We start from the raw sequence: 144,179 nt of genomic DNA, 5'->3' as shown, positions 1-144,179 counted from the left end.
ATTCACATTCAGAAAATTCCCTTTATCCCATATTTCTTATGCAACTAATAAAATGTGCAAATACATAGGTATATTTGTACAACATCTGCTATCTAAGAAGACACACTTAAGCAAAGATTCTAATAGATTTTGGCAGAAGTACTCATGTTCATAGCACCTAGGAGGTCAGGCTATGTTTGGGTCTGACAGTATATGAAAGACAGAATGAGAGAGAAAGACAACTTAGGACATTATGCATATAGCAAATAGTACTATAATTGTTCTTTAATGGGGATTTTCCAAATATTGTATTACTTTTAATGGAATAAAACTAAAATATATCACATATGGAAAATTGCTTTTGACTTCAATTGAAGCAGAAATGGGGCTGATACACAAGATACAGACAATATTTCTGAAGGTTCATTCCGAAAAGGGGTCTTTTTGCTTGCAAGAATGCTGTGTATTACCGCTACCTCAGCTAATGAAAGAAAGACTATGATTTTCTCAACTTTGGCAGAGAAAAAAACATATTAATGGATAAGCTCATAATTGCCCTGTTTCAGGCTGGTTTTTATACTACATAGAATGTACATTCAATGAAGAACAGATTACAGAAAATTCCCAAAATTCTCAAGGAATAATCAGCTAGCAGCTATAAAACAAAGAAAAGAAAGTACTTTTTAATGGATTGCATAATTAAACTGTAGAACTCAAAAATATATGTGAATCCAACATTAATTAGATAAATTAATGGCAGATAGTTGCACTGATGGCTGTACAACAGAACTAAATGGGTTCAGGTTTATTAGTTTAAACTTTACATCAGCACGCTAAGGAGAAAGTGGACATCAAAAATAACAACTCAGCAGAAGGCCGGAACATAGATAAGGGAGATGCTTGGATACAAAAGGAGAACTCAAGTAGGTTGGCAATAAGGAATCAGCAGAAGTCTTGTAGCAGAAGGTGTTAAAACAATGACTCACATTCATGAGAATGCAGAATTTTTTAAAAGCTGCCCCTTCACTTAATTTTTTACACAAAGATAGCAGTTGAAGCATGGAACAATGAGAAGAGAGAAAGTAAGGGTCTTTGAGAGCAGATATGAATGTCAAGCTCAATAAAAGTTAGATTGACTTTTGTATGGCATGTTAATTCTTTTATTGCCCCTTTACTTCATATTTGCACTCACCCCTTTACCCAGTTTCATTATGAAAGCAGTTGAGAATGAGGGACAACTGTGGATTAATGTACCTTTAACATATAAAGAAACACAGTCAAAACACAGAAAACTCTAAATTACAAAGCACATATTTATTACTCTCTCCCTCATTCATTCTAAAAATAAAAAAGTGCTTCTCTGGAAATCTTTTAATCCAGTCAGTCATTACTTCACTTGCTGGTGTGACTTATCTGAGCATGCTCAGGGCCAGATAACCCAGTTAAATTTGCAGCTCTCCAACCTGCCACTATACAAAGACCTGTAAGGAAGCGACTGGCTCTTTTGCAGCATTCTGGGAAGCAGCTGATGGATGATATTATATCATGGTGCTGATGTTCAAATTATGATTTGCCCCTGTGGAGGTGAAAAAATTTTGTGAAAGTTCCCTCTCTTTATGTCAGGTTATGCTATCTAAACATATTAATTCCTGTGAAATAGTACAAAAATAATGGAGCATAATTTCATCATAGTTTTGCTTGTTGTTAAAATAAATAATAAATAGGCAGTCAGGTTCTTTTTTTCTTCTGAAGATATAAGCACACTCTAACTCAGAATGCAGAGGAATAAGTCACTTAACATTTCTCAAAGAAATTACTGAAAGCACATACCCAAGCCTATGGAAATGTGAGAAAATCAACTATTCAAGGCCTTCACCGTCATTGCTTCAGATATGTGTGAAGGGAGGCATGAGCCTGACCTGTGAAATAAGTAATGAGATGAAACCTGCACATCGCAAAACCAAACCAACAAAATCCCAACCATACAGTGAGAAAATGTATCTCCTCGTGCACCTACAGCTATCAATCATTCTGCACTCTCCAGCTTCCTCTCTCCCTTACTGTGGACTCAAGAGTCCATTCTTCCTCTAGGGAATATTTGCTGATTTGGGGTAAAGTCCTGCTGGACTTCCACTCAGAAATTGGGATGTGAAACAGTAGAAGGGACTCTAGTGTTCAGAATCAGGAGCTGAGCCAGTATGAGTAGCTCTTGCAACCGGCAACTGCAGCTCATATTCAAAACTTATCCTTGGTTTTTAATTACTATTAAAAGTATCATCCTATTTCTTTCCCTGCTTGCAAAGGTGTGAAATAATTGCTAGACTTGAAAACCTATGAGCTTCCCTAGGTACCTGAGGGACAAACAGAGTTGCAGACAACACACTCCCTGGCATGCCCAGTGGTTAGGCTGGGGCCAATGGGTGTAATAAAATGGATGTAAGCATGCACTTTTCTTCTGCTGCTATTGGTATCAATCAAGGAGGGGGGCAGGAGGCAAGAGGCAAACACTGGAGAGTTCATCACACAGCCATGCTGCAGACCACAACCTTCAGCCATCTTGTTTCACAGAGATAAGGCAGCTCAGATCCCTTTGCTAGGCTGGCGAGCACCTCTTTCTCCCACCAGCTGACATTTGCCCCAAGTCTGTGTTTATAAAAAGGTGCTGAACATACAAAACCTATTGCAGACCTTGTAATATAATGTGCTTTGTCAGTCAAAAAGCATTGCTACTAGCAGCCCAACCTTTCTACTCAAAACTGTAAAGAAAAAAATATAGAAAGAATGATCTCGCTTTAAATGCACGGTCTAACTAGCTGTTACTTGAGCATGCGATTTGAACATTAACACAAAACTCTGACTCAGTGAATCCTTACAGCTGTGTGAAGGACTGTCATTTTCAGGTGTGAAAAGCACCAGGGAAATTTGATTACAAATTGCAATTAATACTAGCAACTAATATCATGATAAAACCACATCTATTTATACAACAAAACATCCATTCAGACAAAGAAATTCCCACTGGCAACCTTTTCCCAACTATGTGTCAGCCGTTCATTTTCATTTTGCTGATGTTTCTCTTCTCTCTTTGGTTAACACATTCCTGGTTATGCACTTTATCTCATTTTCCAAGAAGGCCTCTATTTATGAAGAGTCACAGCCATTTTCTTCTGGATGGAAATGCTGCCCTCAAGCTGCCATTGTAACCTGAAACAAGGATGCTTCATTGCTTCAGAAAAGACCCCGGGGACTCTTATTCATACACATATTTATCTTCTTCATGATGTACACACAGATTTCCATTGTGAAGGAAAGCTGTGTGATTGCAAAAGGCTGTGCCTTTCATAAAAAGAAGGTTTGTTCAGGATTAAGATTAAACCGCAGCATTTTGGGGAAGAGAGAAGGAAACTTACCAGAAAAGCACTTCAGCTACCGTAAGGAACTGGACAGAGTCAGATCACGGTTTTTGCTGCATTCCTTCCTCCTCATTTCGTTTCCTTTCAGGTGTCTGTTCTCTTCCAGTCCCCCACATTTGTCCTCTAAAATCTGTTGGTTTTCAGCTTCATTCTTGACCCTCAGCTATAATATTATTTTCCTGCACACTACCCAGAACGTTCATCTACATCCACCTTCTTAATAGCATTGTTAATGATTTGAGGGGAGTAAATCACAGTCAAGATAATGGCTGCAAAAAATTAATAGACATTATTTTTATGATATAAGATACTAGTGTACTAATCGTCCGAACAGTTAATTGAAAAGTGCTAAATATTTTATTATTCATTTGGTATTCCTTCTCCTTTTACCATTCATGTTTCTGTTTAATTTTCTTTCTTTAGAATTTTTTAACCTACAATTCCATCCTAATTTATCTTTATCAAAAAATTGCACCCTACTGGCATCTAATCATAGCACTTTAAAAAAACATTTAAGAAACTGAGAATTTTTTTGGACACTGCTGCAGATGAGATGGGGAACACAGATTCCATTTCAGTATCTAGAAAGCTTGCTATAGAAGGAAGTCCTATTTTTTCAATCATTTTTTAAAAATCGGACTTAAACTATTGTCACTCTGAAGCATGCAGACTCATCATGACAATCAAGCTTAGACTCTTAAAGGGACAGAACACTTGCCAGTCCAGCGATATCTCAAGGCCTCTGTTTGTCTCCAACACTGTCCAACAGCTCAGAAGACAATTAAAAATAAAACATAATGCGATCTATCATAAGTCAAGGGTTTTTTTCCAAAAAGGTCATAATAGTTAAAGGTTGTATTATGTGTAAATTTATGAAAATTAGGGTTTGGGGTTTTTTTTGCTGGCAGAGGGTTTTGGCGTTTGTTTGTTAGAGATTTTGCCTTTAATGTTAGCACTTCCCTTATACTATTTGAAAAATGCAGGGCATATCCTTTACACGGCCAATGGCTAGCAGTGTAATACACCAAAAATGATTAATTGTGTTGTTTGGTATTTGTAAACGCACCCAGGGGCTTGCTTAAGTAACAGACTTGCTGCTTTCACAAATAAATGCATTGACTGAAACAAAATCAGTGTTAATTCTGTTTAGGTTTTGGGGAGGAGGGGTTGTTTTTAAATTTTGAGTGAGCTTAGCACTTATGAAAATACTGCATATACAATTTAGAAGGCAAAGAAAGGGTTGTTACTATATTAAGCAACATTGTCTATAACACTACAACCCTGTGATACCCATGCTGTTACAGTCTTCCTGCAAGGACAGTCCCACTAAGCTGTGTGATGATCCCGTGATGGTTAATATGGTTACACACCTACACAGCTGCATAAAACTGATGCTAAATTAGCAAACCAGACACTCAAAGTTTAGTAGAAAGCTCCACATAGTCTGTGATGAAGCCTTCAGTGAGATGACTGCATGCAGTATTTTTCCACAGATCCCTGCCTCGTTCGGCAAATGAATACTTATGCAGTCTTTTCTCTATATGCTCCACAGAACATGTGGCCCCAAATACAGATTTTTTCAGTTCTATGTGGGCCTCTCTCTAGAGTTCCTCAACAGAATATAAATGCATTTTTCTTAAAAAGCAAGAGCAAAGCCAAAATCTATGAAATGAGGCAGTATTATTATTTTGTGTGGTACTATTTTCTCATTTTCCTGAAAGGAGAATAAAGAAGTGGGAAATAACTACCAGGTACCAAAAATATCACCAGTAATTTTGTATGCTCATAAAAAGCTGCTAATATCTGACTCTCAGATCACCATCCATAGCACTTTATAACTTTTTACATTCAAAACACAATTCCCTTTGACGTCCTTTGCAAGTGCCGAAATCTCAGACCTATATGTCTCTGTTGTCTCTATAAACTTCACTCCTTCAAGGAGGACTATGTCAACCAGTGCCTGAGCACATAATGAGCCTCTCCACATTGCAAAGATCTGTCCCCAGGATGTGAACAGATCTATTCTAATATATGTTCAATATATTGAAAGTAAATGCAAATAATATGTGAAGGATTTTATTTTCACTCTGACATCCTAAAAGATTTATCTCAAGCGTACATATGAAAACATAATGAAAACATTGTTGTTCTTCATTTGCACGTGGGTGCATGCTTTGACATTTTTAATACCTTTCCCCAAGTACACACCCAGCCACACTTAAGACAGATCTCTGGTAAAAAACTGAGCCCTGAATTTTCCGATGTGCAGAGCACCTGCAGTTCCTGTTGACATCAGCTGGAGCTGCCAGGCTCTCAGCACTTCTGAAACTCTGGCCTTAGTTTATAGACCACCACAGGCATACTCATTCTTTAATGAGCAGCTAGCATTTTGACACACTTTCATGTGATAAAGGCGCAGATGAGGGAAGCAGAAAAAAGGTGGAGAGAGTTAAAGTAAAACTATTCAGAAAACGTATTAATTCTGCTCTTGCCATATGCCTAATCAACCCTGTGTTTGACATATTGCTCAGTTTAGCTGATACATTTCAAGGGTACTTATACGCTGCACATAAAATGTATCCATAACCACCTCTTCCTTTCACATAAAACACCTTGTTTACCTGTGTGGAAGCTCAGCTTCTTGTAGAACAAGTCCATATGTTCAATGTCACAGTGCGACTCTTGTGCTCAGTGTAAGGATAACGAAGGCTAGAAGCCACTGAAAAAGCAGCTCTCCTGGGTAGCTCTGGGAGCTGTACATGACCTGCAGCTACGGAGACAACTGCACACCTGGAAACAGCTAACTAGCTGGTTCCAACACCATAGCCCCCGCTCTCTGCGCTGGAAGAAGCCAATGGCCAGTAGATTACAAAGGAAGAGCAATCCTACTCTCTCTGGGAAGATTTCTCTGTGCTCAGATGTATTACTGTGCTCATTTTCCAACCCATCAATTAAATCCTGCTTTTTTGATATGCATCTTGGGATATATTATGACCTTGTGACCATACTAAATTACTAATAATTTACTAATATTTAGTAACAAAAGGCAGTTAGTTCTGTTTCAGACTGTATTGTATATTCTGCGTGGAAAGGACGGACTTCTGCTTTTCTGAGGAAAAGAGACTGTCTCATTATTGTTACAGCACAGGTTGTGCACTTCTCTGAGGCTGCTGTAGTAGTGTTTCACGGACAAGGCAAGAAACAGAAATCTCAGCAGTTGCTCCAGAAACAGCATCAAAGGTGTCACACAGGACTACTCCCAAGGTGAAATTCACTCTAGTTCTAAAGACAAAACAATTTTGATGGTATTCTTGAATATTTTGGCGTTTTAGGAAAGACTTAGAAGGACTGGGTGCTACATTTATTATCTTATGGAAGAGCAGGCCAAGAGATGAGTTAACAATTCCATTGTGGTGGAACAGAACAAAGCAAATATTAACAGAAAGTGCAAGATATGTGCTTTTGTGCACTGAGTTTTGAAAGCACTTGTATAGCGAACCTATTTTTGTCGATTTGTATCTGGATAATGCAAAACTATATTTGATAGGTTCAAAATTGAACCTACGTTATAGCTTAAGAAAATCATGTCAAGTTGTGCTGATGATGTCAGCTAATTGGTTTTATTAGTTACAACTGCTGAATGTAATCCTTACAAGGGGAAGAGCTTCCATTCCTTCTCACGAATGAACCTCCCAGACACAGTCCTTTCTTCCAAGTCCATACAGACAGCAACCTGAGAGACATGATGCAAGCCTCGGACGTAACTAGACAATGGTATGACTTGAATGTCACTTTCCAATGACTATATTCTCACCGTGTTCTCCTGGTATTAAGACTAAGCCCTTAAGACCCATTTACACTGGGTAGAAGGGCTGCTTTGCATCCTTTGAAGCCACAGAGCTCTCATGACAACAACTCCAGCGGCACAAGAACTGAAAGCCCCTAGGGTAGGACTAATAGGTCTCACAGTGCTATCATACAGGTGTGTCTCCTGCCTCTAGATCTGGAATGGGCCAGAGCACGATACTGGCACTTTAAGCTTTCCTACCCACAGGTCTGCAAGCTGGGATCATTTCAGAGTCACAGCTCAGATTTCTCTTTCAAAGAGCAATACATTTATATTTCTTTCTGGCTTCTGTGTACCTAACAATGTTTCTATTTTTGTCATGTTCTGAGGATGAGTATGTGTTCCAGCATATACACAAAGGCAGCAGACTTGCTTGTTTTAGGAAAATTACCATTGCTACAGACAGAAGTCTTACGTCTGCTAACTATTTAAAAGAACAGAAGGCTCCCATTCGACTATGTACTGAAAAGATACCATGCATGCACAATTAGGCTGCTCAAACTGCTTCACCAGTGAGTTCTACACAAAGACTGCCTGAAATAAAAGGGCCGTGAGGGTTGCCACCACCTTTCAGAGCTTCTAATGCAGCAACATCCCTCTCTTGTTCAGATATCCACAGGTGACTCTCAAGAAGAATCCAAAATACAAGAAACTTCATATTTTCATTCATGACTGCCCTGAAGAAGGACAATGTCATATGCTGAGATGACTAAAAGTCATGAAGATTTGATAAATAACTTATGTATCACTGTCTTGATCCCATATGACTAAGGGCAGTCAACATAATGCTATAATGCATAATGATAGTTAGGTTAATGCTGTACAACTGGTTTTGCTTGGCTTTTCAGATGCTAATTATACTTTCCTTGGATGTACACCTTGTAACTGAAGTTTCCCTTCAAAAGGTGCTCTTTTTCCCTCCAGATAGATGTTTTGCTGGTATGTATTACTCTTCTTCATCATCGTCTTTGCACAACACTAACACTTTGTGAAATAAATGCAAATATGAAAACGAAAATTAAGGAGCATAATGCTAAATAAAAATCATTAAGTAGAGCCTTTTCAGTATAAATTCACTCTTCTTTTAACCTCACCAAGCATCTTAACACTCAGCTAATGAAAGCTCAAAAATAGTTTCCTAAGTTAGGTAAACAGAGGCACAAAAGCTGAAGAATTCCCTCAAGTCACATAAGGAGGCAATAACAGAAATGAGAGTAATGCCCATAAATACTGACTACTGTGATTCTTAGCTTTAACTATGAAGACTGATGTCCTTGATATTAGTGCAAATATCAAAGAGACAACAACTGTAAGAAGAATTACGCTGTGACAAAGGACTAGTGCTGTCAAAGTAATGATATTAGAGCAGTGTATCAACAGAAGAACAGCCATACCAAAATCTATCTAATCCCCCATCCTATCTTCTGTTATGGCCAATAAGGATGCTTCAGAAGGATTATATATCATATACTGGTATTTCTCCAGAATAGTCTTTCACCTCCTCGCAATCTGTACTTTGGGGACTTTCTGAGCCAAAGTAGTAAATATGTATTTAATATTTTTCTCTCAGAAATTTGTCTAATAGTTTTTTGAATCATAATGTATTTTTTGCATGTTCAATACTAAACCTAAACATTGAGGTCAAGAATTCCACTGCTTACTTACTTTTGTGTGAAAAAGGATCCCTTCTGTTTGTTTCAAACTGAACACCCACTAGCTTCCTTCAGATTCCTGTTCATATTAGAATAATACCATTTTTATTCTAATCAGTGTATAAGTTCCTGGTACTTTAGAACATATTAGCACAAGGGTAGGTGGTATGTCTGTTTGTAGTGAAGAATCTATTTTGGCTTTTACAAAAATTTAATAGTTCACACAGATTTGGTGGGTGGAGCTGTATGGGCTCAGGACACTGTTTTTCCATAGTTTTAGCCCTGAATTCTTATCCTGAAATTAAAACCTTTTTTATTCTAGGAAATCTCTGTGCATTTACCAGAGCTGAGAGCTTTCTGCCAAAGTTAAAGCTTAACACTAAACACCTAAAGCTCTTTTCAGTGGCTTCAGAGTGAATGTCCTATGATAACTTAGGAGGGAAAAAAAAAAAAAAAGAAAACACACACAAAAAAAAAATCAAAGTTCTTTCAAAGCATGAAGTTGTTTACATTCCTCTTCAAGTATTGAAAGCTGTTACACTGGAGTAATGATTTCAGATCTGAGAATTGAGTCATCTGAAATCAGAAGGGCTTCATAGAACTGGGACCAGAAGGATTCTACATCTTCAGAACAGAGAATAAAACACTGCATTACTTTGCTGTAATACACAATTCATTAACAAAATGCTTTTCTCTCCCCAAGTTATGGTGGGGTCTCTAAGAAAACAGTAACCTCTAATGGTTACTTCTGGTTTCTCCATTAACTTAAGCTACAGAGATCTGTGCTGCAGAGTCGCCATCCTAACAGAAGGATTTCTGGAGACAGTCTATGCAATGAAATTTCCATTTTTATCACTGTGCTTTTTAAAAGCATTCTGGCTAATTAAGTACCTGCAAAGCATGTGTGTAATTGTGTAATTAAATATTTTTCCAGTATTCATTTACACAATCAGACAGTGGTTTTTTCATAGACTCTCCACCTTAACACAATTGTACATAGCATTTTAGAAATAAATCACAGCGCATGTCTATATTAGTTTAAAAGTAGGTCTGCAATTCACATAGGTATATCTGAGCTTGCTTTGAACTATCGAATAAGACTACTGGTAGTCCCACAGCAACACAGCAGCCACAGCAACACGGGAGTTACTACAGGCAAGCTACCACATATTTACTTCTGGCCTAGGAAGGTTTTGTAACCCAGATTGAACTTTTTTCCCATGTAACTGCACAAAGATTGTCTTCTGAGGGATGTTACAGGGATTAAAACTGAATCAACCCTATGGTACCACAGATGATAAACAGATCAGGAAATAAATGAAATATCTTCAGGCATTTTGGGAAAATGACAATAGATTCTGTTGCTGTGAACTTAACAATCCCTACAAGCTATCAGTTTGTTTACAAATAAAATATTTAATAAAAAGTAATGTTTGGGGGGAAAAGAAGCTGTTTGCTAGATACAAGTAACAGTTTTAGACTAGGTTTTCCTTTTCAATCTTTACTTTTAACAGTGTGACATTTGCCCCAAAGACAGCACTCTAGTTTGTGTTACTATCTCTGGGAACTACATGCCCCAGAGAGCAGTTGTTTAATGAAAAAGTTTTTATAATATATTCATGGTAGTTAATGTGAACAAATATTATGTCCTAATAAAATATATCCTTATCATTGCCACACAAGTCATTCATCACTCCACTAGAAGGGAGTTTCCCAAGAAGTCACTCCAACAACATCAGTAGAAAATAAATACGTACATACATACATACATAAGAAGTTTGGGGTTTTTTAAAGCCTTATCACTGAATGTGGTTTATAATGGAACTTGCTGCTAAATTAAAGTCTACTCCCTCAAGGACTCTTATGTCTCTTTCAAAGTGTTTTTAAAGCATTTTACTCTTCAGTAGATCACTACAACGCCATGTAAATAAAACTGATTAATAAGAATTCAGTGAGGAGAGAGAGACATTTACCATAAAACCAGGAATGCTTTGAGCTCTGTAGAGATTCCTTTCTGCCACACACAGCTCGGCTGGAAACATTCCACTGGTCCCACAATGCACATGTTTTCAATTACAAACTACAGATTTTATCAGCGTTTAAGTTAATTATTTTATACCTCTGAGATGAAAGCAATTCATGTTTAAAAACAAATGTACATATCTTCCTATTTTAAAGCAAAAATATTTGTACTTCCCAAGAATGGGCTGTGAACCCTTTGGAATGAGTTTTTACTTTTAACATCATTGTGATAGGGTATATGTTCCTCTCTGGTGGCTTACCTCTCTTGAGTTATCAAGCCTCACAGCATAATGAGATCAAAATTACATCTTGTGGCAGTCTATTATGCTCTTGTTATTTACAGGATTTTTAGAAAAAAACAGCCCCTGCACTAGCTTTTGTAAAAATGATTCAGTATGCTTTTTCTACCCACTGCTGTTTTCAATGTCCAAACTGTATCAAAGTAAAACAACCCAAAGGAAATGAAGCAGTTTCTGTCAACATTCCCAATGTGCCATATGAAGTATACATCCAGTATAATACTTGAGATTTATATGTTAATAATATCGGCTTGTATTTCATAAGTAATTCATATATATTGTTTTATAAAATGAAAAGAATCATCAGTTATCACAGATAAATCTCTAAAATATGTTACTAAACTTTATGCCAAAACCAAAATTATAACAGTGTGAAAATGTATTTTCAAAATTCGGTATTGAGACATATAACACCCTGTCCAACAAATCAATATTTTTTGGTCTCTCTTCTCTGAGAGGAGCGAACACACACCATAACATCACACTGTTTAAAATTGTCCAGCATTGTTTTTAAAAGCTGCACAAAGGCCAGAAAAGAAGATGAATAAGAATTAATGAGGACTTCACTTCCATTGCTAAAAGCTTATTTTCTTTAAGGGCATTTGGAAAATAAAATATTCATGTTTTTGAAGTAGAAGATACCAGAGGTCTGTAAGATGGGGAAAAAAACAGAGACTGAAGTTCTATTTTTGTCTCTTGTCATGGAATTGCCACACAGCTGCAGGCAAGTCCACACTGCACACCACCACCTATCACTTTATCAGTCTTTGAAATAGGAAGGATAATGTTTGCTGATCTGATTTAGTAAAGCACTGTGAGATTTACATAAAAAAAGTGTTATGTATGAGTGTAAAACAGACAGTAAATATCCTAAAGCAAAGGAATGAGTCATCAGCAATAAGATAATTTGTGGCAAACACTCATTACTTTAGCTAATTTGTTGCAGAAAAGAATAAAACCATAACAAATATTATCTGGCCAAAATAGAACTGAACACAAAGGGCATCCTGGAAATAATTTCTGCTCTTCTAGCTTCATGCTTATTGTCATGTAAATTAGGGGAGCTAAAATTACACCAGCTGGGAAAGTAAAAGGTTTCTTTTGTTTCTTGAGTGACCCTCAGAAAAGTCTTCCCCACCTGATTAACTAGCATTGTGTTTGTTTTGTGGACAATAAAATGTAAAAAGTTTTCCTTTTCCTGTCAGCAAATGATGAATACATGTGGAACAGATTATTTAATACCACTAGACCACCAGGGAAGAAGATTTAGGTGAGCAGCAGCAGAGCTGTACCATTTATTTTTATTACCATGCATTAAAAATTACGTTTACAGATAATTGTTTTTCTCCCTCCAATAAACCAAGATTAAAAAAAATCAAGGAGAATATTTAATAATACCAGACCACCAGGGAGGAATTTCAAAAGTTGATTTTTTTTCTTGACAAATTAGATTCTCTTTTTCTTTCTTTCTTTTCTTCTAAACTTCCAATTATTTTTAACTGCAATTTGTGGAGAGAAAATTTGAAAATAGAATGACAAAATGAGTTTTCAGCTGGGGGAGTTTCACACAGATTAAGTTGTCCCTTTATAAGGGTAATTAGCTAATCAAATAGTCCCTCAACACCAGCGGTTTTATAACACCTGTGCAGCTGCCCACATGTTATATAATGTTTTGCAGATGTAAGTCCTCAAAGCTCTGGTCACACAGTCCTGTTTCCTAGTATTCTCTGTCATTCCTGCTCCTAGTGAAGTCTGATACTGCTGCTATCTGTTTCTGTGGGAGTGTTACTGGGTATAAAGCTGTTGAACTCACTTCACTTTGCTGCCAGGAAAATTGCATTTTATATAAACTTCTATTTGCAATTCCCAGTTCTGATTTGAAACTGAAGGGTTGTATGAAAGGTCATTTACTTCTGTGATGTTCCTGATGCTAGGAAACCCCCAAAATACGGGAAACATAAGTAGTCAGTTTGCTTATGTGAGAACACCAGATGATTTATCTATAAAAGGAATTTGGGGCCAAATTCTCAAGCCAATGCTCATTAGCTAAACAAAGCTGATATGGGCTTCAAAGTCAGTAGTGATTTTGCCTAAGTAAAAACAGCAAGCCCGTCAGGATCTGATAAGCATCCGAATGCCTCAGATTTACAAAAAGACAAAGAAATTAAGCCACTGAATGTTTAGCTGTTTGTCTATTACAGTATGAAAGGAACCAGATGTTGGAAGAGGAGCCTATGCTATTATGTAGTGTTGGTCAGGTTCACACTATTTTCTATTTGAAGAAAACAAACAATTCTGCATGCACAGCAGGGCCATAAAAACATGCAGTGACACATGAATGTGCAGTGAACTTTTTCAAATGTGCACTGACTTTTTGAAATATAAATGTTGGCTACTCAGCAACCACCTACAGCTCCTATGGCCACTGCTTGGACCTGCATTTGCTAGTTCACAAAGTGGCTATAGAGGGTTTTTTCTTATACACAACTTTAAAAAGGAATCTATATGCCTGGAAGTTAACATTTGCTACATACATTTTCAGTTCTATCCTGATTGTTTTATCATCATTATACACACCAACCAGCTGTTAGCTTAAATAATGAGAACTACACACTCTCTAGGAAGGGCTTACAAACTTTCCTATGTTGCTCACACATGACCAGAAGACTCAAGCAACAAAGTAGGAGCAGCCTGCAGTGGCATACTGCTTACCTACTTCGTGTCTAACAAGACAAGAGACCTAGTCTGAACCGCTTCTGCTTTCACAGCCAACTGCTCCTGCCATTGCTGTCCAGGAGAGTGTATGGCATGGTGTTTATCGCTGCCTGTTCCTCTCAGTACCAGCAGATGTTCCCAGAAGGAGAAGAAAGCCCTGCTCTAATGAGTACAGTTCATTTCTCAATTCTTACACCATTCTTTCCCAGACCTGGTTCTGGTCTTAACCTCCCCCACACAGGAAACTCTTCAGACCTTGCCTTCTTCCTCTTTCCCTCTTTTCCCCTTCCAGGACACTCAAAAGATTGAATAGCAGCTTCTGCTTGGAAGGAAAAAAACGGTCCCCAGAAAGGCTGAAAGGGACAAACAGAACCATATACCTGCCCAGCCACCAACCACAGACTCAACAAAGGTGCATACCCTGAAATCTGTTGAGTATTTCCAATCCCTTTTCCCTAACTAAGTCCTTCAGAGCACTCGTTGCTCTTACATGACTAAGCTCTCCCCCAAAGCTCACCTTCACACTGTGGAGGTGATTTCCTATGATTTCTCAAATCGAATGCTATGATTTCTCAGACCTCAAATTCTCCAGAGCTCTACTGACTCCCTAAGTCTTACATCCCCAACTACAACCTTCTAAAATTCTCCCTCTGAAGCCCACTGACCAATGCCTGCTTTCAGATCCCCAGCAACTGAACTTCCTCTAACATCCTTAGCCTCCTCAAATCCCAGCCTTCATGCTGTTCCTCCCCCAGAAATCTATACCACAGTAAAATTCAATTTTGTCTACATCGTTGGTACCACTGAGGAGTCAATCCAGAGCTCAATGAAATCACTTGAAACTGTCCCAAAAAGTTTAGAGGTTTTATTTTTTTTATTAGGCCTTTAGCTTTGATTCTAACCTTCCTACGCTGGGGAAAAGTCAGTAAATTTGTGTGCTTTTTCTATGTTGTTTTTGAAACCTAGAAGATGAAAGGGGATATGTTGCCAAATTATCTAAATCTAAAAAAGATTAATAATTTTTTATAAGATTCATGAAACTTCACATATTTAATTTGCAGGCACATCAGAATATTAAATCTAAAAATGTGTGCTTTTTCTTAATTTTTTTCAGCTATAGCTAAGAGGGCAAAGCAGTAAAAACACGCATGTTCACAAGCCTTTCAGTATTACTCTGTGTTTGTCAATAAATATGTTCAGTAACTAAGTAATGGAGTTAAGTAACAAACAACAGGAGAGAGAAAATATGTTTCAAATGAGGTTTGAAATGAGAGGGAGAGTCAATGAAGCAGAGGAATGGGAGTTACATATGCATATCAATCGCAGAAAAGGCTTAGTTATGAACATGAACAAGAGGGAAAATATGAATTTCTCTTCCCTCTCTGGATATTATTTGATCACAAGCAGCAAATACTTCAAAAATTATTCAAGTTCTCTAACAGCAGCAAAACTCTGATTTTTAAAGGGACACCATAAATGCTTTTGCAAAATCAAGTTCAGCTACTACAGCCACTAGAAGTTGCTGTCACCTGCAAAGTTAAAAATTAAAAATCAGCCGAGTCAAAAGGCTGGGCTCCTCCCAAACAACTACAAATCCTAGGGCACAGAGTCATGAGGCTTTCTGGCTCTTCAGGTGTTGTAAGGGTTCAGTTTCGGATTCCTCACAGAGCAGCAGTCTCCTTTTCCTTACTGTTCACAGCAAGTACAAGAAGCAAACAAAATAAATCCAAATCTTTCTGGCCAAAAAACAAGGTAAAACCAGGAGAGGCAAAGAGCATACCAGTAGCCCAGAGCAACATCTAGCTGATGAATGAAATAACAATGATGGACAACAAACTCATCCCTATTCCCAAGGTAAATTCTCATTCACTAAGTAAGTTAGTAAAATCATCAATATCATTATTACATTTACCTTTCACAGCAGCTGCACTGTCCCTACTGTTATATTTTATTTTGACTACTTCAGTAACCAGTAGTTATTCAGAAGAGTAGGTACAAATATCAAGGGAGAAAAAGCAAGGTGAGACATGGTAAATGGGCTTACAAGATAATTTTATCCAGGAGTTTTACAAAGTGGATAGTGAAAATGTTTACAATGTTGACTCTACTTCCTTTGCCCCTTGTCTTGAAATGCAGTGTCTTTCTTGGCATGGCAATGGTGTTGCCAGTATTTTACTTTAATTTTGCCTGTTGAATGACTGAACATAAGAATAAGTTCTGGCACTGGAAATAATTTGTTTCTGAATTTTTAATGCTAATGAACATGCATTTATATAATATTCATGATGCCTTGCACTTAGCACTTACAATTCCTTAAGATTCAAAAGCACTTTACAAACAAACATAAAAATGATATGTAAGGGTCACTCACATCATTCTCCTTAGAATATCTGCTTCCTGTGTCACACCACAGAAGACATTTTGAACAAGCCAAAAATAACATGAGTGAAGTATTATTGTTTGAAGTGAATTTGGACATAAGACATCCAGATGAACTCATCTTTCCTTACAGAAAGTGTTGTAGGTGGTCAAAGCCCTGCATTAAATATTCCCCAGAAAAACAACACATACAGAGTCAGAGCACCTCAATATAGACTTCTTCCTGAGCACCACAGTTCAATACTAGGGAATAGTACCAGTGACTGTCAACTTGCTTCACACGTTTCCTTTAGTATTATCCCATTTTCCTCCTTTGGCAATATTTGTACCATGACAGACTTACTTAATGCACAAGCACAAGACCTCATTTCGTCATTTTGAACTTAGTTGAATATAGGTAGATGAAGTTCAAGGCAACTTTTAATTGCATGAATAAGCAACATCTCTCTGCCAGTTTTGGACTATATTCCAGCCGAAATGAAAAGTATTTCTTTCCCTGTTAAGGCAAAAAAGTATAGCTTAAATCCCAATTGCCAATGTATTCTTTACCTGCTACTGTGTTCCATGCAGTTTGGAAGCATCTATTGGTTTCGACTGTAATTTCTGTAATGCAGTATGTGTAAACGAGTTTGATTTATGCGTGCTGCATGAAGAATTCTAGCCAGTCCAATGATTTGTTTTCACGGACATAGAAAGGAAACCATATTTGGTAAATTCAGCCTCTTTCCCTTGTTTCGCTGTTTTAAGTTTATAATTGTCAGCAACAGCTGTGTACCTTGCCAATCACCTTCCTAAAAAATAACAGGCCTCCAACAGACAAAACTTCTATTCTCCTGCTAAATTTGTTTTTAATTATAATACGAGTAAGAAAAAAAATGCCCCAGCTGTTAACACTGACTCAGAAAGGCCAAAAGGAGATGTAGAGCAGACATTAGGAAATACTTTAAAAAATTCTTGTAGTTCATCATGCTTTGGTAACAGATATTTCTGGCTTTGAATGAATTCTGAAATATTCTGAGATGACAGATTAAACAATAGACTCTGACTATTATTTTCAGATTTTAATGCCTCAAATTCTGCTTCAAAAACACATTGTATTAACTCTGTATTTGCAGGTAAATACTAAGTTATTTGTCATAATAACTTTACAACTTTGTGTTTCACCTTGTCTTGCCTTGATTGCTGAAGGTAATAGGGCCTGCTTTATTATGCCCATAAATTGAGTCAATTGACTTATCCTTATATCCTGTTTCCTGAACTTAATGAGAGATTCTGCATCATTAGGAAAACACATCATCCTACAACAGGATCAAAAGCAAAGGAAGCCTGATAATAAGTCATTTGGATTTCAGAGAATGTTCACAGGCAAACTTTCAGTGTTTTGACCTGAGCTAGGACAAACAACTGGCTTTGTAAGTTTGTTTCCTGATTCCTGTGCTTACTTTGCAGATGGCCCAGAAAACTCAAGCAAAACCGAGCTTTTTCTGAATGTAAGCTGCATTCAGCTGAGTATAAACTCCATGTACTTTGTATGAAAAGATAAAAAATTTCAGAAGTCCAAACAATCAAAAGAAATCAAAGCAACAAATTAAAGGAGCTGCTTCCAATAAAGTAATAGAATTTTTTCAACTTCAATGTATTTTCACTAGCAACACAAAACGTCTATTATGTATTACATTATTATCATGATATTTGAATGTAAAGGCTCCCATTTTATAATCTAAATAGGAGGACACATCTCTTAAATCCCAGCAGATTGAGTTCATTGGGCATCCGGGCATACGTACAGAGCACCGGTACCACACCTGGGTAAAAGGATTCACTGGCACAGAGCAGGTCACAGGAGGATGCAGTCCCCCTGCTTGATTCATCCCTGGTGTGTGACAGGGCATGTGCCACTGTTTTGCCCATGTCAGTACCCACAGTACATTCTGCATTCCTAGCACCATTACAGGTTATCTGTGGTTTAAATACAAAACGCTACCATCCTTATCATCTTGCCCCTGCTCAGAAAATATAAGAAAATAGAAACTGAACTACAATTTTGCAACTGGTGCTCAGATGTTCTCAATGCATAGGAGTACAGAAGGTGTGGCTCAAAAGAACTTTCAGTTGTTGATTTTCCACTTGTTGCCATAAAGATGTTTCTATTGACACAAAAAGTCAAAACTTAAAATGGGAGTAAGACCTAGAAAGAGAGAAGACTGCGTTCAATAGACAATATTTTCATCAAAGATGAAACGCAAACAGTGGAAGTATTACAAATAAAGCTGTTTTCATGCCCCTTTTCAGCTCACTTCTGTTTTTTCTGAATAGGAAATTTATGAACTTTCTAGTGCAGACATTAAACTAAACCAAATTGCAGTCTTGTCTCTTCAATATGATTTGAATATGCATCTGTAGTCCCTTGAATCCTTGTCCTTGGGAGTTCACACATTACTAACAGGTATTTTTCATTTACTGTTATCTTTAAAGGATAAGGAGTAATTTCCAGACAAAATCATAGAATCATGGAATCGTTTAAGTTGGAAAAGACCTTTAAGATCATCAAGTCCAACTGTTGACCTAGCACTGCCAAGTCCCCCACTAAACCATGTCCCTAAGCACTGCCTCTACCCGTCTTTTAAATACCTCAAGGGATGGGGACTCAACCACTTCCCTGGGCAGCCTGTTCCAATGCCTGACTACCCTTTCAGTGAAGAAACTCTTCCTAATACTCAATCCAAACCCCTGCCTGGTGCAACTTGAGGCCATTTTCTCTTGTCCTATCACTTGCTACTTGGGAGAAGAGACTGACCCCCAAATCACGTACATTTTACATAATACCTTAAGTAAAATGATAAATTATCTATAAATTTAAGGTTTTGACAAACCCACTGAACTAGAGAGCTTGAAGTTAATAATAAATGTCATTTTTTCAAAGTAGTAAGGAGTGACTGCAACATACTGTATGGTACACCATGCCTGACAATCCAGTAATACTTATGCCTGTTAATGATAGATCTTCAACCTTAATTCTGTCTTTGCACTTGTGGATATATACTAACCATTATTACAACCTATCTTTTCTAGAAAGGTGATTATTTCTTTTAGAAAAGACAATTTCTGTTTTGATTGAATTCAGTTATGAAATAAACAATCCCACAGTAGAAGAATATTAAAAATGCTACGTACATTGTCTTGAATTAATCTCAAATCATGAGTAGGAAGGTTTTCCTGCAGTATGGAGTTTTATTGTCAAGTGGAAGTTCCAAGAGAATACTTCTGAGACACAGTGATCTGTATTTTTCCACTGCAAAGCACACACAAAAGAATTTTATAGGCATGTTATCAATATGTGGCAGCAATAGAGAATGTAGAGTTGGATGCGTCTTGGAGCGGTGCAGGAGACTCCAATCTGCAGACTAATGACCTCTCTTCAGTAAGCATATTATTGACAGAGTAGACCACAATGGTCAATTGTGTCAAGGTCTACCTCGTCTCTCGTTAGTGCACAGATTCTTTACACTAAAGCCCATAAAACCTCCTGTAGAGTTGTTACAGTCTTTCAATAAAGACTTTCTTTCAGATCAGCCACTGTCCTGCAAAACTACCATGTTCCAGCGGTCCAGATATATTTAGCATCTATTCAGGTGTTCTATAACACCTCTCAGCTGTGACAATTTCTATTCTCTAAGAATTATGCATTAAAAATATATACCCTGCAAGTATATTTTTGCTGTTGTTCTTTTAGGCACTACATAAGAGAGACAGAAGTTACAAGACAGTGTAAGTGCTCCCTTGGCCACAAATACCAGTAAATGATTACAGCTGACAGAGATGTTGTTCCTAGTTAAATAAAGATTAGTAAATATATTAATTGTATGCCCAAATGTTGCATAGTCTTGTTATTTGACCAGTTTAATGGTGCTGTGGTTAAGGTTAATGACAATTTTACATCATGCAGCACATCCGTCACGCAGATGGCTTCATTTCACTATACAGTTTTATAATAGCAAAGAGTATGTCCCCTTCTAGGAATGGCCTCAGACCTTGAGTGAATCCATGCAGATCATTTAGATGCAAAAGGTGAATTCGTTTTTTTTAAGTGTTTAGCCTAAAATTAAATAAATACAAATGCCAACAAGCAGGTAAGAGTTAATCTTTCTTTGGAGAGGCTAAGAGCTTCATATGTATTGGCTGCATCAATTAAACATTGAAATTAATACTGAGAAAAATAGCTGTAAAACTCTACTGCAGTAATTTACACATGACAAAATCTGAAAGTTAGGCTCAGAAATTTACTCATGGCCCTTATGAAACAGTTGTGCAGAAGCACTCTCTGCTGAACTGCAGAAACAAACTTTTACTTAGAACTCCAAAGACCTTTCTGGGATGTCACACATGCCCCATCACTCTTATGATTAATTCCACTAACTGGAGGACAGGGGAACCTTAGCTCCAGCCTGTTATTGCTTCCAGGATCCATTAAGAGGATGCAAACCCTGGAATCCTCTGGAAAAATGGAGAGCACTGGCTTTCCCTAGAGGTAGTTAGTGTACCTCCTCTGTGCTTATATATTTGTATGTGGATTGAACACAAGCCAGTTATTTCTGCAATCATCATGTCAGGAGCATTCAAGGAAAATAAGTGTGCTCCCTGTTTGTCATGATAGAACACTATGTAAGTCATGTAAGCCAATTTCACCTGCCTTCATGAACCCCACTCTTCGTTTATAAGACAGAAGGAAATTGCATGTGCAAGGAAAAAAGGGATTTAAGTCTACGAATTGTGAACGAGTGGTGTGCAAAAAGTTCATAAATCAGGCCTTTCTTTATCAGAAATGCCAAACACTGTATTATCTTTACACTTGTTTCTTTACTTGGAAATACTTTACAGATGTTTAAAGGGTGTGGAAAGGAAGAAACTCTTTTGCTAAAACACTAACACTGACAGGCATTCAAATTACTATGTAAACTTACTGTAACCAATACTAAAAGTCTCTTAGCTAATATTATGTAGTATTTTATATAATACCTCCCAAAGGGTTCAGAGGAGAAATTTTAAAGTAGAAAAACTAAATTACAAGTTTGATTTTTGTACTGAACTCTGAAATAATACAGTCTGGGATAATTCCTCCTCAAATAGATCTGTTATCAAATCCATATCCAGCTTTTGTGACATTGTTTTTCATGCACTAACATATTTCTAAGTCCTCCCATATTGCCTGACACTTTCTTTGGCTTTATAAATGGCCATGGATGAGGTTGTGCTGGTGAAGATGTAACTTTTTCAGACTATTATAGTCAGACCTAGAGACAGCTTGAATGTTGGAACTGAGCTCCGATCCATAGGGAGCCAAAACAGAATAACTGGGTAAAGTGTTGACAGTGTTACTGGCCAGACCAGCCGTTACAGTTGAATTAGATAAAGCTTTTTTCAGGGTTTGTCACTTCACTGCTAGGTATAGTATGTAATAATACTTGCCTGATACCATAAAAATCTCATGATTTATTAATGAATAATAAACCTCATGAATAGTGAATATTTGCATAATGATAAATACTACTAGCTAAATTAGCAAGGACAACTCAGCTGAGGAGAACTTTCAGTTCTGTTTGATAAACACATAAGATTATTTCTCTTTTTCTAGAAGCAGGAACCATTTCCCTCTCTACTATTTGCAGATAACATCCTCTTCTCTCTTCCTATATTTTATATATAAAAGCATGTAACTTTTGACTATTTTCTAGAATATAAAGGTTACTATAAGCATCACAGTTCACAGAGATACTTGGAAAAACTACTATTTGTAGTACTCCTTTCAGAAAAACTAGTCGTTATTCACTGTCAGATCCAGAACTTCCAGCAAAGCCAATCTAATTGTTTTGTTTTTATAAATTACTTCTAGCCATTTGCACAGCTTTGTTTTCACCTTTTTCCAACCTAAATGATGCCAAATAACAGGTCGAGAGTTTCTAGTCACACAGTGCAAAGCTTTCACATTAATTACAAGGTACACAAATGTTGCTTTGGCTTGACTGAGGTTTTTTTCTTAGCCAAAGAGACATGTTTAAATCTCTGCAATATACTCTGGATACCTTCCTTTGGCCTGACTGCCTACAGGAAATAGCTTTTAAATACCAAGAGTGCACTACAGCTGTCCAAGCTTCAAAAACAAATATGAGATTTGTAACAGTTTTTATCATCTTCTAATATGTGCCAAAGAGGAACACATTGAATGGCTTGAAGCCTTGGAAAAGGAGAGAGAATGTGAATCAGTGCCTGCATTAGGTCCTGAAGCTATGGGTGAGTATTAGCTTTGAAGAGTGGTCACTTACTGAAGATTTCTATCTTAAATGAACATTCAAAACAACTGTACAAAGGACTTCTCTCTTATTGCCTTAAACTGCATCCTCTTAGCTACACAGAGGTGTATCTTTCTGTGTGAATTTCCTCTGCTCCATTTAGTACTCCTTATGAAAAGACTCCACATATCTATAGCAGCAGCGTGAACAAAACAGCTTTCCACTCACGGGGAAACAGACAGAAAGGGAGATGGCTCAAGAGGTCACTACAAGTCCATTCCCAATGCTCTGTTACTATTTCACCTCTCATTAGAAGAGGGGACTAATACTCTGAAATACTGAAGTATTGACAGAAGACTGGTTGCAGACATGTTAATGCTTCAGAGGACAGAATAAAGTCTCACCATCATCATTATCATGAATACTGTAGTAGTATTAAGTATGACCAGCACATCTTTTATCTCCCCTAACTGAAATGATGAAAGAATATTACCTCGTTTTTCAAACTGTTGAGAGCATTTGAGAAAAGCAAGTTACCTGCTCTTTAAGATCCTTACCAACTGTGTGAGGTTACCTTTTTTCATAAAATTTTTCATGTGTGTCCAATTTCTGTGGTTTGAAAACTGAAAGTTCAGATCGTGAAAAGAATAAAGTGCCATTTGTCAGCAAAAGAGGTGATTGGAAAGCCTAGCTATGGCCAGAATAAAGTACCACCTACTACTCCATGCAGCAAGGACAACTACTAGGTTATCAGTGGTATTAATTTCAGACAGTAGGGTGTTGAAACCAAGTACCTTGAAAAGAATGGTAGTTTCTTTTTGTCCTTTTTTTAAAAAAAGAAAGACTACCGTTTTAAATAATCCAATCAGAAATTTTAATTGCAGTCTTGATTTTGGTGGCTGACTTGTGCATGGGATGCTCAAGTTTGCCATAATTGGCAAGTGGCATAAGAAAAGTAAGTGCGAGCAAAATATAAGAAAAAGACAGGAATAAAGTAAAGAATAACAAACATCTGTACCAGAAAGGAGTTCAAGGAATAGAAAAAAGGGGAAATTCAAAATCAAAGCTTTCTAAATAGTGATGTCATAAGTGGGCTTTATGATGTTCCTAAATAATAGTTTTGCCTCTCCCTCCACAGGCCAGACATAGTGACATAACATTTTTTTAAAATGTTGCTAGATGATATTCTTAGTTGTAAGATATTTAAAACGAAATTCCATTATCTTAAATAACATTTTGCAGTATTTCACATTGCTTTTACTTTTAGCACATATATTGATAAAACTTATAAATAACAGAAGAGTATTTCTTCAGGGTAAACATTTGTTTAATTGGTATATAGCGTGTTATCCCTGAAAAGCTAGTCACCTTCTCTGATTCATGTGACTCTTTCTAGAAACTCATAGGAGCAAGACATTTTAATAAGACAAAACACGTCAGTTAGCAAAAAAGGAGACATGCAATATCTTTTTTTTTTTTAGTTTTTTAAATTTACAGCGTTCCTTTAAAAAACTTCCTGCTCACTGAAGAACACAGGTAGCCAAAGTCTTAGGATTTTTCTGTGAAAACTGTGCAAGTATTTATTTAAAGAATGATCATATTTAATCATTATATAAAGTTAAAAAAAAAACCACCACCTGTTTTGTGGTAGGAAAATCCAAAAAAAGTCCAGAGAACACTATTGAGCAGACCATCAGCAGAAACCAACTGCCAGTGATGGCAAGCCTTACAGAGAATCCATACAGCAGTTAAACAGACAACCAGCTAGGAAGCAACTTCTAGACAGCAAGCCAGCTGGATTCCTGACGCTTATCCACCAGGGAGCCAGCTAGATGGACAATAGGCCAGTCACAGTAACCACACCTCAAAAGCCAAGGAGATGAGGAATGAGGCAGTCTGTGAAAATGGCATTTGAGGAGCTAAATACAAGAAGGGAAGAAAGCCAGTTAGCAAGACACTTGGAAGCTTAGGCCAGCCAGGAGCAAGCCACTCTGTGATCCATACAAGCAGCCAGAGGAAGAGCTGGCTGCCCATCAAGTGATGAACTGGGATACTGAGGAGCTTGAGAGCTTGCCAGGTCAAGAGCCTAGAGAGCCTAGAAAAGAGGTCACATAGCTGTTGACAAGCTGGTTGATTGGTATAAAACCTGGCAAGAAAATAAAAGCTCACCTCCCTGCCCATTTTCTGTTGATAGCTGTGACAGAATGAACATTCCTGTGGAACATTTTTGTTCCATCAAACAGGCATCGTTCTATTGGAAAAAATTCTGCAAGCTCTATTGAAGGAACATTCTGTCTTTCTTCTAAAAATACCTATTGGTCATAAAAGACGTTACCCTCCTGGATAACTAACCAGTCTGTAGGACTACTTCAACTGCTTTCTTCCCAATAATGGAAGAAATGCCTCAGCCAAAATTGAGGCATTAGCACAAAAAATGAATTCTGGATTTCAGCTCTATTGACCCTAAAAACTGAGGGACTTTTAAGTAACAGATATGTGAAAGCAGATAACAAAATGATGCATTACTACTGGAAAAATAGCCAAGAACAAACAGGAAAGAGCCAAAATATAGGAGTTCACTACAAACATGTAAGTCTCTACTGCTCGTATTTTCTTGTTTCTAGAATATTATCTGTAAAGAGGGCCTAGATTGCATTTTGTTGCAAAGCAGTGAAGATTGAGTTAAAACAAAAAGCTGTTTTCTGCCAACACTTCACTTCAGCAAAAACAATAGGAACATTTTCTGGCCAAAGTCCAAGATTTTCATGCTTTCCTGAACCAAACAATAAGACAATGTTAGCAAGGGTGAGAAAACTACCATTATTATTTTGCTAGAAACAGCTTTTTAAGTTGCAGAGTAGCTCAGTTAGGTAGTAATACTTCTAATGCCATATAGGTTTCATTGAACTCAGCATCACAACACGTGATAGGTGAGAAAGGAGTCTAGTGAATAAAGACAGCATTATTAAAGATTGCTGAACCGATTGACTGTTACAAAGACACTCCTGTATTCTTAAGGTAGATATACTTTCCATGCCGTCAGCCAAAAAAATCAGTGGCATTGGGGAGGTGAAAGAAAGAAATATGCTTATCCTTACCTTGGCAAGAGAGGGTGAGCTGTGTTCCAAGCTTATATTTTTTATTCTCATTCTGACAATCACAAACACTTACTTAAGCTGAAATATTGGACCACAGTGCAGATTTTAAAATATGATTTTTGAAACTTGAACTCTTGACTCGTATTTACATGAGAATTATGACATTCTATCCCTTAATGCCAAGACTTGCCCATTACACTAATACTATACTTGTGTTGTTCAACTGACCAATCCTAGCATAGAAAGTCCCGCCACACAATGTAAAATGAGTGACAAATTACTTATCTCTCAACATCATTATAAGCCATAGCAACAAATAACAGATCTCAAGCTATCCAGTTCCTTATTTTCATGAATCTATATCAACCTTATATTTCTCAATATGAGTTTGTTTTACAGTTCATCAATTTAATTCATGTTTTGTCCATCAGTCACCGAGCCCAAATTCTCTTTTCTTTTTTTTTTTTTTTCTCAGCTTCTTGAAGCCTTGAGCCAAAACTTTTAAACTTTCTATCCACAGCAACCATTGTAGCCTGGATTACATCCAGCCTTTTACTAACATCTGTCAAGTTCATATTTGTGGTTGCAATGGAGTGAAATAGAAAATAAAGATGGATGGCAATGGATTAACCCTAACACTTCTTTATTACTGTAGCCATTTTATATGTCTCTACTGCACTGAGTCTTGCTAAACTTTCCATACGTTATCTTCCCCTACATTCTTTATCACCTAGTAACAGAAGGTAAAAATAGTTCTTTTCAATTAATGAGGCAAGTGTTAGATCAACATTATCAGTGACACAACTAAGATTCTTAAGTCTGAAATGCAACCTTTTGCCTATTCCACATAATTGGGCACGATCTGTTTCAAACATGTTGAAGCTCATAAAAGTACCTAAGCGGAAAATATTTTTGTCTGCGTAGAGTAAGAATAAAATCTATATATAAAGATTTTATTTTCAAGATTCCAAGAAGGAGTACTGATAATTTTCACCTCTACTATGAATTCCACCCAAAAATCTCACTTCCTTTTATAAAAATTAATTAACTCCTATGAGGCAATTCTTATAGACACGAACTAAGGAAGATGATACTAAACAACCCACACAAGCTAAGCAGAAGGCAGATCTCCTGACATTCTGCTTGTTTGTCAAACTCAAAGCAAGGAAAAAAGAGTGTAGTTCTTTGATGTGCTAATGAAAACTATTTATTGCAACAGCCTGGTTTTTATTATTATTGTAAAGTCTATGTCTGTAGAGTTCCAAGTGCAGCTTTTCTTCAGGGAAACTCAGTGGTCACTGAATTCAATAGGTGTTTGTATGCAGCCCTTTTACTTAATAAGAAAGAAATCCTTCTTTGAGTGCATGGTGTAAATAACTGGGCATTTTACCTGAAGGAGTCATAAATGTGGAATATTTGAAAACTTGAAAACTCATTAGCTCCTATTAATTTCCAGTAGAGTCTCTAAGCTTCACTTTTCACAAAAGCTTTGTAAGAGGAGAGCATTTGCTAAACTTCCGCAGGTATGGCACCTAAGATGGATATGACAATGAATTACAGCTGAGCTGTTTACTGACACTGGAAAGAAATGAGCTTGGAATTAATTTTTTTATTGATTATATTCCATTCTGAGCATAAAGGTAGGAAGGTAGATAACAACCCTGATCACAGAGTATAACACATGATAAAAAAATCCCAAGGGGATTATTAAAAAGTACTTTGGTATTTAAAATTGTTGGGTTTCTTCCAAGCTCGGTAGACATTCTGCCTATTACTTGCATGAAGCAGTTACAGAAATACAGCTTGGCCTAATGTTCTAAATCAATGTATGTGAAAGATAGAAATTTTACAAGTGCTCAAAGTTGTTTTCTTATATAAGTGCCTACGGGACACGAAGAACTTGATTGGTCAACATGTATGCTAGATTTTCATCTAGAACCAGCTGTTAGGAAGGCAAATTCCTCCTTGAATTTGTTCTCATTTTGTGATTACTGTGTTTGAAACATGAGCTGCAATGGTGTCTGAAATCTGCCAGCATACAGTGACATAAGAAGACACTAAAGATTGCCTAATTATCATTTGAAAAAATAGGATAGTAACCAAACACTACTAAGCCAATAAGGAAGAAAAAGAACATAAAAGAACAAGAAAAAGCTGAATTGTTTTAATTTAATTAATTCTGATAGAAAGATAAAGCAGTCCTGCATCTCCAGGCTAAAAGCCACTGAAGCAGTTAATAAATTCTGTTCTGATTTGGGCCGCATGCTACTTCCCTCATTTCTTGCCAGGAAGTAAATGTCATGGATTTAAAAGACTCTGTAAATGAAATGTAGATATTAGTGATGTCATTGACTATTTTTTTAAGCATTTGTCCCTATGATAAATATATCAAATGGAGAGCTATTTCTTCTTGTGAGGGTCAAGCTGATCTTGTTGAAGTATATTTGAATGTACCAGATAGACAGGCACATCAGTAGAATTTGCAAGATTAGTAGGAAGCTACAAGTAGGACTCTCCAAGCAGGACAAGAGACCTGAAGCCTACGTACTATAGCAAGACTGGGCCACGTGAACTTTTCTTATGCTTGTTGACAGTCTGTCTTCACAGAAAACGAAATAGAATGCTCCCCCCAACCCAGGAAGTCATGAACACATAAAAGCAGTTTGTAGCCTCTCACCTTACCCACAACACTTCAGACGAGTGCTTCCCCATTCCACTGATGGCCCTCTGCAGGAGTAAAAAGTGAAAAATTTCAGTCACTGGCTCTGCCGGCTAACCGCCATTGCCTGTGCAAGTCCTACTGCCGTCAGGATCTAAGGAAGCTGTTCTTTGACTCAATTTTAGGAACAATAAACATGAGAGAGCAAAGTTCCTGAAGAAAACAATGCAGAAGAAATGGCAACACATTTAAAAAAAAAAAAAAAAAAAAGATTGCCTATTTTGTGAGATGGAAGCATTCTTCCCCTATCAGCATGTGAATGTACAGATTGTGTGTGCACACATATGCTTGGGGGAACAATATCACGGCTCCCAAATCTGTATCTTCTGACAAGTTTAAAAGATTGTATTTTAAGTTGCAGAAATCAAAGCTCTTCAGCAGTCTTTTCTACCTAAGCCTTTGTGAGTTCTGCGTGAAGCTATGTTAAGGAAGGGAGCAAGGAAAATAACAATTGCTAATGCAACAGCAGTGAGATTTGAAGAAACTCAAGTTGTGGGCCATAAAAAAAAACTATATAGTCTCTGCACTTCTCAAAAACTTTACTAGATCAATTTTACCACATATATTAAGTGACCTATCTTTGTAAATTTTTTAAAGCAGAACTGAGAGTTGTGTCCTTCACCAGTTACATAAAGATATTGTTAAAACACTAAGTAGCTTTTTAGGGTCTTAGATTAAAGGAAATAAGTTGCTCCTTCAAAGTTCTGACACAGGACTAAAAAAAAAACCAAGTTATTCTTGCATCAACCTCATCATTTGTTTTGACATCTTCTGTACTGATTTGAAGGTTAATAGATTCATTCATAGCTAGTTATGAGTTCAGTTTGATTACTGAACTATTCATTATAATGTTTGCTTGTTTGCCTATTATTACTCTAATAACATCCAGTAAAAAGTGTGTTAAACTAGATTTTTCTTACACATCTTCATCCTGGCCCATAAATGTGAAAGAAAAGATATCTGAGAAGGACTTGCAGTAGTTGTAAAATCATAAATTTTTCCTGCCAGATACTTCAAAATAATAAAACTGTTCCATCTATTTTTGTGCTTGTATAAATCAATGCTTTCAACATTTTAATTTAATTTAAAAGGTCTTCAGATTATTTCATGTGCCATAGCTAAATTGGCTTTTTTTCCTGAAAGCCTAAGGTAGTACTCACAAAAACGGAGAGATTTAGTCACATCTGACCATCACAACTAGTATATTTCTGCCTCTACCACCTCTCAACAGTGTGGTACCAGTTCTACAGTGACCTCTTGTCCTCAGAAGTATGACTCACTCTAATGAAATGATAGATCTTCATAACTATAAAGGAAGACAAGTTATTAAAGGAGACCTCTTACTGGCCTTCATATCAATGAGTCAGCTAATATCTAGCGGCACCTAACTCCCTACATGTTCCGCCTTCAAACTGCAGTCTTGTTATTTTTTTCAGTTATTCGCTATTTAGAGTAAGAATATTTCAGCTGCCTACTATAATCTACTTCATTTGCTATAATAGATGTATATGGTAACTATCACTGGTTGTGCTTTGGTTGTAAATTGATGAAATTGTTCCAAATTTTGGAAAGCCAGCTCTTCATCATTCTCTGCAGAGCATTTTTCTTTTTTACAAAGCTGGGTTATTGCCAGGAGGTCTATCCTTCCTGCAGCATCTGGCCTCCAGGTTCTCTAAACCAAGAACCAGCCAGGCAGAATTAAAATAGAAGGTTGATATTTATGAAGTTCTCTGCATGTAAGTATAACTTCTTCAGTACATCTCTGCCAGCTTCCAAATATGACAGAAAAGAGAACACAGAAAAGTTGGAAATATTTTTCTTCACTGTATTTTTTTTAATCAGAATGGGTGTGGCTGGCTGTCTTCAAGCAATTCAAACAGCAGCAGACAGAAGTTTAACCATAGTCATGAGCCAGACCAAGGGTACACATGGTTTTAGGCTGGCATTATTCATAGTTTGCAGAAATGGAGATTGCTCTGTAAATATTTATCTTGCTAAAAATGCTTCCTGATGGTCTTAGCACCAAATCCTCAGCTGAGGGAGACTGCTATCACAGTGATGAAATTCTACCAACTGAGGTGTAATTTCTAGCTCTGTTGTCTGTAATTCCTCTGCTGAGTTTCCTATTGCTACTAGGCAGTGTCATGCCAGTAAAAAAAAAAAAACCAAAACAGGTATGAGATGAGAAATTAAAGTCAGTGAATATTCAGAACACGTCCTTCCATGCCCCACTATTCTGCCAAAACACTTGGTGAAGCAACACAACAATTATTCATCAAAGTTACACCCCATTTTTGGCAGTGAGGGTTTTTATTTTATTTAATTATTTTAATTGAATAATTTTAACTTTAAGAGGTACTTAACTTCACACACAGAATGACTGAAGGTGGAAGGGACCTCTGGAGATCATCTTGTCCAACCCCCCTGCTGAAGCAGAGTCACCCACAGCAGGTTGCCCATGACCATGTCCACACAACTTTTGAGTATCTCCAAGGAGGGAGACTCCACAACCTCCCTGGGCAACCTGTGCTAGTGCTCAATCATCCACACATTCAGACAAAACCGCCTGTCTCCTGGGCTCCTGTTTGTGCCCATTGTTTCTTGTCCTGTCACTGGACACCACTGAAAAGAGCCTGGCTCCATGTTTACACCTTCCCCTCAGATATTTATATATACTGCTGAAATCCCCCCAAGCCTTCTTTTCTCTATGCTAAACAGTCCCTGCTCTTTTGGCCTTTCCTCCAGTCCCATAATCATCTTAGTGGCCCTTTGCTAGACTCTCTCCAGTATGTCCATGTTTCTCATGTACTGGGGAGCCCAGAACTGGACAAAGTACTTCAGGTGTGGCCTTAACCAGTGCTGAGTAGCGGGGAAGGATCATCTCCCTCAACCTGCTGGTAACACACCTTCTAACGCAGCCCAGGATACCCTTAGACTTCTTTGCTGCAAGGGCACATTGCTGTCTCATGTTCAACCTGGTGTCCACCAGGATCCCCAGGTCATTTTCTGCAAAGCGGTTTTCCAGCTGGGTGGCCCCCAGCATGTGCTGGTGCGTGGGGTTATTCCTACCCAGGTGCAGGACTTTGCACTTCCCTATCTCAACTTCATGAGGTTCCTGTTAGTCGATTTCTCTGGCCTGTTGAGGTCCCTCTGGATGGCAGCACAACCCTCTGCTGTATCAGCCACTCCTCCCAGTCATCAGCAAACTTTCCAAGGGTACACTCTGCCTCATAATTCAAACCATTAATGATGACATTCAACAGTATTGGGCCCACTATTGACCCCTGGGATACGCTGCTAGTTATTGGCCTCCAGCCAGACTTCGTACTGCTGATCAACACCCTCTGAGCTCAGCCTTAAGTTCCTATTTACATATGAACTAGTTGCTGTTACTAAAGACATGATCTAAATAACACTGGAGGTAGGCAGGATCTTTCTTCTGCAGAATCATGCAAAAGAGCAACAGTCATAAATCACTGAAAAATAAAATTTACTAAACCCTCTGAGTAGTGCACAAGTTTGCGTATTAGTGTTATGAGATATGATGACGAAGGTATAAAAGACAATGATGCATCACCAGTGATGCATTTTTAGTCTGAGAAAGTGATTTGTCTTTCTTGCATGAATTTTTAAATTTGCTACAGATCATTTCACTAAAATGCAAATAGCACTTTGGGAATAAATCTAATAGACACTTGTTTGCAAGCATAAACTCTGGTTAAAATCTATTTTCAGCTACACGCAAAAGCTGGGGGGCTTTTGAATTTCAAACTAACACTTACAAACCATGTTATTAGGAGTCACAAATTCTTAAAGTGTCTTATTAAAAATAAATTATTATTATTTATTATTAAAATAAAAATTATTAATATTATTAACATTTTTCATATATACATAAAAATTAAAGTTATCTCAATTTAGTTGCTTGAATACGTCCCCAAATGGTATTTCTATCTTGTCAGTAGAACAGGACTTTCATATTCATTGAGATCCTACCTCCACAAATGACATCTGGTAATCAGTTCTTCAGTACTGAAAGAATGAGTTAGCATGCAGTGGTAATGTAACATGTAAATTGCTTCATTCTGCAGCGTAACTGAACTCAATCTGACCCAGTGGTGCTGAAATGAAAATTTACAGCTTCCAATCAGAGTGGGATTAGCACACACTGTGTGCTAAGCTCCGTTGCTGAGTTTACAGTTAAGACCTGAAGCATTCACAGTTTTAAGATTTACCTTTGGATTGAGTTGAATTTCACATATAACTCACATGCCAATAAATATTTATGGAAAGTTTAGTTAATTAGCTGCCTGGACAAAAGAAAGCAAATGACAATCATTATGAGCAGCCAAAACACCAGAAAGGAATATGGTGATAAACAATTAAACCATGCATCTCCTCCCCTTTCATACCAGTGGAAAATGTGCCAGGATCTCTGCATTTATTCACTTAAAATTACTACAGAAGGAAATACAATTTGCAATAGGCTCTGCTTCAAGCAATAAATAAAAGAAACATTTCACAGCTTAGTAGACATCTATAGCACTAAGATCAGGAGGCTAGACAAAAAGCATTACTTAGTGAAATTTCACTTTTCACTGCTTGTGGTGGAGAGGAAAAGAATTACTTCTGTTGCATCATAACACTTAATGATGTCTTAGTGAAGCAGAAATGGCAAATTCATTTTTGAAGATGGAAGTAACACTCTCTCCTCAGTGTTGTGGATTACTGTCTAACTAGTAATGGTCATTTTGCATAGGGCTTTCCCCACTAAATTAATATAACTATAATATTAATATATAATATTTTTTGCAGTTGTATTGTTCTGTAAATCTTTCACACACAAACACATGGACACACACCTGAAAAAGATTTGAGACTGCAATCATTATCTTTCAGGTCAAGGAATACAGGCCTGAACTTGGGAAAGACAGCTTTTACTGTCCCTTGTAGAGGCAGGTTCCTTATCTTTAAGCCAGACATTAGAGGACAACATGATTCCAACATATATGTTAATATTCTCCTCCTAACTTGAACAGAACTTATCCTTAACTTCTGACCTTCCTAAGAGTCCAAAAGCAATGTCAAAACCAAAAATGAGTCCAAAATCGTTTGTCACCATGGTTGCTTTCAAGTATCTCTGCACTACTGGGAACTTCATTCATAAAACTGAGTGCATTCATTCATGTTCCATGTAATAGACAGTTACATATGAAACTGATGGCATTAGATATTACTAGCAATACTAAGGATTTTTGGGTTGATACATATAAAAACAAAAAACCCCCGCAATTATCAGTGACTCAAGAGTATGAAATCAAATTCACGCATAACATGGTCCTGTCAATCATCAGTTTTGATGCCACATGAAATTTTACTTCTTCTCAGTTACATAAAGAGCAATAACATGTCCTCATGACTGTGATTCTTTCTTAAAACTCCATCCTTAAAGAGAATGCCACTTTCCACAATTGTTATATCTTCTCTTCACTATAAGTATTATTTCATTAATTTGAGCAGTATAATTTGAATGAAATGCTTTCTCACCAAAATCTTGCCAAATGGAATTCCATTTTCCTCATTTCCTGTATCTTTGACAAAGAAAACTACTCATTTCTATGGCCTCTTATTTAATATCCTTAGCACAAAACCACCAAAAGTGTAAGACGCTCTACTCTGTTTCAAACACTGCTGGATAAATTGCTGCTACACAATTATCAACACAAGTAAGTAAGTTCAGTTTATGTTTGGTTATGACATTCATTGCTTTCCTTGCTATCCCTAAAAGCCCATGGGTATCTACACCATATCCTCTTTAATATGAGGAAAGTATGTTTATTTTTTCATATTAGGCTATTTTAAGAGAGGTTTCCTTTCAGGTAGCTTGCCCATTCATTCAAATCTCATAAAAAGTGCTGGAAAACACACCACCCATTTAAATATTTTAATGGAGGCAGTATTTTGAGGAGAGTGAGTGGGTGGGACCAGAATCAATATACATAAAGGGGTTTTGTTGCCAGTTTTGTCATAGGTTTGTTTCTGTTTGAGCAAGTAATTTACTACTCTGTACTAAAAACTGCAACATCTATAAACAGATAATACAACGAATTATGAAGTAAGCCGTTCTTGAACCCTCATGTGTATTCAAATATTGAGGAGTAGACACAATGGAAATATTCAGGCATGTGAAAGCCATACAAGGTGCTTAAAGATTATCATATGAAATATAAAATATGCAAATTATTCATATTCTATTACTACTATCTTTCTATAAAATTTACTGTAGTTCAGCCACAGGTCATCAGAGTCAATGAGGAATCATCAGGGGAAATGGTCTATAGTCATACTAGATAATCATAACCATTTCTTTTAGCCTTAAAACTCTATGAATCCTTTTTAAAGCTGTTATAAATCTGGAGAGTTACATTAAAACCTCATGACTAATAAACACAAATACATCTGTTTAATTCTCTTTTAATACGTTGTAAGTTGTTAATGTACTAAAGAAACCCAAAATGAATGCTAACTGAAATAAACAGAACTACAAATATAAAATTTAGGTATTTTATCATGTTTTCAAAGCACTTTCTTCCCATATGAAATGTATTCCACATAGCAAAACTCATCAGCCTTAAACTGTATGTGCATTTTCTTCTGTTCTCAAAGCTTTTTGCTTTACTCTTATGTCGTGATCATTGTACAGAGTGGAATGAACAGGGTTCAATTACTGATTCCTCTGGGAAGTGGCTTCTGTTCAACTGTGAACTAGTAATAACTCTGGTGAGCCTGATTTCTGGTGAGTGTCTCTGCCTTTTCTTTTTTAACCAATTATTTATGCACAGCATTTGCGTAGCGGGCCCTTACCAGCCCTGTACAAATACTTTAACGTGGGTACCTTGAATCCTTGTTGTTGCAAGTTTAATCAACACCTTGTCATGCGGAATCAAATTCATTTTAAAGGGATCTAAACAAGCACCACCATTTAATTGTTCATATTATCAGACAAGCAACTCTGCTCATCTAATAGAAGTGTGTATCTGTGTTCCTCCCCTCTTCAATGGGTTAATGGTGATTCAATATATTTAGAGCTGGAAGCTACTTCTCTAAGCTTGAACATTTGAATGAAAAATGGGCAATTCAGCTACATCTCCCTTGGCAAAACAATCCATTTAATCAGTGTTATAGTTTGTACCTAGACAGTAGGTTTTAATCGGAGTATCTATCTACTAATTCTAAATAGGAGGAAGTAGCAGGAGTAGAGAAGGGAGTGAGATTCATTGTATCATTGCTGAGTCAGTTTATTTCCTGTAACTATCCATCATAGCAGGAGAAGCAGCAGGCAGATGCACACTTACTTCAGAGGAGATTACTTTTTTCCCCTGGAGATTCTAGTGTTGGATCCAGACAACATCTGTTCCACCACTCCAAAAAAAGGTTTAGTATCTTTTGTTTCTCTCTGTATAAATATGCAACTATTTTAGTCTATCCTGTGGCCATATCCTCTGAAAGATGTTATGGGCTTGGTACTGAAATTATGGGTTTCAGTGACAGGTGGAATAAAAGTCGCATGACTTGCACAGGCAGTTAGTTTAAATGAATATGATGGTATTTCCTTGTCTTGTATAAATATAGAGTAGGCTGGTGAATAAGGGCTTTCAGGACTGGTGTTTTCTTTTGAAAGTCTTTCTAATATATCCACCACCTCTGCTCCACCATTGGATCAGAGTATGTTATGCAGTGACACGGTTATCAGCAAACATACAGCTGCACACACATGCATTCATGCATCACATTATTATCCGATTCTCTGATATTGTAACAAACAATGTAAGAAAACCTAAAAGCAACAATTTCAAAATTACTTGCTCCATCCAGACAACTTTAGATCTAAAGCTTAGTTTCATTCAGTAATCATCACATGGAAATGTTTTTCACTTCCCATTATGTCTGAAGAGATAGTCTAAGTACCATACTTATACAGAAGTGCCTGAAGTGAGACACTATGCATCCTGTCCAAACAGAACAAAAAGGCTAAGTTTTGGCCTTCCAGACATTAACTAAAGAAATGCAAATCCATTACTTAATAAAACTTTTCTAGGACAATAAACTTCTGTTGATAAGTGGAAGAATTCAGTTGAATTTCATGGAATATGCTTCCTAAAGCTTTGTATTCTAAGATTTTTAAAAATAAAGTTTCTTCAAATACGTTCCTGACATCACATATTTCATACTTTTTTTCTGTTGCATGTTGCAGCGAAACTGATTTTGTAAATTCAGAATAGTATTTTGATCTGCAACATGTAAAATTCAACAAATAAACAGTACAAACAAAAGAGTCCAAAAGAAGAAAAGGCAGTAGTTTTGTGTGGCTTTCCTCTTTGTTTTCATACTGCCATTTTGTCCCAGAGACATCAAATAATTTAACTTAATTTAAAAATGCTGAAACTATATTTTGAAGCGATCCTTTCAAACAGATTCTATTCTTTGCAGAACACTCCTCTAAATACTCCTTGATAGCTTTTCTTTGGTGTCAGGACCATTGTTACCAGAAGTCCTCATCTGTATATGATCTCACAGCAGCAAAATATACAGTCTATGCTTGAACGTGAATGATTGGATTTTATCAATGAAGTGACACAGAGATACTTAGGGCCTTGTTCTCCAGACTTTCACTGATTGAGCAGCTAAGTCAATGAAGAACATTACAAGAGTAAGAGTTTGCTGGATCAGGTTATAAAATTGGCCAAGACTAAAGAAAACCACGCAGACAATATAAGCCAAAAATTATAGTTACTTAGAAATGTTTGGAAAAGTCCAACTGAAAATTGATTTGATATCTTTTTACTTCTAAGAAAAATAATTAAGCGTAATAAGAAGATACGGAAATGGCAACTAATAGTGGGTCACTTTACCTTTAGTAATAATAATGCCCAATGTACACACTCATACCCTGCTTCAGCAAAATATGAAAGTTTATTTGAAGTCAACGGAACTACTTAAATTGCGACTTTAAGCACATCTTTATGAATGCTGTTAAAGAAGCACAGACTTTTAAGATCATACCATTACAGGTGAAATCAATGACAACAATGTTATATATGTAGGTGTGTTTGCACATGTGTGTAAACACACCCATATATTTATATATATGTAAGCATACACAAACTTTAAAATATAGGACATAAAAGCAGTTGGCAGATAATATTTAGAACCATGGTATCTCTGTGGACTAAGTGTTATTCCCATTGCAAATGTGTTGATTTTTGAGTTTCACTGGAAAATACTCAATAGGAATGCTTGCTGTTTTCAAGGCAGATCACAAGAATACCCATGGCAAGTCAAAACAAAGGTAGCCTGGTATCCTATTTCCAGCAAAGGCCAATAGTAAGTGCCTAGGGAAGAGTATTAAAACAGAGCAATTATGCAGCAATACTTTCCCAGGACATTCTTCCAGCTCCTAGCAATTTGTGGGAGAGACTTCCTGAACTAGAGGTAATATCTGTGTTTAATCGCCCTTAATGGATTTTTCTTCCACATATTTATCTAATTGCTGTCTAAACCAAGGTAAAATTTAGCTTCCACAACGTCCAATGACAAAAATTTTCACAGTCAAATTAAACTTTTTGAAAATGTACTGCCTTTGTTTTAAGCCTGTCACCTTGTACCTTAATTTCATGGCTCCTCATTTTTGCATTAGAAGAAACAGTCAACCCCTATTCCTCTTCTCTCTGCCTCTCAAGACTTTACAGGCATCTATTATATTTCCCTTCATTACCTGCTTTCCTAGCTGAAGAACCCTAATCTATTTAATTATTTCTTTTACTGTCATTGTTGTCTTATTTTATAACTTCTCTGGTTCTACTGTGTGAATTTTAGCTGAAGGGGTCAGAAGTGCAAACAAGTATTGAAGATATAACTGCTTGATGGTTTTAAAAATGGCTGATTCTTATTCCTTTCCTAATAATCCCTAGTATTTTATTCAATTTTACCATTACCCAGCACTCAACAGATGTCCTCACAGAGCTAGCTATCATATCATAGTATGATGGAATTATCTCTCTCTTGAATGACAATAATCAATTCAAAGATCATCTCTGCACATATAAAGCTGGAAATGCTTTTTTCCCATGTTAGTTGCTTTACTTTTATCAGCATTTAATTTCATCTGCCATTGTATAGCCCAGTCTTTCAAGATCATGTAAACTTTTACTAACAGATTTCAATTTTAGTAACATGAATAGCAAACTTTTAGTTACACATAGCACCACAGATAGATAAGCAGCAGCAATATATGAAGAATGTTCATGTTCTTAGAGAGATCAGGCATATGAAAATGAATAATCAAGTCTAAGTTAGATACAGGTAGCAAGATTTGAGTATGCCAATTCTGGAATCTCAGATTATTCTCAAAAAAACTTGATTATACTTCTCAAGACCAAGACCTTTATTGATTTTTGACAGCCAAGGAAACTGCTTCAGTCAGTGCCTGCTTTAGCTGATCAGCATAATGTAACATAAGCCTTTGTAAAACTTAATTGATTTATATTAGTAGAAACAGATCCTGATACAGACAGGATTTCCAAATTCTCTTTTCTTCACAAACACATAACATTCAGTATTAAAACAATTCACAATTTTAAGTATTTAGAGCCAATTTTTAACTAAATTATCAAAATGTTTAATCAGTCTCTGAGGATCTGTTACATGGTCCACATATCAGACAAGCATTTTTTAATAAACGGATATGGATATAATATAGTTCTGGATTTTCTTCTACAGAATTTATTTTAAATTTTCAGAGAACATAACCTCAAATGGAGTAAAAAAAATCCTGATACTAACTTGTTTCTGATTGTTGGGTTGTTTTTTGGTTTTGTTTTGGTTTTTTTGGGGGGGGAGGAAGGGGTCAGAAAAAAAGGAAATAGTCAATATTTTAAAGCAATATTCAGGAACAGCACATTTCGGATTCACAGTTATATATCTGATACAAACACTCACATCATAAATCTGACCGTATAAGTACAATGGGAAAAACATCAGATGAAATTTCAGTAGCATTTTCCTTGTTTTCTTAGATTTCCTAAAGAAAGATAAATTACTTTTGCATAACAGTATTTAAATCAAAGCCCATTATTGTCAGACTTCCCCCAGCAAAAAGCTGCTGAACCTATTGTTTTCAATATCCTATGACTATTTTCTTTTTCCCGTAAAATTAAAATGTTCAGGAAGTGGTCGCAGTGATTCAGTAAGTGGTTTCTTTCTCCTACAAATCAGTGTTGAAACAATGTTTCACCAATGCTAGGAAAGCATTTGGCTGATGATGACATCGTGATCTGAATGAGACTTAAAACTGAAGTTGCTACTGTTCTGAAGCACTTCAAAATCAAAGAAAATAAATTATTGATTTCAAAGGCTTTGTATCAGGTTCCAAAATAATTCCAACTTTCATAACACTTTAGTGTCTATACTGCAACACAAATAACTTATTGTTCTGTATATTTCTGGTTTTATGTCTGCTCAAAAATGTGTCCCTAGGCATTTACTACTGGCTTGTGCTGGTCACTAGGTGTACCTACGGACTGCTCTCACTGCTCTGTCAATCTAAAAACTTCAAAGGTGAACACAAACGTAAACTGTTCCCTCCTTAAGTTCTCTGAGTACTGTCCAGCACTATTTAAATGGGTAGGAAAATAAAATGAGAATCTGACCCACTGTGTTGGTGTCCAAAGGTGTTCCTTTTTTCCCAAACACATGTTCTTGACAGTCCAAGAAGAGTTAATTAAGGATTCTGATCATCTGTTGTTATATTTCTCAGAAAAGCAATGGAAATGTAAGATAAATATTACCTCTTCACATAGCACCAAATTTATCATTTAGATTACAGAAAAAAGGAGTAGTTTACTTTCTAGCAAATGTTGCACTGTAACCATTAAAAAAGAAAGCAGGGCGGGGAGGAAGACTGCTAGAGCACTGGTGTTAGAAACAGGCCATTAGGGCTAACGAATGCATTTTGCAACTATATGCTGTTGGCTTTCCCTCTAAAAAAAAAATCAATACAGCAATCCAGGTGAATATTTTCTAACATAACTACCTTTTGACCTTGTATTTTTCATTTTCTAAAGGTTAAGTCAGAGTGTAAAAAGCCACATTCATAACACAACGTGTTTTTTTTTCTCCTTTGCTTCCTGAAAGGAATAAGCGTGCACAGCATTTATAGAAAAGGTACCATTTAAGTCACAATACAAAAGGACTTTTACTGTACTTTGACAATAGCATTATAAGTGAACAGGAGGAAAAAGTGAACCTTGCCACTTGATGACGTCAAATGTCCAATAATTGTATGTTTAATCACTTAAGTTTGCTTTGATATCATCAGAATCAGATGATACGGTCAAAGGGGAAATAATTAGCATCTTAACTGATAAGGGTACAATGCTAGGACAGTCAAAAGCTATGAAATTGGATTGGATTCAAGCTGAGAATTGTTTTACTGTGGAAGTGTCGTGATCTCTAGAGATTACTCTTCAATTGAAAATGATTTTCCTGTTTATAAATATACATCACTTGAGGTTGGGTTGTTGGGGTTTTTTTGTTCAAAGTTATTATCTTTTGAAAATTATCTTGTCTCCCAGGAGTTATTGGACTTATTTAAGATGACAGCCTTCTCTTTAAATTGAAATCCAAACCCATTTGCAATTATGTAGTTTTATTCCCTTTCTAACTTCAACAATTAAAAATGGAAACATAGGCATTTCATTGAGATGATTTAGAATTTTAATCCTACAGTACTAAGGCATCAGTTTGCTAGGAAAACAAATCTTATTATGGGAAACTTGAGTGTTAACTGCCAGGAAATAACCAATTTTACATCACAGCTGTTGACAATTTGCTTTAAAAATACAGAGAAAGAAAAACCATTATTACTTATCTGTAAAGATGTTGTATGTCCTTTCATTAAAAATAGTGCAGTAACCACTGAAAAAAAATTCTTAGATACTATTGGACACATCCTGAGCCTAGTTACAGAGTACTGACTGTATAGGCATACAGTTAAATATAACATAACAGTCATATCCTTTTATTCTTTCTCAAATAAAAGCAAGAATAAAAGTTGTGCAGTCATATGCTCCCGACATTTCTACCATTTCCCCAAAAATATTCCATCTTAGCCAATTATCAATCCAATTAACTACAGGTGCATAAGCTTGTAGACAGAATACATGAAAGACTGTTCTGCAATTTAAATAGAATGAAGAAATGGGGCTTCGGGTCTTAAGACATGCATGTACATATAAATACATTTGCTGCACATATACCTTGTGCCTGACAAAAATGTTCTGTAATATATTATAATAAGGTGTTGAAGTAGTATAATCTGGATCTGCAATGTGTATCAGAGACAGGGCTGATCCAAGTCATCTGTATACTCAGCAAACTTAGAAGTCTACCCTCCTTCAAACTCCCAGGAGGAGAACAACACAAGCCTTAAAAGCAGACAGAATTTTTAGTGTCTTGTAAAGAGCTGAAAGGATCCTGTTTTCACAAACATTCAAACCCCTGATAAAAAAGAGTGCACGTGCTGCATTCAGAGAATTAATTGCATATTATTAACGCTTCGTAGAACACCTACTGGAGAAATGCCCAATGGAAATATTGCTTTTGATTTTTAGCTGTTAATATTTTTTCCACAAGGCTCTATTTTCTTCATATTCACACACCTAATAACCGCAGTGAATCAAATTCAGCACCAATTTACATCCTGCACTAATGTACTGAATTGAATGGCCCAGTTCCAGACCTGTTACAACTGAATGTGGCCAGCAGAGTTCCATATATTTCCATCAGGACTGGATTCAACCATTAGTCTATAAACAGCTCCTGCAAGACACATTCATATAACATTTAGTCACTATAAATAGCCAGATAACAATAATTGTTTGACCCAAGTGTCCTTTGTGGATTAAGTTTTGGACAGAAACATTTCCTCCCATTCTGTTTGCGATTGCTTGAAATAAATAGATTTTTATAGTTTGTGTATGCATGCAGAAAACCAATTAAACAGAAGCCAAATAGAAATAAAATCTACAGGTTGTTCCAAACCACCACCAACATTGATTTCTTCAGCAATGAACAGTTCTCATGAGAGAGTCTACAGGTAGCAGCCGAGCTGATAAAACTTGGTTTGCAAGGCACAGATCCAGCTGACTGTTATTCACTGAAAAATATCATCCTTCAACAGCCAAACAAGACTTTGAACTTTCAAGTTCTCCATAAATCTAACTAAAGCAAAAGTCATTGTAATACCTAGAAGCATCCTGATAAGCAGAGAGAACGAGAATTTCAAGTGGTAGTGAGAGAGGACAATGAGGACTGAAAAAAAGAACTTCAGATAAATTGACCCAGGATCCCTATCTGACTGCACAGTTTGCAGCTGCTCAGTGCTAGAATTTTTATAGAAGACTTTTTAGACTCCACTGCTTCATTTGCTGCAGAAGGCAGAAGGGTGCAGGTGTATTCTTAATGAGGAGTTACAGTAAAAACTAATGTGCAGTGCAACTTCGGCACTTAGCAGTCCAGCAACTGTGATTGTCACTATCCTTCATTTTAGTGAGTCAGACTGAATGTGACAGAATTCAGTCTGATATTTCCAGAAGTACCTTCAGGACCTCACAAGTCTCCTCAAATCAGATTCTCTACTTAATATGCTTGCAGTCAACCATGAAACAAATAACCACTTTAATAATGCCTGGATTGTGGTTTCATAAAGCTTTCCTATAATGTTTGGCATCTCTCACTTAAGATCTTTTTACCACCTTTGCCACAACCAGAAATATTTGTTACATTATGTGGGCTGAGCTATGTAATTAAAAGAATTAAAACTTAGTAGAAACAGAATGGATGATTTCTTGAATAAGGCAGTTGAGACCTGCCCTAAAGAATTAGATGCTATCACTGACTTACAGAATCCTTATACACCAGGCAAGTCACTCAAAGCAAGTTTTTGTAAGTGATCACCAAATGTGTGTTCTCCATGCATGACAGGACTAATTGAAATCAATGGAAATGGTGCTTTTAATGTGCTACTATATTACTAGTGCTATTATATAATACAGCGCTAATACCAGATACTCAGAAAAGAGCAAGCCAGTACTGTCAAGCCGTGCTCCTAGAATTAGTAGGTTCTTTTGATTCTTATTTCTACATGCCTCAGTTTTGCATCTCTAAAATTGAGATAACGGCACTTTATCTCCCAAAAGTTTGTTTAAAATAAATTAATTATGATGAAGAACGCCAGTGTGATAGCAAAGAGCACTGTGTAAAGCTCAGGAGGGAATCGATCTTCATAGAAAAAATTCCAGTAATGTGCTGCAAATAAGTGTGCCTATTGAACAACAAGAAGGAATTAAAAATGCTTATTAGCTGAGTGTAAATGAACGGTAACTTGGAGCAGGCTGTTAAAAGGGCAATAAAAGGTCCAGGAGCTGGCATGATAGCACAAAACCACTCTGTGAAGATAAAAGGACACACCTCAGGAATGTAAGGATCACAGACTACAGCCTTTCTGCTTTTCTTTTCAAAAGCAGCCACTTACAACTAGAGTGAAAACTGAAAGAAGTAGACACATGCAAAGTTTTCATATTTCCAAAGAAGCAAACACCACATACAACACCACTTTGCCTCTCAGCAGAGGGACTTTTTAGAGATGCAACTTCCAGCTGTGCCTTTTTCAAGCTAGTCTCTTTTCCCTATTTTCTACATGTGTATTTCTATAAAATATTGGCTACTGACCAAATCTGACACTTGGATAAGATTTCTACTTATTCTTGAAAACTTGCCAGAAAAATTGAAGCCAGAGGAAAATTTACTTCAGAACTGAATACGGCCTGTAGGATTTGGTGTTAGGCAACTAAAGATTTTCTCACAAATAACTCCAATAGTTTTCAGTACCCTTTGCATCAACTTGCTAAAAAAAACAATTAACTTCTATTGAACCTCTTATGTGACAGTGAAGTCAAGGTTTTAGATGGGAGAATCTAGAATCTTGTACTAGATCTACTACAAAAAAGGGAAATCTTGTCTCCCCTCTCCTCCCTCGACCTTCATGTCTCCCTGCTTCCTTCCCTCAGCTCTTGCATCTGGCTGCATGGTCCTGCCTCCTCCTCCCTATCAGCTCTGGTGTTTACTTGATGTCTCAGCAAGGCCATCTAACTCACTACCAGCAACACCCAGTTCCTCACCAAAAACTATCCTTAGTTACAAAGAGACATGGAATGAGCATTTCAACTGCCACAAAGTAAGCAGTAGAAAAGCACATTGAAGCAAGGAGAGAAGAAGCTGAGATGAGGCACAGGAGAAGAACATCTCTCTTTTGGCAGCGGTGAACTGGTATGTTAGGTCCTGCTCCACCTCACTTTGTTTCACTGGTATTAACAGCAGGGTAGGCTGATAACATCAGCCTCCCTTGCTGTTAGGCGTGTGGTCACTTGTTACCCTTTTGTCTGCACAGGTGAAATTTAATAATATGTGTATGCAAATTTAATTATTTTATGATTAAATGTATTAATAATTCAAATCAAAACTAAAAGAAGCTTAAAACTAAGCTCCAAGAGAAAGAAAACATTATGGAACAGGGTTTGGCTTCTGGTTTTTGTGTTTGTTTGGTTGGTTTTTTTTCCAGGAAAGTCCATGGCAAAACTCCTGTTTCTTGGAAAGGGTTATGGCTTTGTTTGCAGCAGCAACTGTGTTACAGGCTTTACTAAGCAGATAAAAGTCCTCCCACAACTTTAGGATAATCCATTGCCTGTTCATCTGCAGCAGAGGACCCAGTAAGACAGCAGGGGTGGCAGCGAGTGCTTTAACATCAGTATCAACCCTGTTACTCATCTCATTCGAAAGTGTTCTCTCTAAGACATCATAGCAATGGGTATTTTGCTTTTTTTTGTATCTGAATTTCTAGAAATCATTCTATTTTGTATTAAGATTGCATCCAACTTCCATTAACCTACACATCTTTCAGAAACTGTCATAATTGCTTATATTATATTTGTACATATGTATTTATATATAAAAAGTTAATCTTATATTTTATACATATATTTTTGTATATTATATACATATATCCACAAACCTAATTCAACAAGTACTTAAGACTCTTTCTAAAATCTAGACACTCATTTAGGACAAGAAATAATGAGCTGCATTGCTTACAAGGGCTCCTACAATACAACAGACAACAGTTTCATTAAATCTTGCCTCCAGTGACTAAACAATCTGTGGACAAGTCTAGTCATTTCATAGTTCTTGATTTTAGAGCTATGAGCAGAGCTTCCCAGTCATGCAGAGCCATATGGGGTTTTTTTAACCAAATACAGTGTGAAAATGGATGTTGCAAAACATGACTGAATGAATCAGCAAGTTCCAGTAACAGAGCTAGAATGGTAAAAACGGCAGCATAAGTACAAAAATGTGCTGCTGTCTACATGATCAGTGGAGGAAAGCACAGAAAAATAATTTAGCTTAATGTAACTGTTTTGAAAACCATAGGAAATTGCACATTGCAAATTACTACTGGCCTTAAATTCTTCGGGTTTTCTCCTCACTGCTAAAAATAAATGCTGCCATTGTTTGGGTGGGGGCTGCTTTGGATAATTAATACATGTTAACTATACTAAAAATACATATCATGTAGGTAAAGTGCTTCTTTTTTTTTAATCAAGAAAACAAGGTACAGACAGCAAAAAAATTCTGACATCACTTAATTTACCTGGTGCCTTGTTTGCCTCCTGTCTCAGGGTCTTTCACACCTTTTCTCAGCAGCAGATACAAGACAAAACATTAATGATGTTCAATGAACAAATCAGATGTGTTTCAGTTGCTAAAACTCCTGAGTGAATGAGTCAACACACAAAATGGAAAACAAATGCCAAATGGCATGGAGAAGCATACAAGGAAAATGCCATCTGCACCTGAAGCAGCTGGTGCACTCATCACACTACATGACTCAAATACTACTGGAAAAAAGTCACTAGAAATAATCATGTCACAAACAGAAGTAAGCACAAGGGACTGAATGGAGCTGGACCATCACTGAGTCAAGAGGACTTTTGAATATTCTTCAGTTATGTTTTCCTATCTTTCAATATGCTGGTTACTCAATGTGATACATCGTAAAGCCATAGGGCATGATGGCTACAACAGCAACTAGTCATTTTGAAAGTCTGTTCACAAATTCTTTAAGAGGAAGATCTCTGTGTCAGTGCTAATGTTTGCATAATAGCATGTAGCATAAGAACATAGTGCTGTGGAATCCTGACTCTAATTAAGCAAAATACTAAATAAAAAATAATTGAAATCTTTCAACCTGGCTAAAATGTAAGAAATATTTTCTTTTAAAATGTACTCTTCACCTCAAGGTCCAGATTCTAAACTATATAAATGCCAAGAAAGAAAACTGCCGTAGAAAGGTAACTGTGATAAACTAGAGAACATGGACACTGGACTAAATGTACTATAGAGCAAAGCTGAAAAGAATTATAAATAACAGATACTTATGGCTAGATGAGAGTCACATTGTTAAGTTTGCCAGTTTCAGAACTGCACAAGAATATTTTTTTTCAGGATTTTAAACTCTATATAGAGATTCAGATAATTTAAATACTTTTGAACACCACCATTGCTAATTTGCTATTGCATTGTTTGTGATACTGATTTAAACCAAATTCTCTCTATATAATAGCAATAGGAGATAGTAGGATAGGTCCTCATTGTAAAACTTTTTCTTTTCTGCTTGGGAGCTTTTAACCAACAGTGGTTCATTCTTAGTATTTATTGCATACATGACTGTTCTCTTTTTTGTCAGCTTTTAATTTTTTTATCAAATATTCCTCAACCACAAGGATTTTTAGGGCTACTGCTAGGAAAATTATGAACTTCTCTAGAAGAAAAGGCTTTTCTTAAAACATCTTGTGTTGGAAATAAAACTTCTCTAGAAGAAAAGGCTTTTCTTAAAACATCTTGTGTTGGAAATAAAACTAAATGATCTTTTATGATGAACAAAACAAGACTAAAAAGGTATATCCTCAAAATATGAGGAGGCAAAACACTAAAAGAAGACATAAAAATTTTATTCTCTCTTGATAATAGTATATATTGAAACAGTAGTCACTAACAGTTGTCAGTGATAACTTGCTGGATCGATTCTGCTAAATATTGTTAACTTCTCTTACCTGAAAATCTAATTCATTAAAACTGCTGGATTTCTTGAAATCAGTAACTATCATTTACCAAAATATTATAGATTCCATGAATATCTCACAATATTTGCACATAAATAAATGTATTTCTGAAGTAAAAGGTTGGGGTTTTCTTCAGAAGTCCCAGAGTCACGTTATATTCACAAACCTAATAACAAGGCTATTTACAGCAAATAGGATATACTGAAGACATGTTGATGCCATATTGATTTTTGACACTTTTTTAAAAACACACAATTTTAATAAATGGGTAAAATATTATTTTAAATGTTTGATGTTCGAGTATAAATTCAGAACTCTTACAGTTGATAAGAATTTCTTGCAACTGTATGTGTCTTCCAAAACTCCCAGTACTTCAATTAAATTTCACTAGAGGCCTTCAAGGCAAAGTATCATTACTTCAGCCTTCACTGATGACATGAAAATTATGTACAGCTCAATGGAGTGCCTAAAATAATTCATACATACAAACTCACTCTTCCAGTTGGAATCTCTTGGCGGGACCAGAGTTGATTCAACTTGACGTAGGCCCATTCACTTCATAAGAAGGGCAGTGACTGACACTACCAAAGGGTTTGGCCATCTCATTCTACAACAATGACATTGATGCATTCACTAAAATATGGGAGCAGGACGAATCTCCCATTTAGGCATCAAATTTGGCTGGCTATTCTGTGGGACATCCTAATTATCCATGCTTGTGCTTTTAATAACAATTTGTTTAGAAGTGAATGTGATCTGACACATCCAAATTGAACGCAGATGAAAGCTGGGCTGGATACAGATCTACTGTAAAAGTACTGCAAAATACAGTACCTTGTTTGTTTTGAGCTAGTTTTCTGATTCTATTTTTACTCACTGTGATTTACCACCAGTATCCTCTGGGTGATAGTTAAGGAAACAGATGCTGGGAATCTCTGTCCCTTTAGTTCCTGAGAGGAGAGCTCTGACTCACATTTGTGCCTAGTGTCTCCTTTGTATTCACACATGCAAAGGGTGGTTGTGTGAAACTTAAATTACTGCTTGATTTCCAGTTTCTCATTGCCAGTTTCCTCAAAGTTTCCACTTACGTATTTTACAGCTTTACCAGTTTCATTTGAGCAGCATTTTATTACACGTTTCCCCTTCCAAAACCTGAACTGTGTGTTCCCAGGATGAAGTTAAATTCTTTTATTTTGAAGCGCTCTATTTATTTGGGATTTTCCAATGAAACTGGATAGAAAAAATGTACAAATCTGGGACAAAGTTGAAATTAATTTTTAACAGATGTTTTAGTCTGAATTTTTCCTCTACCACTTTGAACAAATCCATATATAGAACACATATAGAACTATTGAACAGAAATAAATACAGCCCATGCCTGTTTATAAGGCTGTCATGGAACTTTCCATTGTTTGTGTGCAGATATGAAAAGGCTTGCTGGCTTTCATTGATAGACTGCAGTACTTAGTACGGTGCAGGAAGAACACTTCTAGATTGAAGCTATGGGCCAGACAGCAGCACTGTTCTTCCCTGGGTGAGAAAAGGTACATATCATTGTGACCTAAAATGCAATTGTTATTATTTTGAAAAAGTTGCCCAAAACACAGCCTTATAGTAATGAAGGAGTTAAATGACACACTTGATTTCATTCATAGAAGATTTCTGTTTCACTAGAATTAAAATCATAGTACAGTTCAGAGAAGAGGTCTAGTGTCATTTAGCAATGAGCTGCCCTGGCGGAGTTTCTAGGAGAAATAGTCACAATATAATTAATCTGGTGGAACAGCTGGATACACAGACTGCAATTAATTTTGCTCTGAATATTAACAGTTCCACAGCAGTTGAAAAGGAATGATATCAGTCAATAGATTTTTGAATTAAGTAGGTTGTGGGCAATAAAGCAAATTATTGTTGGTATTGTAAAACTTGTTTAAATCAACTGAATGATTACAGTAAATCCGTGTACTTAATAAATCTGTACTAGTACTCATTTATACAGGAAAAAAAAAAAGGAGATTCACATTTCAACTTCTAACTGAAGAGGCAAGAGAAGTTTTAAATAAACCACCAGACTACTTCACTCATTAAACCGAACAAATGTGGACTGTTTACTGTTTTCTTGTTCAGTATGTAAATAGCATATCAGAACAGTTCATAACTAATGTCCATACATCAGGAATTTGTTTCTTGATTATCCAGAGATATAGGCAGTATCTCTTTAACAGTTTCTTTCAGGGAATATTTCTCCAATAAGAGCTGGACTTCTAAGCAGATGGTCACTGCACAAGAAACAGTTGAACAGTGGCACCCAGAGGTGAAAAGTGTACTGCTCCTAAAGAGTTACTGCATTTGTTGTAATCTATTTCTCATCTTTTCCTTCTATCATTCCCATCTTTTCGTTTCCAAGTAACACATGCCAGAAAAAAAAATGCTGCAATTTGGAAGAACATCCTCTAGAGTTTAAAAAAGAAAGCCCCTGCTTTGGAAGAACTATTATAGTTGGGAACACATTTTAGAAACACATTTTTCCTACATATCTTTTCTAACAAAGAACGGGATAAAAATAACCATGGAAAAGAGAATATTTTCAGATGCATCTCCTCGGATGGAATTCCGAAGCCACAAAGCCTTGTATTCTCCCTAAATTCACTAGCTGAATTTATTGTGCAGGATTATAACAGGAACTTGAAGATCCAAACACAAAAGTTGGTGGATTTTAGGCAAAAGGCTTGGGATCATAGTACAAATAGAATTAGAGATGACACAGACTGTCCATACTTTCTCAGATGCCTTGACTTCAGACGTTTGGTAAGACCTATTGTATCATTGTCCTAAAAGCACCAGGCTGAGAGCACCACCCCTCTGTGATAACCTCCCCAGGCTCCTCGGCCAATATCTATTTTTATATATGTATAAATGCATAAATGCATGATACGCATGCCAGTTAGTTATTTCACAGAAAGTTTAATTAAATACAAAGAAATGGTGTGGCTACCCAGCATCAATCTCAGGAAGGCCCAATAAAATGAGGCCCATTGATTTTTAATTAAAAAGGTGATACTTTTGCAATTTGCAATGAGTGCCTACATCTTTCAGTTAAAGTGGGACTCTGTACCTGGGCTGAGCTGCAGCAAACCACATCCACACTCTCTAAAGATCCTCCAAACAACCTTCCACTTAAGGGACCATAATAGGAAGAGCTTTTGGCAAGCATCTGCTCAAAAGAGAAGAGAAAAAGAAATAGGTGTTTGGTTTGCTTGAATTTTAAAGATAAAGTTTATTTCTGTGGGTTAAATGGATTGGGTGAGGTGTCCAGGACGTTTCTGATGATTTTCCCTAGTAGCAAGTCCTCTTGTCTGCTCTGCTCTTCACACTGGTTGTTATTAGTATTGGTGTGGTTATTAGTATTGTTACTGTTATCATCATCATCATCATTATTATAGCTATCATTATTATCATGTAAGGAACAGCGGTAATGTGGTGGGCAAAAAAGTTTAGTTCACCTTTCTCAATCTGCATCTTCAGCCCAAGCATGAGGAGGCAGTTTCCGTAAACTCCAGACAGAGGCAAACGTTCCTAAACTCATCTCTATAACCAGTGTGTTCAGGATTGCACTTGAACTACTATCCATACAAAAGCCATCAACTGAGGTCAATTTCCAACAGTTTTTAGGGTAGGGCATTTCTCCGCATCTGCGTTTCAACCAGGATTTTAAACAAATATGCGAAAGCAAGTAAGGAAAGGAATAATGGCTATACGCAAATTGATATCCTTCCTCCCCCCATCCCACCTTTTTTTTCCTCTCTCTTTATTAAAATCGCGACCATTTGCAGAAAAATATTCGTTGCCAAGGCTGCCAGGCAGTGACACGCTGCAAGGGGCTAACACGGCTGGCGTGCTGCCATTGAGCTGGGAGGGCAGGGCGCAGCTCTGCTCTGCGGACTGGAACGGACAGCAGCACCCCTTCCGTACAGGGCTCCCATAGCGATGGCTAGCACGTGACCGTGTTATAAGGATTGTAGCGAGTCACGCCACGCTTATTGCGCACTTATCGTCGCGCGGGCCCCACGCCCCCACCAGCCGCTGCCGGCGCAGCCGCCGCGAGCCTCCCGCCGGCCGGCGGCGCCCCCTTGCGGCGGCGGAGCGCGGCAGCGGCGCGGAGGGGCGCGGAGGGGCGGGGAGGGGAGGGCCCGCCGCCGCCGCCCGCCCCGCCCCGCCCCCGCCCTTCCCTGCCGCCCGCGCGGCCGCGGGAGGGCGGGGTCCCGGCGCTCGGCCGCCGGTGGGAGCCCCGCAGGGCGGGGGCATCGCCGGGCGCTGCGGGCTCCGCGGGTAACGCGCCGCTCGCGAGAGGGCCCCCAAAAAGCCACCGCTCGAATTCCTAATGGACGTCAGCAGCAGAGCAGCTCGGCTCTTTCAAACGCGCCACACAGGGTGCATTATGCTTATTATTATCAGTTATTACACAGATTTTTGCCTCAGATATCCAGAAGATATTTTAATGATCCTAATTACCATCACGCTTGGCTGTTTCTTGTGCTCAGTTTACGCTCTTCTTGTACATACAGGCAGGGATTTGGCTACATTGTTTTTGAATTTTAGGTTCTAGTTCCCAGAAAATGTCACCTTAAAAGTGATCTATTCCTTCTGAAACAAAAGTTACTTAAATGCATGGCTGGAAATATAAAACTTAACAACAATGTTGAGACCACAGTTCCTCTTCCAGGATTGTGCTGTAAAGAAGGAGGTGTAAAAATAAATAATATTTATTGCCAGCCAATAAATAAAGGCAACACCTTTTAATTCCATAAAAATACATTGAAAGAGGAGAAACGTTTCGTGGAGGGGCAGAACAGAAAATCAGTACATATTTCCTTCTACAAAAAGTAGAGAGTTTCCTCTGTTCTATAAAAGCACAGGTGTGCTATATGGGTGGAAGAAAAAGAAAAAGAAAAAAAAAAACAACCAAAAACCAACAAAACAAAACAAAAAGAGCAACAGAAATCAAACAATCAGTCCTATCCCTAGCGATAAAAGACACTTGGAGAAAAGTTGAAACAGAAACAAATATTCTTGTTTCAACATCTGCATGAAAGTAAGTACAGTGCAAGACATGGGGAGGGGGATTCGCCCTTCCTCCATTTAATCTTTTAATTTATAGACATCCCTTTAAAACGGATTGCTTTTTAAAACTCTCTCAAAGGAAAAGACATTGCCTTAACCCTTCACGCTTACTTGCGGCACCCGGGCTGATGAGGCGTTCTGACTCACTCCGCCCCTGGCCCTCACCCCGGTAACTAAAGAGATCTCGTATCTAATCGCACGTGTTATGCCTCACAGCCCGAACATACATTTTTCTGTTTTGCGAGCACTGCAGCTTATTCTGCTTGGCTGTGACGAGACAAGAAGAAAACAGATATATAGCTTTGCATTATGAGCTTAAACACTAAAAATTACTCTTGTGAATTTTCCTTTATAATCGTATCTGCTGCTTATGTGTGTAGCTAGAAATAAAATGTTCTGAGTATCTTTTCCATGCAGCCCAAATGCCTTACCCAGAGAGCCAGTGAGTAGCCCAGCCTTCCGCTGTTGTCAGTGAAAGATGGAAAGCATTAACTGTCTGCGTATATCACCGATATTCATATGTGGTACGGATTTCCAGCATTTCTGGCAAACTAAACTGCCAAACAATCTAATCGATGGTCTATTTATCTAACCTAATTTTCCACCACTCCTGGGGCATATAGAGGAGCTTTCCATGAAGTACAATTCTAGAATAAGCTATCCAGCTTGACACAGCAGTTGGCAAATTTCCCCCAAAGCATGACGGATTATATCCCCGTTTAAAGCATTGAATCTAACGTGACTGTGAATGTCATTGTTCCTATCGCTGGCTAACGTCTTGTTTAAAGCTTGATACAGGAAGATATTCAGTTTTCCATCAGAAACTAAATACTCTTCTGAGAAAACAGGTGATAAAATGGAACTCTGCAAGAGGACTAGCCCAGGTAGAATATCACACATATTGCATGTGTAGGGCACAGACCTGAACTGGCTGCGCCCTGCACATGCAAGGAGGTCATTTCCATTTCTAACTTCATGACTCTAGGATTAAAAGGTTACAGAACACTTGAACAAAGTTATTTGACATAATTAAGCTATACCAGCACCATACAAGCAAATTAAATGGTATGTCTGGACATCTATGAGTTTCATAGTAAACAAGACAATTTTACAGGTTTTGTTACTACTTAGAAAAACATATTAACCAAAGATCATTACATAAAGCCTAAAATTTGAATTTGAATCTACATTGGTAGATCCTCAGCTTATCCATTATGTAAAGGTATATAAGTGCATTTATTTAGTAAAATCAAATGATAGTAGATAGTCTGCTGACGATCTGATTTTAACCAATACGCTTATCAAAATGACAGTATTATTTTCATAGCTGCCTGAATGTAAAAATAAGTTCCATTTGATATATAATGTTTATATTAATCCTTTTAAACATTTGCTGCCTTTCACCCCATAGGTGATCCCTGCAAAATGTGTCGAGTGATTTATTGAGGTCTGACCCAGCAAAGTGCAGAGAAGGCTCACATCCCACTGGCTTCAGGAGCAATTAAGGGCTTCTCCATGCACCTTCCAGGATCAAGCTCTGAGGATTTGGCAATCCTTCTGGACTACAGTTTTGTTCAGATTTTTGTGTGCTTACTGTATCATGCTTTCATTTTTCACTGAGGTCAAATAACAGCTGTATCCAAAACCCTCTTACTGAGCAAAATTTTCAGTTAAGTCAATATGAGTTTGAGCAAGAAAGGAATGCAGGCATGAGTAAAAAGTTTGTCACAGCTAGCTGTTACATGGCAAAGATTACTTAAGAATTTCATACTACAAAAATTTCACAATCTAGACCTGAAAAAATTGTAGCTATCATAGTTAATAGTTAATAAATAAAATATAGCAAAAATATTTCCACTATAATGAGTAGTTTGTAGACCTAAAACTAACATTCACCAGCCCTATGTGTGTTTCTTTCGTGAGAATTTCACTCTACTACAAAACAACATGTAAATCAATGGAAAATATCGGAAAATGTAAATCAATAGTAGTTATTTTACTACTAAAAAGAAAATCCATTATTCTAATTTTTCTTGTTTGCTGTTTGTCCTTTTACGCCAGAATTTTCTCTTTTTTCTTTGATATTTTAAAACCTGGGTTTAGGCAGTCTGTTAAGTAACAGTGGTCGTGGTCATGAAAATCCACAAGACATTTGAAAGGATCCAAAGGATTTATCTGCATCTGGTTGAACTGATTGACTAAGTAAAATAATATTTCTTTTTGAAAAATATATGCCACTTTTTAGAACACAATGTAAGAGCATTCAGTATTGTAACAGGTAGTCTAATTTGAACACTACTAAAAAGACAGCACAGCATTCTTAAATTCCAGAAAAAAAATGTGTTGTTCTTTCAGTTGTGTCTTTGCTAACAATTTGGAAGCATCCATTGTATTACTACTGCAGTGTTATTGAGCTAGTTTTATTAAGGCAAATTTATAGCAATGTTAGAAATTAATACCACTCTTATTTCCTCCACTGCCTAGCTTTATTGAATGCCATGGGGCATATTAATCAGTAAAGCCAAGTAGTGCATGAAATAAAAGTATAAATTAACCTGTAACATGAATGTAAAAAGGGGCTTAATAAAATAGAAATAAATAACACTTTAATGATAATCAACCCCTCCTGGCTTAACCAAGCACATAGTGTAATAATGCTAAATACAAAAAAAAGTATTTAAATAAAGTTTAAATCATGATGCAAACAACATAATTTACAAAGTAATACTTAATTCACTGTATTGTTTAAACACACACAAGATTGTACAAAGAACCACCCTTCTGTCCTGACACTTCTTCATGTAAAATTCCTGTCAACTTTGGGAGCAGGCCCAAGGCACAATGACTACTAATGTGAGAATGATTTCAAAGCAATTTCTCCTTCTAAGAGTCTATGCATTTAGATGTAACCAAAAAAGAAGCCTTCGCATAGTATATTTTGCATACACCCAAAATGTATCTCCAAATATCAGCTAAAACCAGAACAGTCTCTTCAAGCCTATTTCACACAGGTGAACTGCACACAATGCGTACAGTGATTTATTAAGGGCTTGACCTTGCAAGTGTGTGAAGTCATTTTAACCTCTCCTTAAATTTATGTTGTCGTTTTTCTAAAGACAGTGTGTTCTCTGGTATAATACAAGGGTTTTTTGGGGGGGAAAATCTCTTCTCTCCAGGGTCCAAAAAAAATCCATCCAAAGAATTACTCCCAGTACACAAATTGATATATGCAAATCTTTGCAAAATCAAAACTAATTTTGTAATCGTAAAACAATAGACAGATCAGCTTTTCTCCACTGTTACTGCACTTCCAGAGCACAAGCATTTGGCCACGTTGTCATATATAATAACCACATATATGAAAATACATGTATTTGCAAAAACAAGGGAAAAAAATGGCCAAAATCTGCAAGTATCATAAAACACCGATGTGTATGCTCCCTCTGCTGGCGCTGCTGCAGAAGTTAACTATGAAACACACCTGTAATTGCTCTGCTACTAACAACACCGACATAAATATGTAACAACTTTGCTAGAAAGACCAAGTAACAAGAAGAAAGGTAAGCTGAGAAATTCTGCATGAGTGACTGCACACATAACAATATAAACATGATACTAAAGCAAAGGTTTTACAAATGCAAGCGTATAATATATTAGAAATGCATTGGAGTTCATCGCGTCACAGTTGTGATATCATTATGGAGACATACTAATATCAAATATAGCCAACATTTAAAAGATACTTTGAGCTCTGCTTGAGACACTGTTTGGGTGGACCTTGAATGTTGTAACCAGTATTGATTTAAATTTTTCACATTTGCAAATTGTATAAAACAGGGTTGCAGACTGGTTACATCCAAGTGTATCCAGGGTCCAATAGAAACGGCTAAGGATCTTATTTTGTGGAAAATGTAATGGCACTGAACAGGAGGCACGCTTAACATTTAGTCCAAGTGAGGTCCCCATACTCTTGGATGATGTTTGCTAGGAGCTGTGTCAGCTAATGAGTTGAACCATCTGTAGCAGTTTCCTGACAGATGTGGCCAGCTCCTGTACTGGGCCACTACATCTTCTGACACAGAGATCTGGGGAGGGCTCCAGTGACAGCGTTCCGAGGGAAGGGCAGAAAACTCTGCCACCAACTACTCAAATGTGGTAGCTCTTTGTAAATAATAAAGCGGCTTTTTTTGGCAAAGGGCCTTCCAAACACATTCCTTTTGACTTCAAAATTATTGTGAATCTTTTTTTCCCCTTCATCAGCCATGGTATCAAATTCAGGCCCAACACAACATCAGTGGATGTAAAGGAATTACATGACAACTCAATTTTGGCAGTTTTTTTTCTTTTTTTTAGATCAAAGTTTATGCTTAAGATCTGGATTCTTCTAAGTCCACTGAGCTTAATCTATTATACAGATTTTTAAATGCATAGATTTCAGAAAGTTTTATGAGATGCACAAGAGTATCCCGTTTAGAATACACTAAGTATATAGTATCTCAGTGCTATCACAACAAGACATGCTCTACAGTAGTAAAGAAAGCAAACTGTTAAATTTTTATCTTATCCAGTAAACATGAAAACTCAACTTAAAAATACCTTTAAAAATGTTTTTAAAAGAATCGTTTTGTATAATTTCTGTCTTCTGCATAAAGTATTCATTTTGGACAAGAAATACATTTGGAGTATAATACCATGATAGCTAAAGGACTGCCAATCCAAATGGATATTTCAACATAATAAATATTGGTCACTGCGTTTAGATCACTGAACTCCACATTATTTTGTTTGGAAGTCAAATACCTTGGCAACTGAACCTCAGTGCTGACAGCATTATCGTCATTAGTCTGAAGAAGTGACTCTTCTTTTAATGACAGTGGAGTTCCAATAAAATAAAATAAAATAAAATAAAATAAAATAAAATAAAATAAAATAAAATAAAATAAAATAAGAAATTATAGCATAAATATGGTGGTTTAGTAACATACTGATACAACGTTTATGGACAGTTGTTTAAAGCACCAAAAAGACAAAATGGAAGCTGGAGAATGCCATGTATTGGTCTCAAATTCAAGGTGTGCACCTAATTTTCTGCAACTGTCATGACTGGGCAACACATGATAAGTTCTTTGAAAAACTAAAACCTTATTGAATCAACAGTTATGTGAATGTCAAGAGACTACCAATTTGCAGAATATCCCAAATCATTTAAGTAATAAATCAGGAAAGAGCACGAAAGACATATAATAAAACCCAGAGTTAAAAGAAAACAGTTAAGATTCATACTTGCATTTTCATATTTTAAGAGATATAGGTTTCTTCATTTAAATATTCCCCATAGTATTAAATTAAAGCAACTGTGTTGTAACAGCACATGAAAAAAACAGAAAGTGCACATCTGTCACAAACATGTTTTCTATGGAAAGTGGACCAAAAGGAAGCGTATGATGAAAATATGACAGTATATTTCAAGTAGTTACATGCAATGAAACAAGTATGCACCATGGGCCCCTGAAATTCTTTCACACCTTTTGGAATACAATTCATTTTAATAACAGAAGACTATTTCTTGCACAGGTTAATATTTCAAGCATCTTTTTTAAATAAATTGCTTGTGCATCTAAATCAGTTGATTAAATCCTATACAAAAATCATTCTATTTTCTTTATTCCCTTGGATTGGAGACATCCCTGTATTTTTACACCAGTGTAGTCATATGCATTAGACTGGAAGTAAGACTGTGGCAGCTCTGCTTACTGCCTGCAGCTGTCACTAACACTAGATCTATCTTCACAAATATTATTACAAGTGTGTTCATCTGAGGTGTCCTTATTCACAATAGCTGACCTTCATGGCTATGTCTGACATTTAAAAAGAAAAGTTCTGCTTTACAACCTTCAGTGTGCCTTCAGTTATAAATTACTCGTAGAGTATTAGTAATAATAATTGATTTTAGCAGTAAGTAATAGAGTTATAAACAGCTCCTACTATTTAATGAAAGAAATGCTTCATCTTCTGCTTTTATTTATTAGTATTCAAGAGCCTTCCACAACCTCACTGAGATCAGTTATTGCTTAATTAAACTAGAAAAGATGGCCTGTCAATGACTCTTTGTTCAAAAAACCATAAAAAATATTAATTATTTTTTTACTTTTCTTTACAAAGGTTCTTAAGGTTTGCTTATTTTTCTTTTCTGTTGTGAGCTTATTTGAATACAGATAATGCATGTGAATAATGAATTGTTTGAATTTTCCTTACATGTTAATAAAATACAGGATTTTCATCTTAGTGTGGGGCATCAGTTACAAGTAAATATAATCAATGAAGAGTTTTACCCCATATTGGCCACACTAGAGCTCTCTTCGGTGTTCAGAAGTGAATCAGTTGCAGAAACCATCTAAGCACCTTTTTGCTGCTCACAACTAAACTCTACGGCATTTTTTTAAGAAATTCAGTTTGCCAGCAAAGTAAAAAAGCACCCACAGGTTCATAACGCATAAGAACTGATGTTCACACATGAGAAACTAAGGACTAAAAGACTTCACTGGCAAATGGCCTGATGAATGATGCAATTACTCCATCAATAATGGCAGGAAGGTTTCAAATAAACAATACCCAATTAACATCCGACTGGAAAATAATGGCAGCTACTGATTTTATTTTGTCTTTTTTTGTCACAAAGTAGTGATAGCTGACAAATAAAACTTAATTGCACCTTATCATGATGCAAATAAAAATATACTGTACACTTACGTAAATGTCAAGCTTGAGATGCTGCCTATCATCTCTCACCACTAGCTGGCACCATAGCTTTAAAAATGTAGTGATGTGTCTCGTTTATATCTTACTAATTAACAAGCCAGCTACCTAATTTTCAACAGAAAACAATTATTCAAAGCAAACGAGAAATATTTGGGGCTATAAACTAAAATGAGTCTGAAAGCAATATTCTCAATGATGACTGGTAAGATACATCCTGCAAAGGGAAATGGATAATAGTTAACAGACTCAGGGCTTGTTTTTATTAGATGAAAATAAATGCTACTGTGCACAGATGGGAGAGTCTGATATTTTTGCTACTGGCTGGGAGATCGTAGAGGTCAATATCTTGGATTATGAAGAGGATGAACCCCAATAAACTGCCTCTCTTAGTAGGCTTTTTATCCCAAATAAACTCAGAGGCCACTTCAGGTTCATTCCCAAAGAAGCAGCTTTATTGCGTGGGCTAATAAATTTCACAGAGTCTGTCTCCTTCACTGGCTTCCCTTTTCTCATTACAGCCTGCTGCTTTCATTGTCTGCTGGCTGGATACAGACGCCCTAAGAGGCAGGGACTCGGTTTCCATTCTCTGACGGCAGCGGTTCTGACACTGCAATAGACTTCACTGCCATGTTCTGCTCTGATTCTTTCAAACTGGCCACTATGAGCTGACCGGACACATGCGTTGGCACGCCCACCCACACATCCAGACACACACAAAGTTCAAAGCAGGAGAGTTACAAGCTAGTCATCTACTGCTCAGCCTCAGAAGAGACCAAACAAAAATTCAGGCAACTGTTGCCAACTGTCTATGTGTTTACAGGTTGGGGAAAGAAACCTATAAATGTTCACATAATACCAATAACAGCGCACTGTTAATGTACAAATACATCATATTTGTGGCCAATCTGTCAGCTGTGGTCTGAATAGACACTGAAATACATCTATAACCTAAGAAAATTGTTTCTAAAAAGAAATTAAAGCTTTCTCCTATTATAGGGCAGGTTCTCTGCAGCTGTCCAACCAAAGTCACTCTGAAAGCTGAGACATACAGACAAGATTTCTGTACCAGTAATGGCAGTCACCTCAAGAGAACACTGCCATTCTGGCCTTGGCACCATTATACAGTGTAGCTTATAAAGTTACACATACTCATTTTTACAATCTTCCATAGCACCAGAGAGAAGATAATATACACTTTGAACAACAGTTCTATACATGTTACAAATTCTGCAGTTGGTTCACTCCCAAGTAACAAGCGATAGGACAAGAGGAAATGGCCTCAGGTTGCGGCAGGGGAGGTTTAGATGGGATATTAGGAAAAACTTCACTGAAAGGGTTGTCAAGGCTGCCCAGGCAAGTGGTTGAGTCCCCATCCCTGAAGCTATTTAAAAGACATGTAGATGTGGTGCTAAGGGACATGGTTTAGTGGGGGACTTGGCAGTGCTAGGTTAACAGTCAGACTTGATGATCTTAAAGGTCTTTTCCAACCTAAATGATTCTATGATTCACTAAAATATCTAGCTGATAGCTCCCTCCCTACAAAAAAAAAAAAAAAAAAAATCACAGAATAACATATACTGTCAGCTATGTAGGAAAAAAAGCATTCTAATTCTTATTTTGAAAAAGAGATATGATTTTATATCTCTGTATAATTTTATAGTGACATTTTTGTCCTACCAAACAGGGAAATGGTGAACCTCATCTACATCTTCGCTATTATCTAGACCAGTTAGATTCTGCCATGTGCATACCACAGTACCATTGCCAGGCTAGTCTCCAGGCCGCTTTAATCCCTGCCCTTTCATCCAACTGAACAGCAAAGCAAAAAGCAGCTCACACGCACCAGTACTGAGACGATTATGTATACAGACTGCACCTATGCTTCCAGGATAATCACTGATGTCATGAAAGTGCTGTTGTCTAAACTGACACAACCAGTTCTAACTAACAGATTGATTTGGAAGACTATACAGGGAAGGACTTGGGTTAATGAACACAGTTATATATTCAAACTTGCATGGCACAAATTCTTACCTTCCAAAAGAAAAAGAAAAACAAACAAAAGATTGGACAGTAATGAAAGGAACCCACCCAGATCAAATTCTTTTGGAGTTTTAAATCTTTTGGAGATTTGCTAGTGAATTTTATCCTTTACCGATACAGATATTCTGTGTTTTGTAAAGCCTTATTTCAATCCCATATTGGCCAGTACGTATACAAACATTTATTTGCTAATTTTATCTTGGAACAGAAAATAACAATTAAAAGAGGTTACTTGTTTCTTTTCTACTTCAAAAAATGTCATCTAAGGAACACAGATTAGGATCACATTTGTTCTTTCATAACAGGAAAGTTTACAAGGCAACATTTCTTCGTTGTATCTGGAATCCTCAGATTCCTGCCGCTGGCAAGTTACACTTGCAAAGTTCACTCTGTAGCCAAAGGTTTTGAGTCTTTGTTTTGTGTAACAAAAATTGTCAATAAACAACAAATTAGTTGCCCCTGGTGTTTTAACAAAGCCATGGGAGCTGACACCTTTTTGCCATATATGCTCCACAGGATAAACACGCTACCAACACCAACTAATCATAACGTTAAGAATGCGGTGGGTTTGCCTTGTTCCAAAGTTATTTTGAGGTCATTTTGGTAGTCCTGCAAATAGTCAACAGGGCAGCCCCTTGTAACTGAGTCAATTCCACAGAATTCAGGACAGACGGCAATGTGAGACGAAGGATCATAAATTGGAGAAAACCTAGTTTTAGTGAATGTAGCAGAGAAGCTTGTAATGGCTGCAGTATAATAAAGAAGTGTTAGAGTTAATCCACTGCTATCTGTCTTTATTTTGCTAACCCACTCGAGTGGACACCACAGCATTGAGACTACATTAATCAAAATTTGGAATGACCTGCTTTTCATTGCAAACTGCAGTTATCTTTCTTTACTGATTGGCCTTGACCTGTCAGCTGCATTTGGTACTGCTGACCCTGGGGGTTCTTTTGAAGAGCCTGGAGTACTATGAAAGGTTGTCTGACTCTGTTCTTGCTTGGTTTAATTCATATTCTACTCAACATACCCATTTTATTTCCAGTAGAAATTGCTCATTTAATTGCATTGTAAGTTTTATGGGGTATGCCCCAGGCTGCGTTCTTTATGCCAAGCTTCTCAGTATTTATATGTGGAATGGTGGAAAAGGAAAAAAAAAAAAAAAAAGTCAGTCACTCACAAAGCTAGGCCAGGCTTCATAATACCAGTAATTTTCACTGCTTTAAATTGTATACAAAGCTGTTGTGGGAATAAAACAAATTTATATGTCACCATCTGAGGTTTATTTGACAAATGCATTGTTTTTAACTTAATACTTTCAAGACAGGTTCATCCTCTTTTTAGGAATTTAGCAACCCTTTCTTCAATGCTAGTATATATTAAGTCTAGTAAGAGACCTATATTACAACTTCATATCTAACCAACCCCAAAGTTGATTGGATGAGAGCCTCAGTACTACAAACCCAACCAGTTCATACTCAAGAAATGAATATTCTTTCAGATAACACTATTGTAGTGGCGTCAAAAGTATTTAATGTCTTCCTTTGCAAAAAAGATTCAGGTTTGATATCCCAATCCTGATTCTTCGCAAAGAAATAAAGAAATGGTGTAGTATAGCATAAATCTACCTTACTTGTGGTGTTTGCCAAAACATAAAAGATTTTAAATCTGACACTGCTTAATCTATTTAATTAGTTAATCTATGTATGAGGAGATGGTTTCAAATATTATGCCATACATAAACCACCACCTTTATTAGTAAAAGACAAATTGTACTCTTACAACTAGCATTTAGGTTTGCCGGTCCACCTGGACACTGTCAAAATGAAGAGAAACGTTATGTGATTTAGGAATGTAATATCGAAAGAAACACACAAGGTAAACTTTAATTTTTGTTCATATCTTGAATTAATAGATTATTTCAACACATAGGACTGAATGTATGGCTCAAAATATTTTACTTTTCAATAGAACTGATACATTAAATCAGTATCATCATTATTATGAAACTGAAAAACTTAGACCCATCATTCAGGAATAATCTGGATCCTGGTCATTCAATCATTTTTGTAAAGAATGACTCCTTCTTTACCGAGGACCAACTGCAGTGGAATGCCGTGCAAGGATTAGAAATCTGTGTACAATTATAAAAGTCCCAGATTCAGACCTCAGTGCAAAATACTAATGTGGCATTGCAAGTAAAATGTATTTATTATATTCATTACTTATTAACATCTAATTAAATTTACTTTGTGTTGTATCAGCCATCTCATTTTAAAATAAAAAGTAGAGACTGAAGAAAAAGACAAATTATAAATATGAAAATAAAATTATGATTAACGTAAACATTTTTACAATATATTTTTTAAAACAGATGATAGTAATAAAAATGGAAGATACAATCAAAAATTGAAAATAAACGGAAGCTACAAAAAGAGCAAGGCTGCAGTTCACTCATGAGTAAAAACAAAGTAAAAGACAATGTCTCTCGAGAGATCAGAAAGCAAACCTGGAAACAAAACACCTCCAGATTGTGGAAAAACACAGCTCGGACTGAATTTTGTGAGCTAGAATATATCATTAGTATAATGGATGTAAGGTTTGGTGGAAATCTTTTAGCCTGTTACATAAATATATTTAGCAAATTCTATATGGACTAAGTGTTTATTCTGTTGTTGCGTGCTCTAATTTGATACTAATTCCAGCTGAATTAGTACCAGAGTCTGAAATTCACCAAGCTTTTATATCAAATGGAAACAAAGGGACTTATTTCTTTCCGTAACCTCCCTCCATTAAGTTCATCAAGCCCCTTCTTTCTTATATAATTTCCCCCTGCTATATATAATTTTTAAGAACAATAGAAAATAAAAAAAAAAACCAAACAACCCTTAAGGTATTCTTTCTGATTAGCTAGGAGCTAATGACTTTTTTTTCCTTGCTGTGCCTCACCTTGACTTTTTTTCCCTGAACAAAGTCTGTCTGTTGAGCAGTAATTGCTAGGGCAGTATTGCCAAAGTAATAAAACAAACTGCATTAATACTTTAATGTTCAGCTTAACTGCAATGGTAGCATACACATTACAAAAAGGGAAAAACATACACACAGTTTTTTTCAAACGAAAAAAACATTGCTTTCCACTTTTGATGAATGTCACAAATTACTGATAACAACATGTGGCACCAGAATAGAAATGAGCCAACAGCTGCAGAGATTTAAGTCATTTGCACACTGCCTGTTGTCTGCTACCTCCCCTGCTGGAAGTTACCATCTTCAGAAAATAGTAAGGAGAGGGGAATGTGGGCCTACACTTCAGCTGCTTCAATTCACAGTCCAACATGTTAAATCATGGGATGTGGGAAAACTTCCTCAGTTACCATAGCTGAAGTCATAACCAATCTGCCAGTAGTGAAAAAAAAAGTATTCAAATTCAGCATTATGAAAGCAGCATTTTGCCAGATTTTATTAGAAACACACAGATTTTTTTTTCCCAGGATATAACAATGAGCAATTATGTATTATTTGAATTTTTCAAAATACTCATAATTCTGTGTGTATTTATAACCCAGTTCCTCCCAAAATGGTTAAAGCATAGCTGATTGTCACAACAAAGATAGAACTCTCTTCCACTCCTCTTCCCAAATCATCCTACCTAGACTGTGACCTTACAAGACTGAATTGTAATTTCGAAGTAGCAAGGTGGCAGTCCTACAGTGTTATGTAGCAAATTTCCTGTATAGTCTTCAGCAGAATCAGGAACACTCACAGAGCTCCAGGAAGAGCAGCAGTGTCCAGGAAAGTCTCAGGAAGGCCTGACAGAGTTTTGGCAAGGTCTGAGGAGACTTTCAGCACTGGTGGTATTCATACAGGGGTAAATAATAAGGGTTCTGGCATACTAATATAATTTCTGTAAGGCAGACAACAAAGGAACATGGCCCCTGCTGTGAGGAACTGAAGGTTTGCAGGACAGTTATCAAGCTAAGACAATATCTAGCAGCATGTAGTAGGGACATGTGCATTCCAAAAGAAACTGTATTTAATACCAGAATATTCCCTTCTCCTCATTACCCTTCACAGAGAAGTAATTCAGCAGCAGCTGTTTTGGTCCAGTAATTAGCTTTCGTCACGAGTAAAGAAGCTTGCTCCTGCAGACGTACAGAAGTCATGCTAGAATGGACTAAAGTTTATGTTCTATTCTTACTGGAATACCACTAAAGTAAAACCCTAATAATGGGGTGAAACTTGTATAGACATTTTTCAGCTTACATCCTTCCAATTCCCTCAGCATCCTAAGACCAAAATGCATGTAAACCCCTTGGAAACATACATGCTTGTGTTTTAGTGTAAATGGGATCTCAGATATGGATTTCACAAAAAAAAAAAAAAAAAAAAAAAAAAAAGACTTGGGTTCAAAAGATGGACTGTAGGCAGATTTTAAAATCAATATTGACAGATTCAATCCAAAGGTCAAAACAGGAAAATCTGCCTCTTGTCATTGAAGTGAATAGAACAGAAGAAGGAAGAGCTTTAGGCTGGTGGCTGATGTTTCAGCAGTGCTGCAGTCATGTATAATTTAATACTCCATGACTGGCTAATAATACTCTTCTCTGTGTTCCTATCACAAGTTTTGCAATAATGGTCAAGATTTGTGGTTTCCAGCCGTCAGCTTGGAATATTGCCTCGCTGCTCCAGGCCTGACATAGTAGTCCTAGTTTTCCACTGGGATGTGCTATATAATTGCATCAGTCTGCTTTCTGAAACTCTTGGGAGGGTGTTAAACTAAAAAAAAATAGGCAAGACAGAGGCTCTGTTTGGGCACAGGACTACAGAACAGAAGGAAAAATAACTAATTCAGTTAACCCCATAGCTAACTTCAGGAGAGGGAGGGAATAAAAGCAACAGGTGTACTGGAGGGTTAGCACATGTCCGTATGAGGACATAAAACCCAGTTAATTCTTGCTTAGATAAAATGGCAGTTTTAAATTACAGAAATACCCAGCTGCGTGTTTTCTATATTTACATGTTACAAGCACCTTTCTTGATTTTTAAATAAAATATTGTATACTGATAGACACAAAAATATAAGAAACTATTTTTATCATGGGAAATTCTGTGGTACAACTACAGCTAGTATTCAAAATGGTACAGCCCTCTTGGTTGACTAAACTTAGAAAGAAGCTCCAAAGTCACAGAGTCCCAGGCGACACTTCTTCAAGTTGGCCCCACTCAAGTGAAGCAATCAGACCCATTTATCTGCACGTTTTGAGTAGCAAGTCTCTGAAATGGCACCCAGAAAGAATATGAATATGTATAATATCTGCAAGTTACTTAGGCCTGCTTAGATTGTAGGCCTCATCCTCAGCCAACATAAAGTGCAAGGAATGTACCTCAGACAAGAATCTGATTTCATAACTCTAAAGCCTTTATCCAGATTTTTTTGTATGCTTTGAGGACATTGCTAGACAGTTTATTAAATTCCTTACACACCACAAAATCAAACTATGTTTTAACTATATCTGGTACAAGATATTGTAACCAAGTCCTCTGACATCTGGATAATGTAGATTGATGAAATACATGTTAAATGCAGATGATACAACTACAACAGTATTATGGCTGCAAACATTAAAAAGGTACTAGTTTTTATACCACATTTCACCAAGAGTGATAGGTTTCAGGGGAAACTCCACAAAAAATACTTGTTTGTCATTTTTCCAAAAGCGAAATAGCAACATTTTAAATCTGAATTGTTCCCATTTACACAACGTAACTTGTTTGAAAGTTACAGCCTTAAGCATTAATACATTTTTATGAATTAGATAGTTGACCTTATGTTAGATTTCTCTTGCATAATCTATCTGCTTATGTTACCATCCTCTTATTAACACACAGAAAATGATTAATTATATGGCCAATGAATTCAAACCATGTGTGTCCTGAAGGCAGAAATGTCATCAGCTTATATATTGCCATAAATATTTCCACTACTCAGCATTTTCCAACTGTGTTTATTGCACATGACCTACAATAGTTGGTAAACAAGCGCGTACAGCCATTTCCATGGCAAATATTCTAGCATTACAGGGCATTTTTTTAAACTCATAACACAATTTTTGATGGAATACATCAGTTAATACACTTGAGGTCTCTGAATGTACAAATGACTAACTACCAGATGCAGTTTCCTCACCTTTGGCTATATTCTCCCAGCAGTTTCAATATATTTCTCTTAATTAAGTGATTTAATCAGCCACAATGAGTAGATTGGTTCTTGACATTCTCTAGAGTTTTATTCTACTTGCCCAGCATCTCTATTGAACTCCTGGTATTGGTCAGTACAATCATTTTAAATGTAGTGAGAAGGAATTATGAGATACTTAGCAGAAACTATTATAATTCTTATGATATTGGTTTAAATTACAACCACTCGTATTTTAAGGCATAATATTTTGTATTTAGCAATATCTATTTCTAACTAAATACAAAATTTCTATGTTAGGAACGAAAAAAGAAAACTTGCATGGAATTCATTATGAAGACTTGATGATTTTTTAAAAAGAGGTACACCTTAATGTTCCAAATGCAAACATTAGCACATGTGGTATTACCCTCTGGAATTTAAATTTATTTTGGCAGCTTTTGAAAGACGTAACCTTATTCACATATGCTTTGTGCTATTTATAAAGAACTGTACGTATGTCCTTGCATCACAGTAATCTAAAAATCTCAAATACATGTTATAAAATGAATAAAATGTTTCTCAGCAGCCACAGCCCAGAAAATAATTCTGTAAAAAATCAATTCAATGTATTTTGAAATATCCAACTTGCCAGGGGGGTGTAATACTATTTACAAACAGATTAAAACATAGCATGCCATCAAAAAGCATGATGCTAGCAGCTTAAGCGTAGCTGGGAGAGTAAGTACAGGAAAGGAATCACCTATGTAGCTGTGTTTTTAAAAAAATCCTGTCTGTGGCAGTCGTTGGTAAAGTAGTTGTTAGGGTAGCTACAGTGTATACCAGATAAACAGTTAAAATTATGTTTGATATAAACCATAGACTGAAGAATGTGTGCAAATTCAATTTAGAAAAAAAAAAAAAAAAGTGAGAGGTTTTCATGTTTAGCAGTCAGAAAAGGCATTTTGAACCGCACAAATCCAGTGCCAGATGTAAAGCTAACTATTGGCTGAACACTGACCATGTGTTTGAGCCATGCGGGTATGAAAACCCCTCCCAGAGCCAGATCTGCATTGCAGTCAAGGAAAGAACAAGATTTATTTCCCCTGCCCTACTCTCTTGCACAGATACGCAGGCAAGCAGGAAATCCACCTGCAGTTCCTTGCCTTAATAAAATGTACCAAATAAAACTTACTGTTTACCTAGCTGTACAATTACTGCTAACTAGTGTTTTCTAAATCTTAGTAACAAAGAATGAACACTAAGATCAAGTAGAATCATATAAGACTTTTTACAATTTTGATTTCAAGAACAGCATATATTACCTGCTACATCCTCCATTTTTCTTTCTTCTACACCTCAAGGTTTTTTCTTCCTGTGTAGACAACATGAATCCCAATTAAAAATTTTTCTAGAAATCTTGTATTTCTTACCTTTTTCCCAGTTATGATATTTTATTACACAAATTTTAGCACAGCTTCATGCACTGGCATCTCAAACACAACATATTAAATTTCATTTTACCTGGAATTTTCAACTGTAAGTGGCTATCACATTCTTTTTTCCCCTAGCAATACCTATACTCCTTTCTATTTGATCTACATTTAAAGAAAATGTATGTTTGCTAACAAAAAAAATCTAGCATAAACAAAGTATATTGCTTTTAAGAAAGCCTTAAATTTACCCTAGAGCCTTGTGTAAGTCAAGCAGCATAGAACGTTAGGCATACAATACTTTATCTCAAGTAAGCTCCTTAAATATGATTGTCGGCACTTTAACATGACACCTTTACACTTTGTCTAGGGCACAATTTTGCTAGTAACAGAATTCCACCTATCCTGAGATCTAGACAATAAATGTGAAATTCTTGTCCACAAAGTTACAGGGCCACCTATGTTATAATGGCATCTCAGCAAGCTATCTTTCCTTCACTGCTAGAGGTTTTATTGTTTGGTTAGTCCTAATATCATTCCCAATGCACACTTCTTCCTTCAAGTTTTGTCAGAAGGGTTCAAGCGAAAAAATTTTAAGAAGAAAATTCAGATAAAACAGAGAGACAGCAGTTTATGGAATAAAACAGAGCCTAATATGTTCAGATTTAATTAGCATCCACAGAAGAGCAGAAGAAATGGGAAAAAAATATTTAGGAAACTATTCATTTTTATAGCAATCCAAAATGCAGGATTATTTTCCATATTACATATCTGGTACAAATATAAAATATTCTAAAGAATAAATATTTTATATAGAGATACAATTTGTAGAAAGAATTAATCCCGTGTCCCTGAGTGAAAGCAAAATATACAAAGGGAAAGCAGTTTAAAAGTATTTTTAATTGAGGTAGTTGCTAATTGTTTAATCTCCCTCATTTCCTGGATCACAGCTCTGAGATGTAGCTCTTGAGGAATATAAGTGATGCAAAATTGATCTAAGGTCTCTGACAGATGGAGTCTAACGGACATAGTTGCAAGAGTTTGGTGTTATTTCTCCAAATGTTTGCTGGAGATTACTATACCTGTAATAGGCCAGTGGACAAGTATGTGTAGTTTTGCTTCAAACTAGCTCATAGACTGACATATGACTTCAAACGCACTTTTATCAATTATTAAAGCTAATATAGGAGACTGTAAATTGAAGCAGCTGATGTATCTACATGCATTCAATGACTTCCACGGGAAAAAAGCAGACAGAAAGGTGAAATACTATCTCAAACCACTGCAACTAAGTCCTCCAGAGACTGCCAGAGTTCTGGGGCAGAAGGCACTGGAATTGGCACAATCTGAAGTGGAAAGGGTCTTTAGGTTTTGCTGTTTCTGGAGTGTGTGTGTATACAAATGCATGTATATATACGTATATGTGTGTATATATATGAAAAGTATTATTAAACATTTCTGAAATAAAGCAAATACTGTAGGATAATCATACTACTAATTCTGATATCAAGAATCAGGTTATTGATTCTATATATTTCTTAATTAATGAAGTAAAAGGTTTTCAGGCACCCTGCACTGCATACAAGTACAAGAAGGATTGCCAACATGTTACCAGCCTTTGCACTAATATATTATCCTGTCTTTGTTCAGTGAAGCTCAGCAATTTAAATCAAATTCAGAGATGAAAACAATTGTTTCTAAATGAAGAAGATAGCAGAAGCTGCAGTTGCTTGCACAACAGCCAAGCGTCTGCAGTAACACTTGCCCACATTTAAATATACAATATCTCTACAATGCAGAAAAGAAGAACTGAATGTTAAACAATCTTTCCTCCTGAAGCTCACATGAACGTTTTACTATACAGCACTCAGGCCTTCTTATCAAAATTGTGGTTTGTGTTCATGGAAAACATATTTGGTTCAGTGAATTGGCTCCATTAACATTACTATTCTGAAGACTAAAATTCAAGGTCAATTTCATATTCCCATCCTGATCTCTGTGTAACACTAAAAAAAAAAAACACTTTGGACAATTTCACCAACAATATTTACATATCCAAAGATTCACTTCACAAACAAATGCCATGTAGGAATCAAGCAATAAAAACATCCAACAAACCCACAACAAAAAAGGACAATGAAGAGAAACTGACATTTCAGCTGCAGAAATACATGAAAGTTAAAAGTGTTTCCCGCTTTTTTTTGAACCAGGTAAAAAACACTGTTGCCTTGGCTTACAAAGAGGAGAGTACATGTTTGCAAATACTGCTAGGAAAAAAAGAAAAGCATGTTAGCCATCTGCATAGATCACCAATACTGCATCTGCTACATAATATGAAACTACATCTGACTATGAAACTACAGCAGCCAGAACAGATACATTTTCTCTTAAGGAAAGGGGTGATCCAAAATGGGAAGCAATATCCTACTAGATAACAACCCACCTGAAAACACCTAACTAGCAGAAAATTGTTTGCCTGAAATCAAAACTATAATTTTTCATCTATGGCCTCAAAGTCGTGGATAATTTTCATCAGCAACTGTGAATCTTTGTAAAATGTGCATCTCCCTCATTTACTGGCTTGTCTTTTATGTCAGTGCAGTAAGCACAATATTATAAAATTATTACATTCTGTTCAATTGATTACACATAGAGGAGGATGATCATGAACTGAAACTATAGAATTCAAATGTGATCTGCCGATGGCTGTGCAACTAATTGAGACCGCAAGACAATCAGCCTCCATGAGTGGCACTTAACTGCGAAATGAATGACCAGCAAACTAATAAAGGCGTGGTATTCTTCAAATTCGGGGAGGCAGCTCCTGTGTAAACTACAAGAACCTTTGAAACTAAGGGACATATTTAGCTAGTACTGTTGTCTGTCTCACAGTATTCTCACCCTGTGGGTAATGGGGGCAAGAGAACAAGCAACATAAATGACACACATATATAGATTTTTTTAAATAAAAAGTTAAATTGTGTGGTTTACTTGGTTTGGAAAAGAAAGATGAGAAATTGTCAGTTTTGACCTCAATGCAAAGAATATCTGGAAGCTGCTGAGATTTCCAGTGAGTTTTACTTTCTAGGAAGTCACCTTCCTTCTCACGGAGATCAAAATGTAGGAATAATCTAAAACCTTTGTTCAACTTCTGTACACAATAGTAGCAAGAACATTTCTAAACTTATTGGGAATTTCTCTATGTATTAAGAAAATTCTCTTTTGTTAGAGAAATCAAACAGGTTTTGACACTTTAGCATAAATGAAAGATGCTAATCTGAAAGTCAGAGATTATATTTTCCTTTTTTTTTTTTTTTTTTTTTTTTTTTTTTTAGGAACTGCAGGGTAAATATATAAAGAAATGAAATTAGCAGCTAATACTGAACTTTCAGTGATTCATAACCCTTTCAGTCAAGCATTTCATATGTGGGGTACCCAGGTACAAACCTTTCAGTAAAACCACATCAACTGGTTTACTCCTTTATATAGCATAAAGATATTTTTAAAGGAGTTAAGTGCCAACACCTCCTGCCTAGGTTAGGTCATTATACTGAAATAGCTACTGGTACTGTGAGCGGATAGAGATAACCAAGACACAAGAAACTTTGACTTTAAGAGTAGGTTTTTATAATGCTGTTTTTCCTGATGTCATTTTCCAGATAAGGAAAAATTTGTTATGTATGTGCTTAACTATGCTTTATTCTATACGAAATTCTTGCAAAGACCCTTTCTTTTAAACTCTCTGCTGGTTTATGATGACACATGCCATTAAAAGACACAGGCAATGCCTCTGCTTGAGAAGCTACGGAGAAGTTTGTAAAACTTATTGCTTGGATGTGTTTTGGTATTCAACCAGAAATACACTAACCTACCCTCACTTTCAAAGGGTGACTGCTACACAGTCTCCGGAGAGCACATCTTTCCGTTGCCTCTTTGCAGCGTCTCCAGGATAAAAACAATACGTGGAGACAAATAACTTCGTTTAGAAGGTCCTGGGCGCCTCAGGCATACCCTGATACTCCTGCAGAAGTCCTCTGTAAGCATCGCATTCCCTCCTTTCCTTTTCTTTTCTGTCCTACAAAGTATTTTAACCCGTCTGACCAACAGCCTCCCTCACGGCGGGTATTTCGATGGCTCCCTCTTCTCACAGGCAGCCGAGGTGCCGCCTCGCGAGCCGCGGGCAGCGCGGGGCTCCGGGCCCGCGCTGCGCAGCAGGCGGGGGCGGGCAGCCGCGGCGGGGGGAGGCGGCCGGCGGGCGGGCGGCCTTACGTGGCGCCGAGAGGCGGTGCCCGCCCGTGCGCACCAGTCACGGCTGCGCGCCGGCGCCGCCACCCCCACAGCGGTTAGTGCGCTAGGCCGGCTGCCGGCGTGGGACGGAGGAGGGCGGGAAGGCGCTTAACTGAAGGCTGGCACGGTTATATCTTATCTTCTCTCACCTCTCCCCCTCGACCCCCACCTTCCCTCGCTCCCTCCTTTGCCCCCCTCTCGGTGGGGAAGGGGCCGCTCGGCCCAGCGCGGCCCAGGGCTGGCGGCGCGGCGCGGCGGGCGCGCGGGCGGGAGGAAGGGGGGGAGGGGCGGCGGCGGGCGCCGAGAAGAAAGCGGTAACGGCCGCTGCGCGCGCGCGGCTGCTATCCCTCCCCTCCCCCTCCCGCCCCGTCGCGCGGTGCCCGCAGCCCGCCTTCCCACCACGTGACCCCTCCTCCGCCCTCCCCCTCCTCTTCCTCTCGGCTCCATATTGATACCGAAGGAGGCGAGTCTGGTCACAAAATGGAGGTAACGGCCCGCCGCGCGCGGGGAGCGGGACCCGCTAGGCGAAGCTGCGCCAGGGTGGAGGGGGAGGTGGAGCGGCCTCCCGCCCCCGCGGCAGCAGAGCTGCTGTAACTCTCCGCCGGAGCCCCGGGCGGGACGGGCTCGGAGCGCAGGGCGCGGCGGGCGGGGGGGGGGCACGTCGTGTTGCCCCTCGCGGTTCCCCCCGCCGTTCCCGCTGCCGCCCCGGAGCGGCCGCCGCCTCCTCGTAGCGTTTCTGCTGCGCTCCAGACTCGTTTTTCCCTGCGACATGGTGCGGCAGCCCGCAATGGCGGCCGCTGGCAGGAAGAGGGAGGGTGCGGGAGAGGCTGCGCTTCCGCCCTGCGGCCCCTCGGGCACAGCGACTGCGGCCGCCATTTCGCTGCGCTCCAGAGCGGGGGCGGGCGGGGGGAGAGGCCTGGCCCTCGGCTTGGGACAGGGCTGTGGGCAGCAGGGCCCTCCTCAGCTATCCTGGGGGACACCGAGACGCTTAGGCGCGTATGCGGGCGAGAGTGGGGAGAAGCAAGTCCCACACATGCGTGTGTCATTGTTCTGTCCTCCGTTGCCCCCCCATGTAAGCTACCCGGAGTAGCGCGCTGGGGATACTCTTTTCCCACTCACTTTCTTGGGAAGAGACTTTTAAAGCATTAAGGTCATTTAGTGCTGTGCTTCTCGCTGAGGAATGCTGGTACACGTTGCAGCATCTCCCTAGTATCTCTCACCCCTTTTCCGAGGGAAGTTAGCACGTGTAGCGAGCTTGTGCTGCCCGGGGAGGTGGGGGAAGGCATAGTGCAAAGCGCTCTCGGATAGTTTCCCATTTCCCTTTCTCCATTCCCCCAGCCACACATGCACAAGAGCCACGACATTCGGTGGCATCCCGCCATGATCCTGGTAGGCAACAGGAAGAAGCAGTCTTGCACAAACCTTGGTTCAAATTTTCCTTAATTTGAATGAAGTCGAGATCAAATGCACGCTGTGGCAATTATTCGCGCCCTACCCAGAGGGAAATACTGTCGTGATATCCCCCCTTGCTTTTCTTTCCCCTCCTCAAAACCTAATTTTTTTTGCTCAAGTATTGCAAGTAAAGTATGGTGAGCAAAAATGGTGCAGTTTTTTTTTTTTTTTTTCCCTTTATCTTGACCCCTTCATTAAAAGCTGAAACCTTAGAGAATTGAGAACAGAGAAACCAACAGGTCATGCTAGTTTTTGTTCGTACACTAAAAGCAGAGAAGAAACTGGATCCCTTGGCAAAACAGCTAAAAATAACTTTTCCATGTAAGCAATTGTCTTAGCTGCTTCAGGGTTGTTGAATAGTTTGACAACTGGGAGGGATGATGAGTTCAAAGCATTTGAACATGCTTCAGTGAAGCTTGGAAACCCGTCACATAAGTTATTAAGCTAATATCTTCTTGTTTTTTTCCCAGCAGACGTTCCTGTTGGCGTTGGGAATCAACTGCCAACACACTTAGAGCTGAAAATCTATTGTTCTGCTGCTTTAACTCTTAGGTTTGGCACAATATACTGTATGCACATTAGGTCCAACTTTCTTTAGCTATTTACAGAAAAGACCAATACATCTCCATAGTATTCTCTGAATGGACAGGTAAACTTCCATCTTTGGAATGTCTGTTTCGCCTCTGTTATCTTACTTTTTGTCTCTGTAAGAGATACAGTGGCATTATAAGTTCCTTTGAGTAATGAGACATCTCCTAGTGACTTTTTGCTCTTTATAACTAACAGATTTGTTCTGAGACTACTTTCAGTTCTGTAAAGTTGCAGTATACAACTGTTTCAGTGCTAGTTTAACTGAGCTGATAAAAATGTTCTGAATATTTTTATTTAGAGCTGAATATAGTATTTTGTTAATGTTAAGTATAAAAAAGGCTAATATTGACAGCTTTTTTTTAACAGCTTTCTATGAGGCAGAGTAGAATAGGGCTGAACAGGGCTGTGTTCCGCTTCAGCTGATGGTATGCATCAGCAAGGAGACAACTCTCTTTTGACCATGAGGCCATCATGGCAGAGACCATGCCTGAGAACTTTATGTTGGCCAGCATGGAGCCTCACTGGGGAAACCAGCAGGTGATAAAATGAGAAAGGGGTTGCATACTTTTAATCACTTAAAAACGTATTTAAATAGGCTTATCCCTTTCCTCCCTAACAATTCTCAAAGTTTTATGTTGCCATACAGCTACTTCTTTAAAAGCCCTTGAATTGTTAACGTTCTGTTTCATACCTTCCCGGTATGACTTAAGGAATTGAACAGCTCAGTTGAAACACTTAGTATCCTAATACCTCCTAAGTCAAACTGATGTTTGATTTAAAGGATTTCAAGAGCAGGTTTAACATTGTGTAGAGAGGAACTGAAGATAATACAAACACTTTGATGTTACTTATAAAACCTTTAAAACTGTTAATGCATTAAACTGTGGTACTCATGATTTCACAGTTGAGTTTAATTTGAAGCTGGATTTTAACATGGAATTATATTAAATAATAATTTTCACTCTGAATAACAGTACATACTGGTCATTAGTAGAGACCTGCCTGCCTTTCCCTGTGCAGTATTTGTGGGAATAAAACTTAAAAGAACCCCAAAACAACAAACCCAAAAAGCACAACCCAAACAAACAAAGAACCCACCAAAATATACACCTAATCTCGTAAATATCAGTGATTTTAATGCAGCACAAATGTAGTTTTACAGAAGCATCTCATTTAGTTGACAGTATTCTATTTCGGCTACTACAATAAAGCTTCAAGAAATGTCCAAGGTAGTAGCCAAAGATACTAGTACAGTGTAGTAAGACAGATAATGACCTCAGGAAACTTGAAATAATGGAGGCTAAAGGGAACGTGAATTTTTTTTGTTTGAATGTTTAGATATGGATTCATTCACTGAGCTTACCTTGTGCAATACTTGATTTTTGTAATGATACGTACATAACATTGTGAAAAGTTGGGCATGTACATAGAGAGTACAGGGAAGTAATCAAATACATCACTTGGAAGCAAAAGTAATGCAGATGACTAGTGCTACAGATTGCTGAGGGTCAAGTGTTAAAATTTCTGGTGTTGCAAGAATAGAATCAGTAAAGGATTCTCGCACTGGTGTTAGTGGAAAATATTTTTCAATACAGAACAGAAAACATTTAACACATCCTCTAGTGTTCCAGTTTTGTAGGCTGCTGGATCACTGATTACAATACATTACACATAAGATAATTATAATAAGCAGTAATTGCAAAATGTTAAATATTTTTGGATTTAAAATCTAGAGAAGTAGAATTTGATTTAGGTAGTGGGTTTGGGGTATCAAAGGTGGAATTTGCTTGCCCTGTACCGGTTGTATTCATGATAGTTATGTAAGACAGTAATCAACATAGGTTGTTTTCTACAGATTTTAGCTAGTTACTCCAACAGCTGTAAAAAGACGTTTACTAGGATAGCAGATGTTCCCTCTGCACCTCTTCTTAATTATGAGTAAAATAGTTTGAGGATTTTAACTGCCCTTTTAAATACTTACATTCTTTTCTACTTTCACCCCTCTCCCTTTTCCTCCTATAAAGCCACACCCGTGCGTTGCAGCCAGAGAAGGCCCTGCTTCACAGGAATTGGGGTAAGTACTGACTTATCCAACCTGTTTTCTAGGTTTCCTAGATCTAAAAGAAAGGCTGAGTTAAGAGTACCCTTCCAAAATGGCTGCTCTTAAGGAAGAGAGAGATGTGGAGGACTACAAGAGGAAAGGAAGACGATCCTCACAGGTGAGAGGATTGCTTTTTTTTTTTAATTAAAAAAGTAGCTTTAAGGGGTAAAGATTAAAAAAAAACCCACCTTAACCATTTCTATCTGATGTATGAATTCATAGCTTTTTTTCTACCTTCTTCATCCCCATTTTAGCAGAGTAACTTTAAATTGCTGTTTATTACTTACAATTTTAAGGGGTGGGGTGTTATGCATAGCGGGGAAATTTTGCTTTTCTAGTTTTCTGTTATAACAAAACTGATTAAATGTATGTTTGTGATTAAAGCAAGGTGTAATTATTTTTTTAAGAAATTCATGCATCCTCAGAGTATCAGCGGGAACTTGATTCTTTCCTATCTTCAAAGTCCTGTTTTTAGTGGGAATGAAGACAGGTTCTTTCTTTTTTTTTTTTTTTTTTTTTTTTTTTTTTTTTTTTTTTAAATAAAAATGGTTGCCTAATAGTCACTGCAAATGAAAGCGAGGCTGTACTAAGTAAAAATAACTGTTTTCTTTTGCTTCTAGCAGAAATACCGTAGACTGAATAAGGTGCGTAGTATAGAGAAGATGTTGGGGCTGTTCTGGGAGGATGGGAGCTAGTTACTTTGGGGCAGGGTGTGGAAGTGGGAGGGGGGGGAATAAAAAGTTTTGATGCCCTTCAGAAAATAAACTCAATTCTAAGATCAGCAAAGAGGGTATTAAATATGCTTATGTAGCTTATAAAGGAGACATTTTGTGATTGTTTATTTTATTTGTTTGCTTTCTAACATTACTTTTCCAGGGTGCCTGAATATTTTAGCTAGTTCAAACCAACTTTTTCTGGAATGATAACACTACTGCAATGTGGGAGGGCCTGTACAGTTGAATTAAGAACAAACCTTGTCCGAGTTGCATGTATCTGGTAGCGTGGTTATTTTGTATTGAAGTGCGGTGTGTAAAGTCCTTCTGGAAGGAATGTTGCAACCGTCCCACTGCTGTTGGACTTTGGATAGAATGTAACTCAGGTGGCTCGTTAGCTGGTTAATACGCTCTTGTAGTTGACAAAAGTAGGCTTGGCCAGGAATGTACTGAGAAGCTATTAAGTTTCTACAGAAAATGTTTCACAGCGAAAGTTGGTGAGGCCCCAGTTGCCTGTGAGCTTTCCCCTGTCAGACAGCAGTCTAGGGTTGGGCTGCCTGGGGGCCAGAGCAGTCTCATCTTGCGGGTTTAGCCGCAGATGAGCGTAGGTGCGGTGCCAGGCACTCTGGGGACGCTTGCTGGTGTTACAGAGGGAGGGTGCACGGGAGGGCTCCGCCTGAAAGCAGTGCCTTTAGAGAGAAGTACTGCAACTCCAAAAGGCTGATTATTCAAAACCCCTGCCGTGTGAAAGTTAAGTTTATAGCAAACGCAGAATAAAGGCAACATCTATCTGCAACAGCGTTGGCAAAAGGTCTTGGGATTTCTGTGAAGATTAGGTGTTTACAGCAATCCTGGGGGGGTTGGTGCCAGGTGCCATTTTTTCCTCCTCTCTTCTGAGAGAGGTGCAGTTAGGCTGTGCTGAGCCTTCGGGGTTTTGGGTGGGACCGTAGGAACCGGTAGTTGGATTTCGATCGAGAGAAAGGGTGAGCAGAGGGAACCAGATGCTGGGCAATGCCGGCCTCTCCCTGCCCTCCTCCTGGGCCGCCCTTGCCGGCCGGAGCTGTGCCCCCCCGCGCTGGCTCGGGCCGGGCGGCGGGGCGCTGCCGCGGCGCCACTGCGGCGCTGGGACGTGGCCGGTGGGGCGCGTGCGTTCCCGAGGCCCCGCCCCGCCGGCTCCATATTGAGGGTGGAGGAGAGGAGAGCGCTCACAAAATGGAGGCGGCCGGTGCTGCGTAGAGCTTTGGCTTGAGGGAGGAAGTCACTAGTCAGGGCTGGAAAGAAAGTTCCACGCCTCCTCAGAGCCTATTAATATGTTTGGGAAGTCCCTTTAACTGCTTGGGGGGGAAACAAAGCTTCTTGCTGGCTGCAGGCAAGCTGGGCATTCTTACCGCTATTCCCTGCCCCACCCCCCGCAAAGGAGTGCTGCAAAATGGCGTGCTGGCCCGCAGTATTGGCCGAGTGGGAGGGAGCCTGCTGATCCTGTTGAAGCAGTGTGGTAGTGACACTAGGGAGGAAGGGAGAGATGGGTTGTGTAAGGCTAGCTGCTCAGGAGAGGCTGCTGTTACAACTAGCTTGCAGCAGAAGTACTGAGAAACAACATCTTGTGTAATAGAGGACAGCACTCTGAAAACCCCAGAGAGGCTTATCCCCAGTGAGAACAAAATGCCTGAAAAAACCAACTAATTCCCAAAGAAAATGTTGCCTTTTATTTCTGTGGAGAGTTGCTATAACATAGGTGTGTCCTAAGGATAATTTCTCTCCGATAGAAGAGAGAAGTTGTAACAGTAAGTGTTTTTCCTCCCATATGAGAATGGCAGTTTATGTGCACATATAAAAATAAGCAGAAAAGGACTTCACTTTTCCTTTCAGGAGTGACCTGAAGAGTTCTGTGGTCATTCTTTTAAGGTAAAAGCAGTCTGAGTAGCTAACCGAAAATGCTGTAGCCTTGAGGGGTGTCAGAGAACTGTAAAAAGTCTGTCCAGTTTTTCCTTATGTAGGTTTTTGGTTTTGGAGAAGTCTAAACTCTGCACTTTCACATAATAGATTTCTTTTAATATGAGTAGGTGAGTCCGAAACGCTTAATGTTCCCAGCTTTAACATAACCTAGCTAAAAAATGAGTAGTGTCAGTAGATTAAAAAAAAGGCAATTACCAGCAGAAGACAATATTTCACTTAACCTAAAGCAGTTTCTATATACAGTAGGTGTGTCACCCTGTAAGATTTTAAGTTTACGTCCAGTTGGAAGGGAGATTTTTTTTTTTTATTATACTTCTGTAGTTCAGACCACTTGGACAACCATAGGAAAGCAGCTTTGCTTTGTAGTCAGAGGACCACTGATTGTCAGTCATTTATATAGTGTTCCTGTAGTAAAAAAGTTAGTGCCTTAAATAGAAAGTTGTTACAAGAATGCTGGAGCTCTTTCTCGTTAAGTTTAGCAGGTGTAAGAGCAGGGATCTACTTCCCAGCCAGCCTTTCATAATCTTACGCGTTGTTTCCTGTACTACAACCTGAACATTTATAAGCCAATGGTTTCCTAAAGCAGTATATAATTCAGAAATTCTCTTTTGCCATGTATTGCTTCACAATATCCATTGATCTTTAGGGTGGTTATGCTGCATTCAAAGGGACGTACACTTTTCTGACCAACCCTAGCACCACCACCCCCCCTTTATTTAAACTGTGCCAGAGGTTAAAGCACTTCACCTTCAGGTTTGAAGCAAGACATCTACATGTAGAAGTCTAGCTGGTTTTATGTAGTTCAGCTCTCAGGCTAATGCTGCGTCTAGGCTAACGCACTGCAGCAGAAACAGTGAAGCCTGTTACGCACTCATGCTGCAGAATTGAAGTCGTGCAGCATAGCTAGCCAGCACCTTGTGGAGTGTTTTACATGCTCAAAAGAACCAGCTTGCTAAATAAGATTTTAATCTGGTTGCTTTTTGTAAGACTTCCCTGTCTTGGGGATGGGAGAAAGTTGTAAAATAATTTTTCATAAACTCCTGTCAATGTATGGGGATATGCCATGCCTAACTGAAAAAAAAATGATGCAACACTGAAAGAGAGCAGAAACATTAATGCACACGTAAGCCCACTTTAATCATGCTATAGAAAACTGGGCTCTGAAAATTTGCACACTTTAAAATGTGACTAGTCATACATAGGTGATATTGTCAAGAGCTTCAGTTAAACTTGTTTGTTTTACAATGCTTGTTAAGGTACCACTCTTATTCCAGTAGTTGTACCCACTACTGGTCATTGAGTAGTCATTATTCAAGACATTTTTTTATCTGTAAGGCATAAGTCCATGTTGATTCACATTTAAGAGGTATTTCCCATAACACTGAAAACCACATAGGTACTTCTACGGTCTTGCTTGCATGGACTCAACTTCCAAAATTATCTGAGTACAAAACTTACAATTTTAAGGATATAAGAGTTGGTAAATTCCTTCAAAATGCATAAAAATAACCTTTCAAAATGGATATCCCAAAAGATGAGACACTCAATTTGGACAATAACCTTTTTTTCTTGTACACTGTATTCTTAAATTTTTTATAGGTCCTCATGATTATGCTTCATAAAGTGTTAGGACTTCCCTTTATCTAGCAGTGCTTCATTGCTAATCCCTACAGAGCAATATGCAACTCGAACATAAGATAGGCACAGAATGAATGCACTTCCAGGGGGGTGGGGAGCAACCAAATTATTTAGTATATTGAAATCTCTCTACTGTTGTTTGCATTTGAGCACTCTTAAGTTGTTAGTTAGTTAGTGTTTTAATTAAAATCACACCTCATTAAGTGTTTACTATGCTGCTGTCTAAACCCATTAGAAGTCATTGTTTTTACGTAAATGTATTCCACCTATTTGTAGTTATAATTTTAGTAATTCTGTGAAATTTTAACCCTGTGGTTTGTATTCAAAATACGTTTTTGATTTTTTATTTTGTAGGGCCATGAGCCAAAGGAGCCGGAGCAGTTGAGAAAGCTGTTCATTGGAGGTCTGAGCTTTGAAACAACAGATGATAGCTTGAGAGAGCACTTTGAAAAATGGGGCACACTCACGGACTGCGTGGTAAAGTGTCAGATATTAGTTTACGCTTTTGAAAGGTTATAGGTACTTAATTTAGTGCAGAAATGCAGAATACCCCCTATGTTTTTGCAGGTGATGAGAGACCCACAAACAAAACGTTCCAGAGGCTTCGGCTTTGTGACTTACTCTTGCGTGGAGGAGGTGGATGCTGCCATGAGTGCTCGACCGCATAAGGTTGATGGACGCGTGGTTGAACCAAAGAGAGCAGTTTCGAGGGAGGTAAGTTAGTGTTTCTGTTAACCTTATTTCCTAACCGTTACCTAATAATTTAAAACACTGAATGTCATTTTTGGTGTTGTAGGATTCTGTAAAGCCTGGGGCACATCTCACAGTAAAGAAAATATTTGTTGGTGGAATTAAAGAAGATACAGAAGAATATAATTTAAGGGAGTACTTTGAAAAATATGGCAAGATTGAAACCATAGAAGTCATGGAAGACAGGCAAAGCGGAAAGAAAAGAGGCTTCGCTTTTGTAACTTTTGATGATCATGATACAGTTGATAAAATTGTTGGTATGTAACTCTTTAGTGAGAAGTGACTTACGGGACAAAAGTGTAACATTGAATTTCAGAACAGCAGTGTGTGGAATGTAAGATGTTGGCATAATCAACTGCTTGTCTATTGTAAGAGATGGGTTAGATTTAATTTTCCTTTTAAAGTGTGGTCATGCCTTACAGTAGCTTTCTATGAGAGTTTTACAGCATATTGCTTTCAATGATTTGATTTTCTAACTCTCCTATTTCACAATTTTCTCTAGTTCAGAAATATCATACTATAAATGGACATAACTGTGAAGTGAAAAAAGCACTCTCAAAACAAGAGATGCAGACTGCTAGCTCTCAGAGAGGTGAGTTTGGAGTTGTGCATAGTTATTTTATGTAACTGGTTTTCAATTAATGTAATTTAAGTAAAACATTTTGTAGGTCGTGGCGGTGGCTCAGGCAACTTCATGGGTCGTGGAAACTTCGGAGGCGGTGGAGGGAACTTTGGCCGAGGAGGAAACTTTGGTGGAAGAGGTAAATGACTGGAATGTCTATGTAGAATGGGATTTCTGGTTTTTTATTTCCTGTGTCAGTTGGCTTAAACACTTACCACGTGTGTTCAGGAAAACATTCTCGTCTGTTTTGTGTTCCAGGAGGCTATGGGGGTGGTGGTGGCGGTGGTGGGAGCAGAGGAAGCTTTGGGGGTGGTGACGGATACAATGGATTTGGTGATGGTAAGTGTATTGTTCACTCCTCCCCCCCCCCCCCCCCCAACGTTATATCCAGCTGTAAATCTTGCCTTCACCTTGGAAACCAAGTCTACTTTGGTGGTAATGTTTTCTACATTGTAGAGCTGTGAAGAGTTAAAGGTTTTTTGTTTTCCCCACAAAATGATGGGTGGAAAAAAAATACTCCTCTATATTTACCCTTTAAATAACATCATGTCATGAGGTCATGCAGCAGCTGTTCATAATTATTGAGAACTAAATGAAGATTGTCGTGGCAGTTGAGACAACCAAAACCGAATAAAGCAGTGACCAACTAACATACCAGAAATCTTTTCAATCAACTGTAAGACTTTTCATGGCTTAGTAGTATCTTTTTCATGATGAAGTTTGGATGAGTATCCAAAATGCATCTAAAGAGAACTGTGGAAATTACCAAATGGCTGTGGAAGTAGCATTTGGGCGGGGGGGATCTGAGGCAAGTAGCATGTAGTTACTTGTGTCCTGATTCTATAAGCAGATATATGTAGTGATGTTGAGTTCTTGGGAACTATTTCCCAGTTTGGAACTACTCCATCAAAATATCGGAGACCAGATCAGCATCTGGAATACTAAGTCTTTCAGATATGCTGTATGTGATTAGAAAAAAAGAACATCCAATAGCTTTGACACACATGTAGATAAAGCTGTAAGTCTACGTAAGAACTGTAAACCAGAATTCTTCTGAGGGTTTTGCCTTCTGAGTCATTTCAGTTCAGAGGAATAAAGAGGATGATACAGAGTACTGACAAAGCCATTTGTGTAAAGAGACAGTTACCACATGTAATGGGGGGTGGTGGTGGTAGCAGCATGTCTACTTATTTTTGTGAGCCAGCATGGACTTCTAAATATTGTCCTTCAAGGGTATATATAAACTAAGGAGTTTTTTTGTTTGGACTAAATAGTTCGGATAAATTACGCAACTGCAATGAATACAATACAGGGAAAACATTGTGGGACACTTTTATTTTTTGTTTTTGTTGTTGCATTGGGGGTTTGTTGTTGTTGTTAAATGGACCTTTTCTTACCAATATTTAGCTTTGGTGTGTTTAGTATGACTCTTTTATTCAAAGGTGGCAACTATGGAGGTGGTCCTGGCTATGGCAGCAGAGGAGGTTATGGTGGTGGTGGAGGACCAGGATATGGAAACCCAGGCGGTGGATATGGAGGTGGAGGAGGAGGATATGATGGCTACAATGAAGGAGGAAATTTTGGTGGTGGTAAGATGCCAGCTTTAATTAGATACCTAGGTTTTTTAGGCAGGTCTGAATTGTACAATGCCTGAAGTATGATACTGCATAAAATGAGTTGTTCAGTTAGGTCTTAATGCAGAATGCTGTGTTACATAAGCAAAGTTCTTTTTCCCTCTGGGTCAGCTTTGATACACTACAACATTGTTTTGCCTGGAACTTACTTTTCAAAAAGCAGCAGCTATAAATCTGTGTGTGGAGGTAGAGTATGAGAATTTTTAAACTTTTGACCGTTTGAAGTACGCTGTTGCTACCAGGTACCAGTTCGCATCATGTAGATCACATCCTCCTTGGTGAGGAATGTGCATCTAAGTTTCTATAAGCTTTTTTTATTGTTCGCCTGTGAAATGAGCTACTCAAGTTACTTTTATAAAAGCAGTTCTTTTGCCAGTTACGCATTCTAATTAGACTAACTGGAAATCGCATAATTATAATACTCTTTTACAGCCTTAACTAGTGTAAACCCTTGATGAGTGCATTTAAAATCTATGTTACTATCTAACCAAAATACATCTAGCTACGTCCTGTTGCATGATCAGTTTAGCCATGTTTTACGTGGTCAGTATTAATTTCCCTGCAGGGATTTCTGAACAATAAGGTTAATTTTTAAATCTGGGGTGACTTCTGTGGAGGTCTTTAATGATAGACAGGATGTTTCTGGTAAGGGTATCCCACAAATACAAAACCAGCTTAGGTTCTTTACTAGAATTGTTGGAGAAGGAGCAGTAAGAACTTGGAAGGACTAATGCAAGTTTGGGGAGTTAAGCCGCAAAATCTGCTGCATACTTTTTTATACCCTCTGATGTGTACGTGCAGCATGATCGTTCCAGTTCTATCACTTTTTAGAGCAAAAAAATGGTATGTAGTTTACATTGTTGTGATACATGCAAAGTGTTGGGTAGTGGAAGAATGGTGGTGAAACTCATGTATTCTTCTGAGTTTGGAGGCCTTAAATTTGGCCTGTTGTGTTAACTTCAAATTGCCTACTCAAAACTGTGTCAGTTTTCTAATATAGCATGATGTTTTTCCACTTCAATGGAATACCAGTTTCTAATCTTCAAAATGCTAAGGGTCTTCTGTCATTTGTACATTGTGAGTAGAGGTAGCATGCAAAGTGCTTGCAATTCTACTTTAAATTGTTTTAAACGGTTACAATTTACATTTACATCGGATGTCATAATTAGGCAAGCTTCATGTCCTAAGTGTTGAACAAAAGTGGCTTTATAAATCTGCATTCGTTTCAGGTAATTATGGTGGAAGTGGAAACTATAATGATTTTGGCAATTACAGTGGACAACAGCAGTCTAACTATGGTCCCATGAAAGGTGGTGGCAGCTTTGGTGGCAGAAGTTCAGGCAGTCCCTATGGTGGTAAATATGATTTTGTACAGAAAATATTTTTTCTTGTTTAAAATTTCTTGTTATTCTTGTATTTCAATGTACACCCTATTTTTTGTAGGTGGTTATGGATCTGGAAGTGGAAGTGGGGGCTATGGTGGTAGAAGATTCTAAAAATGCTACCAGAAAAAGGGTAGGTGTAATGCATATTTATAATGATGATTAATAATGTACAACTGTTCACTGAGAGTAATAATTTTCTTATCCTGTATTCAACAGGCTACAGTTCTTAGCAGGAGAGAGAGCGAGGAGTTGTCAGGAAAGCTGCAGGTTACTTTGAGACAGTCGTCCCAAATGCATTAGAGGAACTGTAAAATCTGCCACAGAAGGAGCGATGATCCATAGTCAGAAAAGTTACTGCAGCTTAAACAGGAAACCCTTCTTGTTCAGGACTGTCATAGCCACAGTTTGCAAAAAGTGCAGCTATTGATTAATGCAATGTAGTGTCGATTAGATGTACATTCCTGAGGTCTTTATCTGTTGTAGCTTTGTCTTTCTTTTTTCTTTTTATTTTCCCATTACATCAGGTATATTGCCCTGTAAATTGTGGTAGTGGTACCAGGAATAAACAAATTAAGGAATTTTTAACTTTTCAATATTTGTGTAGTTCAGTTTTTCCACATTTAGTACAGAGAACTCTATAACAGAAATAAAATGTAGTTTAGGGTGTTTCCTTGTTAGTTAATAGAGAGGATTAATGCATTTCTCAATTACTATTTTGTATTAATTTAAAGTTAACAATAGAAACACCTATTGATTTGCAGTCTTAAGGGGTCTAGTCTCAGTGTATATATGTAACTGTCATTGACATGAGTTACATAGGCATACAGAGGGAAAACATCTGTATGTTGCATTATAGTTTGTTTAGATGTATAACTAGGATTGAGTTACTCAAATTAGTGTTTGTGAATTATAGAACTAAGCTTTACCTTAATGAAAATTTCAAATTACTTTTTGGTTTGTGCATATTTTTTTAATTTGTAGTTCTGTATTAGTACTAGCGCTTCAAGAAAATAAGGCATGATAAATATTTTAACAAGACCAACTTTAGACCCATTAAAGCTGTCTCCCGTCTCATTTGAGATGTATAAGGGATAACTGCAGTTGCTTAAGTCTTGGGTGAAGAGAAAAAGAAACTTGCTTTTTACCTTTATATTTACTGTAATTCCCGAGAAGTTAAGGTGGGGGGAATCAAGTGCCTGTTTCCTTGGGATATACAATGATTCTGTTTCAATAAAACTATACTTTGGGGAGGGTGGCTTGGGATTTTCATCCCCTTCCTTTGTCCCCATTTCCCTCCCCCTCGCACCAGACTGCACTGTTTCGATTGAATGAGGCGTCATAGTGAGAGTAATAGGTATGTTCCTCCATAACTTAATGGCTATATACTTTCTTGCATGCACCCTAGGCAATTTTCTGGACACATTCTTCTGACTGGGAGCCAAGGGTAGCGCAGGTGTAATCACTGACAGTCCCAGGTAATGCGTTCCAAAAGCCCGTTCACGAGGGGCTCTAAGTAGTATAGTTCTCAAGCTTTTCCCCTTGCGAACGTCTACGCCCAGCTAAGAGCTCGAAGAGAAAGCAGAACACCATCTAGTTGGATTGTCCTGACTAGAAACACTTCCCACGATGTAGAATGGTACAGTCTTGAGTGTCCACAGCTAGAACGATAGTGTGTTGCAATTTGGTTTGATGCACTGGAGTAGCAAATCTTATCAGCACATATGGCTAGAAATGGTACTCAATTCTCACTTCTGACCCCCAAATCAAGGCGCTACAGTCTGTCCTTTTCTCAGCTGATGCGAATTCTCTCTCGACTATTGCCAGGACAGTGCTTTCTGTCAATTCAGACTCAGAAGAGTAGGGACCCAGTCAATAGAAGAAATACTCAGACACTTGGCAATATGGTATTGGAATTATTCACACCTGTTTCGCTTCTGGGTCAATGTGCAGTATAAGGTAAATGCGATTCCAGTGTAGGAATGAACCTGCAAAGATGTATGAAATGGCTCAAGGCATAATCAGTCATATTAATAATGAATTATAATTTTAAGAAGTAGTAGAAAAATGAGTGTGTTGTTTGAAAAAAAAAATTAAACAATGTTATTTAAACACTGTTATTGGAGTGTATTTAGACTGCAGTACACTAAAACAAGGATCTGGTGTCAAGATGGTAGCCTCCAAACTGGATATCAAAGTCTGCTTATTCTTTTCTGTGGAGTTTTAAAATATCTCTAAAGCAAGAATTGGTGATCTAGTGAACGCTTCTGTTGTTGTACATATTAATTTGGGCTTGGGGCGGGGGGGAGGCTGTATTTCAATAAAGGCATTTTTTAAACAACCCATTTGGAGTTTGAAAACGTTGCAAACTAAACCACAACTCACTAGGGAGTGAGCCACCTAACTACCGACTTGCTTTGTACGTTACTACGCCTAGAAGATGTGTAGAGTTGTACCCGGGGCCTGCATCTGATTGCAGGGACAACTGGAGGATGGGGTTGATGTCCCTTCTGACAATTGATCTGGTATTTCTAAATTTTTTTAGAATGTATTGACAGTGTTCTTTTTAACAGGGCCTCTTGTAGCTGTACTGTGACAACAATGTTAACTTTGAAAAATAGTGTCATAATAAACTTTATGAACAAGATCTGTATGCAACCTTTTAAGAGATGGATGTAAGTGACGGCTTTGTAGGTGGGTGGGGTAGCTTAGCTGTTGTTTGTGATGTGGGAAAGTGTAAGGACAGTGATTAACCAGCTTTAAAGAACCTAGGATGTACTTCTTTGATCCATACTTTGCTAAGGAGACTCATAAGACAGGACTTCAGCAGCCTATTGAGTATGGAGAAGTCAGCATAATTAAAGAATGACAAGGCAGCAGGAGCAACAGCTTCAACTTCCAGAAAAGTGAAGGCATAAGATACTGTGCTGATAGTGAGCAGCTTTCCAAAGGCTAGTTAAATCCGCTTATCACAGCTGAAATATCGGAAGAAAGTCTAGCAAGAGTTCTTCACCTTTTGGAACCTCCTTGAGTGATAGCTACTTGAGTTGACTCAAAATCAATAGGTCTAGCGTTTAGACCTGAAAGGAAGGGCAATGAGCATAGGTAAGGTTTGCCTTTAAAATTTTTCATGAATTAAAAAGAGTAGTGGGAGGTTTTTAAACAAGGTAAGAGTAATTTCTTTAATTTTCAGGTTGAATGAGAAGCTGCTGCTTGACAAAATGGGGAATGTCTTGCACATCCTCTTCAATTGAAGGTTTCTGACTGGGTAAGATTTGTAGCGTATAGTAAAACACTTGTTTAACGCTTATTTCCTTCTAGGCTTTCCTTTGCCAGCCTTTTATATCAAGGAAAGCCTTAAGTACTAAGGAGCAAGTATTCCAGCATACGCCATCCAGTGTTTCCTGCCCTGGATGAGGGTTGCTTGCTGGCATAATTGCTGTTCGAGAATCTTCTGTTCCTGGCAGGTACAAAATTGCTGCGTGTCTGAGATCAACAAGACAGAAATGATAAATGTTTTGACATGTGTGCTCGAGTTCCTGTGGGGAATGTACTGGGGGGCGGGGGGGGGCTGAGAAATTGTTCCTTGCCTTGTAATAGAAAGAGTCGCCTTACAGAAGCCCGGGAAGGTGAAGACACTGAAGCGGGTCGTCACGGTTCTCAGTCGCGTGGGGTAGACTGCTGCTGCACTCGTTCTGTAAAGGCACTTGGCACTGGTTAGAGCAGTGGTGTCCCCCCCCCCCAGTGCATTAATCTCGGCTTACCGGGCGGGTTGGTATTTGTCTGTCCAGGGCAGAGAGTTCCCTTCCAGGTCCTGGTGCTTGCAGGCAGGGTGGGTTAGCGGAGGCCACTACCGTCACGTGAGGCCCAGCTTTGAAAGCACAACCGCATTTCTACAGAGGAATGGCAACAAAAGAACTTTCCATGGGATCTGCTTTCGTGCACGTTGGTTCTTAACTCTTGGAACGTGTATTTCCTTTTCCGCATCTTCGATTGTTACAGGCCTGGGATATTTTTAACTCCTTTTACATAGTAGTCTAGTACCTATTTAAACTCGGCCATACATTTCTGAGTCTGCATTATTTTTGTGAAGTCAGTTTCTATTTTAGTGTTGGTTATGCTTCAGTTACTCAGAAAAATAAAGTCAAACGGAACCTATGCATTTCAGCTTAACCCAGGGCTTAGGCATGTTCACAGACTGATTCAAGTATTTAAACTTGTTACCTGCTGTCTGTAAACATCCAGAAAGCAAACTCTTGACCTTGTAATGTACGGTTAAAAGTTGAAAGTAATTTACAATGGCAATGTTGCGATTTTCATATAATCAGGAGCTACTTAATGGAAATCTCACGCTGACCGTGTATATTTTTAAAAAAGGCTGACAACCGGTTTTGGTTAGCCACGGTGGAGCCGAAATTTCAAACTGCTGCAGTAGGGTCAGAGTCTGTCCTTGCTGCAGTACGCTAGACAGCTTGTTGCTGAGGTGGCGAGCTGGCTTGCGTGCACCTGGAGGTGGAAACCCTTTGCTTTTCCTCCGCTAGGCAGAGTTGCTCTTGTGAGCTCGCCTCGGCTTCTCTATGTAGCAACAGGACCATTGCTCAGTTGAGGGCAAATGCTTTTGTATTTGGCGGCAGGGGGAACAACTTTTTAACAGTAAAATCCTGAAAATGTTTTAACAAAAGTAAGTTTTAACAAAAACTCTTTCTAGTTTGCATCCCGTTACTAGGTCTATGTATAGAGCAGAGCTCTGCCTTTCCTTAACGTCAGAGGACTCTCCATGGCTGCAGACTTGCTCTGCGCTCTGCAGGGATCGTTTTGCACCACGTATACAACTAGATATTCACTGTTAGAATTATTTTCACACTTGCATTTCCAACACTCTTGTCAGACTAATTTGCTTAATTTCAGTTATTCATACCCCAATTTGTTCAGAAATAAACCTTGTCAAAGATAAACACGTCCTTAAGGAGTACTTGGTCAGGTGTATCTTTGTCCAAGAGGCACTTCCAAGAGTTAAGAATATTCTTTCCTGGCGAGGGTTTTCTATAGTGGCTGCTATTGAAAGCAGCAGCCGTAAATGGAGACGGAGGTGTAAAGTTAACGAAGCATTGGTCCCTAAGCTGCAGTTGTACGGAAGTTTATTTGATACCTAAACCTGTGCGTTGATCTAAAAGCAAATGGTACTTCCAGGTAGTAAAAATGGGTTTCCCCAAAAGGGGCCCAGGTCGATGGAGATGTGATAAAGTGTTTTGTTCTTATACAACACTGAAATGAAACACAGCATCTTAACTGTGCTATCCTTTAAATAGTTAAGGCGGGAAGGGGAATGCTCCTAGTCTTTCCAGCGTTGATTGCGTGATGTACTGACTTGCTGTCTTTGGTTCCTGTGTTTAAGACGTTAACGTGTTTTCATATACTGTCTCCACTGCGGTAGAATATTCACTGACTTATCACTCTGTGGTCTCTGACAAGTGTTTGTATCTTAAATTGTGTGGAGCATGAAAAATCTTGAGTATCGCTACAATGCAGCTATCTGATGGATGATTCTTTTTCTGCTGTGGGTGCTACAGGTTGACATCTCTATCTAAGATTAGCTTTTTCCTGAACTTAAGTAATCCAAGTATCTCCGTAGAAGAAAAATGGCCTTCATGTAGAAGATAATATCGCAAGATTGGAAACAGAATAATATGTTGTAATAACTGGCAAAGACTTCAAGAGCAATGGTGCTAGTGTGCCGAGATCTTAGAACTTGTGGTTAAACAAGTTTAAAAATAGCATGGAAATTAAAAATTCCAGTATAGTCCATAATGGATTGAAATGTGTTAAAATATTTCAATTTTGTATCAGAATAAAGTGTATATTGTCAAATGACTTACAATCTCAAATGCGTGGCCATCACCTTTTTTCAGTGCTGTGAGGAACACAAAGCGGTCTTAAGTTATTGCAACACGTTGTGAGTTACAAGATCGTCTTTCCAGCTCGGGACCGCAAGGCAGAAACCCTTGGTTGAGCCCAGCTCCTCAGCTTCGCTTCTACTAGCTTTCAAACTGAACGTGTTGATCAAGAAATGAACGGTCTCCAGGGGGAGACGCGTCGGTGTCTGAGGTCAGCGTTGCCATGCATTAGGCTGGGCAACGTCACTCTCAGGTTTGGGAACGTGCTCTGTACCGCAGTAATAATAAAATGAAGGATGGAGTTTGCAACCTGATGTTTTCACATACACCAAAATAATCTAACGTGGCGTGTTTTTTCCTTAATGATGTTGGGTGTTTCGACGGAAGTACAACATTCCCTGTGCTCGTGATATGAAAAATACTGGTTTAAACTGAAGGCAAGTTGTTGTGGTCCTTGTTACCTCAGACCGATGCTTTGCCTGGTGGAATTCAAACAAGGCTTCCGCATTAACTGCAGGTTTTCTGTTGTTGCTTTTCTTGGTAATGGAATGAGTGTCCCTGCGTTGGGTTTTAGACACGTGGGTGGCACAAATAGCGTGGCCCCTGCAAAGGCCGTAAGGGTGCCGTTTGCCTTTGGCTTTTGCGTTGGTGCTAAAATAAGGAACACATTGAAGAGGTTTACTGAAGTCTCTGTTTTATAGCCAATTTGTAATTAAAGTATTTATATTACAGCTAGAGAGAGCGTTTTCTCTGTCAGTCAGACATTTGATAGCCTAGTTAGTGGCGGGGGGAACCCAGGAGCTGTTCTTCAGGTTCTCCGTGCTTTGCCATCAGACCTGCCTGTGCATTAGAGCTCCTGTGTATCAGTGTTGACAGACTGTCGGGGCCGTAGCTGGGCGTGCTTCCTCCCTAGTGCTCCTGCTCTACAACTGCCATCCTTAAATACGGGTTAGATCCTCCGGCTTTACACGGCAGCAGTGCCACGCGTGCACCCAGGCCTGGCGAGCGGTAGGGGCGTTTTCCCTCCTAGGCAGCGCTGCTGGCAAAGTGAATGGAGGCACGTTTGAGCAACAGCAGCAAGAAAAATAGCCCTCCCTGCTGCAATATCTTTGATTTAGTTTAGCTGGTGCTTGGCTGCCCTGTCTAGAGCAAATAAACCTGCTTCATCCACCAGATCTGGCCTCTAGGTTTTCTATTGACCGTTTGCTCCAAAAGGAGGAGCGCTCTGGCACTGGAGCGTGTTGAGGGCAGCGCCGCGGGACGGACTGACAGACTGTTGCCAAGAACGAAGGTCAGTATAAACAAGGTAAGCAGCCTCAAAGTGCAAGCTGGGTCACCTGGATTTACGTTTCCCAGTGTCTTCTGCAAAAACACAGATGTTGCTACTTGATGTAACGGGCAGGGCTCCCGGCACTTCCAGGGGCGCTGGAGATCTGAGGCTACAGTTTTTTCCCGTGACTTTGGTGATCTGCTGCCTCGGGTACAGGCGTTTTGTGGGGCAGGACCTCACAGCAAGTAACACAGTAGGAGAGGCTGTGTCTGAAACTGTTACTTTTCTCTGGAACATCTGCCAGGCGCAGGTTTAGGTACCAGACTTTCTTCTCGTTGCGGCGCTTGGCCCTGACCCCTGCCTTTTCAAGAGGATATAGTTAATAGGATCACGGCTCCTGGCGTTACGCTGCCCTGGAGCAAAACCGCCTTCTTGGGGAAGCTAAGGTGGCTACAGCTCTGCTTTCCTGCCCCTGCTCTTCGGTCTGGTTAGCTCAGGTGGGACTGCAGACGGACAGAGACGGGGAGAGAGAGTTTGCACCAGGTACCAGAGAGGCCTCTGCCATTCAGAACTGGTAAATGAGTTAACAGGAAGATGAATGACGAGGTGACAAAGATTGGAAATAAAAAATTATTTGGGGTAATAAAAACAAAAGCTGATTGTGAAGAGTTGCACTGATAGTACTGTAACCAGCTGGACAATAAAATAGCATCTGAAATTCTGTGCGTACGGGGAAAACCAAAACCAGTACCTACGTAATCATGGGCTCCAAGCTAGTTAACGCCATTCAGGTGAGAGGGCTTGGAGTCCCTGGGGAGCTGTACGACAGCAGCAAACAGCAGAGAACAGTCAAAACCTGGAGACGCCACAGCACCCTGCGTAGAACATCATCTCTCAGAACGACGGCTTTCTGTAGTTCCCCTTTGCGCCTTTTTTTTTTTTTTGAGGATGCTCAGAGGGTCCATAAAAAGTGATAAGAGTCTGGAACTGGGATTAGGATAATCTAAAATTGTTCCTTTGGCTTTCATGGCCGGCCATGAGAGGAGATGCCTTCTGCCAGATATGCAACTCCAGCACAGTTAAAAAGTTTGGGAAATAAAAATCTCAAGACCGAATTCACCAACAACCGCATCATTCTATTTAGCATTACTCTAACTTTGTGAATAGTGAGCTAAGAGAAGGCTGGTTTCCTAATCTGATGTCCCTCTTTAAACCCTTTTCCCTACAGCATTATTAAACAATCTTTGCGGGTCCTACTCTACCTTTTTTTGGTATCTCCAGTTCCTTCTTTTAAAAAAACGTACCATAAGGTCTTGCAAAACAGCTTGGTGTTTATTGTACTAAATGAAGTTATATTGTATTGTAATAGACCAACTATTCCTAAAATGATATAAAGCATCAGTGGCAGAAAAAACATTTCAGATTTAATGTGCCGTTTAAAGTTTCACAGGGAAGATGAAAGATGATGATACGGTTTTTAATGTTCAGATCAATAGGTGTATTTCAAATTACAAATTATGCATTTTCTGTATTCAAACAATCCACAATGATCAAGTACAATAAATCCATTTGAAGAGTAAACAAACCAACGCTATTTATTTGCCCAATTTTTATTCTCTTATAAATCATAACTTAAACTCCACACTGCTTTTCAGCTAATTGAGCACAGCTCCAAGCAGCGCCGTCGGCTGGCAGTTAGCACGCCTTCTGCCACAAGCGCCGCAGCAACAGCAGCGACAACCGATGCTCGCTGCGCAGAGACAGGCGCTGCGTTTCTAGCACAATTACTCAAAAGCGTACAGAGTTTTTAGTTCGAAAAATGCGTAATGCTGACAATGTCTTAACTAACATATTTTAAACGCCTTTGGAGGAAAGATCTCATCGTTAATTTAAGTAGTGTTCAAAGAGCAAAACAAAAATTATGTAAACTTAGCATAGACTTGAAACTTAACTGTGTTATACAGTCCTTCCAAACGGCTGTTAAAATTACGCTGAACAAAGCGTTGGTAATGCTGACAGTGCTGTGTGATACATCTCTGGTTATGTAGCGTATTTGTTCCATGAAGCCTTAGCCAGGGAAAGCTAGTGAGGATTTCCCTTCTTTAGGGAAATAAATGTGGATGAAGTAGAGTTAAAACAAAAGTTTAATGAACGGATAAATCAAATCAAACACTAGGTATCAACTTTTATACTAAATTAAAACAATATATTAAATATCAAGCAAGTATAAATGTGTAAGAAAAATGGGAAACAAACACTATTGCATATTTATAAAAAAGTATCAGAAGCCGTACTGTTTGTCTTGCAAGAAATTATATTTAGAAGGCTAAAATCATTTTTATATATATATATCTATCTCAAATCCATTAATATAACAAGAGATAGGAACAGTATATAAATATGGTATCTTTATATTTACATGTATATGGAAACTAGTCAAAGTGGTGCTATAAGAAGGAAACATCTGATATAAAAGTGAGATTACAAATTTTGCATATGCCCACCTGCATTACACTATTAGTTTTAAACTTGCATCTTCCATAAACTAATTATTAACTTTAAAATTATCATTGCATAGAATTGCTTGAAAAATATTACCTAATTCTGCATTTCACCCCACAGTAAAAACTATCAGGATAATGATACAAAAATAATAACTCGGAGAACAGTAGCCAGCTGTGCTGCCCTTCAAAGTTTAGTCTCTGACTTCTTGCTTTTGGGAACAAGAAAGACATTGCCATCTCGAGTTTGCTGCAGTGAATATTCACTAGGAGAGTAAGACTTTCCATCTTCATCACGTAGCATGCTGAAGACCTCAAGGTATAAGGTGGTTAGTTGCTTTTTCATCTGACGAAGGCTTTTGTCATGCTCGCCTTTTTCCTTAAGCAATTTCTCTTTCTCATCTTTTAGGTTACTCAAGTCTTGCTCCAGTTCCACTATATTTTCCAGTTTTCTTTTACGGCAATTTTGAGCAGCCACTTTGTTCTTGCCTCTCCTGCGTATATCTCGAATAAGCGCAAGCTGGGCTTCACTGAACTGCTCCTTAGACATCATTTCGTTGAAGTCATCAACGGGCAGATTGATGATTTTTTCAACAGGAAAAGGGATCTGCAGAGCTTTTGCTCTTTGCTCATCTCTTGTGAGATGAGCTTCAAGGCAGCCTGAAGATTTATCTTTTGCGAACAGAGCTTTGGGGTGGCCTGGACCGGCAGGGGGTTCTTTCTTTGGCGTGTTTGTACACTGCAAACTGGGTGTTTGAGTGCTTGGCCCCACAGAAGAAAACACTTGATCCTGGAACTGCAAAGAGTACACGCTAGCGTTGCTCTGCGGCACGCTTCCAGGAGCACTATCCATGTCGTCCATTTCAGAATCGCTACAACCAAAAGTCTTATCTCCATAGGCAGACGATTCAACAGAGTGTTCGGGCGATGCTACGCTAGAACTTGCGTTCAGTGAAATACCGGAGTCAGAATCATTACATTCTGGTACGGGTCCTGAGTGGTTGCCATTAAAAGCTTTACACAGTGAGAAATCAGAAAGATCAATAGGTTCACTTAGAATTTCCGCGAGTGATTGACTGATAGTGTTTGTCGTTGCTGTGTCACCGTTTGCCTTTGTGTCAATAAAGGTGGTGTAGAAATCCTCACAGAAATCAGAGTTTGAAGGGGATGTGTCATTTAAAGAGTTCACACTCAGCTGGCTGGCGTCTTCTGGTGGCAAAATGCCGGAAAAGGGGCCCTCAATACTATCCAGGAAATGTGGACTGCAGTTGACATCTTTCCTCATGATGGGTAATGAGCTGTAGTAATTGTAGCTGTTGTGCATCTCTGTTGGCTTGGTTTCAGGGCTTGTGATTGTGCTTACCTCAGCCAGGTTATCATTTTCAATGTTAAGACACTACATGGGAAATGCAAGAGAGAAGTTGAGCAACACATCTCCAACGGATAAAACCTCTTCCTATAACCCACAAACACTGAATAGTTTAGCAATCAACACACACATAAAATGGGTATTACAACACTGCTGTAACCCAGATGACTACAACACACTTTTACTACGGAGAGGCAATCTAGGAAGAAGACTTGATACCTAAGCAAGACTACAAAGCAACTTGTTCTGGACAAAGCTATCTAGATTAAGAGAGCAGAGCCTCTCGAACTCATAGCAAGACGCCGAAGAGACCCATTCCAACGCTATATGGAAGCTGCACGAAGCCCTCCTGTTCTGGTAAATTACTAGTGGGGATCCTGGGGCTGCCAGCTCTGAGCTTCTCACAAGCAGCACTGCTAGGAATGGCATGAGTACAGTAAACGTAAAATTACTGAATGAGACTTAATGAGCATTACTAGCAAACAATTACTTTTAGCACTCTTAATTTCATGTTATGCGATAGATTTCTCTTCCTCAAAAACCAAGATTCTTTTAGGATTTATTGAATGAAGCAGCTGTTCAGTGCAGAGAAATGTAATTCTTGGTGAAGCAAAAAGAGTACTAACACGAAGCCTTGCAAACATTAACTCACCCCACGTACTTTTAGTTAAGCTGGCTAACGTCAGTGTGAGCATCGAGGACTATTACACTGATGGGCTTTCATTGGCTACAAGACCAATGTTCTTTCCAACGGAGTGCCAGCTTCTTAACTGAAGCTGAAATAAGTGTGCCTGCTGTCCCCAAAGAATTAGGCAATTACCAAAACGATTCTGTTTCTCTTAAGAAGGGACCACACACTGATTATTTAACCAGAGATTGTTCAAGGCTTAAGCTAAGGTTTTAAATACAAAAGCTCTTCTTTTTCTTTTCTTCAAACATAATTCATTGAGGACGATGCCCTCAATCTAATTATCATCTCACTTCTTTCAGAAGATTATTCAATTACTATTCAGAATTACTGCACTAGATAATTCTGGTTCGGTTTCTTAGTGTATTTTCAGCATCACTGCTGCCTCTTCACAGCCAATTGCCCTTGTTACTTATGTGGGGCTTTTAAGCCTACCACAGCAGTAAAGATTAGGAAACTAGGAAAATTTTGAAAAATATAAAAAGACAAAGGGAAAATGTAGAGTGGCAGCAAAAACACAGTTCCCGCAAACATTTTTTTTTTTTTAAATACGATTCCGGTTTACAGGCATTCCACTGAGCATTCATGTCTTGTGTTAACAGCATAAAGTAGAGCAGTATCATGCTGAAACATGATAATGTTCTACAGTAATATATTTGAAAATAAAATTTACTCCATTTTATAATCAAATTTAAGGAAAATATAAATAGAAACATAAGGATAGGAGAAAAAAACCCCTAGATGTCCTACGTAATGCACAATTTAGAAATATAGCAAAGTGATTTTTTTGTTCCTTTGAAAGATTCGGTTCATGTACATTACATAATTAGTTCTTACTGAATATATATAAACAGTAGCTATATAACTATATCTGACTCCTCTATGTATCTAAATATATGTTCTATTATCATCTGTACAAAACCTTTTCCTTAGATAAAAGTTGAATGCAAAAGTAACCATAAATGATTCACACAATCAGACACTGCAAAAAACCCATTTACAATAATGCTTGTGGAAACAATTCCTGTTGCAGATCCATAATTCAGAAGTGTCCATTTTTAAGCAGTTGAAATTTCAACTATGATCATCTTGTAACAAGTTGCATACAGAGGCAAACAAGGATTTGCTAAACATGGGGAGGTTCTGATTGGGAAGACAGACTGAGTTTCATTAAGGCCTTCTGATAAAAAACTAATTTCATTCCTCCTACATGTTTTTCAATATATTATTTTTAAAAAATTAAAGCTGATATTGAGTTATAGACACCCTGCAGTTGTAGAATCCAACACGATAGTAATAAACACCATCTGTTAAGATGGTATTGTACTGCATTCTCCAAAATACCATACTCTTCCAAAATACGCTATTTTTTTCAGGTGCTTATCATACTAAACCTTTACCTGTAACTCTGGAAGGGACAGTAATTCTTCCCAAACTTGCTCTATGTTCTGCATATTCTCTGCATCAGTAAGTTGAACTAGAACAGGTGATTCAGGTGGCTGAGTTTGATCAGAGGAAATGAAGACTGGGTTGCTATTGATCTGAGCAGGAACCAGTGACTGAAATGCAGCTGAAGAAGCCTGGAGTGTTAAAAAAAAAAATAATTAAAAAACCCAAACAAAACAACAACAAAAAAACCCACCCACATAAAAAACACCGCACTCAAAAAACCAACTTTGAATTTTCCAAAGCAAAAATCTGTTTTTTGGTGTTCTACCATTTCTGCAGAACAGACAGACAGGTATTTCTTAACAAAAGCATTTTTTGTAAACAATGGGATAATATAGAAATATTCCCACGAAAGGTACTTTCATATTAAAAAAAAAAAAATCTAGAAACTGGCTAGTGAAGGGCTTATCCTTACACATCAAATAGTCTGGGTCAGCACATGGAAATAAAGCAACTCAAACGCACTAACTCCAGAGAGCTACACTAAGCTCACTGTAACAAACTGACCAAGTCCACTACCGTTATTTGCAGGAACTGGAATGGTCGCCATCAGCTGGCGTTATACACTGAATCCTGGCCATTCCACACAAGAGGACCATTCCACTCCCTCCGGACACAGCCCTAGTTCAAGCCTACTACACTGCTTTACTCCAGCTGGAGTCAACTTGAGGACAAAACTCAAATCATATCGCAAATTAACATTATGCTGAAGACTCATCTTAGTAAGAGAAGACATGAAACTGATCCCCTAGAAGAGCACCTGTGAAACCGCTGTATTGAGCATTTTTACCTCATTGTCGTCTATAAATGGGAATGCTTCTGCCAAGAGCTGCATGCAGTCATCAAAGGACAAGGCCTCTGCTTCTGGTTTTGAAGTCTGTGTGGTCTAAATAGGAAAGTTATGAAAAAATGTTACTGCAGCTTTGAATAACTGAAGAATCTTCCATTACAGCAACGAATGCAAATTCATTTTAGGTAACCACTAACATGATGTCTTCCTGTGAATGGAAAAAGGTTTAAATACATATATTAGAGTTTACCTGTGAGAAACCGATTGGTGGCTCAGTATTTTCTGACTGAATGCGCTGAGCTGGCTGAACAGGAACAAATTCACCTGTCTCTTCATCTAACTCCAGCTGAGCCAGCAAGGCTTTCTCCTGCTCTTTCTGGAGCTGCTCTTGTCTTTCCTTTTCAAGTTTCTTCTGTTTCTCGAGTTCATACTCCTTCTGTCGTTGACTAAAATCAAAAACTTCACGCCTTGCCCCAAGGTCTATATCTTGCCTCCAAAGGATGTCAATCAAGTTCATGTCCTGTAATAGAAATGCTTTTTTTAAGCAAGTGTACTCCCCAGCAAAACTGGTTTAGAACAATAGCAAAACTTTTAATTTCTTTATTAAACAGGTAGACTCATGTAACTGAGGCTTATTCTCTTAAGCCTACAAAATTATCTAAATAAAATATGGTTCTACATGACCTTTCTGAAGTGTGTGAACTGATGGTTTGGTTGCTGTGGCCCACACACAGGCTCATAGATACTAAGAATTTGTTACAACTGGTAAGGTAATACATGAACTAGCCAGAGTATAAATATATTCTTCTTTCCTAAGTTAGCTCATAGAAAACATGAAGCTATAGAATGAATTATGCCACATTAAGTAATTTTTAGGAGAAAAGAACAGAAATTGAAAAGTTTGCCCACATAAGTTTTTTTCAGATGAGCTTACAAAGCTGTAAAACCTGACTAAAAACATGACGGGGGCTGTCTGAAGTAACTATAATAGCCATACCGCAAAATCTATTTCAAAATGTTTATGTTCCATCCTGGTCTTAAGTATTAATCTTAAAGATCAGCAGAACAGGGCTTCAGAGTTGGAGGATAACCTGGTTTCAAAGTCACCAAGTGACACAACATCACTGTAGCACTAAACGCAATTATTAAGACTACTAAAAAAACGTAATTTAAGGCTTAGTCTAAGTTGATGTTCTAAGTGCAGTTGGTTTGGAGCAGCTGAGTATAAACTAGAGGTCAACAGGTCTCAAATTTTGTTAATCTGCCTCATCACAGAGTCAATCGTTATCAGAGAGCTTACAATGCCCTAAATTTCTTGGAAATCATCCACCCCTTGCGTTTGTAGTGTTTCAGAAGACAAATTAAACTCTGCTATTTAGGGAAAAACAACCAGTTAATATTATTTGATTTGGCTATGATTTCTTTTAATTTATTGCATAAGGCTTTTGGGGGGAGGGAAGGGGTTAGTGGATTGTTCTAGTTTTTTACTGTTCAAATATTCAATATTTTTAAGGGCTGAAGTTCAGACTATTTTCTTCTGTAAAGAAAACCTAACACTCAAAAATCATCAATTTGTATGTCAGCTGATACAGATTTTTAATGCTTAGTAGCCACATTTGTCAGATGGGTAAATGCCAACAATTCCTAGCTGGTGCCTGGGAGTTTTGGTTTTTATGGCATGTTTCATTATTCTTAAAATTACACTTTAGCAGCAGCACACAAAAATAATGTTCAGTGTTGGGCATTCTCATCAGGCTAGCACACAGCAAATAATATACCGAACACTACGTTTCATTTAAACAGAACTTCACTGATTCAGTTAGCAGTTCTACACCCAAGATACATTTATTTTGCCATCATATCAAATTAAAACATTCCCTCATCTCTAAAGACTATTTTCATATAGAGAAGCAAAGTAACCTGAAGGCCAAGTCATGTTAACATTCAAAATGATCACTTCTGTGCAACAGCTATGGGAAAAAGCTTTAGGGGAAGTCCACATTTGAACAAACCAATTCAGTATTCTCATTTCTTTGTTAAAAATGCTATGCCATTAACACTCATATTTATACGTTGCATGAACTACTGCTACCAGTTACTAAAAAAATTACTTTCCCCTAAAATCAGGCAGTTACATAAAACATCTGTATGTAACACAATGCAGGCGTTCCCAAATCTAAGACATATTTAATATACCTTGCTGGGAGAGACCAAACTCAGCTTTAATGGCCAGCAATGAAGAAGCTGAAACAATTACAGTGGCTGCCCAGGACAATGTTTGGTCTCTCCAGATTGGCAGGGTAAAACGAACTAATTAAGTTCTGCAGTAATTGGAGATATTGCAATATGGTATAGCTTCATTAAGGGCCAGTAGTTTACCAGCTGCTCACTGTCTCCTTCTGCAGCAGATTCAAAACTGTTTCCTAGTTTCAGAGCATTTGCAATATGTTCTGGATAAAACTGCAGGATCTGGATTTTAGGGCTCACTTTTGAATTATTCATTTACAAGGCACCATCAAAAATGTGACTCAAAAGGGTTTTTTTGTGTGTATAATGCACGAGGCTGTGCATTAACAGAGCTGTTTTCCTCCCCGAGTTGCAACAGACTACAGCACAAAAATAGCAGAACTGGTGCTCAGTTTCAGTTTAAATCATGAAAAACAAAAGTGATCAAAAAAAAGAGGTACAGAAGGCATAACATGTTTTCCTGAAGAAAAAACATGTAGCCTTAGTCCAAAAACTTAGGGCACAGCTATTAAATCTTTCAGCCATACTACTGGTGTATTCGTTATCAAAAGTAGCAGCTTTGGGTGCCGTCTTCTTTGTGGGATGAGAGATCTCCAAAGACATAAGCTGGCCAAAAACCATGCTGCGGCTGTACGCCACCTCTGTGTGTGCGCAGCAATCAATTCAGCAAGCAGGATTATTTTTTGAATGAATATGCTTGCATGGTTTTCAGGATTTCCAGGATCTTAGGCTGTTGTTTAAGAAATATGACAGCATTGATTGGCTCCTGCCACCATTTTTCAAGGGACCATATCAAGAGCATATTTCAAGGGCAAAGGGCTGAGCTTTGCTAAACAGTGTTGTGCTCTACCCTGGAGAGAGATGCTTGTCAGGAGCACCTTTTTTATTTTATTTAGTTGTTGTGTTTGCGGCACTTAAAACTAAAAGGGTGTGGGTTTTTTTAATTATCACCATATAACTGGAAAAGAGCCCTCCTATTTTCAATTTGAAAAGTTCTATGTAAATACAGCAGTATTAGCCTTAACTTCGAATAACAAGTCAAGTAATTACTCTTCACATGAACAGGTTGCATGAAGGAAGTGTTCTTCTGTTCGATACGCTAATATGTAATATCATCAAACAGCACACTGATTTAAATATTAACCTGCCATTTATCACTTAGCTATAATTTCAACCAATGCTTTTAGTAGTACTGCCCTTTTCAAGACAAAAAAAAATTCTGGGCATTAGTCCAAAGCTCAGGTCAAAGTTAATGGAGTCAATATTGACCAGTGATTCACTAAGGAGTGAATCACACCCCCCAGCATGAGGTGATGGCAAAGAACTAAAAAAAATTTTTTTAAAAAATTGCAGTCTAAAGCAAATATTTTGCAATTTTGTTCCTTCAGCCTCCCCACAGCCTTCCTCTTTAAATTATTTCTGTGCCTTGTTGAACACCATCACGCACATACATAGAGGTATCCACAGACACAGGCAGGAACTCGATTTTAGGTTTATCACTGGAGTATTTTTCCCCTTCCACTATGAAAGCATCAAAAAAAATAACTGTATTTGAAGCCTGGAGTGTTTAACTAAAGCTATTAAAAGGTATTTTACTTCTTGCCTGTGCCTCAGGTACCCTCTAATTTTCTCAGAAAGATTCATTTGGAGGGACGAGCGAGCACAGATTCGCATCCAAACTGGAGCACGTGCATGGAAAGTCCTGTGAAAGACTCATCTGACCCACAGCTTGTTGCTGCCCTTCGGAACCACGCTAACCACTTCCCTTAATATCAGACGTATTTACTGTAAAGGCGCCAGCGGTCCCTCACATGACGGAGTCCACAAGTGCCCGTTTGTTCTTTCCTCCGTTGTGCAATTCCTTGAATTGCATCAGAGGAAACGACGGTTTTGGCAGAGCCAAGAGGCGGCGCGGGACGAGCCAGCCTCCCCTGCAGAGGAAGGACCTGCGCCCGGGAGGGATTGCAGCCACGATGCTTCCCCCTCGCCTAGAGTTCAGCTCTTTCCCACTGAACACCAACGCCTGTTTTGAGGGGAAGTACATTACGGTATTTAATGTGTGCATTACCGTTGTCCAGCATTTCTAACTTCTCGGAAAATAATGTGTTTTTAATATTTTTCCCAAGCAGACAAACAGTGATTTGATCTTATTTATAATATTTTCTTCACAATTTTGTGGGCAGAGAAAGAACTTCTTTCAACAGAGAAGGACACGCTTTGCTTTCCCATGATCCATGTAAGCAGGAGGTGCCTTGTACTCATGGTTTGATTTTTTTTGTTCATTTAGTGATATGCTCTTCCAACCACATTGATAGCTTAGTTTGGACATATAAAGGCACTTTTAATAAGATAAACATAAATGTTAAACAATTCACATTAAGCCACCATCTGGCCCCCAATGGAAATTTTCATGTTTTAGATTTACATATCGGCATTTGCCATCTGGGCAGAGTCTGTTATACATTTTATGAGAAAATCTCTGACTACATTGTAAAGTTTGACAATTAACTCTTATTGCTCCTAAGCAAACATGTTTGCAGTAGGGTAAACAATGGCAAGAAACCCTGTTTTCATGTTATTTTCATAGACTGACTTTCATGCTTTAAACAAAATGCTAATCTTTCATTTTATCCCCGTTTGGTTTATCTGACCGGTTTTGTTTGGACTGTAAACCGTTTACAGGTAGCACTGGTAAAGTGGAAACATCCAGTGGCCCAAGTGTCACCAGAGAAACAATCTCAGAAAGTGCTCTCGGACAGCGCTTTCAACCCATTATTAGCTATCCCCTTAATACAGAGCACATCTGTGGGTTTTGCACTTTTACTTCTTAAAGTCATGCCTTTTGCAACACAAATTGAGAAAGCATTAGCAGTACCTCTCACCAGACAAGGATTTGTTTTTCTTTCCCATGATCCATTAGCACCTAACTCCAAGAAGACAGACGATTTCACATGCCAGCAGGAATAAATGAAAGAGCAACAGAATCAATAGATATTGCATCCAGCTGGGGAGCTCAGACAGGAACCTTACAAGCAGCAGGAACACACTCCTACGGCTTATTCACAGAAAGAGAAATAGCAAAGTATCCCCCAATTTTTATTTACTTTCCAGAAAGTGAAAGGAATGAACAAAAAGCACCTTAAATTTTTGCTGTATTCAAAAAAAAAAAAAAAAACAACGTGGGAAGTGAGAATTGACGACCTGAGATACTCCAAGGCAAGAATGAAAGGGAGGGGATCAAGTAATAAAGCAAGGGCAAGTGAAGGAGCTGGAAGCATCTTACCACTTAAGAAAAGCACAGGCTGTGGAAGCAACAGCTAATGTCTTCCCCTCATTATCCTCAGGAGGAACTGATTTTGTTCAAGCAGGTTTTAAGAATGATTTATAAATCATTCAATGTTTTCAGATGATCTCTGAAATCACCAAAACTAGTGGGTTGTTTTCTACATCTTTTTCAAGGTAAGTTACTTATTTAATTACAACTCATAATTTCAGAAAAAAATCCTGGACACAGAAGCCTTATGCTTCAGAGAAAGCACAGAAAGCAGATGAAGTTAGCCCAGCACCATAACTTTTTAAAAACAATTGAGTTTTGAAAGCTGACCCATAATTTTCAATCCCTTACAACTGGAAATTGAAAGAACAAAAGTTAATTCAAGAATGTGGAAGGGTCAGTGAGGACATGAAAAATTTGAATGAGCAACAGCCCTTACAAGAATGGGGAAAAGGGAATAGCAGAAACTATTTATGCTGGAGGGCAGAGGGGTACAATAGCAATTTTAGATGTGTGGATTTAGGATTTGGAAATGTGACAGAACAGCCAGCTGTCAAACAAAGCCATGTGACAGCAACCTGTGATTTGCGAATGCGCAAGGCCAAATCCCTGACTGCCCTGTGGAGCTGCCTGCTGTCCCACATTCTTCACCAAGACCTTCCATGCAATCTAGGAGGAAACAGGGTGCTTGGGTGGGTGTGAGGGGGTGTCTTTTTTTCTGTCTTTCACACCTGTGCCACCTTACGACTGGTGTAACTGGACTGACACTGAACCGGTATGTCTTGACACTGAAACAGCCTACTTCTGCTTCTTGATGCCTGTTTGCTCTTCCTGGCCCTAAAGAGTCTTTGGATGCCCGATATCTTGGTCTGCAAACTCTTTTTAAGCCCTGGAAGGCTAACTTACCTGAAAAAGGACTCAAAAAGGGCTGGAAAGCCATAGCTATAAAGAACTGTTGTTGTAAGAGAATTTCCACTCCATGTCTATATAAATAAGCCTGTTGAAAAATGCTGACCATGTGCCTTGGGACATTCTTCTGCCCCAACAGAGACATACGAGATAAGCTCAGTCCCTGAAATGTGTTTGTAGACAAATTTCATTTTCTTACTGAAGAAAGAAACCTCTAGAATGCTTTGCCAGGCCAGGAACAGAAGTCTTGGTATTTCATTAGCTAGAAGTGTTTAGCCTCTGTTTTCTCCTAACATACTGCTCATCTTCCAGATTGTACCTCCCACTGTATTCCAGCAGGCTCTCCTAATAAGTACCAAATTGTCAGGATCTACTCTTATAAATTAGATTAATAGAAAAACTCCACGGCTGGATTGTCCAGCATTCTTAAGAAAGTTTCACTATAAGCCTTGCTAGGGCATTATTCTCACAAAGACGGAGAGACGGTCTGGCTGGCTGGAAGGACAATATTCCCCTACAAGTGCAATTCTGGACACTACCCACCCACTCTCCCAACCCTCACTCCAGAAATAACTCCTCTGAGAGGTGATTTATGTATTTCAGCTGAAGCGTCATCTTCCAGGAACAGTATCAAAGGCTACGACTGTAAGATCTGTACAGCTCCCAACATGATGGTTTTCCCATATGATACATCCTACGGCAAGCAAGTTTTCCAAACTGCCAGGGAAAATATATACTTCGTATATTCTCCAGTAATAGTGAAAAGACAGGTTTCTTTAAGCCTGAAGAACATAAAATGAGCAAGAATGTAACTGTAAAAGAATAGCCGTTGTAGGCTGTTTATGATCATTAATGTACTAACTTCATTCCAACTCCAAAAGTTGCAAAATCCTAATGCTGACAGTAGAGTAAGACAACAGCAGGTAAAGAAAAACACCCTCAATCAGAAAGACAGCAAAGAGAAGGAAAAGGAGGGACAGAAAGAGCAGTTTACTTCTTCACTTTGACAACAGTTTTCTCTCTTTCTGCAAAATCAATCCTCACCTCCATGCCACTCCTTAAAACACTGAAGAGGCGCGAGAGCCTCACAGCCCTCCCTTCCAGCCTGCGGCACAGCAGCAGGAGCGACAGTCTCCTCTCTGGCTCATTAACCTCTGAAGTCAGAAATACATATATATACCCTTTTCCCACCCCATTCAGTCTGCCTTGATGTGACCATTTCTGGTACAAGAGATCAGGGGATTCTTGCTCAGTGCTGCAGATCTTTCTGCAGAAGACTGTTTGGTGCTCTATCTCAGACACTCCAGAAGTAGCTGTTTTTCTAAACTGTTTAATCAATACATATTTTAGAAGGTAGGTTTAAAATAATAGAATTTAATATAGAGTATGTGGTTTCCAGGGGCTGAACGGTCCGAAGACTGATCCTGCCTCAGCATCTTTAAAAAAAAAGGGGGAGGGAGAACTAAAACCCACTATCTCATTTGCATGGCTTACAAAAAGCAAAAGTCTTAAACCTGACATGGGTACTTATTTTCTTTGTAAAATATCTGATTTTTCAGAACTTATTCTCTAGTATTCATGGCCAAATATGTCATGCATTGTATCTGCTCCAAATTCCCCTATTTCTGCCTTAGTCTAAAGGAAAAGTCAGAGTGAGGTCTAGTGTTGTGAGCTGATGCCAATGAACTTTTCTTGAATAAATTGAACTATACCCATATTTACAAGCGCTACCCTGGCTGCTAGGCAAAAGCCAAAAATGGTCACTGGCATCATCCAGCTCCTTCAGACTTAGTCCTAAATCTCTTGACATCCCAGAGTGCTTTCTGGAACATCAGCATCTAAAGCAATGAATCTTACATGTTTTCAGACCTTTGCTGTTTCCGTTAGATGGGTTTCATTCTTCCTTTTTCCCTTTTACGTCTTAATTATATTGTGTTAATCTAAATTTTACTTTTCCACAGTATATTTGGCTGGTTTAAAACTGTTGTGGCCCCTTCTACTCAAATTCTGAATCCCTCTTTCAGCTTAACAACAGAGCAATTTACATGCTACTTCTTTACTCTGTCTTGCATCAGCAGCATTACAAAATTAAGTCAATAAGCACACAAAGTTAATATGTATTCAAGTTACAATCTATTACACAAGTTGCATAATGAAATTGGGCAGCTGGCAAAAACATGGGATTGTTTTATAAAAGAGTGGGTTAGTCTGTCTATTTGTTTTTACATGCTTTATACATCAACAAAACTCTGCTGTGTTGCCCCAGCAAGTAAACTGAGTGATTCTGTTGTGGCTGACTTTCTAGCTGTTGTCTAATCACCACGTACTGCACCTCTTAACTCCATTTTGAAAAGTATTCAAATAGCAGCCATCTCAGACAGAAGTCTACTTCATTTCAGGAAAAGCTGGTCTTAATGGCTTTGTGTTTGTTTTTGGTTTTTTTTTTTTTTTCCTCCCAAGTTAAAACTGCATCATAAGAAATTTGACATTTATTGAATTTTGTCATTTATACAACAGAAATCCTTACCCTACATGTAGACAAATAACATAAAAAATATACAGCATCTGAAAATACTGCCGATCTTTTAACCATAGGAATACAAAAGCCTTTGTGTCCCAATTCATTTTATATATTGAACCTACAGTAGTTGAAAAATAATTACCTGTTAAATGATTATCTTCAAGCTATCCAGCTGTACCCAGCCAGGCATGTACTGTATGCGGACATTGCCACAGGCTGCTCATTAGTTTATCTACAAGAGGATTTATTTATAATAATGGCTCAGTCATCTGGGAAACACAATCCCATCAAATTATAGCATGCTCTTATGTCCAATGAAAGAAATCAGGAAGAAAAGATGAACACAGAAACAGAGAAAAGAATCTAACAAAACTGCAAATAACATATTTATTACGTTGTATTAACCTTGGGTTATAACCTATTAGCCACTATTTTGATTTCATCAGGATTACACACTTTTTGGAAAACCGTGTTTCAAACCAAACAGGAAAACATTGTGCTTGTTTGTGGCTCGAAGTATTCTCCAGGATTATTTAGAATCTTTCCTGAACCACAGATTTTCACTGTACTGGGATCTTATTGTAAGATTCCAGTTTTTAGCTGTGGTTTTGCTGATGGCTGGGCAAGTTATAGGGACAGGCACTGGATGGGTCATTACAGCTGCACTACAGCCTGGTTGTGGAAACTGCATGCTCTAGCATTACAAGAAGAAGGTCTCACCAAGTTTCACTTCACTGACCTCACAAGCAACTTACGTTGTTGTTGTTGTTCGTAGGTCAAACTACAATGGCAAGCAACTGGAATAATTGTGTGGGTGAGAAAGCAATGAGGTTCACTAACTGTACTGCCAGCACACATCCATCAGCCCTCCTTCAGTAACACAGACATCTACTCCAGAAGGCTGCACCAAGGAAATTCTTCCACGCTTCCAAGCTGAGCTGACAAAGAAAGAGTAAAGATGCTTTCAACTCAGAGAACTCGCCACACAAACACCTCATCACCCTAGAAGTACTATCTTAAGACTAAAAGCTTAAAAATATGGTTATATTGCAGGGAATACAGTTTGTTCCAGAAGTGGCCAGCTGTGATGTGTTCTGTATACATCAGCCCACACCTGGCAGAGTATGGAGGTGCCCACCTCCCACTGCAGTCTGTGGGGCACAGGTGTTAAATACCTTTATGGATCAAAGTCTTGCAATTAATGTGCACTTTTCACTACACAATTTATATAGATAATGCTGGGAATTTAGTGTCCATGCACAGTTTCGAATAAATAAGCAGGGTCTAATTTTTTTTTTTTTTTTTTTTTGAGTGTTCATATACACTTGGAAAGGTTATTTAGTTTCTACAAGGGGAAAGGAAGAAAAAAACAGAAAAAAGGCCAAAAATACATTGCTATTCAACTGCTCACAACTGGACAGTACAGGATCATAACAGATTTGAGGAAGGGAGGCCCAGTGTGGCAAATTTTTCGCTGTGGTGACACTATCTTTCCAAACAAGTAATTCATGGTTAAATGGTATGTTTGACACCACACACAGCCTTCCTTAGTGACTGCACCTGGGTCAAGGTAACCCCCAGTATCAATACAGGCTGGGGGATGAAGGGATTGAATGCAGCCCTGCTGAGAAGGACTTGGGGGTACTGGTGGACTACAAGCTGGACACGAGCCAGGAACGTGCGCTCGCAGCCCAGAAGGCCAACCATATCTTGGGCTGCATCAAGAGAAGTGTGGCCAACAGGTCCAGGGAGGTGATTCTGCCCCTCTGCTCCTCTCTGGTGAGACCCCACCTGGAGCACTGCGACCAGCTCTGGGGTCCTCAGCACAGGAAAGACACAGACCTGTTGGAGCAGGCCCAGCGGAGGGCCACAAAAATGATCAGAGGGATGGAACACCTCTGCTATGAGGACAGGCTGAGAGAGTTGGGGTTGTTCCGCCTGGAGAAGAGAAGGCTACAGGGAGACCTTATCACAGCCTTTCAATACTTAAAGGGGGCTTATAAGAAAGATGGGACAAACTTTTTAGCAGGGCCTGTTGCGATAGGACAAGGCGTAATGGTTTTAAACTAAAAGAGGGCAGATTCAGACTAGATATAAGGAAGAAATTTTTTACAATGAGGGTGGTGAAACACTGGAACAGGTTGCCCAGAGAGGTGGCAGATGTCCCATCCCTGGAAACATTCAAGGTCAGGCTGGATGGGGCTCTGAGCAACCTGATCTAGCTGAAGATGTCCCTGCTCATTGCAGGGGGGTTGGACTCTGTGACCTTGAAACGTCCCTTCCAACCCAAACCATTCTATGATTCTATGACATACTACAGAAAAGCTTTAGGAAATAACAATACCGTTCAACTGTGCACTGATGACCAAAAATGCTCTCCCTGAATTTACATGAAACGTCATAGAAATCGTTACTTAATTTGCATGAACGGAGTTTGTAGAGCTTTTCCCCTTCTTCCAGCCACACCAAGGTACATGATGAGCTGTTTTTCCATAGAACGAGGCAAAAATAGATTTTACTCATTTTCTTAAACACTTGTAATTCACATATTTCTCAGCAAAAAACAATCCTCTAAAAGTCATCAACCCCCACAAGGGTTTCAGGAAGCTCTTCCACTTGAAGCTCCTGCAAAGTTAAACGACTAAACCAGAAAGCTCAAGAAGGGCCAACATGTCAGGTGTCCACACGCCAATTTATCATTTTTGTACACAATGACAGCTTTTGCTTAAAAAAGGTAAACCCACTAAGGAACTGAAGAACACTGTGTACAAAAGTAAAGCTTTGTTTCTGTGTGGTGCAATCCAGCCCCCACTTTTTAAAGTCCTGTGTAGTACTCAATTTATAAATTTTGAAAGCAAAAAGAGCTAATTCATCTTCCAAGGCATGAACCAGAGTAAGAAAATGGTTTCATACCTCTTACCAAATTATATAAAAGCAGTAATTCTTGATACCCTCAAAAGAACAAAACTCCTAAAACTCAACCATTGGTGATAGTGTCCTTCCACCCAAATCAAAAGCTTCCACTGCCCTCCACTGTCCTTGGGGCTTCCATGTCTGTCCCCTTGGAGTACACAGGAGGCTCACCGGCTCACAGCTGATTATCACAGGACTGCCTCTTTCAGCCTTTTGATTAAATGGGTAGGTGTACCTAAGAAATCAAAGTAGAGGCCAACCCTGACGTGTGTCCCCTCACACATTCTACCAGCACCTACGATGGCCAAAACAAGACTGTTTGCCACAAATAATAAACATGTCAATACACCTCTTCTATCCATAAGCAGCAAACATACTCCAGGCTTGTTAAGATGGTGAACAAACATTAAATATTGCGGGGAGGCTATCCAGTTTTCAAGCATATTACAGTACAGTATATTTAGCAGACTGTTTCCAAAATCAGTATTTAAGCTGATCTTTCTAGTAGAAGACATTACAAAAGATTTTATTGCTTTCCAGATGTAATTAGAATCAATTTGTTGACTAAAAAGGATAACACGATCTCTTGTAAATAAGAAAATACGGAATGCAAAGAAAATGTCAGGTTTGGATCTTAAACAGTTTTCTGCCTTTGACCAAAACACTTTACTTCCTTATGCCTCAGTAAATACTTGGAAAAAATCAGATTATAGCAAGTTATCAGTAAAACTTGCAAGATTGTAAAAATTCTCTATAGCATAGTTAATTCAGACAATGAGATAGACATCTCATTAGGGTAAATCACTACTCTCAGAGTCAGCTATGAACTGTTAATTCTGTCATTATTACTTGCATTTTCTAAGACCTTGTTCACCATCTCTGCCACATACACACACAATTTATCAAAAACTCTCATCCCAAGCTTCATTTTGAATTTAAAAATAATTCTATGGCTCTGACCTTAGTACCAGTTTTTCAGAATAGTTTAAAACACTCCATTAACAGTTTCATTATTTATCTGGCTTCCCTTCTTCATTTTGCCAGCAAAAAGAAACTTCGAGAGATGAGAGATGTCTAGGGATGTTCACACTGGCTATCAGCTGAGCAAGGGTTCCCGAGAGTGGTAGTTGCAGACTAGATTCCTGAAGTGGCAGATGATAAAGGATCACAAATCAAGCTGGAAAACATTCCACAGAACTACAGCATTCCACTGAGTCACCACAATTTATCCTAGTTGAAGAACTGACCTAATAATATTTAGTTCAAATACTCAAATCAAATTAGAAAGCACAGTATCAGAAGTCACCATGCTGTAATTCTCTGTTACCGCACACACAGCTATGAAGCACCTAAACATGACGTGCATTTCCATAGCCAAAGAATTCAATTTAAGTAATTTGGAAGACCAGCTCTCAGAAGTTATAACCTAGTTTCAAATATAAGTTCTATTTTATCACATTACGCTATTTTAATGGCACCATTTTTGTTACTGAAGTACTTCCATTTTCATCCTTAGGTATCTTAAATCCTACTTGTTCCACAAGTTTACTCAGGTTTGATTTATTTTACAAATATCAGTGGGACAATCTTCCAGAAATTCCTCAGCTGACACAGACCTGCTCAAGACTCATCTACAGTACAAAAAAAAAAGTGCAAATATAATTCAATGTTATAAAACAGAAAATATGTCCCTGCACCTCATATCAAATAATTCACAGAAGATTGCACCAGAGCCTACTGTATGCTTGTTCCAAGGACACTTCATGACTATATTACCTGCACTGGTGCATACATATCAGTCACTACTTCTGCGATATCAGTGAAGACAAGCGTTAGCGTAACAAACTGGGGTGGGATACTCCCACTGACACATCTCTCATGACCTCTGCCACTAAAGTCTCCGTGTTCTCCTTCCAGCCATGAAGCTTCTTAAAAATTGTTACCCATCTGAGCTGAGCTGCACCAACCTTCAGAGCTGCCCAGCCACCCACCCCTGCCACCCTCTTTTGCCCATCATTTTACTACCCAGCTGACTGCAGAACATATCATCTGATCACAAAACTGCACACAATTTAACTGGAAATACCCTGTTTTAGGAGAAAATTCATCCTTCTTACCCAACAGCACATAACCAAACAGTTCCTGAAGACAGAAAGAAGAAATGACCGAGCATCCAGGCCAGGACAAAACACAAACGCCAGCTGCAGAGCAGACAAAGATTGGCCATGTTGCATGGGAGCCGGCAGCATTCAGAGCGGCAGACCTGCATCGACCGCATGCTGCCTGGGAATGCTGAACGAGGATCTTCCAACAGCCCAAGCAGCTTAGGAATTGCTCCACTCCAATTACAGCAATAAGTAGGGAGGTAGTAATTTTACCACAAGGGTTCAAACAAAACACCCCAGCATCTTTCTATTATAGCTCTTTATGGCTAAACAGCAGTGATGATCGGAGCAGGAAGCAGATCAAAGTCACAGCAGCTTTTCACATAACTCAGCTGTACAAAAATCACTGCTTCAACATTTAGTGGGCATTAATTTCAAACACAGCAAATAAGCACACCCTTAATCATAAAACAAACCTCTTCTTAAAGGCAGGCTATCAACCAAGCTCCTTCTGAGCCAATTTCTCAAGTATGCAAACTTTGTTTTGCAAGCAGTCTCCAGGAGTGGATTTTTTCATACTTACAAGAGACAGCATGTAAAACCAATACAGCAAACGGCAATAAAACTTTGAAACTGCAAGACAGGGGTGGAAGCAAGGAGAGAAAAGTTGGTATCTTTATATTTCATAGTCATACAGAAGATACTTCCTTAAAAGGTTCGAAAGAGATGGCTGCAAACTGGTCTTACATAACTTGTTGCTGCAACATCAAACTTAAAGGAACTTTCTTTGCCTTTCTCTTCTCTTTTTTTTAATTGTATTGTTCATAATAATACTGCAGAAGTTGGACTAAACATCTTAAGACTTTGCAAGACGAGTACAAGGCTGGGTGGTCTCAACTCTCTCAGTACTGCAATAGCATCAACAGCAAAGACACACTTCTTGACTTGGTTTAGTTTAACTGTAAAGACAGGAAACATTAATAGTCATTTACAGCACCTTCAAAATAACTTAGCTAAAAATAAACACTATTTTATATTCCTTCTTCCTAGTACAAAAACTGCAGCTAATCAGGCCAAAATCAGAAATCTAAACTGACATAATTAAAACTTCAACCAGACCTGTAGTATATAAATTGCACCCACATAAGTACTATTTTAAGCTATACCCATTCTACTACAGCCTTGCCAATTAGCGCTTGTGCTAGGGATTACTAATATACCACTGAGCAGTGGTTATGCTCTGCTGGTAGAACAATGCTAACTTAACTGAGTTATTAACACTCTTGCTAACTCCTGTTGGCTTTCCATCATCTCCATGATCAACGTACCAAAACACTTGAATTAATCCTTTTAAAGTGAATATTAAAGTAGAAATTAAGAGCCAAACACAAAGCCCATGCTATCAACAAGTAACTTTAGAAAAATCAATATGGCAGTTAAAGAAAACTGAGCAAATATTTCACCAAGAATTCAAAATGACTAAAGACGGAAAACAGACGATGCTTCGTAAGATGAAGACAAACCCTCTTCTGCAAAGCAGTCAAATGATTAAACATTTTTATCTTTACTTGATGTTGTTACAGACTGCTTGGTTATCCAAATTAATATTTAATTTAAATGTATGGTTCTGAGAGACTTTGCTTCCATTTGAAACGGGCACTATTGAGCTATGCATGACAAGATAAAACTAAATTAATATTAAAACAAGATACTCTGCTGGGGAATGTATTTTTTTATTTCCTTATTTTAAAAGATGGTAAAGAAAAATTAAGAAATAATTATCTAAAAATCACTGAAACAAAGAAATCCTGAGAGAGAGCTGTCCCCATGCTTGCTTCAGTACTGTGCTGCAGAGTAGTAATACCGTTCCTATACTTTAGAAAAACTCAAGTGCTATACAATCAATTAACTTCTTGCTATTGCCAATTAATATGTGACTGTCACTAGCTTTGCTTTTCCTGTACAGAAAGCAGTTACTGGGTAGGAAAGATAAAAGTACACAATGCCTATCTTTTCTTGAAATGTATTTGCCGGTGTCTGTTTCAGATAAGCCTTCCATGGTTTAATGCAGCTTTATACACCACAGATAGCGTTGCTGGCTTCATTTTTACTGGCTGGTTTAATCGTTTACCTTAATAAAACAAATATGCCATAAAAGTATTACTGTTGAGCAACCCTGGGCAGGATTTCAGTTCGCTGTTTATCAGTCATCTTTGGATAGCACGAATTCAAAGTCATGACTTCCAGCTTCTCCTACCTGACTTTTCATTGGTCTATGTAGAAAGACTTGCATACGTAGCAGATGAAGTGTTTCCAAAACCAGTTAAACTAGATTATTACCGAAAAAGAATTAATCTGGCCAACACATTGTATTCTTTTCCCTTCACCTAAACTGTATTCTGTGGCACAAAGTCCAACTTCGGTATAAAACACAATCAGAAAACTGAACAGACTTCAAACCCTTTCAAGTTCTCTAGGAATGTGCTATATTAAAATTATAGCTTACTTAGGGTTGGAATGAGATGGAGGCCAAAACAAACTTTAACTAGGTGATTAACCTAGAGACTTTGGAGGACTTTTTGCTGGCTGCTATTCAAGCACAGCAGCAGGGGATTAATATTTAATTCATGCCAATGGGTTACTGCCTGGACTTGTACCGCACTAGCCTCAGCCAACACAATCATTGCAAGTACATCACACTTTCACAAAATGGCCTAATTTTAGTGAATGGTTTAATCATTTTAAAGCTTATCTTTATAATTTCAAAGGGGAAAAAAAAGGCAAGAAGCACTGTTCTAGATACAGAAATCAAATAAATGCCTTCTTTCCAATGAAGGACACATCCAGCGTTACAGGCACGGGCACAGTTGGTGTCATTTACTGTCATCATCTGAACTTTCTATATTTTCTCCTTCTCCCCTAAGCTCACCCTTTTCTGGGCCTGCAATTGACTCTCTCACACTCTCCTATAGAAGTCTAATGCGCTCCAAAAAATTTCAATGACAAACTCTGACAACTGTTGCTGTTTTGGAATTTGTTTGGTCTACTGAAGGGCCAAATATAGTAAAATTTTACAGCTACATAGGAAAAATATTTTAAAAATAGTATGAATTGATTTTACTGAGAAAGTAAATGACAACTATTTCACTTAGCTCCTTCCACCTCTAGTGTTCCTCAACATCATCTCACAAAGCCCAGCATACTCCACAAAGGTACCTGAGATTTCTTTAACAAAATAAATATGTTCAGTATGCTACTGCTACAGGCATTTCAGTCAGGATCACAAAAGTAGTAATACCTATCAAAGAGAGATCTTTCTGCTTTGCAAATTTAAGATATAGAACTTGAGGAAAAGAAACCAGAAGAAATCAAAAGGGTATTGAGATGCAACAACAGATAAAATAATCTGACACATTTTTAACAATATCCTTGTCCTTCAGGATTATACATAACCTGCTGCATTCTTATTCAGGATAAGTATTATACAATCTTTATCTTTTCAATTAAAAAAAAGAAAAAGAAAAAAGGGACAGAGCCAAAATTTATTCTTGCCCATGAACATTAGCGGGAAGTGTACACAAACCTTCCTAACCACCCACACAGTGCTATAAAAATGTCTCAAGTTCCTTAAAACACACGAGATCATCCAGCTGCCCTCTGCTTACACTGAATGTTCTTTTTTGTTCCAGTTTGGTCTCTTTCAAATATTTCCCAACAAACTTTCAAAGCCAAACTCTTCTCCAACTTTGAGTCCTAACCACAAACTTCTTCAAGTCAGATTTTCAGAGGCAACTTCTTACACTTTCATCCATTTCCGATATAATTGTAAATTCTTCACACATTTTAAAGACAAACTATAGAACAGTGTTCATATGACGAATATTTACTACAATAACAATAATATCGAATTAGCTGTTCTCCTGAAAGGATTGACAGGGTCAGTTCCTATTAATCTACATTCATTTCAGCTAAATATACTACATTGCATTACATCTACCACTGGCTTAAGTGAAAGATATTCTTTTGTGAGTTTTGAAGGAAAGAAAGTTCTATCAGTGCAGCTTGATATCAAGGTGAGCACAAAAGAACCGAGAGGGTCAGAATAAACGCATTTTTACTTACGACAGAGCTTGTGATACTCTCTCATCTACCTCCTCCAAACTTGTCCATAATTTTAGATAACACTATATTCAGAAACATGGATGTTTTCTTATATTGAAATTTATCTACACACATAAATAGATAAATAGATATTTCTACAGAAACTTGATCAGATATTCCTATTCAACAGAGTTATTAAACCTCACTATTAAGAAACAAAGCAAACCAAACACCAAGACTTGTTGCCAGGCCTGAGCAGTGCACTTGTTTGTCTTTGCCTCCAGAATCTACCTCATGTGGAAATGATAGGCCATTAGGGAATAAAAAATAAACCCATTCACTTGACAATTTAATGCAGCATGTCATAAAAAAAAAGTATGTGTAATTCCTTATTAAAGCCCTTTAGACTGAAGAGATTATACTAATTGAGCTGGAGACTCTTCAGGGCAGTTCTCTACATAGAGAAACCCTAGCATACACTTACACAGGCATTCAATTATTTGCTTACTTGGTTTTGCCAGTTTTTACAGCTGTTCTGACTTCAGTCTAAGGGCAACCCACAGCTTCATTCTTTGTGTTGGAAAATGAATTCTTTTTGCTCTCTTCTTGTTGTGAGGCTCAAAATGTAATAACTGATGAGCTTGTTGAACTGTTTTACAAGGTTACAAGCAACCATTTCAATAACTTCAAATTTACTGAAGAGGAGAACAGCTACTATGAGAATATGATGCTTTCGTATGTCATTTGAAACATCCTGACACTTGTTCCATTGCATTCTTTTTTTTCAGATGTTTTGATGTCTGTGTTGTTAGTGTGTAATAGGCAACATCCCATTTCACCTCTGCATACAGAGGTGCACCCTATTTCCAGGCAGCGAGGTACAACAAAGGAATACTTTTTTCAAGAATATTGCAGGCAATAGCACTGCTAACTCCCACAGAAGTATGTAGCAGAAAGTGGCGATTTTACATTCTGGTTAAGGAGCTTGATCAATCCCAGTCCTTCACGTTCACCTTTACTGCTATGACAATTGCTACCAGGCACATAAAAGACTAAGAGCTTGTACTGTATTTGTACTCTCATTTTGAGTGAACGTTTTATGGGAAAAGGTATTTGAATTTTCCATGTAATAAATACATTTAAAACTATATGTCAAAGATGGTAATCATTTACTATCTAAGAAATGCAGTGCCTTCTCAGGCTAGGTCTGCAAGAGAAAAAAACAGCAGCTGTTGAGCTCAGATAGCAAAATTGCAACAGGTGGCTCGGTAGAAAGGGTTTGACAAAGTAGGCAAACATGTAACAAAAGCTAGGTTTGCTGGCAGAGAAGCCACAGTGGCTTGGGCAAGAAGGTACAAACACAAGTACACAGGAATCAGTCTGTCAAGATTCTCTGGGAAACGAGAGCAAAAAATCCAGCCATAGCTGGATACTATAGGCAAGAAGAAATTCACAGGTTGTTTACATAGCACAGGCCAAGAGCCTGATTTTCAGTGCAGTATTTTCCAAGAAACCTAGGAGGCAAGGTGGAGGTCACGGCTGCGCTACCCGGGGCCAGAAAAACAGACGGGCCAGGCAGAGCTACGAGTGGCCTAAGACAGAAAAGCAACAGCATTCAATGAACAGAAAAAGGTATATCCAACACTGTTAAAGAAATGTTAGCTGTAGGAAGTACCCCCTTATATATCCTAAAGGACGGACAGACGTTAAAAGCAACTCTTGCGTAGCATATAGTGTACTGACATACACTGAAAGAGCCTCAAAACTCTTGAGTCTTAAATTTGTAGTACTGAAAGAACTAAAACAGCTCCAGATTAAGTTTCAAGTATTACTTCTTTAAGCCAAATACCTAGTGGATAAGGGTATGTTTTCCATTTAAAAGCCAAAGAGAGACATGTAATGATTATACACATTTAAAATGGAGTTCAATTATGTTTTCAGTTATTCACCCCACTCTTGTACAACTAGCTTGCAATACAAAAGTACCAAACCTCCCCGGGCTTTTAGAGAAGAGGTTTCGTAGCACAAGAGCACAGAACACAAATGCATCCAGACACCCCTAAGCCTCCAAGAGATTTGCCTCAGAGGAGACCACCAGGACTTCACCTCCTCCTGTGCCAAAACCCCAGAGAAGGGCTCCGCTCGAAGCCCTCCGGAGGGGCTGCCAGCAGGCGGGGGGCCGAGGGGGCACCCCAGTCACAGCCCCCCACCGGCAGCCCAGGCCGCGGCCGCCGGGGTCACCCCCCCTGCGGCTCCGCGGGCCGCCTGCGAGGCCGGACCAAGCCCGAGGCCGCCCCGGGGAGTGCGTGATTGTGCAACAGCTGCTGCCGGCCGCCGCCGGCGGGGACAGGGCCCCGGCGGGGCAGCTGCGAGGGGCAGCCGCGCAGCAACGGAAGGAAAGCGGCGGTAACTCACCCGAGAAGGGAGCGAGAGGCGCACGGAGAGGCCGGGGGCAGCGAGGCGAGGCTGCGCCAGGCGCGGGCAGCCCCTCGGGCGGCGGGCGCCTCCCCAGCCGCTCCCTCCGGAGCCGCCTCCGGCCCTCTCGCCCTGCCCGGCTCCTCCGAGCTCCTGTCCCCGCCCCCGCCCGAGGCTGCCCGCAGCGGGCAGCTGCCGCAGAGGCGGCTCCCGGAGGCCCTGACTGACCTTCCGCCACCGGCGCGGGCGGGAACAGACCCGGCCCCCCCGGCGGAGCGGAGCGGAGCGGAGCGGAGCGCAGCGGTGGGGGGGGCGCGGGGGCCTCCGCGGCCCCGCCCCGGAAGCGCGGCCCCGCCTCCACCATGACTCAGCGCCTTCGCAGGGGCGGGGCGGCGCCACGTGCTCCGCCGGCCTCGTGACCGCCCGCCCCGCCCCTCGCCCGGGCCCCCAGCGGGCCGCGCCCTGCGGGGGGGCGGGGGTGCCGCCGCCCCGGCCCCGCTCCCGCGCCCCCCCGCCCGCCGGCCGGCCGCGCTCTCACCTGGGCGGCGGGGGGCAGCTCGATCTCCATCGCGCGGGGCCGAGGGGCACGGGGAGGCCGGTACGGCGCGGTGGCCCGGCACCGCCTGCCCGCTCGCTCCGGCGCTGTTTGGGGACGGAGGCGGGCCGGGCCGGGCCGGGCCAGCCGCCGCCCCCGCGCTCCGCCCCGCCGCCGCCCAGCCACTCAGCGGCTGCCGGACCCCGCGGGGGCGGCTCCTTTCCCGGCAGCGGCGGCGGCCGTGTCGGGAACGGCGCCCGCCCCCGGCGCTTCGGCGGCCCCGCCGCCCCAGACCCTCTGCCCCGGCGCCTCCCTCCCTGAGGGGCCGCCCCCGCCCTGCCCCCGGAGCGGCCGCAGCGGGCGGGGGTCGGCGCTCCCCGCGCCCCCCGCCCCGGCGTGTTCGTTCGTGCGGATCTGCGTCTGCCGCGCTGGCGCAGCACCTGCGGCTTCCCGCGGGCGGGAGCTCAGCCCTGCTGCGCGGCGTGGAAGTGGCGGCAAAGCCGGCGGGGAGCGGGGGCGCGCCACGCCGCGGGGCTGGGGGAGAGGGACGGAGGAGCGGGCTGCGACGGCCCCGCAGCCCTGCGCGCCTGCCGCGGCCCTCGGCCGGGCCCGGGCGTGCCCGGCAAGTCAGCGAGCTCGCAAACCGGCCAAAACAGAGATGCGGGGGTCTGGGGCTTGATACACACAAACCGTTCGAATTTACACCTTCAGACGAAGTCCCCCACGGAGCAGTAACGTCACCGGTCCTGAGAACATCTGTCTCCACCTTTTGACTTCTCCAGCCATCTCACATGCATTCAACAACATACCCTCCAGCGAGCCGGCGCCGCAGCCCACCCGAGTCGCGGGGAATGCTTCAGAGTGGATGAGCCACAGGCCTGCATCCCTACCCCTGCCTCACAGTTACCAAATTATTGGAGTGTCTAGCCTTAAACCACTTGTCATTTGGTAAATGACGGAGAGCTAGCTGGATTCCACTTGGAAATACAAGTAGCAGTCAAATAGTTAATCACTTCAGTGCACTGAATATGGCTTTGAAAAGGGTATGACCGCTGCCATTGTGTTTGTAGCCTGGCTGAAAGTAAAAGACAATATATGCCTTTCAGATGATCCTTTGGGCCCATTTTTGAGGCTACTGTCAATGATCCAATATAGTCAAGTAGCATGGGATTAGGACACTTACTAGCCGTAACAGAAGATCCAGCTATTCCTTTGCAGGTGCTTCTTTAGCTTCTGTGGCTTGCAGCCAGAGTGCTGCTATAGTCTCTCTCAGACTGGTGCACTATGCCTGCTTTGGGTATTCACAACCGTTGAGCTGGGTTAGTGCACCTTGCAGTTTAAACAGGGCTAATGTGAAGGCCTCATTTTCACATTTGCCCTACAAGGTACAAGAGTGTGACTTTATAAATTAAAAAATAGCACAAGCATATAAATTCGATAAATCTGTAATAATTTAAAAAATTCTTTGCACCGTCATGTTGCGGGTGCATGTCTAGGCAAAGCTATTTCTTGCTGTAATTATATGAAATTGATATATCCCTTTGAAGGAAGAAGAACCTGTAATCTAAGTAGATTGATTATATACATGTTTGATAACTGTACTAGATAGCGTGGAAGCACTCCCCTTACAACGAAAGTTTAGTTAAAACACATCCCTAGAGCCACTAAACATATTATGGAGGTCTAAGCAGAACATGTGCTGCATCACTGAATGGGCTAGGTATATTGAAGGAGCTCTTACGATGCTATGGCTTCAATTCCTTGGAGGGAGAATGCATGGCAACAGTAAATCATTTGTAATGGAGAACCAGCAGCAAAACTTTAAATATGTTCCTGTGTATTATTTTTGTAGTATCACTTTATTCTGTGGTCTAAAAGTGAACCGAACTGAATCCAACTGAAAGGACTCTGTTGGAGGCTCTGGAGAAACAGAAGTGGGCTGTCGCAAGTTAAACAACCTTTGAGTACAGCTGCTGCCAGCTCCTTGCAAATGATGTTTTTATTAAGTACCAGCTTTTGACTTTTTCAGTGTTACAAAAGAAACAGCAAGCAGACCACGTTAGCACAAAATGAGTAATACACAATGTCAGTTCGTGAAAAATTGCCCTGAAGCTATAAAGGTGTCTTTTCTACATGCTTTATTTAATAGAAAGCAAAATAAAAGCAAACGTGAATCTTAGCCGTTGGCATAGATTGTATCATAGTGCAGAAATAGTATGCAAAACTAAGCAGCTGGCTTGGAGCCTGGGGTGAAAAAAAAGGCAAGGACACTTTCTGGCCAGGCCAGATAAAAGAGCATTGACTATATATTTCATTTGTGTTCCTTGCTGAATTTCTTTTCTCCTCTCCTTATCTTCACACCTTGAGCTCAGGCAGACCAGCGCTTCATTTCTGATGAGAAGGCAGCCATCCAAAAATCAGCTTAATGAAAATGCTGTATCTCACTGCACTGTTCCCACCGTATGCCACTGACGAACGCGGTGTATTGGCATTAGGAGCTTTCGGAAACAAAGTATGAGCAATACTCCTGCAATATCGTTGTTTTCATTTGATTAGACAACCTGAAATACCCGGAAACACAGGCTTGCTTGTTAGTTGCCCTTTACTGCTTTTTGTATAGTAAAGTTTCGAAGAAAATGTTTTCGATCAACATTGCATCTTTCTAATCCTGGAGTTTATTTGGGATATAGTAACATCTTCATATGGTATTCACAGAGGAATGTGGGCCAACATGTATTGCTTTGGTCTCCACTTGTAAATGTGAACTTTTGGCCAAGCACAGAAAAATCCACATGCTTTTCCATTTGCTGCTGCTTTTCCATTTGCTGCTGCTTTTCCATTTGCTTTTCCATTTGCTCCATATTTACTGCTAGTATACGTTCATCTACCTTATAAAACTTACATACCTAGTTTATATGTTTTGACACCTGTTATTGCAATATTACAGCTTGCATGCAAATGAGATAGATATGATTTTCAGGAATTTTGCAGTAGCTGAAGTAGTATATTCAAGAACAACCCATGGTGGTACTTTACTGAAAAGTAACAAAGAGTATAGAGAACTTTTTATGACAAATATAATGTTAAATTTTATTAGTTGCCAATTTTTATATTAGACATTCTTATTATTCCTATTCTTGCATCAGAGTTTTTGTCAATCTTAACATTTCAAAAAACATTTATTTTATTATCAGAATTTATTCTAAAATATTCTCATGCTCTTTTTAAAATGATAGGAAAATAGAAAGATCTGGCCATATTTTTAGATAATGGACTATTAACAACATTTTGATGAAGTTCTTTCTAATGTATCTGCATAACATTTTATATTATTTTACTTTAGAATAATTATGAAGATAGAAACTTCATAGTGCCACCTACTGCTGAGAATACACATTTAAAAAAATCTTGCTAGTTTGGGTACCTTCAAATAAAAGGGCAATGGAGGAAAATATCTGTTGGAATAAAATCTTTCAAACCTCTGAAAAATGTTGGAGACAAGTCCTGACTTGCCAAGTGAATTTCAGTCACACTGAATTTCTGAACTTTGAACCCGTGACTATTTTGACTAGAAGTGACTCTCAGGATCTGGGATTTTGACAAGAAGTTTTTTCAATGTTACATTTTTAATAAGAACTTTAATTTTAAAATTACTCCCTGTGATGTCACTAGGAAAACACTGATGAAAAGATTCAGTGAAACAAAATTTATCTTTCACTCAGGGATAAGGAGACATCCTCTATTTTACAGAGAGATCTGCAGGAGATGTAAACCAAGGACCTAGAGTCAGCATCACATGCGGCACAAGCTCTGTCCCCTTCTCACATCGCAAAGTTGTAAGATGGACCATGGATCCCTGCTTGGTTGTTGACATAAGATGGTATGTCCTCAGCCGCGATGGTTGGAATTCATCTTCCCTAACCCTTACCATCGAAAAGTTAGATGAGGTTAATGTACAGTCTAAAGTACAGTGGCTGGTTCTTTCTGTGCTTCATGGAGAAGACCCTATCTCTTGTACTAGTGAAATAGTAACCATATGCCCACAAGCTTTTCTCACATCTCAGGCATTAAGTATTGGTTATGATCTCATTCCCAGGAACCACAGAAATACAGGAAGTGGTAGGACTTTGTACATGGGTACGTACAAGTAGAAGTACATGAGTAGGTACAAGGAAGCAGAATATAAACCCTTATTCTTCCTGAGGAAAGTTCAACTTTAAATTTGGCTCCGAGGAATCAGGAATGTTTTATCTTCTGCTGGTACTTGTCTCATTGTGTAGAATAAACTGACATTGAAATGCTTTAAATGCGTGACTGTCAGAGTTTCTGTCTTGTTATGGCTTGATGGCTTAAACTTAAAAATTAATTTCTTTTCAAGTTGAAAAATTCTTGAGAACAACACATTTAAAACAGATAAAAGAGCTTGTAAGGACGATTTAGCCACTTTGTAGCAGTATTTTAGAAGCCTTTGGAGGCACTTTGCACGAGCCCCCCTTTCATTCACAGAAGAGAAGGACTGCTGTCATGACAGTCTCACTCTGCGGTCCTTCATTTTGCAAGAGCAGCCTGATCTACTCAACAATTTTCAGAAGAGCTTTTTGTAATGTACAGATGCTTATGTACAGGCAATTCTGGGTGCACATTTTACCAACATTACACATTAAGGATTCACCTCCTATCAATTTAGCTTGATAAAAAACAAGATAAAGGACATTTCTTAGTTGTTGAGCTTATTATGTCTTTCACACGGTGAAAATTCATGCTGACTTTTTGGTCAGTTAAACAATTTTTTTTTTATTTACTGAACTGGTTTTGGCTGGGATAGAGTTAATTTTCTTCATAGTAGCTTGTGTGGTGCTATGTGATGAAAACTGTTGATAACACAGGGATGTTTTAGCTATTGCTGAGCAGTGCTTGCACAGTGTCAAGGCCTTCTCTGTGTCTCGGGCTGCCCCACCAGCGAGCAGGCTCGGGGTGCACAAGGAGCTGGGAGGGGACACAGCTGGGACAAACTGTACAAATCCCCAAATCCCCCACTGACCACAGGGATATTCCATACCATACAACGTCATGCTCAGCAATAAAATCTGGGGGAAGAAGGAGGAAGAGGGGAGACTTTCAGAGTTCTGGTGTTTCTCTTCCAAAGTCACCGTTACGTGTAATGGAGCCCTGCTTCCCTGGAGATGGCTGAACACCTGCCTGCCATTGGGAAGCAGTCCATGAATTCCTGATTTTGCTTTGCTTGCATGCGCAGCTTTTGCTTTACCTATTAAACTGTCTTTATCTTAACCCACAAGTTTTCTCACTTTTACCCTTCCGATTATCTCCTCCATCCCACTGGCGGAAAGTGAGCACGTGGCTGCGTGGTGCTGAGCTGCCCACTGAGGTTAAAGGACGACAGTCCTCTTTGGTACCCAATGTGGGGCTCAAAGGGTTCAAGGTAACGGCAGGTTTGACTGAAGTTTGCTAGACTGAATTTATAGCTGTTATAGCTATTTAGTTATTAATTGGCAGGGTCCTGTGCTTGCCATGGGGCTTGCTTGCCTTGCTGTACATTAGAGCCTAATGCTCATTAGCGGCTGCTTTTTGCTCTTGCTGTTTGGTGTAGGGCTTATCATCTCACCCTGCCGTGCCTGGGAGCATTTTGATAACAGCAGTGGCCATGCCCCTGGGCTGGCCGATGGCCAGGGCCTTGCTGCTGTTCCTGTGCTGCTGTGCTGGACAGGCTGGAGCTCCAGTGTCAACTTGAGCCGAAGGGACTGTGACCTGTGGATGAGTCCATGTGGGAGCAGGACACCCCAAAGTGTCTGTGGCTCTGGATAAGTCTGTGCCAGAGCAGAAACGTCTGTGGCCACGGATATGTCCACACCACAGCAGGTACACCCCTGAAGGGATTGTGGCCCAAGGATAAGTCCACACTGGAGAATGTACACCCCGAAGCATCTGTGGCCACGGATAAGTCCACAACACAGCAGGTACAACCCTGAAGGGACTGTGACCCATGGGTAAGGCTGCACCAGAGGAGGTACACCTACCTCAAAGCAACTGTGGCTGTGGGTAAGTAAGTCCAGGCCACGTCAGATATACCCCTGAAGAAACAGTGGCCCATGAGTAAGTCCATGCCAGAGCAGGTCCGCCCCTAAGGGACTGGAGTCTGCGGATAAGTCCATGCTGGAGCAGAGGCAAGGGGAAGAGTACACTGTGGTGTCCAAAGGGAGCAGAGGCAAAGATTGTAATGGATATACTTTTAAATTGTTGTAACCTATGATTCGAGTTGCATGTTATAGGAAGTACTATAGCAGGAACAACCACCAGTGGAGAACAAGCCTTACAAGAAGCAGTGCAAGTGCAGCAGTGACCCGACCTGAGCTGGCTTTGGTGCCCAATAACTCCACGCAACACACCACCTCTCCTGTCCTGAGCAACCATCAACACAGAGAGAACACAAGTCATGGACTAATGAACTCAGTGGACATTTCATGGACATCTTATGGACATTTCATAGGGGTGATCCGTAGACTAAGGGAATGATATCTGTGTATATATATCAAAGGATGGGAAGGGGGGAAGTGGCTAATGAGAATCTATTGGATAGTGTGGGACCTGAGTATGATGTAAATGGTATGGAATAAGGTGCGGATATTGTACTGGTTTTGGCTGGGATAGAGTTAATTTTCTTTGTAGTAGCTTGTATGGTGCTACATTTTGGATTTGTGATGAAAACAGTGTTGATAAAATACTGATGTTTGTGCTTCCCGGTGTGATACAGGGGATGCCTGCACCGTGACAGAGGAGCAAGGATGAGCACTCTCACCTTGGTAAGGCTAGGTAATTATTTTGCTCCTAGGTGCACGAGTTACAAGTTATGAGTTAATGAATTGCAAGTTATGAATTAGAGAACTTGTGAGTTAGAAACCTTGTGACTTAAGTGATGAATTAGTGAATTCACATGCTAGACTAGCCTGTACAAAGGGGATTGAGCCCTTGTCTGTCTTGTTTGTTTTCCTTCCCAATGAGCTCATAAAATAAAGTTTCATTTACAGAGTACATTGTCCTGTAAATTTCAGAGATACAAATGGACCGTGACACACAGTGAGTAGTCTGTGGCCCTTCTCTGTATTACCTGTCCAAATACTTTAAAACTGCTTCTTTCCAAAAGAGCGAACGGGCAGTGAGTAGGGACACTCCTCTGAAAGGAGCAGGGGAAATCCTTCACACCACTCAAGTTCTGTGTTGGTTGTGTACCCCAAATTCCCATTTTCCTTTAAGGGCCTTGCCAAAGACCTCTGGTGCCTGCTCCTCTTCCTGGGTCAGTTATAATCCACCCAGTTCTTCCCTCTTGTTTCACTCACTATGGACTATGGACTTTTTAGTGTTAATGTGTGTCAGCCTAAATAATTAAAAACAATGCACACTGTATCCCAGAAAACTAGAAAGGTTGAAAATGTGCTTCTTCCTTCTCAAAGAAAGGCACAAACTCAAATCACAGTCAGCAGGAAAATGAATAAGCTATTTGGTCATACCATGTACAACAAAATAGCATCATAAAAATGAAATTATTTAAAGTAATATTCAAATCACGCAGTCATCGTTGATTTAGTTTCCAATTATAGAGAGGTAATTGTATTAACGAACTGCCTCATTCAGTTTGGTGGGAAAACAATTGAAAGTTTTAATGTCCTGGCATCTGCAGATAATAAATGATGTGATCTGTGCTCCTAACTCAACTAGAATCCTAATTCTTGTTTTACCTAGGCCATACTACCATATCCATATGTCTGATGAAAGATACTTCTATGACCTTCTGGAACCAAGGCAATTCTGGAGTAATTCTAGAACAGAATAACTATTCTAGAATTAAATATTGAAATAAGCTAAAATAAATGAAGGAACTTATTCCAGAATTAATGACCCCGTATATATAGCAATTTAAAATCCAAGTTAAATTCCATTAATAGAAATGTGTGCAACCTGCATTGCACTGAATATATTGGGAATAGTTTTAAAAGACTTAGTTTTGTGACTTCAACTGCCGAAGCCAGACTAACTATAAATAAACATATTACAAAGAGTCTGAAGTGCATCATGTGCTTTGGAGTCACAACCCCATGCCTGATAACGCTGTTGAACCCCCCACCATCCTCTAAGTGTTGGAATACATTTATGCCATAGGTGAACTGACCCAGCTCTTGCCTGCCTGTCTTTCCCTTTAAGTTCTCAAGTGTTCCTAGGAGCTCAGAGACCCTAGACATTTCTCAAATTCATACTATAATTTTTCATGGATTTTTTGTTGCCCTTTCTACCCTCAAATAATCCAGAAAGTGTGAAAGCAAGAACAATACTGAGGTGTCTTTGACTTTCATTTTCTGATGCAAGAGGTAACACAAACATGGGGTAGAATATCTGTCCTATCAAAGTATTTTATTATACTAGCAGTATCTATAGAAAGAGAATTAATAACTCTAATAGTGTTTAATCTATGACACATTCATAATCTCTTCTAGGAAAGACCTTATCCTCTAACTCATCATTCCATACGTCCTCTGCTATAACAAAAGCCTTTGCGAAATAGGGGAAACCCCAAGTTATTTCCTGTTCTGATTTTCAAAGAGAAAGGGAGAAGCTGGTTGCTTTATTGCTACTTTTTTCCTAGTCTTTTCGCTTTTTTTGAGATTTTCCTCCTGATAGCCACATGATGTGGGAAAATAATGTCGTTTACTCCTTCAGCCTTTTGTCATGCCCCATATATTCTGCTAACCCAGCAAGCAGTCCTTACTTACCATGTTTAAAATATAAGCAACCTGCTGACTCTATTCACACTGTTCTGCAAGAGCTGCTCTTGGAGCAGCCGCATGCGCAGGATGCTCTGCTTCTTGTCCACAGAGCCGTTCCGCAGGCAGCCTGTTAGCTATCAGCAACCGTCAGTGCTGAGCCTGTCCTGATGTATCTGGTGGGATGCTAACTTTCCAGTGTGCTCAGGGCTGTGAAGATGGGCATAGGCGGGAGGGCAGACGCCAGTGCTGCGGAGGAATGCTCGTGCAGCCTCACTGCTAGCTAGGCAGCAGAGGGAATACCTTGAACAGGTTGCACAGACTGGCTTCCAGTGTCCTCTATGCCTCAGTACGAAGGCAACAGTCAGAAATGCAGAAACTCTGGAGTCATGATGTTTCCGTTGGTATTTTGCCTGGTTCTTCCTTTCTTCCTTTCTAGCTTAACTTGCATCTCTTTCTCCTCTCCTAAATAAGTCATTATGTACATGGCATTGCCACCCATTAGCCTCATTCCTATTCTCATCTCTGTTAGTGTGCTATAGGGAGAGGGTAACACCTAGGCCTAGGGACAAACGAAGACTGTATTTGAATAGGAAGCAATATCAAGCAATCGGTGTGATCCTCAGCACTACACTGGACCATGTGCCTACTTTTTATTTAAATACGTAGTAGAAACAGGGAGGTTTATCGCTGGAAGTGAGTTTCTGAGGAAACAAAAACTAAGCTTGATTCTCAGAATATAAATGCAACCCTCATTTTTATGCACTCTTCTGGGATCTGCTACTAGAGTAATTTGGTGGCGGTGGCTGCTCAGCAGCAGCAGCTAACAAAGCAGTGTTGGGATCTCTAGCAGCCCATGACCTGTTGACCCTTTTTTTTCTACTTTGTATTTCTAAGTGCTCTGTTTTAGAAGAAGTCATCCATTATAGGTTCCCTTTAATCACCCTTAAAAATTGGAGAAATTAAACACATATGTATTTTCAAACAAATCTGGCCTCCAGCCGTTGATTGTTATTTTGGCTTTTTTTTCAGAACTCTTTCTCACTTATCTTTTGTCATTTTGATAGTACTGTGGATGGAACTAAATATTTTAAGCCAAAATCATAAAGAAAATGACTTAACCTGATGCTGTTACCGCTCTTCATGTGGAGTCCAAAATGACATTGCTCTTTTGCCTTGCCATATACTGTGCAAACTCGCATCTAGTTGCCAGGGGAGAAGGAGAGTTTCCCATCATTCTCTTTTCCATTTCATGCTATTCAGGATATTTCTTCCACTGAAAAATTATTTGGATTATTTGTACACTATTTATCAATTTGTCTTATTCTAGATCAAAACTATTACTTTTTGAGTGCATCATTTCTTTAAACCCCATCTATAATTTTCTCTTCATTGGTATTTGCAGCTTTTTGTGATGTACAATTGTAAATGTCAGCAGCATGCTGGAGTTTAGTTTATTTTCCTAATGAAAATATTAAAAAAAAGTCAGCCCTCACACCCATATCTATCATACCCCAAACATCTCCTCACAGTTCCATATATATCATATGTCTTTGCAACACTGTATTGAGGTTCCCAGTATATACTGGGGTTTCCAGCGTACTGTAAGCCATGTTTGAGAGGGAGAAGCCTACGTGGGAGCTGGAGCAGCAGTTTGGGAACTGGCAGAAGGAGGCAGCTGGGCCGTAAGCAGCCTGAGAGCTTCCCAGGGAAATAGCTTGCTGCTGGCAGGGTGTCACTAGTAGCAGCAGGAGGACATAAGGAGGCAGGAGACACAACAAAACTGCATATGTGACTGGCAGAAGACTGGTGTCAAATGGTCCCAACAAGGCCCACCCCATACGATCACAACCCTCATTTGAGATTCAGGTGCACGGCTGAGAACGCTGCCACTGTTAAGAGTTAATTGCGCTTCGGGGAGTTGCCCTGTTTGTTCCAAGGAAGCCATAAAGCAGTGGCGTTACTTCTGCAGACCCTGCGTGTTAAACGGGGACAGCCTGGTAAGCAGAGCCTGCAAAGCCTCCTGCCTCCGGCACCTACAGCACTCGGCACTGAGCTGGGGGAGCCCCGGCTGGGAGGGGGCCTCCTTGCCCGCCGTCAGGGGACAGGTGCTCCACAACGAACTTACAGCTTTCCTAGCAAAGCCAGCTTGAATTCATTTTTCAAATAAGATTTTTATGGAATATGATTTGAAACCTTAAAAAAATCTACTACATTACATCTGCTGCCTTCTCTTCAGCCACTCCTTTTATAAGTCTGTCCTAACAGATCACTCGAGTTACCATGGCGAGATTTTTTTTCATAAGACCACAGTGTTTGTTCCTTGTGGCCCTAGAACCTTCCAGATGTTGAGCGATGGCTGTGCAATGTTTCTAGTATTACTCACTAGGACCAGAAATTATGCTTAAGAGAGCCAAGTACCGCTCTTTTTCCGCTGAAAATTGGTGAGATGTTTGGTTAATAAATGCTCCTTGGTTTCCCACATCTATTGTGATGATAATTTATGCTAGAATTACAATAAGTGTGTCACGTGCATTCCAGAAACTACAGCAGAACACAGCTAACATCCCTTGACCCCTGCAGCAAACGTAAATGATTTCCTGAATTCACTTATAGTTTCTTAATCAAACCATTTTCAACCAAGCTTTCCGTTTGCAAGGTCACAAAAGCTGTTTTTATTAGTGTGCAGTGTGTGTTACGTTAGCTTGCAGACTGTTTGCAAGTGCAACAAGAGAGCTGGAGGTATGTTGCTTAATGAAAACAAGTCCACTGAACATGCACGTTCTGCTTAGGTGAGCTGACAATACCAAGCAGAAAAAGCAGGCCTGGAGTAGCCCACGTGCTATAATTTGTGACGTTCAAGAGCTCTGCAAGTCTTTTTAGGTTATTATGCAAACTTAACAAGAATGAGAACTTTTCAGAATATGAGATTTTTACTGCAGTTCATGCATGCAATTTTTTCTCTGCTAATACAGACAGTAAGTTGGCCATATTAGTTGGCTAGCTTTTCAACAAACTAAATTCCTGGGAGTCTGCCTGACTTCCTTGGAAAAACTGAAGCTGTTTTTAAGGAGGTTCTGTGAGAAAATGCAGCACAGTGAATTTCACTAACTTTGGCCGGCTTATAAGGGAAAAGGCTTGCAGTTACCCTCAGGCATGAACTTGATTACATATAGCGTAAGAAATACAAAATAAATCATACGCTTTAATTCTAAATTACATTATTTGATGTAATAAGAACTTCCATACCAGATCAAATCTAAATTAGTTGTCTGCCAATAGTAATTCCCAGATGTCTCTGAGGAAATTGCCCTATTCTTCAACCTCCTTTCCCCCCTCCACAAGCATAATGGATAATGATATAACAACCTGACTATAGGGGAAGTTATTTTCTAACCTCAGGCTGGTGGCTGATTTATGCCCTGAACCATGAACATTTATATCCATTATGAATTTTTATCAGGTCCAATCTAACTCCCCACATAAATGTATGAATATGTATGTATAACCTTTTACTGAATCCTGCTAAGCACTTGGCCTCAATGATACCATTTGCCAGCATATTTCGCAGGCGTATTACTTTTGCCAATTTTAAATACATTGCCTTTTACTTTCATTATTACAATCAGTGTTTACTTGGGGAGTGTATCAGTGGTAGCAATAACCCCCAATATTCTTTTTTGCCAGTTGCTCCCTGCCCTGAGCAGCTCTGAAGCCTGCAGCCCCAGCTGGAGCCTGGGTGCCCGTGCTGGACCAGAAGGTAGCAATCTTCGGCCCGCTGACATTTCCTGCTCCATCCCCTCATAGACCAGACCTTGCCTTTTACATTATGGGTTGAGGAAAGGCATAGGGATGATGCTTGCAGTAAATGAAAAGGTTAAAGTGTCTCTAGGACTACTGTCATTCTGCTGCACCATGAATTCGCAAGTGTCATTACAATTTAATGTCAAGAGAAGGGTTTATTTTGGGGGAAAGAAGTTGTTTTGGACTATGGGAAAGAAATTAATTTGGATTTGTGTTGGGTCGGGTCAAAGAGGTGCTTTTGTGAAATACTGGGGGGGCGGGCTTAATCTTGGGGTGGGCTATTACAGCTACATTTTATTGTGAGAGGAGGGTAGATTATCTTTGATTACAGGGATATTGGTTGTACCTGGTAAAAGAAGGTTGGATTAGGAATGATTCTGAATAGAAAAGTAAGAACTATTTTACCTAAAGAAGGAATTTCACTGTACGCCTTTGTGGGTTGACTACTGACATAAAAAAGTGGTTGGGTTTTGACTAGAAGCAAAAGAAGATGGGATAGACTGCAGGGAAGACCATGCAGAAGAAGCAAGAAAAGACCATGTTTTCCTTTCTCCTCTCAAACTTGAACATTACTGGTGGTATCTGCATTCAGAGAAATTTGAAAGGCAGGCAATTCCCAGGGTTGCCAAAGGGACGAAGCACCCTTGCAGATCAAACCTTGAATAAGCACCTGTAATGAAAAGAAGGCCATGAGACCGACTTCAATAGTCCATAGATGAAAAATCTTGAGTTTGTGAATCCTCAAAACACACTCTCAGTGAGGAAATATTACCGGGCTGAAAAAGTTCATTTACAGAGCATGGGTATGTACGCAAAGCCAACAGAGACATTCGGAGCGGTTACAACAGACAGCAGAAGTCAAGAGGCAATAACTGCACACAGAGAACTTCGGTGATCAGGCTCAGTATAGGGCGTCTGTGGACTTAGCCACAAAGTTTCAATTTTCGTGTAAATTCTTTAGTTTGGGAGTGCTGAGCCATGGTCTCTTGTTGGTTCACTTAATTATATAATGAACAGCTGTGAAGTTTTTCTTTGGATTAAAATTTTCCTGGAACTCAAGGTAATTTAGATCTGAGCTTTTGGCTCCAGTCCCTTCCCAGCTTGTGCTCAATATAAATTACTGCCCTAGAACCATGGCATGTTCAATTTATCCCTCATTTTAGATGGCTGAAAAGTGCATGCATAATTCTGTGCATACCACACTTTCTGTAATCTACTGTGACAAATAGACCAAATGACTGAAACTGCTAGGTAAAACACTTAATTTTAGTCATGAACCCACACCCAGCCTTAGTTTAAATACCAGGCAAAAATGACATTTGAATTATTTGAGTTGAATCAATGCCAAATTCAATCTTACGCAAACTCAGAAAGAGAGAGGGAAAAAAAGTCTTGGAATAAACCCAGTGATTTATGCGTGGGAACATAAGGCAATAACAAGCAGCCATCGATTCAATTGTAATGACAGGAGTGGACCACCATGAAAAATCTGACAACTTTTCATTGGAGCTACTGTGACCGAGGGATTGGGAACAGGATGATATTTTTACACATGGATAATGACTACGAGAACAGTAGACTTGGGGACCAGCATTCCCAATTCCACCTTCTATCAAAAACGCTGGTCAAGCTCTGTATGCCATGCTCCACTCACACTGCTGTGAGGTTCTCCATTGCCCAGTACAATGGAGGATGACAAGTATTCCCATTCTGGAGAGAAAAATAGCAAATAGTTATATCACACCTGTCTGAGAGAAATAGATATATTTTTATGAGCTAATTCCAAATAACTATGTTAAATTAAGAGCTGTATCCAGAAATGATGAACCTTGCTGCTGAGTTTTGATCTTCTGGGTCAGTCTGATTTGCCCGTTACTGCCATCAGTTCAGGTGCAGGGGGGCAATGCCACCTGAACATACCCCAAGGAGAAAGCAGGACTGCCTACAATTTTGTCAGTGTTACACATCCCACAGGGATAATGTTTTCCAGGATTATTTTATACTCTGAAGTATTACTATTTTTTCTTAGGGCTTTCTTTTGGATGTACCAAGCCTTTCTAATAAAGCTAAGTTTGCATAACCAAATGCTAGGAGTTCAGTTCAGAAAGGCAGCAAAGACAACTTTTTAGCTATACCTACTAATTTCAACATTCAACTCAACCCAAGAAAAGAGGCTGGGGGTAGTTGCCTAGAATGTTTGTTACTGCAGTGCTCTTTGGCCACTTGTACCCAGAAGGACTCTGAATGAGCTTTCTCTGAAGTTACGCTCAGAAAGGTCTGACTCGTTAAGCAATTCTGTCCTCAGCCAGAGACCTATCCTCTAATTCGATGCCTCTCGGTGGAAATTTTTTTTCTCTGAATTGTCATGCCAAACAGTTGTCTGCTTTGTTGTTTTTTTCATAGAAAGGCACCTGTTCAATTTTAGATACTGCTCAGCCTGTTCCACTTCAGTGGTCCGCACTACTCCTCCGAGAGCCCTGAGCTTTTCACATATTTCAGGCTGCCAGCTCTCTTATGTGCTTTTCCCCAGCAGCCAATTTTGCTCTGAAGCTCTTACGACTGAGCCAACTTCCATTCCTTCATAAAGGGATACCCTCTTGTTATTGCAATTGAGGAGTTCCATAAGAGGCTTTTAATGTCTCCAGAGTGTTGTTATGTACGATAAAATCTTGAATTAAGCTTTACCTAACACTTGTTCATGCAATATTCATTTATTGGCAAATCGCATTTGTTTCTGCTGTTGACAAATACTTTTAGGTTTATTTCTAATACCGCAAGTACCTCATCAGATTAATATATGACTGAATAAAATGTTATATGCTCTGTTTGAGTAGCAGGAGCAGCTTGAAGCCTGAACTGACTACAATGTACACTGCCATCTTGTGTTCTAAAGTTCTAGATAATATAAAAATGCATACTATACATATAGCTTTTCACAAAATAGGAGTTGGCTATATGAGTGGAATATGCAAGGTTATCAAAAGATGTTTACTGTCATTTTCTTTTCTTTCTTGTAAAATGTAAAATAGTCCTTAAAATAGCAAGTCTCACTGGTAACTCTGAATTCATCTGTTCTAAGGATCCATTCCATTTAATTAGTGATTTGTGGGTAACCCAAAGAGTACAGAGAAAATTCTGCTACAGCCAAGCCATTCTCTTTTTCCAGCAATAAGGTCCAATATGGACTCCAAGGAATAGCTCTGTTGCAAGGTGGCCTCTGAGCTGGTGTAGAGTTGCCAGAGCTGTATGCCAAATACTTCTCTTCTTATAAAAGGGAGTATGATAGAAAAGAGGGGAGACTTGTATTCTTAGCTGGAATCTCTGTCCCTTTGGAACAACTGTAGTCTGAACATAACTAGATCATCCTTGAGGCTGTTCCAGTATGCACCAGCGTACTGGTCACTTGGTTGAAAGAGGACGTAAAGTGGCATTTACGTACAAAATGAAGAAAGCATATGTAACATCTCTGCTCCGTGGTTTTTATTCAAAACCGGATTGAAAACACAAAACCAATGACACATATTGGTGGATGAAATCAGTACTGCATGCTCTTCCTCTAAAAATGATCATTCCTTCATAATGTGCTAATTAAAGAAGTCTTTTTGTACGTCCATACTTCCAATTGCTTTCACTGTATAACAGTATTTAGCTCTGCTTTTTTATTATGTTTTTATTAATTCCAGCTTCTTTCTGTAGTTGTTTGCTCTTGCAAACATGTAGGAACACTCTTAAACACAGCTTTGAACAATGGCTCTATAAAACCCAAAGGATTTATTCCATGCAGCTGCTGTTGCCTGAAACAAGCATAAGCATGAAAGGGAAAAGGGTGCCAAAAATCAAATATTAAGCTTAGAGACACCTGGGGCAGGGCAGGAAACAGTAAAAGCCTATCAAGCTAACAGATGCCAAGGTAGAAGGGCAGAATGGCAGAGAACATTAGCAGGGGAGAGAAGCACACTCGGCCTTTTCTTGCTCAGAAGTTCCCCTCAGGTGGTTGTTTCCCATGCCAGAAACCTTTCATTCCACCTGTTTGGCATTTCTTAGCCCATTTGCACATACTTTTGTATGTGAACTTACAGTATCATTTGCCACCTCTGAAAGGCGAATGGTTATGGCACCCATTATTGACTGGTGCGGGCACTGTCTCCCAAGGTTACTTTTTATGGCTTACACGCATAATATACCATGGCACAGAGTTTGAACAACCTCCCTCTCTTGTGAAATGAGCAGTCGGAATGATTTGAAAGAGCTTTTGCTCCTGTAATGATACTTTGATAATACTTTATTGCTTTTTAAACTTGTCTTCAAAAGGTAACGTGTGTATTGTGGTCTGGTTGCACAACCTGTTTCAATAAGAGGAGAACATTAAAACTGTCTGCACAACACATTGCAGTCAGCGTTTAAGTAATGCAAAAAGCTTATTGAAAGGAACTTTGTCATTTCAGAATCTGGAATGCTTTGCTAAGATTGTTATTTTATTTACTTTATCTGCCTGTAAGATTCCTGCCAGTTTTCTTAGTTTTCTAGCATAGAGTCATACTTTCTTAATTTATATTCTTTGCTGTGTTGCCATCTGAGAGATTTTCAGAAAGAAAAAGCTAATTGGCTACATATGAGGAACAATAAAACAGTAACTCAAATTGTGCTAGAAATTATATCAAATGAAGCAGGAAACTGTTTTCTGTAATCTCTGTACTACAGCAGTCTCTGACGGGGCGTACATATACCTCCCTGGTGATTGAATAGCGCTGGCTGTAGCAGCTACGGGAAAAGCGGAAGAGGGAAAACTACTGCAAACAGAGCAGGTCTGGGAGGAGAACTGACATCTACTGTGTCAGTTCCCGGAGATGTGGGTTGACAAAGCCTGTGACTGTGGTCAGTCTAAGCCTCTTAAGCACCCCATGCTTCAGCTTTTGAGTGTCTGCCAACGGTTGCCATACTGCATTAGACTGTATAATGTCCTAGCAATGGATGAAAGTTTGTTGCTTCCGTTCCGTTTGTTTTCCATTAGCTAGTTCATTTTGGCATTGTGAGAGCTTTATTGATGCTAGAAGATACCTGTCCATCAGCCTGCCTATGCTGGTAACTCCCTACTGTCAAAAAGTTAATGGTGGAAGACAAAACATTAGGGATAAGTCTAAGCATGTGAGTTGAACCTGTCCCCTCCGGATCAGTAATTGTACATTGCAGTACCATGTCTGAGCTGCTGGGTTAATCCTGAATGTGAACTTTGGAGAAAATACTAGCTCAATTTTAGACTTTCACGTTCCCACCTAGGAGCGTCCTCCGACCACGTAAGGTCACAGGCATTAGGCAGAACTGCAACCCCTGGGTGCAGCTGGGTCCAGCTAAACCTGCAATGCCCTTGGGAACAGCAATGAACTTTCAGAGAAAGAACAAGATCAGGGAATGGCAGATAGAGTTTCACTGAACAAAACTTCAAAGCATTTATTTATATTTTCTCCTGAAATTAAGCTTAATATTTCTAAGCTTTTCCAGGGATACAAAGCCTACCCTTTCTCTTATTGCAGCCTTTCGCACTCCTCGTAGAAGTAAACCGCCACACATCCCTGGCACATACACTACACTTCCCAGAGGCCTTGCATGTATTTTACTACTCAAGGAGAGCTGCCCGAAGAAAAGTGAGATCCACCACAGAGCACAAAATAATCAGGCCTTGAATTTAAAGTTATCATAGGTTTTTGTTTTATGTTTTAACAAAGCTGCCTTTCCTTTAAAGTGTCCATCTGCAGGGCTATAAATGTTAGCAAGAAAGCCTCTGCTTAGGTTTATTTTCTGTTACCAAGAGCAATTGGCCATCTGCTGGGTAAAAGGAAAGCTGTGCTTTGTTGCATTTGGAAGCAAAGGTCACAAATAGCACACCCCAGTCCTTTGTCAATGACACGTTTAGGCTGTGTCTGATCAGAAAATGTCTTGTTAACCCACCCTGCTCAGCTTACCAGATCTCCTTAGATCAGAACACAGTATTGTGCAATTTTAAATGGCTTTCACATAGAGGTGCCGTCTATGTGAGACTCTTTCTGTCCCCAGATGTGGTAGGACACAGGAAAAGATGAGGCTTGCTTTTTGTCACCAGATTTCGGGGTACAGCTTCAGCCTCTGCGTTCCAGCATGTGAGGCGGGGATGTCTGTGCTGGCTGGGGACTCCAGGATGCACAGCCTGCTCTGCCTGGCCTGTGCTGGGACTACCTGCAGGGATTTGCAGGGCTGAGGACACTGCATCAAAAGCTCACCACAGAGGTGCCAATTCGAATCAGCTCGTCACAGTGAGCACTCCAGAAGCCTGGGAGATGCTCATGCACAGGGGCTGCTGACTCCAGAGTCTTGCTCCAACACTTAGTACATTTTAAAGGGTCCTGGGGCAGTGTACAAGGTAAGATGGAGGGAAAAATGAAGGGTTGACAGAGGAAAAACAAAATTGGAAAGCTTTTCTGTTAAATCCAGCCAAACCATAACTGACTGAAATCTCAAGTAAGATTGACAAGGCATAAGGATCAAATCTGCATGTTTTAACATAGCCAACAATGCTGTACAAGTCAAGTAAGAGCTACGGAAGGCAGGAACTCTTGGCAATTCTGGGATACATCGTATCACCAGGAAAACAAATCTGAGGCAAACCATTTTTCCTTTTTCATTTTTAGTGGCATTTAGAAACTGGTTAGAAGCTACAATAAAATATATTTAGATACTATAACAAAAGTGTTTAGAAACTACTTTGCTGATAAACAAATACACACTTCAGTTGACTACAAAATAATTGCTAAAAAGCTTTCTGTAGAAGGAATGTGCTATGTCTCTGCGTTCCTGCTCCATCAGCAGAGAACTCTCCACTGAAGATCCAAAAGCCGTGGTTTCTGCTCTGAGAGCTGGAGAGTTTGAATGATGTACTGAGCAGTGAATGAGGAATTTAAACATCTTATTGGAGGAATAAGACAGAAATTATCTCTAGCCATTTAAGGAAAAATTCAAACAGAAGAAAAACTCAAATTAGGGGCTTAAGAACAGGCATTTCAGCTCTGTCTTGCTTTCCTGTGTATTAAGAGTCTCACCCTCTCCATTCCAGCTGAAATTTGGTATTTAAATAGGGGTAAGGCAGTTTTAATGCTCTTGGCCCAAGCTGCTTTGTACCAAGGTGTCCAGGGTAAGTACTATTATTGTCACAGCAAGACAATCGTCCTGATAAATGTCTCCATTTTCTAACTCTCCCTCTGGTGAATTTATTATCATGGTTTTATTCTTCCTTCAGTCACGAGGTTGTACTATTATCCTTAACTGCCCTCTTAAAACTAATCCATACATTGGCCAGGAGGGAGTGCTCTAGCAGGGGAGCCAACACTATTATCCTAGAGTCTTGCTGTTCCAGCAAGCTTGGAAATGATTGCCCTGAGGTTTCTCACCAAGCTGCTTTCAGTTCACAAGAGCATGAGGAATCACTCCGTACTTCTTTTTATGCCTAGTCATTAGGTATATTTACAGTAGTACTTTCTCCCTCAAAGATTGGCACTGCTTTCTTTGCCCCCACATTCTGTTTTACAACTGTTCCTTTGCCCCTAAACTTCCAGTGCTGCAGTGCTGAGGAGCTGTGAACACAAGGACAGTTTGGTTTTTTACTTCTCAACATACAAAGAATGTTGTGTTAAAGAGAAAATAAATTCTGTTTTTCTCTCATTTGAAAATGCCTACCTTCTTCAGCAATACCATCGCATGTAATGGAGCAGTAAGCTGGTCCCCTATCAAACAAAGAAAGCAGTAGAGATTAATTATCTCACAAATATTTTGGAGAATCAAGCAGTTCACCCATTTGTGCTGCTCCATTTCCCATGTTTTCAGCTGAAAGAGCAGGCTGCTGTCTAAATTGATGGCATCCTTTTCAGCTGAGACCAGCTTAATCTATTTTGTGTTCTTCAAAAAAGGAGCTGCCTTTGTTATCCCTTGTATGCACCACATTTCTCTGTTGAAACAAAGCACTGGTGAACAGCATTGGCTTGACAGTGCCTGAGACTGGAGCCCTCAGGTCTGGCAAGGCAGCAGCAGTAGGAGCGTTTAAGGTGTCCTGCTGGTGCAAATTCAGCAGGATGAGCTGAAGCTATGCTTTAATTTTATGCTTTAATTAAACTTCTACAATACAATAATCAAATACACAGATGAATTCAAATCACATCATCATCGGGAAGGAAACAACATTTTTAAAAGTTAAAATCAACAAATAAGCAATAATTCCAGAAGTGAAGGGGAGACAGTCTGCCAGGCTGCCTGCTAGTGACTCTCACAATTCAGTCTGCTCTAGCAGTGCTTGCTTACTTATAGGTAATGATGCTTTTTAACGGTTCTTTCCCGTGACTGTCCACTCTACCCTTCTCCAGGAAGCTCTCGCTCTCATCACAAAGACAGTTTAGCTGCCTGTGGAGCAGCTGCTGAACTGCTCCGGTTTATAGCCTTGCATATTCAGATAAATTGCCACTCATTCCTCTTAATATACTGTGCTCTAATTTGCAAAATCCTGAAAATCATCCCTTTTTACTAGCATCTCTGATGCTAAAACTGTATTTTAAAAACTGCAACAGATTTGCATCTGAGCAGAAACGTTGCTTTTACTCATATAAATATTCTGTTCAGCTGCTTTTGACTGCCCAGCCTAAATTATAGTTGAATCAACATTTGTTTTGTTTCACAGAATGACAGAATTAGCTACATTTGCTCAAACTTCCTTGAGTTACTACTTACTCTCATTATTATTACTTCAGCCTGTTTCCTCCTTCTGGTTTTTGTTTCTCAGATGGGGCAAAACTGAAGAGCTTAGACCCAGGTCCGGGAAAAGGAGAATGAAAATGAGGTGTGGCAGCTGCATGCTTCTGCCCAAACCAAAATGCAAATGCTATAGTACTGGCATAATGATAATTTAGCTGAATGTAAACCAGGAAATCACTCTCTTTCTACTGCGGTTAGCCACGAGTGCAACACCACGTGGTGGATGGCGCTCACCGCCCTGTGGTTAAGTTCCCTGTTCACGGCTCTGTGCCTCCGGTTCCTCTTTCGGTGACTGCAATTCCCCCTTCCCATTACTCCCTTCCTCAAGGAACAGCAGAGGTACAAAAGAAACATGGTACAAAGACACAGAAGGTCTTGTGTTCATGGCATTGGCAGTCTCCTGCTGAAGCTTTCTGTGGCACAAGCACATAGAAAGCCATTGCTGGATGTCCAGTTTGCCTCCATTATCTTGCCATATAATTGCTTAGGGTGCTTGATCCCCTCTTGGCACAGCACATGAAGAGACCATTCAATGCCTAATACCGCCACCTGTTTCTGTCTACACTCTCCCTGACCCTTATCTAATCTGTTCTCATCATCTTTGCATGTATTCTTGAATCTCTTTCTAAACTTATGATCCTGAAGCATGTCTCTAAAAATGAAGGTGAATTGTATTAGTCCCCTCTATCTACTTAGTACATACAGGGAAAGCATCTTTGATTTGTCAGAAGGCACCTCTGATTTGGCAATGCAGAGGGAAGCTGGGCCAAACTAGAAGGAATAATATGGCATTGCAGGAAGCTTTGGGGGAACAGACTAAGAGGGAAGTGAATATCAGCGAGGGCTGAACAAAGACCCAAGTACGGTGGATTGGGAGAACGGTGGCTGTGTGGATAAGAGTGCACGTAGCTTAGTGCATAAACTGCAGATCTGCTGCAGGACATCAGGACACAGCTTAACCCATGCCCGCAGCAGAAACGGCAGGGAGAGCATTCACTCTAAGCTGTGCGTTGAAAGTCTATGGGTCTGAACTATAAAAGGATATGGGTGCCTGCACGTCTCAGAACAAACGCAGAGGCTTCAGAGTAGTTGTATTCTGTCTACCGTTTTCACAAAGCACCTACCCTACCATGCACTGGGAAATTCAGATGTTTAATAGAATTCTCTCTTATTAGTTATAAAATCTTAACTTTCCATTAGTAGCTACCTTTACAGGACAATTGTACTATTGTGTGGGAGAAAATCATGCAGTAATATAACATCATACGAGGATCATGTAAGTATTATTGAGACGGAGTTAATTTTAATCTAAGCTGTAGATATTTCATTCTGCTTTGACATCTAGTTCTCTGAAGATCATGGAAAAACCTATAGTTTTAAGCAAAGGGAAAAAATCGTTTTGCATGAAAAGTGACCAAAACAATGGCATGATGTGAAAGGAACCCTAAAAGTAGAATCAAACACTTCAGTCAAATACAACTCACATTTAAAGAGTGTTTTGTTCATTTTAAAGAGTCACACGATTATTTGTCAGCTTCCATTTGGGAACAGT

The 144,179-nt window shown here is 39.2% G+C and overlaps 2 protein-coding genes and 1 long non-coding RNA gene across 23 annotated transcripts; 2 read left to right on the top strand and 1 right to left on the bottom strand.

The window, feature by feature from the left end:
- The first annotated feature begins 73,487 nt into the window (after positions 1-73,487).
- HNRNPA3 (heterogeneous nuclear ribonucleoprotein A3) lies at positions 73,488-95,452 on the top strand. Of its 19 annotated transcripts, none has more exons than XR_014228367.1 (14): positions 73,488-73,590; positions 77,613-77,725; positions 78,228-78,251; positions 82,269-82,391; positions 82,482-82,628; positions 82,711-82,921; positions 83,167-83,256; positions 83,318-83,425; positions 83,515-83,625; positions 84,729-84,875; positions 86,150-86,275; positions 86,364-86,435; positions 89,496-89,570; positions 92,212-95,452. XR_014228367.1 is itself a non-coding variant. In XM_082314015.1 (13 exons), the coding sequence occupies exons 2-12, from the start codon at positions 77,660-77,662 to the stop codon at positions 86,414-86,416; spliced, it is 1,203 nt and encodes a 400-aa protein (XP_082170141.1). In that variant the 5' UTR covers positions 73,488-73,590; positions 77,613-77,659; the 3' UTR covers positions 86,417-86,435; positions 89,496-92,180. The 19 variants fall into 19 exon arrangements, 17 of the variants coding, with proteins under 17 accessions (XP_082170141.1, XP_082170147.1, XP_082170143.1 ...); XR_014228368.1 differs by lacking the exon at positions 92,212-95,452 and adding an exon at positions 91,873-92,180; XM_082314015.1 differs by lacking the exon at positions 92,212-95,452 and having other exon boundaries at positions 78,231-78,251; positions 89,496-92,180.
- A 641-nt stretch (positions 95,453-96,093) lies between these two features.
- On the bottom strand, positions 96,094-121,423 carry NFE2L2 (NFE2 like bZIP transcription factor 2). 3 transcript variants are annotated; one of them, XM_082314010.1, is made up of 5 exons: positions 121,287-121,423; positions 100,514-100,783; positions 100,264-100,359; positions 99,425-99,604; positions 96,094-97,363 (listed from the first exon to the last, which is right to left on the bottom strand). In XM_082314010.1, exons 1-5 carry the CDS (start codon positions 121,314-121,316, stop codon positions 96,155-96,157), a joined length of 1,785 nt encoding a protein of 594 aa, XP_082170136.1. In that variant the 5' UTR covers positions 121,317-121,423; the 3' UTR covers positions 96,094-96,154. The 3 variants fall into 3 exon arrangements, with proteins under 3 accessions (XP_082170136.1, XP_082170137.1, XP_082170138.1); XM_082314011.1 differs by lacking the exon at positions 121,287-121,423 and adding an exon at positions 120,749-120,879; XM_082314012.1 differs by lacking the exon at positions 121,287-121,423 and adding an exon at positions 109,970-110,152.
- Positions 121,424-121,525: 102 nt separating this feature from the next.
- LOC309591537 lies at positions 121,526-133,275 on the top strand. Its single transcript, XR_014228369.1, has 3 exons — positions 121,526-123,795; positions 125,034-126,723; positions 126,892-133,275. It is a non-coding gene; the product is annotated as an uncharacterized lncRNA (long non-coding RNA).
- The last annotated feature ends 10,904 nt before the right edge of the window (positions 133,276-144,179 follow it).

The sequence above is a fragment of the Platalea leucorodia genome, assembly GCF_965183815.1.
Source record: "Platalea leucorodia genome assembly, chromosome: 5".
Lineage (NCBI taxonomy): Eukaryota > Metazoa > Chordata > Aves > Pelecaniformes > Threskiornithidae > Platalea > Platalea leucorodia.
Note: the sequence above shows the minus strand (reverse complement) of the source record. Positions and strands in the feature narration are given on the sequence as shown.

Excerpts from the sequence above, each read along its gene's own strand:
- HNRNPA3 (XM_082314013.1), top strand. The coding sequence starts at position 77,660 with ATGGCTGCTCTTAAGGAAGAGAGAGATGTGGAGGACTACAAGAGGAAA. Across the intron at positions 82,922-83,166 it reads TACAGTTGATAAAATTGTTG|TTCAGAAATATCATACTATA; the intron begins GTATGTAACTCT and ends AATTTTCTCTAG. Across the intron at positions 83,626-84,728 it reads ATACAATGGATTTGGTGATG|GTGGCAACTATGGAGGTGGT; the intron begins GTAAGTGTATTG and ends TTTTATTCAAAG.
- NFE2L2 (XM_082314010.1), bottom strand. The coding sequence starts at position 121,316 with ATGGAGATCGAGCTGCCCCCCGCCGCCCAG. Across the intron at positions 100,784-121,286 it reads AGCTGCCCCCCGCCGCCCAG|GACATGAACTTGATTGACAT; the intron begins GTGAGAGCGCGG and ends TTTCTATTACAG. Across the intron at positions 97,364-99,424 it reads TGTCCCTTCCAGAGTTACAG|TGTCTTAACATTGAAAATGA; the intron begins GTAAAGGTTTAG and ends TTTCCCATGTAG.